Source organism: Zea mays, chromosome 9 (assembly GCF_902167145.1).
Source record: "Zea mays cultivar B73 chromosome 9, Zm-B73-REFERENCE-NAM-5.0, whole genome shotgun sequence".
Taxonomy (NCBI): Eukaryota; Viridiplantae; Streptophyta; class Magnoliopsida; order Poales; family Poaceae; genus Zea; species Zea mays.
In genome coordinates, this window is record NC_050104.1 from 8,819,379 (window position 1) to 8,959,782 (window position 140,404).

The 140,404-nt window shown below is 45.7% G+C and overlaps 12 protein-coding genes and 2 pseudogenes across 23 annotated transcripts in view; 5 read left to right on the top strand and 9 right to left on the bottom strand.

Moving 5' to 3' along the window:
- Positions 1-451: 451 nt before the first annotated feature.
- LOC111590154 (putative leucine-rich repeat-containing protein DDB_G0290503) lies at positions 452-8,415 on the bottom strand. 2 transcript variants are annotated; one of them, XM_035962446.1, is made up of 2 exons: positions 7,864-8,415; positions 452-5,309 (listed from the first exon to the last, which is right to left on the bottom strand). In XM_035962446.1, exon 2 carries the CDS (start codon positions 4,629-4,631, stop codon positions 2,568-2,570), a length of 2,064 nt encoding a protein of 687 aa, XP_035818339.1. In that variant the 5' UTR covers positions 4,632-5,309; positions 7,864-8,415; the 3' UTR covers positions 452-2,567. The 2 variants fall into 2 exon arrangements, 1 of the variants encoding a protein (XP_035818339.1); XR_004852538.1 differs by lacking the exon at positions 452-5,309 and adding an exon at positions 6,394-6,519.
- Positions 8,416-13,680: 5,265 nt separating this feature from the next.
- On the bottom strand, positions 13,681-18,845 carry LOC100272230 (succinate dehydrogenase Fe-S subunit - glucuronosyltransferase pseudogene; annotated as a pseudogene). 2 transcript variants are annotated; one of them, NR_183232.1, is made up of 6 exons: positions 18,256-18,845; positions 17,414-17,496; positions 16,312-16,439; positions 15,779-15,904; positions 14,027-15,012; positions 13,681-13,822 (listed from the first exon to the last, which is right to left on the bottom strand). The product of NR_183232.1 is annotated as a succinate dehydrogenase Fe-S subunit - glucuronosyltransferase pseudogene, transcript variant 2 (transcript). The 2 variants fall into 2 exon arrangements; NR_183231.1 differs by having other exon boundaries at positions 13,782-15,012; positions 15,779-16,111.
- A 453-nt stretch (positions 18,846-19,298) lies between these two features.
- On the top strand, positions 19,299-26,754 carry LOC100286291 (uncharacterized). Of its 3 annotated transcripts, none has more exons than XM_008660524.4 (18): positions 19,299-19,704; positions 20,666-20,835; positions 21,097-21,204; positions 21,280-21,351; positions 21,463-21,610; positions 23,214-23,296; positions 23,957-24,012; positions 24,235-24,362; positions 24,458-24,548; positions 24,641-24,709; positions 24,806-25,028; positions 25,222-25,323; positions 25,423-25,508; positions 25,606-25,728; positions 25,805-25,874; positions 25,970-26,061; positions 26,166-26,270; positions 26,367-26,716. In XM_008660524.4, the coding sequence occupies exons 1-18, from the start codon at positions 19,394-19,396 to the stop codon at positions 26,478-26,480; spliced, it is 2,151 nt and encodes a 716-aa protein (XP_008658746.1). In that variant the 5' UTR covers positions 19,299-19,393; the 3' UTR covers positions 26,481-26,716. The 3 variants fall into 3 exon arrangements, 2 of the variants coding, with proteins under 2 accessions (XP_008658746.1, NP_001152650.2); NR_182260.1 differs by having other exon boundaries at positions 19,317-19,704; positions 21,440-21,610; positions 24,644-24,709; positions 26,367-26,754; NM_001159178.2 differs by having other exon boundaries at positions 19,317-19,704; positions 24,644-24,709; positions 26,367-26,754.
- Positions 26,755-49,837: 23,083 nt separating this feature from the next.
- Positions 49,838-53,164, top strand: LOC100285446 (nucleic acid binding protein). Of its 3 annotated transcripts, none has more exons than XM_008660498.3 (6): positions 49,838-50,090; positions 50,767-50,967; positions 51,206-51,287; positions 52,279-52,374; positions 52,475-52,874; positions 52,946-53,159. In XM_008660498.3, exons 1-5 carry the CDS (start codon positions 50,082-50,084, stop codon positions 52,825-52,827), a joined length of 741 nt encoding a protein of 246 aa, XP_008658720.1. In that variant the 5' UTR covers positions 49,838-50,081; the 3' UTR covers positions 52,828-52,874; positions 52,946-53,159.
- A 10,002-nt stretch (positions 53,165-63,166) lies between these two features.
- On the bottom strand, positions 63,167-64,570 carry LOC103637881 (uncharacterized). Its single transcript, XM_008660901.4, has one exon. The coding sequence runs from the start codon at positions 64,496-64,498 to the stop codon at positions 63,317-63,319; it is 1,182 nt and encodes a 393-aa protein (XP_008659123.1). The 5' UTR covers positions 64,499-64,570; the 3' UTR covers positions 63,167-63,316.
- Positions 64,571-68,430: 3,860 nt separating this feature from the next.
- Positions 68,431-70,802, bottom strand: LOC103639711 (uncharacterized; annotated as a pseudogene).
- A 1,203-nt stretch (positions 70,803-72,005) lies between these two features.
- On the top strand, positions 72,006-72,621 carry LOC118473267 (vicilin-like seed storage protein At2g18540). The gene is made up of 2 exons (XM_035962447.1): positions 72,006-72,155; positions 72,229-72,621. Exons 1-2 carry the CDS (start codon positions 72,027-72,029, stop codon positions 72,523-72,525), a joined length of 426 nt encoding a protein of 141 aa, XP_035818340.1. The 5' UTR covers positions 72,006-72,026; the 3' UTR covers positions 72,526-72,621.
- Positions 72,622-74,044: 1,423 nt separating this feature from the next.
- Positions 74,045-74,795, bottom strand: LOC103639710 (uncharacterized). The gene is made up of 3 exons (XM_020544186.1): positions 74,553-74,795; positions 74,400-74,483; positions 74,045-74,323 (listed from the first exon to the last, which is right to left on the bottom strand). Exons 1-3 carry the CDS (start codon positions 74,793-74,795, stop codon positions 74,045-74,047), a joined length of 606 nt encoding a protein of 201 aa, XP_020399775.1.
- A 378-nt stretch (positions 74,796-75,173) lies between these two features.
- On the bottom strand, positions 75,174-78,231 carry LOC109942294 (protein MAIN-LIKE 1-like). Its single transcript, XM_020544187.3, has 5 exons — positions 76,471-78,231; positions 76,315-76,387; positions 76,072-76,238; positions 75,492-75,998; positions 75,174-75,414 (listed from the first exon to the last, which is right to left on the bottom strand). The coding sequence occupies exons 1-5, from the start codon at positions 76,680-76,682 to the stop codon at positions 75,174-75,176; spliced, it is 1,200 nt and encodes a 399-aa protein (XP_020399776.1). The 5' UTR covers positions 76,683-78,231.
- A 2,952-nt stretch (positions 78,232-81,183) lies between these two features.
- On the top strand, positions 81,184-85,023 carry LOC103637878 (uncharacterized). Its single transcript, XM_020544318.3, has 3 exons — positions 81,184-81,718; positions 83,419-84,139; positions 84,238-85,023. The coding sequence occupies exons 1-3, from the start codon at positions 81,336-81,338 to the stop codon at positions 84,820-84,822; spliced, it is 1,689 nt and encodes a 562-aa protein (XP_020399907.2). The 5' UTR covers positions 81,184-81,335; the 3' UTR covers positions 84,823-85,023.
- Positions 85,024-85,188: 165 nt separating this feature from the next.
- LOC111590128 (uncharacterized) lies at positions 85,189-86,573 on the bottom strand. Its single transcript, XM_023301044.2, has 2 exons — positions 86,332-86,573; positions 85,189-86,254 (listed from the first exon to the last, which is right to left on the bottom strand). The coding sequence occupies exons 1-2, from the start codon at positions 86,571-86,573 to the stop codon at positions 85,189-85,191; spliced, it is 1,308 nt and encodes a 435-aa protein (XP_023156812.1).
- Positions 86,574-88,531: 1,958 nt separating this feature from the next.
- Positions 88,532-97,743, top strand: LOC100282489 (uncharacterized). 4 transcript variants are annotated; one of them, XM_008660381.4, is made up of 12 exons: positions 88,532-88,725; positions 89,269-89,450; positions 89,889-89,984; positions 90,152-90,218; positions 90,310-90,490; positions 90,936-91,029; positions 91,905-92,120; positions 92,528-92,917; positions 93,009-93,085; positions 93,236-93,339; positions 93,413-93,525; positions 96,527-97,686. In XM_008660381.4, the coding sequence occupies exons 1-12, from the start codon at positions 88,638-88,640 to the stop codon at positions 97,547-97,549; spliced, it is 2,631 nt and encodes an 876-aa protein (XP_008658603.1). In that variant the 5' UTR covers positions 88,532-88,637; the 3' UTR covers positions 97,550-97,686. The 4 variants fall into 4 exon arrangements, with proteins under 4 accessions (XP_008658603.1, XP_035818155.1, XP_008658604.1 ...); XM_035962262.1 differs by having other exon boundaries at positions 88,534-88,725; positions 96,448-97,743; XM_008660382.4 differs by having other exon boundaries at positions 88,551-88,725; positions 90,932-91,029.
- Positions 97,744-97,986: 243 nt separating this feature from the next.
- On the bottom strand, positions 97,987-99,177 carry LOC100283424 (uncharacterized). Its single transcript, NM_001156325.2, has one exon. The coding sequence runs from the start codon at positions 99,110-99,112 to the stop codon at positions 98,120-98,122; it is 993 nt and encodes a 330-aa protein (NP_001149797.2). The 5' UTR covers positions 99,113-99,177; the 3' UTR covers positions 97,987-98,119.
- A 40,862-nt stretch (positions 99,178-140,039) lies between these two features.
- Positions 140,040-140,404, bottom strand: part of LOC100217112 (uncharacterized) — a 2,840-nt gene continuing 2,475 nt past the window's right edge. Inside the window, exon 7 of one of the 2 annotated variants that reach the window (XM_035962096.1) lies at positions 140,040-140,404. This exon is cut by the window's right edge and continues 79 nt beyond it. In XM_035962096.1, the coding sequence (XP_035817989.1) occupies positions 140,373-140,404 (32 nt within the window). In that variant the 3' untranslated portion in view covers positions 140,040-140,372. The other variant, NM_001350704.1, reaches the window with a different exon arrangement.

The following is a 140,404-nucleotide window of genomic DNA, read 5'->3' on the forward strand; positions in this document are numbered from 1 at the left end:
TTGGTTTGCACTTCTCCATATTGAATCTTTTCAACAAGTCTTTGGTATACTTCTCTTGTGAGAGGAAGTTTCCATCTTTCATTTGCTTGACTGGAAAGCCGAGGAAGTATGTTAGCTCACCAATCATTGACATCTCGAACTCCTTCGACATCAACTCACCAAATTCCTTGCAATGATAATCATTTGCCGAGCCAAAGATTATATCATCAACATAAACTTGACAAATGAAAATATCACTGTTATGTTTCTTTGTGAATAAAGTTGTGTCGATAGTCCCGATCTTGAAGCCCTTTTCGATGAGGAAGTCGCGAAGACGCTCATACCAAGCCCTTGGAGCCTGCTTTAGCCCATATAGCGCCTTGGACAACCTGTAAGCATGATTAGGATATCTAGGGTCTTCAAACCCGGGTGGTTGCTCAACATATACAAGTTCATTTATGAAGCCATTTACAAATGCACTTTTTACATCCATTTGATAAAGCTTTATGTCATAGCATGATGCATATGCAAGTATGATACGGATGGCTTCGAGTCGAGCAACCTGTGCAAAGGTCTCTCCAAAATCTAAGCCTTCAACTTGAGAGAAGCCCTTTGCAACTAGTCTTGCCTTGTTCTGCACAATCACACCTTGATCATCTTGTTTGTTTCTGAACACCCATTTCGTTCCAATAATCCTTGCATCTTGTGGAGGTTTCTCCAGGGTCCAAACTTGGTTGCGGGTGAAGTTGTTTAATTCTTCATGCATGGCATTCACCCAGTCTGGATCCTGTAGCGCCTCATCTATACATGTAGGCTCAACACAAGAAACAAAAGAGTGATGTTCAATAAATGAGGCATGTTTATGAGAACGAGTGATAACCCCTTGTGAAGGACTACCAATGATTTGATCTTGTGGGTGTGCTTGAAGTAGTGATGAGTTTCTCTTGTCAACCACTTGGGAAGAAGATCTTGGAGCATCAACATCTTCAGCTTGTACCCTTGCTTGTTCATGAGAGACAAATGTATCTTCATTTGCATGCTTCTCATCTTTTTCATCATCATGTGGTACATTGATGAATAAGGTCTGTCAATATTTTGCACCTCTTCTTCATCTTCTTTTGGTTTAATGGCTCCAATTGGCACGTTCTCCATAGCTTCTCTAAGTGGCTCATCACCTACATCATCAAGATTTTCAAGTGCTCCTTGGGAGCCATTAGTCTCATCAAACTCCACATCATATGTTTCTTCAACCACGCTAGTGGCATGATTGAATACTCGATATGCTTTGGATTTTGATGAATAACCAAGTAGGAAACCAATATCACAATGTCTTTGAAACTTCCCTATGTGATGGCGTTTCTTATAGATGTAGCATTTGCATCTAAACACCAGAAAGAAGGAGACATCTGGCTTTTTTCCATTTAGCAGTTCATAGGGAGTCTTCTCAAGTAGCCAGTGAGGAAATAGCCTGTTTGATGCATAGCATGCAGTGTTGACAGCTTCAGCCCAAAACCTCTCCGGTGTGTTATACTCATCAACCATTGTTCTTGCAAGAGTGATCAAAGTCATGTTCTTTCTTTCAACAATTCCATTCTCTTGAGGTGTGTATGTTGCAGAAACTTCATGTTTGATCACAATCTCATCACAATATTCATGTATGTTGGTGTTGTCAAATTCTTTTCCGTTGTCACTTATAATCTTCTTGATTTTGTAATCAAATTCATTTTGAGCCTTCTTGGCAAACTTCTTGAATATAGATGCAACTTCAGACTTATCATGGAGAAAGAACACCCAAGTGTATCTTGAAAAGTCATCAACAATAACCAGACGGTAGAGGTTGCCACCAGCACTAGCATAAGTTGTTGGTCCAAATAGATCCATATGAAGTAGTTCTAGTGGCCTTGATGTTGACATAAAAGCTTTTGTAGGATGTGTGTTAGCAACTTGCTTTCCAGCTTGACATGCACTACAAGGCTTGTCCTTTTCAAATACAACATCCTTTAGTCCTCTAACCATGTCTTTCTTTAGTACTTTCTTGAGTGTGCTCATTCCAACATGTGCAAGCCTTCTATGCCATAGCCATCCAAGTGATGCTTTGGTAAAGAGGCAAGTTCTTAAGTTTGCATCTTCAGAGGTGAAATCCACTAAGTAGAGATTGATGTATCTAAATCCTTTGAACACCATTAACTCATCATCCATTTTTTACACAACAACCTCTGTAGGAGTGAATAAGCATTGAAGGCCAAGATCACAAAGTTGACCCACTGATAATAAGTTGAAGCTTAATGGTGCAACCAAGATAACATTTGATATTGAAAGATCATTTGAGATAGCCACCTTGCCAAGTTCTTGAACTTTTCCCTTCGAATTATCCCCAAAAGTGATTTTGTCTTGTTCATCAACATTTTCATCAAGTGAGGTGAACATCCGTGGGTTGCTAGTCATATGTTGAGTGCATCCACTATCAATAACCCAATGGCTCCCACCGGTCTTGTAGTTCACCTACATGAACAAATAAGTCAAGCTTCAATTTTGAGGGCCCTATTTTGCATAGGACCAGTGAATTTCTCAATCAAAGACTTTGCAACTCAAATTTGTCTAGGTCTACTCTTGCTTGGTGGACCTAGGAATGTAACTTTGACATTTCCATTTGCTACTTTTCTTAGAACATAATGAGCATTGAAAGCAAATGGTCTTGAGTGCTTTGGCAAGGGAGTTGGTGGTTTGGCTTTGTAGTTGTGCGCAAAATGTCCTTCTTTTCCACACTCAAAGCACTTGATAGGCTTAGGAGTCTGTTTTGCCTTGTATTGATTTGTTGCTTTCTTTTGCACAAAAGAATTATATTCAATACCACTCTTGTTGTTTTTCATGACAGTGTTCATGAGCAACTCATTTTGAAGGTATTGGCCTTTGTTGAACTTTTGCACACTTGTGGCAAGATGTTCATTTTCATTCTTAAGTTTCTTGACCTCATTTATAAGCCTTTCATTGTCCACTGCCAACTCATTGTTAATGTCATTGCTCTCTATGGCAACATTTCCTCCAGTGGTTGCATCAGCCAAGTATCTCTTCAATTTCTGGTTGTCTAGTGTCAAAACTTCAACTTTTTCAATCAATTCATCATGAAGACTAGATTGATCATCTTGGCTCAAATCATCACATGAGGTTGCTACATCAATCTTAACAGCAGGGTTAATAGCCTCATGTGTATTGCAAGATAAAAGCTCATTTGCAACAAGAAGATTATCATAGTCAATTTTATTTTTTGTATAATATTCTTTAAATTTTACAAGTCTATCTTTCAACTGCCTATTTGCTTCATTTAATTTGTCATACTTATCCTTAGCATCTTTTAGGGAGGATTTGAGCTCATTTACAGTGGATGATATAGTTTTATTTTCTTTTTTCATTTCATCACTAGCTTTTACAACTATGTCATATTTGGCAGTTAAAAATTCATTTTCATCTTTTAGGGCTAGTTTGGAAACCCTATTTTCCCAAGGGTTTTTCGTTTTCCCAAGGGAAATTAGTTCATTTTCCCTTGGGAAATTGGAAATAACATGGGAAAATAGTGTTGCCAAACTAGCCCTTAAATTATCACATTTAGCCTTTGACTTCCTAATGATTTGAGTGTATTCTTTAAGTAAGTCAGCTAACTCATCATAGGAAGGTGAAGCAAACTCATCATCACTATCACTATCACTATCATCAATAACATCATTCTCAATTTGTACCTTCCGTTCACCTTTAGCCATGAGGCATAGGTGAGAAGTGGATGAGGGTGATGGTCGTGGTGAAGAGAAGTCCCCAGCGATAGCGGCAATTTTTTCATCATTTTCTTCTTCACTTGAAGAAGACCCGCTTGAGGACTCAATGTCAGTGAGCCAGTCACCAATAATGTATGCCTTTCCATTTTTCTTCTTATGGAATCTTTTGTGTTTCCCATCCTTTCTCTTGAAGAACTTCTTTTCATTTTTCTCATCATCACTGTCATTATCTTTCTTGCCCTTGAACTTGTTCTTCTTGGGCTTGTTGCATTGATGAGCAAGATGACCGAGTTCTCCACAATTATAGCAATCCATTTCTGAGATGGGCTTTCTTTTACTGGAGAAGAACTTCTTCTTTCTTGAGTCAAACTTGATGCCTTCTCTATTAAGTTTCTTCAACATTTTGGTGGTCTTTCTCACCATCAAAGCAATGTTAGCATCAAGATCATCATCACTTGAGGATTCCTCCTCAATTTGCACTTTAGCTTTCCCTTTCTTTTCTTGATTGGCCTTAAGAGCCAAGTCTTTTCTTTTGGAAGATGACCCATCCTTGTCATTTATGTGCATGTACATTTCATGAGCATTGATCTTTCCCAATATTTGTGTTGGAGTAGCAACTGAAAGATCCATCTGATGTAGCATGGTGACAATGTGTCCATATCTGTCAATTGGGAGGACACTGAGAATCTTCCTCACAACATCCGGTTGTGAAATCTGGGTGAGCCCCAAGCCATTGACTTCCTCTACAAGAATGTTAAGACGTGAGTGCATATCATTGGCATTTTCATTTGCAAGCATCTCAAAAGAATTTAATTTTTTCATTGTAATGTGATATCTCTCCTCACGCTCACTTTTAGTCCCTTCATGTAGAGCGCAAATATCCATTTACAAATCATGAATATTTCTATGATTTCTTACTCTATTAAAGACATATTTTCAAAGGCCTCTAAATAGAGTGTTTTTGGCCTTAGCATTCCACTTTTCATTATTAAACTCTTCTCCTACAAGATTTGTGGGATCTCTTGGTTCGGGGAACCCTTGAGTGGCGGCTTTGTACACACCAATGTCTATAGCCTCTAAGTAAGCTTCCATATGAATTTTCCAATATGGAAAATCGTCACCATCAAAAATGGGAGGAGGTCCATTATGGCAGCCCTCCCAAGTTATCGGGCCCACATGCACCAATCCTTGCCTCAATGGCCTCAGATCGCTATGCACGTGTACCAGGTAACTTAACAAGGCTATCACGAGTTCAACAACTTGAACTCATCATCCCAAGGATCTCCCACCATACATGCATATTACAGTAATCACATTCGATACACACACTTCGGAGATAAGAGCGGAAGACTTTACAAAATATTCTTTTCATTTCTAAAACTGAAGGTTATTACATAGGAAGAGTTACATTTATTACAAGTCCTGATATACTCAAAGTGCATAACTTATTACATTAGCAGGAAGGTAGGAACCCTCCAAAGCTTATACACAAGACTAACTAATCTTCCTTCAGAACTGGAAACGCCCTCCAACCATAGGAACACCTAGAGTACTCATCATCACCTACAACAACATGGGTTCGAAAACCCTGAGTACGGAGTGTACTTTCGCAAGTCTTACCTGACTAAGGAAAAATGACTCTCAAGTATATGCTGGTTAAATAGGAATCAAGGAAAAGGCTTTAGCAAGAATCAACATAGATACTTTTGCAGAAATAGCTTACTAAAGTGAGTCCTTACTTTCAATATTTTAACGCCAGATTAAATATTAATAGACTCTGGTTGCATCTAGTCTAATTCACCATCTCATCAATACAACATCATTTTTATTCTTAATGTTCACATCCTGACTTAGGTTGCAGGGCAGCGATCAAGTCTCCACTCTCCGGGGATATAATAACGACGATCCGAATCGATTTACTCAGCTGAGGATCTCTAACCACACGACATATGTAGCACTTAACCTTTGCATATGTCAACCGTTCCCACAGATCCTCCACAACATGAACCGGTCCGCGCTACCCGGGAGCACAATACTCCTCCATCCAGCCTCCAGCCAGGAGGGTACACGCTACTCCCACCATCTCCCACGCCCAGTGCGCGGATGTCTTTTTACGTATGGAATAGCCGGGTTCAAGCTTACCCTGTCCCATATCCAGGGCATGTGGCCAGTTAAGATAGTCCTTGATCATACAGGCCTACATACGCATCCAATCCTTAATTAACCTGGGTGGAGCATCACCTGTTCCTAGCCCAAGTCTCAAGTTAAGTACTTCCACCCTTAGGATTGTTTTGTGTTCCTAAGGATGAAAAGAGCGTTATAGGGAACTTTGCAGTAAGATCCCACCATGCTCCCAATGAAAATATTCTTGCAGGTAGAAGTCATCGTTCGTCAGGATAACCCCTGAGCTAGGCAGTATTGCAAAAGACAACCTCTATCCACAAGATCTAAGCAAAGCTAAGCATTTTTGTAAACAATATTTGATACTTCCAAAGAAGTATCTACAACAGGAATGGATATCAAGGTAGTCAATGCATCAAATAGTTTCCAAGCAACTCCTATAAACTTAATGCACATTTCACTAGACTTAAAGTGTATAAAAGTCTTTTAAAAATACAAGGAAAGGGGCAAATGCACCCGGGCTTGCCTTATTGCAGTGAAGAGGTACTCGATCCCTCTATTAAACCCCAATTAGATGGCTCCTCCACTTGATCAGCAGCCACTGGAGTAGATTCCTCTTCAGTCACCACTTCAGCTTGAATCTTCACTCCTTCTGGTAGGAGTTCTATATGAAATTACATGATCATGGATGTTTATGCTTATGCAACTTGAAAAGAAAATACTAAGAAGCATCGCAAGACTTACACCTCTCTAATGGTGCACACAAAAACTAACAAAACCTTAAGAGAGCTAAATACTCTAATATCACAACTCAATCATACTACGGCAGCCAGCAAGGATGAGGTGATATTCTTCGGTTACTCCAATATAGACACTAGTTTACTAAATCATCCACCACAGCTGCACTACACCCACATACACACGCAAAACACAGGGAGAGAGTGATCTTCTTCAGTCAATCAACCAGACACTGTATCCACCTCTAATACCCAATTGTATATGTCCCTGTTCAGCCCCACTTTTTCCTTGTTTCTGCTAGGGACAGACCATACCAAACCTGTCCACTAACTAAAGCTCTTCAAGTTTGTTACAAGAATCTAAGACCCAAACTGCATGTACTACAAGTTAAGGTGTCCAACATTCAGCCACCTTCCACTAAATTTGTTTTCAGTTTTCTGAAACAGACATCTCACACAGACTGACAGAAGAAATTTAGGCACATTTTACTCTAAATTTTATACAGCTCCAAACTTATTTCTCTGTAAGAAACTTGTTCCTTACACATAGGTCTTCCAACACGGTATAACACTTTTAGACTAAAGACCCACAGAGCAAGAGTTACAGCATCCCAAAGTTGAGCAAAACTCACAAAAACTCAGTTTCTGGAATCTGAAACAGCACACCACTAAGCCTGACAGAGGGTTTTGGCACTTACTTTTCTCTAAATTCTCTACAGTAGCAAGCCAACTCTTTTTGCATCAAATCTGTTGTGCATGATATGGTCTCCCATCTTGCTGTGGAATCCCTAACCCAATTCTACTTGGAGTAATTACCACAGAGCTCCAAAAGTGGTTAAAAACTCACTGAACCATAATAACAGTCGACTGAATCAGTCTGCATTCCATATGCCTGGCAGGGGTAATTAGGACACCAATTACTGTCAACCCTGTGTAACACCCAGTCCATTTCTCTTTAGAAAACTTATTCACTTCACTTTGCTCTACACTTTTGCTAAATAATTCTTAGTCCAAAACCACTAAGATGGGTCACAATAGAGCTCTAAACTTGGTACCATTCACTGATGTTCAGATTTCAGCTCTGAATAAACTAAGTCAATAGCAATCCGATAACCCAAACACAGAAATTCAGATGCTGAATTAAACTAAGTCTGAATTCCAAAAACCCTGACAGCTTATCTTTGAGCAAATTTTACACCTAGTTCCCAATAACAGACAGTGGTAGAGTTCAAGCAGTAAATGGTGTGAGCTTCACTGACCTGCGAGGAGTAGGGAACGGGCAACACAAGGCCGAGACAACCTCCGAGGAATCATGGCCATGGTGAGGGTGTGAACTGCTGCTATGGTCGCCACTGGCACTCGATGCACGGAATACAGTATGTTGGGTGGCTGTGGAGTGGGTTAACACCGACTTGAACTCAAGAGTTACGTCCCTCTAGTGATGAACACAGGTTGGACTCAAGGGCAGAGGGGAACTTCATAGACAAAGTCTTTAGGGCAGCTGAACATGTAGGCGAGTATCCCTGAGCTTTGTATAAAATTCTGTGGAGGAAGGGAAAGTCCTAGGGTGCCAGCACCACTACGAGCAGGGACACTAAGCAGCAGTGCATGGACAACACGTAGAAGCTAAACACAAGGATGATGAATCTCAGCCAAGGGTGTGCACAAAAGGACAGGCAGGGGGAAATCACTGAATTTGGCTAACACCAATGCAGAAGAAACCCCAGGGCGCCAACACTGAATGGACCCTCATACGTGGCTCTCAAACTCACACCCCACGCAGGTACCAAGGAACAACACAAAGACATGGAACTTGGTCTACTCCAGCTGCCCAAAATATCACTGGACACAAACCATGTAAATATAAACTGGGAACTCCACCGTGGGCAGGTTCAAGTGAGTCCAAACGTGATATTTTCTGGAGGGGTGAAGCCACAAATATCCCTGTTGTCCAACCTGAAGGCAGTGAATAAAACAATTCATAATCCAGCTGCCCACAGCTCATAACACAGTCCAATTTAGATATTTTAGCATGGAGCAGTCCCAAGATATTTGGTGATGTATCTCACCCTTATCTCCATTCTGTACACACAATGAAACACTGCAGGACATTGAACTTGGTCCAAACTGATAAAAAAAACTTCATCACAATTAGCTTTGAATCCCCTCCCCACTTGGATATTTTCACTAGGTTCCTCTCTGCTAAACAACCCCAAGCTCTTCCCTAATACATTCCTACTAACACTTACCCACGTATCAACTTAAACACACCAGTGGAGTTTAGCAGGAGAGGGAGATTCTTCAGTTTGCTACTTTCAGCACTGGTGCTCCTTTTGCTCTCTTCTCTGTTCAGGCCCCTCTATCTCACAATTCCCCTCAACAATAGACCCAACTCACTTACTCAAAGTTATTGTCTAGACATAGGTCTACCACTTTGGCATAGCATCCCCAGACTGAAACCATACTAATCAAAAGTTATGGTACCCCAAAGTACAACCAAAGTCACTGAAAATTCAGTTTCAGAAATATAAAACAGCACTACACTGAGTCTGACAGAGATAGTTTGGACACAATTTTACTCCTCTTTGTGTGTCGCACCAAGTCCAACCCTCTTAAGGGAATTTGTTCTCCTATATATGTCCTTTCAGTTTGCTAAAGAATTACTAACCCAAATCTCCTTGCACTAATTACCATAGGGCTCCAAATTAGACACCCATGTGCTGAATTTCAGTTCACAGTGGACTGAATACAATTCAGTTTCAGCCACCTGACAGTCCAAATTTGAGCAACTGTTACTCCAATTTTTGTATAGGATCATGTCCATCACCTTTAAAGAAAGTTATTCCACATTATATGGTCTTCACTTATTCTACAAACACCACAGCATAAAACCTTATATAATAGCCACAAATAGGCTTCAAAACTACTATCAAAACACTGAAATTCAGTTTCAATTACTGTTTCCAATCTGAAAATTCAGAAATACAGCACCACTTGGAACCACTCTTTTTCCTGGGTTCCATATGTTTCTAGGGGCAAGTTGCTCAATAAAGTTTATACTCCTATAGTTGCTCTACAAGTTTGATACAATGACCATTAACCAAAACCTCTTGGATTCCAAACTACAATAGCCCAAAGTTTGCTCCAATTGCTGAAATTCAGAATCTGAATTTCACCAAGTCTGAAATCTACAATTTCTGACAGCTTTACTTTGGTCCAGTTTTTCTATAAGTTTCAAACAGTGCTAGGGCTAGTTGACTTAACTAAACTTATACTCCTCATGTGGCCCTATAACTTTGGTATAATGACCATCTTCTAGATGGTTTTAGATCAGAAGTTACAAGGGTTCAAATTTGACTAGTTTATATTATTTTCAGCAATTCCAAAATGAACCCAAAACTGAATTTTTGTACTTAACTCCAAAATCTTCCACACAACTTGGGAATCTCCAAATAAGAAAGTTATTCACTTTTCCAAGCTCTACAACTTTGGTATATGAACTTTTAACCAATCCTTTCTAAATTTTAAATTCCACCTTTGGGCAAGTTTAGGCCTTATAGATACTCAAACACCCTAAGTGCTTCACCACTTCTAATCCACATATCCAAAGCAAACTTCTCCATTCTCCTAAGGAAAAGTTACTCCTTAGTCTCAAATCCAACTTTGGTATATATAACTCAGGTCCAAAGTATCCTTGGTTTAGGATTTGCTTTACTTAACAATCTCTTCCAAGCAAAGCTCAAGTTAAGGTTTGGAGTTATTCCAGCTCCTTAAGTGCTTCTTCCACTTGACCTATCTTTGGAAACAAGGTTGCTATCGACTCTAGCACTTGCCTTTAGCAATCAAGGACTCCAAATCAATATGTTACTTGCTCAAGAGATGACCTACTCCTGTTAAGCTTAGGTCCTTAACTAAGTCCTCTACTCTACACACATTATCACACTTTTGAAAAATTTTGACCTAGTGAATGCATTTTAGGTGTAACAAGCAAGTTAATGCAAATGCAGATGATGACATGCAAAAAATTTAGTTATCATAACACCAGGGGTGTTACATCCATCCCCACCGGACATCGCTACTCTAGCGGTTAAGCTAATCTAAGAGCAACAAGATTCTGATACCAATTGAAAGGATCATGATGCCCAAGAGGGGGCGTGAATTGAGCTTTTCTAAAAAACAACAACAATTAAACCCTAAGCAAGAGCCCAACTTCACCCAACTACTAGCAATAAGAGAATACTACTAGAAAGACAACAATACTAACACATTACTTCAACTACTTGCTAAACAATTAAACAAGGTAAAATGCTTGAATTAAATGCGGAATGTAAAGCAAGGTTTAGAAGACTCCTCCAATTTTTTCTCGAGGTATCGAAGAGTCGGTACTCTTTCCTAGTCCTCGTTGGAGCACCCGCGCAAGGGTATCGCTCCCCCTTGGTCCTCGCAAGAACCAAGTGCTCACTATGCGATGATCCTTTGTCACTCCGGCGCGGTGGATCCCTCATGACCGCTTACAATCTTGAGCCGGGTCACCAACAAATCCTCCAAGGTGATCACCGTGCTCCCAACGCCACCAAGCCGTCTAGGTGATGCCGATCACCAAGAGTAACAAGTCATAGACTTTCACTTGACCAAGAGAAGCCTAATGCATGCGGTGTGTGCTCTAGGTGGCTCTCACTTGCACTAATGAGGTCCTAATGCGGGATTAAGATTTTCTAATCACCTCACTATGCTTTGTGGTGCTTGCAATGCTATAGCAATGTATGATTATCAATGTGGGCAACAAGACATTCAATATGGTGGGTGGAGGGGGTATAAATAGCCCCACCCACCAAACTAGTTGTTACTAGGGTTTCCTGCGCATGGGCGCACCGGACAGTCCGGTGCGCCACCGGTCGATTCCAATGGCTAGTTCTGACAGCTAGCTGTTGGGCTGATGGCACACCGGGCAATGAATAGTTCCTGTCCGGTGCACACCGGACAGTTCGGTGTGACGGCTAAAATTTAATCTTCCAAGTCGATGCTCTCGGGTTTTTATCGGGGGCGAAGCTCTGCCCCCGGGCCTGGCTGGCCCCACTGTCAGGGGCACACCAGACAGTCCGGTGCCCCTTAGACAGAAACCTTAACTTCTTTTCATTCTGATTTTCGAATCCGTTTTCGTTCTAACTCGTGAGTGTGTTATAGAGTGAAACCTAGCACTAGATGTGAGTGTGAATATGCACCAACACTACACTAGAATTCTCTTGGTCAAACTAATCATCCATAACCCCTCTTTATAGTACGGCTAAAAATAAAATAGAAGACCTAACTCTATACCGAGTGTCTGCAACTCCTTTGACACTCGGAATACGAAGACCTTTATCTTTTGATTCGTCGTTTCAGCCGTCGCTTTAAGTTCTCATCTCAGGGATTGTTTTCACCATTGTAGTACAACTTCCTTTAATGCGACCTAACTTACCGTTTGCTCTGCAAAACACACGTTAGTCACAAATAATATTATGTTGTCATTAATCACTAAAACCAACCAGGGGCCTAGATGCTTTCAATCACAATCTCCACCTCTTCTTTTTCATCTTCCATTTCTTGAGCCATCCTAAGAACATTGGATTCTAGATACGGATTCATTGTTGTGGTTATTTGCAAATGGGGTGCGACTGAAGTGGTGAGTAAAGTGGCTTCAGTGTGAAGCCAAAGTGGTGGCATAGAGAAGAAGCCAGGCGTTTGCTTGTCCAAGACGTGTGGCAAGGTGAAAGCTCCTTCATCTAAAAAAGATAATTCCCTAACAGGGCGTTTGGATCCATTCATTTTTATAGAAATTGTAATTCACTTAACGAAGTAATCTATTTAGTTTGGAATTTGATATTTCATCACTTTACAAAGTTCTAATACAAGCTTATCTCAAATTTATAGCGTGGAGGATGAGAAATGATTTTATGTATTACTAAAATTTGTTTCTATTGTGTAACTTATAAGACACTCTTCAACTCACTTCTCTATACTAAAAATGTAGCATATAAATATCTACGATATCTTGATAATAATAATATACTGATATATTTTGCATAAAACCGAATTAGCTCAATTGATATATGCCTAAATTACTATTACGCCCCGTTTAGATCATTAGAATTGAATTCCATTCTAATAATAGTAATTTAGGCACTATATCAATTAAGCTAATTCGATTTTATGCAAAATATATTTATATATTATTATTAGCAAGATGTCGGAGATATTTATGTGCTACATTTTTAATATGAAGGAGTAAGATGAAGAGTGTCATGTAAGTTATAGAGTAGAAATAAATTTTACTAATGCATAAAATTATTTCTCATTCTTCACCCATGAATTTGAGATAGGCTTATATCTTAACTTTGGAAAGTGGTGGAATGCCAAATTCCAAACTAAATAAGTTGTTTTATTGAATGAATTCCAATTCCTCTAGAATGAAGGGATCCAAACGCTTCGTTATTGGAATGGAATTCATTTCCTATGATCTAAACGGACGTAAGCGTAAAGACAATATCTTTTTCCCAATATCATATAGAAATTGGAACGACGTTACAAATAACAAAATCACAACAAGATTTTTTTATGAATTTGAAATTGTAATTACACACGATTGATTTGGAAAAAAGCATATTTATAAAAAGTTACTAGTTAGATGCCCGTGCGTTGCAACGGCATACAAAATATTCGACAAAATATTAGTGCATTTCCTCGACTGAAAAAGCTAAATGACGCTATTTTACCTTTCCTCATAAATAGTGCAATGTACGGGAGGGGAGCGTTTTTACATCTGTAAGGTAACACAAAGTATGAAAACAAAAGCAAGGTAACACAAAGTATAAAAAACAAAAGCGCCTAAAAGAAAGTCTACATGACTATCTAATTGGTGGATATAATGAGAAAAAAAGATGAAGAGCATAAAAGGAATACACAAGACTAAAAAGCGTGGGAAAATCCTATCCTAATTGTCGCTGCAACTTGTTCAGGATGGCATCGCATTACTGAAGACAGATCTCGGCACGCAATATTCATGTAATCTTTGGCGCAACTTGTTCAGGATGGAATCGACCAGCAGCCTATCTGGCACCTGGTAATGACAGGGAGTTGAAATTTAGAACTATCATCAAGCCACTTTAGACGTGCTTCAAGATTCTGCATTGCCGGGAGAAACCACCTCTAGGAACAAGCTTTTTCTATAAGTAGTGACTCCTGGAAAAACACATGTCAGGTCAGACCATCTGTTGGCTTTACACAAACAGAAGTTTGATCACCTATGTGAAAATTTATTGTAACCTTACTATTACAGTTCATATATTAAAACAAAATCATCTACAAACTACCTCTTCCACCTAAGTGGACTGTAACAGATTTTTTGCTGTTTCATAGGACTGTTCGGGCTATTCCACCACTAACCATAGAAGAAGTGCCAATACAGCTTTCAAAACATGGGCTTCAAGTAATATGGCTGTTGTGGCCAAACAAAAGTGATTGTCACGATTATCAGCACCTTCTTCACGGGAATGTCAGATTCTCTAATAGCAAGTGACGATTCAGCAAAATCCACCTCATCATGCAACAATGCACGAACTGGAGGGCTCTCTTGAATCTGAGGCTCGTCGATCAGTTCGAGCTCTTTCTCTACTAAAACTGTCTTCGACTCCTTCACTCTGGTACCCATCGTTTCAGTCTCAATCACACCCTCATGGAACAGAGACATCTTGTTTTTAGATACTATTTTCTTGTAAACATCGACAGAGAATAAATGTATGAACCCAATGAAAATGCCTACTACCATGGAAAAGAACGACAGACTGCAACTCTCCTGTAGCTCAATCCCTTTGATTTTAATCTCTCCTGCAATCAGCTAATCAAAAAATATGATTTGAATAGTTGAATAAAAAATAAGATTTGAATAGTTGAATAAAAAAGCAGAACATATTATTCTGCACTGTATCGTAGCTAATCAAAAAAGAAAAAAGAGTAAAAAAGTTAAGGTTTATAAACATTATGTACTAAACGTCCATAGAAATTGAAACGGATCAGAATAAAATGGTGATAACAGTACATGATATTGAAAGGAACGCTGAAACCAGTAAAGCCATAATTTTCATCCAATCGACTACATTTGAACAGGGTTTTAGATATAAACATGCCAAATGGATCAGTATGAATGTGCAGCTGATGAATAGGATACATGGCATTCAAGCAGACTGGATATTCTAGAAGTTTGCACACACTGCTAGACACCACCACATTCGGTTTTGGTGGGTGCTAAGTATGGTCACCAGGGAGTTCAACAACATACAGCACCTCAGTCTTTAGAGGATCAATAATCTCCGAGTAGGAATCATCAATATAAGCAGTTGTGGCCATCATCAGGGTCTTGGAATTATATGGTCCTGCCATGAAAAAAGGACGAATATTTCCATTTATATTATGTGTGATTTAATAAAGGGTGATGATTCTGACAGGGGAACAAATATGGCAAGCCCATGTAACTGGGAAAGACCGAAGAATGCAGCTAGTGATGCTCTTGACTGGAGACACAGATACAATAACAGCTTTGTGCATACAGTTAAATTAATTCCGCTGACAACTGAAAGAGCAACTTCTTTTGCTCCTTCCTCATAGACTTGCTGTGTAGAGCAACTGGAGACCAAAAAAACTATCTGATGGGTACAAGAAACAAGCGCAAGGTGAGCAAACAACTACCAGTAAAATGGCTAAAAACACCAACTACCATTTCTTCAAAAAAATGAAATACCAATAAAAAAATTTAGCTAACAGCACTGCTGCTGATAAGATCCTGAATTTTGCAACAAACATAGATAACAAAACCGAGCTATGCTGCTGTTCACTTGAACCAACTTGATTCCAGTTAGTCTATGGAACATAAGTCACAGACTCGACGCTACAATTTTGTTCGTGTAGGTAGTTTCTCACGGTGAACAAGTATTCCCCGGTGTGAAAAAAATGTGCATGCAAGAACTGGATCGCAACCGGAGACATAACAGTCGTTGAAGGTCTGATAGGTCACCTCAGAAGGCTCAAAGAAAACCTAGGGTTCATTACAAATAGAGTTACCACACTTCAGGCTAGCCTGGACAGTTGGCAATCAGAGCAGATAAACAAAAATCAGAGCAGATAAACAAGAGCTTGTACTACCTTTCATTTCTCTTCATGATATTCCTTCCTATCTCCATTGTCAATGGAGGTAAGCTCATTGACCTCGGGTGCTTGCTCGTGTACTTTCCTGAATTAATTCCTGTTATTTCCAGGGCTCTCGTTTACCTGATTTATGTTGCAAAAAAATGTCAGTTTTAGGGATGAATGTTGGTGGCGTGCCATGGACAGAGCAAAACAAGAATCCTAGAAACCGGGATGGCTTCATGAATGTCATGCTGATATGTACTGTGATCTTGCTACTTCTATAATGTGCTTCTTGTTTCCTTCGTTATATTCTCATGGGACGACATGGAATCCTAGAAACCGGGATGGCTGCGTAGAATTTTGTGGAGATGCTGATGAGTTCTAATAAGAATTGATGACCAAGTTAGCACTAATGAGCCATGTACTGGCAATGCATAAAATAAATAAATAAATGTGTTGCGTAGGAGAAAGTCAAGAGTCACCAAAAACAACACCAGAACACAATTTTCAGAAGGAACTGCAAGAAAGGAGCTGTAAGGTCAAACTACCTCTTGCATATGGCAAGGCCAAGACCACTACCATTAAACCCTCGGTTTCCTCCACTTTGAGGATGAGCAAACTTTGTGAATACATGATGTAGATCCTGAGGACTAACTCCACAGTCTGTATATTTTACCTGCAAAAGAGTAAGTAACAGAAATGTAAAGCAACACAACAGATAACAATTGCTAGCATATATAAAAGTAAAACCCTGCTTCATGTTTCCATGGTATGTTCATAATCTGAAAAAATAGAACCCTTTTCTAGTTGTAAGCATGAAACCCAGGACCGGTGGTATCAACTAAAATGAAATTTATGTAAGCATATGTGCCTTCTGATATGGTTTGAGTAAATGTTGTGATAACTTAGTTCGGTTGACCTATGATTTTTTTCCAACACATGAAAGCTTTGTGTGTGGCATTATAAAAGACTCTGGGCTATCTGGAGTTCATGGAAGATTTGGTATAACACTTCTAATCCTAGACCATTTTAGCTTTTGCTAATGCGATCTTAGGTCCTATCCTATGTCTGTCCTGAGACTAATTCAATCCAGGCAACTCAAATAAAAAGCAACAAATGACAGTCAACTAATGTCACAATGGTGTAAAGAAGTAATCAGATTCCAAATGTCATCAGGCCCAACCAGCAGAAATTCTACACCATGAGATTATAAGAACAAAGAAAAAGATTCAGACCCCACCCACCCCAAATCATAGTCAGGTACAGCTGGACAGGCCCCACCTGTTTTTGTAAACTTGATAGGAAGAATTGGAAAATTGTACATGGACCTATACAGAGCTGACGCCCACATAGTTTATAGACAAAACAAATGAACTATCAAGCAACACAAGAGTCAAGCCAGGTTTAATGATGCAAATGCAATTAATTACCAAGATACATGATTAAAAGGAATAGGTAACGATTCATACAAGAAAATGCACGTGTTAATTAAGAGGATTTTCAAGAAAAAATATCGTCTTTTGCTACTGAATAAGCATGAAATACTTCATTATGAGGAACATAATGGATGGATCCAAAACCAGAGTGCATGAAAAATTCAGTCACACATAAGGAGATATTTTGTTGTTTGAAGAGTTGGGTGAGATCAACCATTGGATAACTTGATTTTGAAGCAGACAAGGAATGGATCGCCTCCATTGCTAAACCAGCGTCCCTGCTGAAGCCCTGTTCACCTTAAAATTCAAAGGGGCAGGTTGTTATATTAACCAATATAATATCACATTCCAAGATACAAGAAGCAGCTTGACCAATAACTCTAAGAGCAAATTATAAAGCAACAATACAAGATGATTGGGGAAATTTGGGGGCGAATATCCTAATCAACTCTTTAACTTAAACTCAACCTAAACAAAATACCCTCCCGTAGGTCCTCTCATGCCTAGAACTGGGCGCTCAAGAATTAATGGTTTCATTTCCCACGCCAGTACATCACAGAATAAATCATGAGTTGGAGTATAACTGTATGAGATCAGCAGACAGTGCTAGTAGTTCAACACACCACTGCCAAAAAATATCAGAGGAATAGATTCACCAAAACATCCACTATAAATTTAAGACTCTACGTTCCAGTCTGATGTATTTGTTACTCATAAGCTAGATACCAGAAGAACAATCAAAACCATGATGCCTTTAAATATGTCTAAGTAATCTATTCAACACATTTCCTTCATTTGTGATACTAAGATCATGAAATCAGAGTCACAGCAGCCACTCAGTCATGATACCACTTGTCATGAGTGTTACTGCTAGCAAGATATACAACATAGGAACATCACATCTAAGGACCAAACAGTTCATCAAGACATTCAGAGGATGACATGCAATCGATCAATCACACATCATTCAGCACCAACAAACAGATCCAGCATACACCACCTAGCAGTCATCCATCACAGTACAAAGGATGCGATGTGGCGGTGATGGTGGTGTACCTGTTGGCGTGGAACAGCGTGGCTGGGCCGAGGTACTCCTCTGGGTTCCACCAGTAGGACGGGCAGGAGGTGGAGCAGCAGGCGCAGAGGATGCACTTGTACATGCCATCGAGCTTGGCCCGGTCGGCCTTGGTCTGCGGGATCTCCTTGCCCTGCTGCGGGGGCTGATCCTTGCACTTGAGCCATGGCTCGATGCTCCCCACCGTCGGGGCACCATCAGCTCCTACGGACTGCGGCGACGCGGTGGACGTGGATCCGAGGACGCTACGGCAGCGGACTTCATCTTGGCGTGGACCTCGAGGTCGACGTCGATGCAGAAGAGGATGTCCTCTCCGGGGAGGTGGGTCGACGGCAGCGAGTACGCCGAGTAGCGCGGTGCCGACGGCGGTGCGGGGTCCGACACCATCGGGCGGTCATCGGGAGCTCAGCAACGACCATGCTCGCGACACAGCTGCTCCTGATCCGGTGATGGGGTTCCTGGTTCCTGGACGACTCCTTCAACTGGGAATGGGGGCGGCTGGAAGTGAGCGAGGATGGAAGGGGAGCGTGGCATGGGGGCGACGATGGAAGGCAGGGCTGTGACCTTGCATACGACGGAATCAGGGCGCCGAAGCGAGATCTGCGGGCGTGGCTGGCGGGCGGAATCAGACGGGCGCGGCGCCTGGTGTGGGAGAGGGAAATAGGATTTTAGGGGCTGGAAATGCCGGCTGCCGCTGCCGCGCGCGGAGGGGGTGGAGGGCGTTGATGGCGGCTTCGATCACGGCTTCAGGGAGCGGAGCTAAGGGGAGGATGTCGGGGGCAGAACGTCCACCCTGTGCACGCCTACGCTGCATTCTTAAGAGATAGTAGAGATATACTTTATTTTATGCGTTACTTAAATATCTTATAATCGAATTAATAGTAAATCATAAAAAACGAGTATATGATATCTGTTAACACTATAATATATCGAAAAGATATAGAGAACAAAATTTTTAGAGTATATAGTAAAGGATAGAAAATATTTTTTTATTAGATGGAATTTAGAGAGAATTTGCTAGGGACATCAAACAGCTACATGTGAGTTGTGACTGTGAGAAGAGGAACCCCTCCGCCGCCCCCGAAAAAACATATAAAACAGAACCCTCGCATCCTGTAAATGGCGACACGCCTCGCCTCCATCTTCTCTGCCGTGCGCAGCCCCACCTCAGCCCCGCCCCACACTCTCCGCCGCGCTCTCCCAAGCTTCAGCTACCGGCGAGCGCATCCATCTCAGCCCCGCATGTCCTCCTCTTCAGCCGCCTCCTCCGCGCCGCCGGCCGCCGAGAAGCCTACAGTGGCGCCGTTCGGGTCCTGGAGGTCGCCCATCACTGCGGACGTCGTATCTGGCGCGGATAGGCGCCTCGGCGGTATCGCTCTCGCTGGAGATGGACGCCTTCTCTGGATCGAGGGCCGCCCCGAGGAGAAAGGGTAAATGAAATCCGCTCCCGAGGTTTAGTGGCCAAGGCGTTGACATTCGACGCGCTCGCGATAATGTTTCTGAAAGTTTTAGTGTTGCTGCTTGCTAGTTTTTAGTAACATATTTTGATTAAACCCAAGTTGCTTAAGTGGCCTTGCCCAACCTGATTAAGGTCCTGTTTGTTTTGTTTCAAGATTATATAATCCAACTTATGGATTATATAAGCACCTATTGACCTGCTCATGGATTGTCATAATCTAGGTATCATAATCTAGCTTAAATAATCTAGATTATGATACCTAGATTATGATAATCCATAAGCAGGTCATAATCTGGATTATATAATCCTGGAAGTAAACAAACAGGGCCTAAGCCTGGATCCAACGCTACCCATTGATGTGGCATTTGGACCTGAGTACCGACTGGTCGTTCTATTCCCATGCAAGGGTTGGGCCATACTCTTTAAACTTTGACTAGCCATATCTATGAAAGTGTCTAGAAAAAGTTCGATTTACGGAAAAACTAGATGGACTTATATTTTTTATCAGAGTAATTTGAGAATCAGAATTATATTACATTTTGTTTCTGCACTCTGCATGTCTGCACACTTGCATGCTAATTGCTAATCAACATGATGTCACAAGAATGTTGCTGTATAATGAACATATTGTCAGAATGTTAGTATCTGGCAATCATTGAATGTTTGTTGCTTCCATTGGTGCACATATCGATTACATCTGCTTTATAGTGCAATACATTCAACTGTCCCAAAATAGTTGACACTTAATTTATACCTAAATCATAGCTAAAGTGTCAACTATTTTGGGATGGAGGGAGTAGTTCTCAAATTTGTATCCATAGAAGCTTTAAGCTTGGAAATAGGGGCTAGAGGTAGACGATAATGGAACGAGCCCCTCCTAACTTATATTTGTAGATCCACCCCTGATCATATTGAACTAAATCTGTGTTTAGGCGTATGGTTATTGTAAAGGAGGAGGATAATCCTGTGGATGTCATACCTCAGGAATTTGCAGCACGCACACTGGCTCAAGAATATGGAGGTGGTGCATTTGCAGTCGACAAGAGTGTTGTTGTGTTCTCAAATTACAAGGATCAACGTCTATACAAGCAAACAATAGGAAGTAAGTACTAAGTAGGCTGCTATGGTCTTATTGTTGAGACTTGGTTAAAACTAACATTATATAATTGATGTTCATTAAAAACTTAGAAACTGTAAGTATATGGTGTTTACTTTCATTGTTTATTTTAAGTATTGTGGAAAATGTTGCAAACTTATATCCCACCACATAGTAGTCTATCTGTTTTTAGTGCCTGACACCTTTGACCAAATCATGTGCACTATGGTTTTCATGTTCTTTTGGGCAATGTGTATACCTTGTCAGCTGGTGGTCCACCTGTGCCTCTTACACCCGATTATGGTGCGCCAAATGTCAGTTATGCTGATGGTGTATTTGATCCTCACTTCGACCGTTATGTTACTGTGATGGAAGGTACTTGACCTATGATTTGGTTCTAATATATATAGTAACACAACGAACTTCTAACATGCTCATATATTTTAATAGATCGTCGAAAGGATAGCTTGAATCCCACCACAACAATTGCTGCTATAAACTTGAGTGGCAGTGATGTTCATGGTAATATTTTCAGAGAATGTAACCACAGTCACCATATTAGATCTATGCTTTCTTTTGATGTTTATCCATTTTTCTTTCACGACACTAGCTTACATATGCTCTATATTGAAGAACCAAAGGTGCTGATCAGCGGCAACGATTTCTATGCATTTCCTCGCATTGATCAAAATAAAAAGCGGATAGCATGGATTGAATGGAGCCATCCAAACATGCCCTGGGATAAATCAGAACTCTGGGTTGGTTACTTCGCCGAAAGCGGGTAATTGTAATTATCTTGTGAATAACATATTAGAACAGGTTTTTTTCTTGCATTCAGTTTTATTGTGAATAAAAGTACTATCTTGTCTGCATCAAATGAAACTGCACCGTTGATATATGTCAGGATGGTGTTCATGCATATCTACAACACTATCTTGATGAATATGCACAATGATTTAAATAACAGCTTCTAATACCCCTAAAGATCATTTCGTGTATAAAATATCTAAAAGATAATAAATCACATTGTAGTTAATGCAACAGATTTTAAATGTAGTTGTATAAAACCAGGCACTTCCTCTTATTTTCCCTGTCAGATTGACATAGATTTATGATTATTTTATAATCAATTGACAAAGTCGAGACTTGAAGGTTGCATAGGCAAACACTAAATTGCTAGTACCGTAGTGATTAGGCATTTAGGCCTGTTCATGAGTGGGTTTATATGTATTTGGATGAGTTTTGACCCACCCATTTATGGATCAATATAGATGGATTTGATTGGGTGAGTTAGGTGGTTTACTGGATAGTGAAGAGTCTAGGCACCGCTATCGTCTTCCCCAACAAGCGAGAACCGCAAATTAGGATTGATCTGCTTCCTATTTTATCTTCCTCGTTACGTACTGCTATCTCACAGCCCTGCAGTAAGATCATGACATCTGTGCAAGAAGCCATGAAGCTGTCAGCCTCCAGCATGTCGTCGTCGACAAGCATGTGGCGTGAGATCCTGCTCCGGTTGGCGCTGAGTATTCGACATGTACGTGACATTGGGCATCCTAGGACGACAAGGCGTGCGACATGGTGGCCATGGTCCTGTATGTGTCGTAGGTGTTCAGACACGTCAAGATGACCTCAAAGCGTGCCGCTCGGTGCCACCATCCGTCCTCGAAGCTGCCAAGATGGTGGCAAATGTGAGTGACCCGTTGTTTCTCCCCGACCGCCTTGGCCTCTCGGCCAAAGCTGCTCACCAGCGCCGAGGGCATGGCCACGTCACTCTTGGTCCTTGGCCTCTCAATGCGCGCCCCATGGCCTCATGGTGAGCGCCCGTGGTGCCGTTCGTGGCGAGGTTGACAATAGGCTCGAGAAGTTGTGATAGAGTTGTGGTGGTCTTGGCGCATGTATGCGTCATGTCACCATGATAAGAGTTGCCACTTTGCCAGTGTCGATGCATGAGTGTGATGCCGACGTCGATGTGTGTGGTGCATCCCTTGTCGTTTCAGAAGAAGATGACGAGAACAGATGCAATGCATGTGCCCTGTAGCGGTGTTGCTACGGTGCAAGTAGACATGGGGTGCGGCGGCACATTGTCTAAGCTCAGCCTGTCGGGCCTCAATGACGGCAATGACAACCCATGGGTCTAATGGGTATGAAACCATATCCACCTAATCCATATGGTATTCCTTTTCACGGACTGGATTGGGTAATGAGTGAGTGGACTGGGTGGTTTAGAAACCCATGCACAGGCTAGCGATTATGTGCCACTGTTATTTTAAGCTTACATCATGGTACAGTGATACTTTTGTACACCTTTGAACATGTTCATATAGCTGAATTCCCCTTTCCAACTTTTGCTGATTTAGCCCCATGTATTTTTGTGTCTACAGAGACTTGACCAAACGGGTCTGTATTGCCGGTGGCAATCGGCTGCTGATTGAATCTCCTAGTGAACCTAAATGGTCACCGAAAGGTATCCTTCTGCTGTATTTGTATGTAGACTTGATTATTGTAAAAATGCTAAGTATTGATATGGTTCAGTGATAATATCATCAGCTAAGTATATTTTTTACGGGAAAGTACTTCAAAATTTTGTAATCTCAAGCTTTAACATACTCGTACTTTTTGTTGACACTACATATTAAAAATGGGATCTCATTATGTTAGCCTTGCATCATTGGGACATTCAACATTTCCTTGAGCTTCCTTTGTTCCAAATAAATGTATTAATGTGGTCCTTGTCCATGATATAAATGAATACTCCCTCCATCCAAATTATAAGTCCTTCTGTCTTTTCTAGGTACATAGCTTTTACTACGCACCTAGAATCGTAGATATCCATTATGTCTAGATGCATAGTAAACGTTATGTACCTAGAAAAACCAGAGCAACTTAGAATTTAGAATGGAGGGAGTACATAACTAACTTATTCTTATAAGAAATGAAAGGGGCTTTATTATTAACCATTTGGATGATGCATTGCTATTTGAGTGGCCTTTGCTCTTTTGTTATCCGTAATTCACACTGCTTAGTGAATGATCTAATTATATCATATGGAACATTGGTACGTTCTTGTACAGTATTTTGGCTACTAACCTTATACTATAGTTCATCTAAAGCATTCAACTTGCAGGAGAACTGTTTTTTGTTACTGACAGAGGGAGTGGATTTTGGAATATTTATAAATGGGTAAGCAGTTTTCTCTCAACTCTGAGTTTTTCTGACAGTATGTCGTAACTGTATTTTGGACACAAAACTTAACTGCGATCATTGTTATTAGTAATAAATTCAGAATTCATAACCAATGTGGCTTGTGAATGAGCTAAACTTGTTATTATATTCCTTTTCTCTATCAGAATTCATCATCTGGACTATATTTGTCATGTAATTTCAGTATGCTACTGTGTTCAGGTTGAACAAACCAATGAAATTGTTCCAGTGTATTCACTAGATGCTGAATTTACGAGACCATTGTGGGTTTTTGGCATCAGCTCGTATGATTTTCTTGGAAACAGCGACCACATTGTTTTCAGTTATAGGTATCGATAATATTGAAGAAAAAAAATCTATGTTGCTTTTGTTTGTGAGACATCTTCAATTCTTCATGGACCATCATGATAACTATGCCTTGCAGACAGCAAGGAAAGTCACATCTTGGTGTGCTTGATTGTGATTCAGGTTCTATTTCATTGCTTGACATCCCTTTCTCTGATTTATCTGATGTGGTACGTGACAAAATCTTCATTGCCACTTTGAAAACTTGAGGTGTATATGTTTCTTTCGTGACCTATATTGTCTTGTTGCTTGCTTGATCTAGCAGGTTGCTGCAGATGATTACTTCTATATTGAAGGTGCTTCCGCGAGTATTCCACGGTCGATTGCTAAGGTTTATCAGATATTAGATTCACAGTTTTGTTTATATGTTGATGATGTGCAGTTTTGTGTATTGTTTATCAATTGGTGCATTAATTGTTTCATCCAGGTGACATTAAATGAAAGCAAAACCAAAGTAGTCAATTTCTCAATAGCCTGGTCGTCCTCACCAGACCTCGTACAATATAGACCTTTCTTCAGCACACCAGAACTTGTTGAGTTCCCTACATCCAAGTCTGGCCAGAAAGCTTATGCCTATTTCTACCCACCATCAAATCCCAATTTTCAAGGTTTGCCTGATGAAAAGCCTCCTTTGCTTGTCAAAACACATGGTAAGTGAATTATTCAAACCTTATGTTGCTTGAAATAATTATTCGGTTTGATCCCCCTCAAAAGAACTATACATGTATTCAGCTTAAGTGTTCTCTTAGATTTTACAAAAATAAATGATTTTTGCTAAGTAGGTTTGAAATTCTTTCTTTTCAGATGAAAATCACAGAATGCTTTGACACTCTAAATTTTCAGGAGGACCAACTGCTGAAACACGTGCAATTCTGGACCTCAGTGTCCAGTATTGGACAAGTAGAGGGTGGGCATATGTCGATGTCAACTATGGAGGAAGCACTGGTTTGTTCTTAACTTCGATTGTTTAGGCTAAACCCTTTATCTTCAGTGATACTCCAGGGCATTTAATACTGTTGAACTTTGTTGACTGACAAACTGAAGGTTATGGAAGAGAGTATCGGGAGAGACTATTGAACAAATGGGGTATTGTTGATGTTGATGATTGCTGCGGCTGTGCGAGATTCCTGGTACATCATTTGAGCAATGATTCTAATGTAGAGTTGGCATTTTAACTTTGAAGGTGATAAGAAAATCACCTTAATGGTTGATTCTTTTCATATTAAGGTGGAGAGTGGGAAAGTAGATGGGCAGCGCCTTTGTATTACTGGTAGATCAGCAGGTGGATACACTACTTTAGCTTCACTTGCATTCAGAGACACGTTCAAGGCTGGAGCTTCTCTCTATGGTGTAAGTTGCCATAAATATGTGCCGGATATTTGTATTTTTCTATTCTTGCTGAGCAATTTACCATATGTCTCATTAGGTTGGGGACTTGACTCTGTTGAGAGCGGAGACGCACAAATTTGAGTCTCATTATATGGACAATCTTGTAGGTAAGAGACGGTATTATCATTTGTTTTTGAAGATGTTAACCCACTTTCTAGCTCTGATTTACATCTATTTATTCATGACGCACATGTTCCTTTAGGAAATGAAAGAGCTTACTACGAGAGATCACCAATCAACTTTGTCAACCAGTTTACTTGTCCAGTCATTTTGTTTCAAGGGTTGGAGGATAAGGTATTTGCTGACCATGAACTGTAAAGTTTATCATGGCTCCATTACTCAGTGGTATATCGATGTTTTCTATAGCATAATTTGTCACCTGCTTTAACGTTTTCTAGGTTGTGCCACCAGATCAGGCACGCAAAATATACAGTGCCTTGAAAGAGAAAGGTTTGCCTGTTGCTTTGGTTGAATATGAAGGAGAGCAGCATGGGTTCCGTAAGGTTGTTGCCTCACTGTATACCTATGTTTCATATTTTCAGCACCCTCGACACTATCAACCTGCACGGACTTGTGACCTCTTTCTTGATTTTGGACAGGCGGAGAACATCAAGTTCACCTTGGAGCAGCAGATGTTGTTCTTTGCAAGATTAGTTGGGAAGTTTGAGGTGGCAGATGATATAACTCCAATCAAGATTGAGAACTTCGATTGATCTCTTGGAGAGTGGTGTCCGGTTCGAAGTTTTGTTCACGTAACCCGATTATATGTTCAGTACATTAGCCGTTGCAGTACCTTTTAGGAATACGACTTCATCTTATTTTTGAGGGTTGATGGAAATCTCTTTTTTGCGCTGTAACGATGAAGTCACCTTGTTTTCTGTTCGGTTCTAGAATGAAATAGAACGGAATGACACTATCCTTTATTTGGTTGATGAGTGAAAATAGATAATTTCATAACTATAATACATTCATACAACCATATATATATATATAGGTAGGTATAACGGGAGCCCTGGCTTCTAATAGTTTAAGGAAGCTCAGGTCGATCATCCCTGCAACCTGGTTCAACCCAGCGCACCGACTGGACCAGGCTGTCGGTTGCACCACCCGCGCCCACGTCTCTGCGCGCAAAAAAGGAATGCATGCATGAGTCAAACACATCCCTTTGCATGCGTATAAATTTAGGAAAGGTACGTGTGACGATTTCTATTTTTAAATGCTTTATTTCCTCCATAAATTTAGGATCTCTGCAACAGCCATGCAACTAGACTCGTAAGGACCATTTTATGATATGTACTGCTACTAAATATGCTATCCTGTGTATATAATTATGCAATTCAGTATACTACGTAAAAATCTGTTACCAGCTGCATGCACACGAATTTATGATAAAAATAATGTGCAACGAAAGGAAATAAATTGCACGCATAGAAACAAAAAATCGTATTTAATGTTTTATTTCCTTCATAAATATAGGATCCCTCCAACAGCCATGCAGTTAAACACATTAGATCTAGTTTATGATATATATTGATACAAATTATACTACATGGTGTAGCTATTTATGCAATTCGTTACACTGTGTAAAAAATCTGGCATGTTATTCACTGGTGGACGCATCTCCGGTTTGGAGCGTAATAACCTTAAGTTTTGAGCATAAGATCTAAAAATTATAAGCGTAAGTACCGAGCCAATGTGAGAGGTTGATAGCTCTAGTAGGTTGTTATTACGATCCTATTTTTATGGCAGATCCGAAAAACATGGCAGCCGCATGCATGCGGTTATACAGATCCAAAAATTATGGCAAGATGCATGCATGAGTCAAACACGTTCCCTTGCATGCGCGTAAATTTAAGAAAGATATGTGTGACGGTTTCTACTTTAAATGTTTTATTTCCTCCATAAATTTAGGATCGCTCCAACAGCCATGCAGATAGATCGTAATAACCATTTTATGATATATACTCATACTAAATATGCCACACTGTGTAGGTATTTATGCAATTCGTCACACTGCGTAAAAAATCTGGCATGTTGTTCACTGGTGGACGCATCCCCGGATGGAGCGTAAAAACCTTAAGTTTTGAGCATAAAATCACTAAATTATAAGCGTAAATACCGAATCAATGTTCGATGTTGATAGCTCTAGTAGGTTGTTATTACTATCCTATTTTTATGACAGATCCGAAAATATGGCAGCCGCATGCATGCGGTTTCTATTTTTATACAGATCCAAAAATTATGCCAAAAATCGTGGGAGTTTCCATTGCATGCGCGCAAATTACGAACAGCATAAATCAAGGAATTGCCTTTCCAATGTGCATGCAGTAAACTGATATACGAACTCTGTGCTTAAGCATAAAATCGTACAGTTTTTTTGCGTAAATAATACATGTGATAGGCATAAAACACAATAATCGAAAATAAAATTGCGCCGGATCAGAGGATGTCACGCGCGATCATCGCTGCGCGCATCTCGGGCCTTCCGTGACGCCGCTCGCTCGAAGATCGCGCCTCATGCGTCGCCGTCGCTACTCGCACGTCGACGGGTGTCGCTTGCTCGCCGGCCTTGGAAGTGCCGCCTCCTCGGGACCTCGGGGACGCCGCCGCTTGCCCGCACAAGGGCCCCGCTGTCGCTCGCCCTCTGGATCGGGGAGCCGCTGCCACCGACCTGGGAACTGCCGCCACTACTCCGGATCGAGGAACCTCCGCCACCGTGCGTCGAGGTCATGGAGTTGCGGCCACCGGCTGGGGATCCATCGTCGCGCACGCTCTGGGGCAACTGTCGTCGTCGCACGCGGCGTCGCTAATGAATCGGGGTGGAGCGTAAAAAACTGAACTCTAGCACTCCGGTCTTGTTTTATAGACGTCTGGATGTGGTCCGACTCGACCGGATTGCACCGTCCGACCTGGACTTCCTCTAGTTATTGAAAGCCTAGGGCTCCTAATATATAAACTATATATATATATATATATATATATTACTTTTAATATATGACAAGGACGCATGGTGGTGCTGCATGCAGAGAATGATCTACACGAATTAATTTAATTGGCCTCCGAATATATAAGCACGCAAGAGCCTAGGCAACAACGATGGATCATTCGGTGAGCGAGCGCTTGGGTCCGACTGTTTTTAGGAGCCAAGGGATTCAACATATTGAGGGAATATTCTTATATTAGGGTGGCTCTGTTCTACTTTAATTTGAACCAAACAGTCTTAGTATTAGAATGGAGCGGTTCTATTCTACTATACTCTAGAACTAAACACTAGCTTAGTGAACGATTCAGATACCACCTTAGTGACTAAATCAGATAACTGAATCCACTACCCGTCACTCAAAAAATCTCTTAGCATGAAGAAAACAATCCTCAACTATACTCATCAATCAATTATAGGAATTCCTAGTGTGCGTAACAGGGCAAACCACACCAAATGGCCCTCAGAGCATCAAAGGGCAAACCTGATCCGCAGCAACCCTACCCCACACTATGCTATTAAGTATGAAGAAAACGGTCATCATTCATTCATCAATCAAGCAATGTGTCAATCATAGGAATTCCTCGTATGCATCAGAGGGCAAAACCGCACCAAATCGACCGCCGAGCACCACGGGCAAACCTGATCTGAAGCAACCCTAGCTTCCTCCACCCACATGGCACTCTAAGCATAAAGAAAATAACCCTCGGTTATATTCATTAATCGAGCAATGCATTAGCCATAGAAATTATCTGTATGCATCACAAGGCAAATCACATCAAATAAGAGCAAACCGCACCAAATCGACCATTGAGGGCAAACCTCATCCGCAAAAACTCTAGCTTCCCCCACCCACAAGGCTACAAACACAAGCCTTTTGCCACACCGCAAAACAGCTGCATTCTCCATTGCCAATGTGAAGTCAAGCGTGATGGAAGCAGTAGCACTTGACTTACCTTCACCGATGCAGAGACCTTTCTAGTCACGATGGTAGAGGAGGCAACGACACAACCGTCCTCCCAATTGGCATTGGCTGCGACGCGGGCCTTTTCAACGGAGACATCGACGACACGCCATCTCTAGGGTTCTTTAGTCCAACTAGGGATGATAACGATCGGAAATGGTCGGTAAACACTAAAACCATTATCGTTTTCATATTTTTATCGAAAACAAAATCGAAAAAGGAAACGATATCGGTATTTCAGAAACATCGGAAATGAAAGTTTGGTGCGGAAAGTACACCGGTAACGGTCGAAATCTAAAATACGATCGGTAAACATATCAAACTTCACAATACAACAAAGTTGACAAAAGATCACAAAGACCACAAGTTCACAATTCATGATATAACAAGTTCACAAGGATCATAAATTTATAATATAAAAAGTTTACAATATAACAAGTTCATAAATATCACAAGTTCACAGACTCAAAGTTCACAATTCACAATATCCACTCGATCTAGCTGACATGACATGCTTACTTATGAAATATTTTTCCTCACATAAAGAGTTTTTTTACAACCTCACAGGAAAACCCTAAAACCTAGTGTGTGGAAAAGACAGACTCTCGACTCTCTATCATTATATATTACTAATACATAACATGTACATAGTGAAAGTCGTCTAGAGGGGGGTGAATAGGGCGAATCTGAAATTTATAAACTTAAGCACAACTACAAGCCGGGTTAGCGTTAGAAATATAAACGAGTCCGAGAGAGAGAGAGGGAGCAAAACAAATCGTGAGCAAATAAAGAGCGAGACAAGATGATTTGTTTTATCGAGGTTCGGTTCTTGCAAACCTACTCCCCGTTGAGGTGGTCACGAAGACCGGGTCTCTTTCAACCCTTTCCCTCTCTCAAACGGTCACTTAGACCAAGTGAGCTTCTCTTCTCAATCAAACGGAACACAAAGTTCCCGCAAGGACCACCACACAATTGGTGTCTCTTGCCTTGGTTACAATTGAGTTTTGATCACAAGAAAGAATGAGAGAAAGAAGCAATCCAAGCGCAAGAGCTCAAATGAACACAAATATCACTCTCTCACTAGCCATTATTGATTTGAGTTGTCTTTGGACTTGGGAGAGGATTTGATCTCTTTGGAGTGTCTAGAATTGAATGCTATAGCTCTTGTAATGTGTTGAAGGTGGAAAACTTGGATGCCTTTGAATGTGGGGTGGTTGGGGGTATTTATAGCCCCAACCACCAAAAATGGCCGTTGGAAGGCTGCTGTCGCATGGCGCACCGGACAGTCCGGTGCGCCACCGGACACTGTCCGGTGCGCCAGCCACGTCAGCCAGCCGTTGGGGTTCGACCGTTGGAGATCTGACTTGTGGGGCCTCTGGGCTGTCCGGTGGTGTACCGGACATGTCCTGTAGACTGTCCGGTGCGCCAACTGCGCGTGCTCTGTCTTCTGCGCGCGCAGGCGCGCATTAAATGCGTTGCAGTCGACCGTTGCGCGCGAAGTAGCCGTTGCTCCGCTGGCACACCGGACAGTCCGGTGTGACACCGGACACTGTCCGGTGCATCACCGGACAGTCCGGTGAATTATAGCGGAGCACGCCCTCATTTTCCCGAAGGTGGCAAGTTCAGTTTCGAGTTCCCTGGTGCACCGGACACTGTCCGGTGGCACACCGGACAGTCCGGTGCGCCAGACCAGGGTGCCTTTGGGTTGTCTTTTGCTCTCTTTGTTTGAACCCTTTCTTGGTCTTTTATTTGGCTTATTGTGAACCTTTGGCACCTGTAGAACTTATAGACTAGAGCAAACTAGTTAGTCCAATTATTTGTGTTGGGCAATTCAACCACCAAAATCAATTAGGAAAAAGGTGTAAGCCTAATTCCCTTTCAATCTCCCCCTTTTTGTTGATTGATGCCAACACAAACCAAAGCAAGTATAGAAGTGCATAATTGAACTAGTTTGCAAAATGTAAGTGCAAAGGTTACTTAGAATTGAACCAATAAATATTTTCATAAGATATGCATGGATTATTTCTTTATTTTTAACATTTTGGACCACGCTTGCACCACATGTTTTGTTTTTGCAAATTCTTTTGTAAATTCTTTTCAAAGTCCTTTTGCAAATAGTCAAAGGTAAATGAATAAGATTTTGTAAAGCATTTTCAAGATTTGAAATTTTCTCCCCCTGTTTCAAATGTTTTTCCTTTGACTAAACAAAACTCCCCCTCAATAAAATCCTCCTCTTAGTGTTCAAGAGGGTTTTAAGATACCAATTTTGAAAATACTACATTCTCCCCCTTTTGAAAACAATAATATTTCAATTGCAAAATTCATCATTTCAAGACCTTTAAAATTTTGAAAATTAGTGGTGGTGCGGTCCTTTTGCTTTGGGCTAATACTTTCTCCCCCTTTGGCATGAATCGCCAAAAACGGATACTAGAGTGAAATATAAGCCCTTCCAACTAATTTCTCCCCCTTTGGCGAACACAATATGAGTGAAGATTATACCAAAGTTGGAGAGATGCTCGGAGCGACGGCGAAGGATGAGTAATTTGATGGAGTGGAGTGGAAGCCTTTGTCTTCGCCGAAGACTCCAAATCCCTTTCAATCTATGACTTGGTTTGAAATTCACTTGAAAACACATTAGTCATAGCAAATAAAAGAGACATGATCAAAGGTATATTTATGAGCTATGTGTGCAAAACATCAAAAGAAATTCCTAGAATCAAGAATATTTAGCTCATACCTAAGTTTGTTAAAGGTTTGTTCATCTAGTGGCTTGGTAAAGATATCGACTAATTATTCCTTAGTGTTAATATATGCAATCTCGATATCCCCCTTTTGTTGGTGATCCCTTAGAAAATGATATCGAATGGCTATGTGTTTAGTGCGGCTATGTTCAACGGGATTATCCGCCATGCGGATTGCACTCTCATTATCACATAGAAGAGGAACTTTGGTTAATTTGTAACCATAGTCCCTAAGGGTTTGCCTCATCCAAAGTAATTGCGCGCAACAATGGCCTGCAGCAATATACTCGGCTTCGGCAGTAGAAAGGGCTACGGAATTTTGCTTCTTTGAAGCCCACGACACCAGAGACCTTCCCAAGAACTGGCAAGTCCCCGATGTGCTCTTTCTATTAAATTTACACCCCGCCCAATCGGCATCCGAATAACCAATTAAATCAAATGTGGATCCCCGAGGGTACCAAAGCCCAAACTTAGGAGTATAAACTAAATATCTCAAGATTCGTTTTACGACCGTAAGGTGAGCTTCCTTAGGGTCGGCTTGGAATCTTGCACACATGCATACAGAAAGCATTATGTCCGGTCGAGATGCACATAAATAGAGTAAAGAGCCTATCATCGATCGATATACCTTTTGATCGACGGATTTACCTCCCGTGTCGAGGTCGAGATGCCCATTGGTTCCCATGGGTGTCTTGATGGGCTTGGCATCCTTCATCCCAAACTTGTTTAGAATGTCTTGAATGTACTTTGTTTGGCTAATGAAAGTGCCCTCTTGGAGTTGCTTCACTTGAAATCCTAAGAAGTACTTCAACTCCCCCATCATAGACATCTCAAATTTCTATGTCATGATCCTACTAAATTCCTCACATGTAGATTCGTTAGTAGACCCAAATATAATATCATCAACATAAATTTGGCATACAAACAAATCATTGTCAAGAGTTTTAGTAAATAAAGTAGGATCGGCTTTTCCGACTTTGAAGCCATTAGTGATAAGAAAATCTCTTAGGCATTCATACCATGCTCTTGGGGTTTGCTTGAGCCCATAAAGCGCCTTAGAGAGTTTATATACGTGATTAGGATACTCACTAACTTCAAAGCCGGGAGGTTGCTCAACATAAACCTCCTCCTTGATTGGTCCATTTAGGAAGGCACTTTTCACGTCCATTTGATAAAGCTTGAAGCCATGGTAAGTAGCATAGGCAAGTAAAATGCGAATTGATTCTAGCCTAGCTACGGGTGCATAGGTTTCACCGAAATCCAAACCTTCGACTTGTGAATATCCCTTGGCCACAAGTCGGGCTTTGTTCCTTGTCACCACACCATGCTCATCTTGCTTGTTGCGGAAGACCCACTTGGTTCCTACAACATTTTGGTTAGGACGTGGAACCAAATGTCATACCTCATTCCTAGTGAAATTGTTGAGCTCCTCTTGCATTGCCACCACCCAATCCGAAACTTGAAGTGCTTCCTCTACCCTGTGTGGCTCAATAGAGGAAACAAAAGAGTAATGTTCACAAAAATGAGCAACACGAGATCGAGTAGTTACCCCCTTTTGAATATCGCCGAGGATGGTGTTCACAGGGTGATCTCGTTGGATTGCTTGGTGGACTCTTGGGTGTGGCAGCCTTGGAACTTGTTCATCTTCCTCATCTTGATCATGGGCATCTCCCCCTTGATCATTGCTCTCCTCTTGAGGTGGCTGAATTTCTTGATCTTCTCCTTCATCATTTTGAGCCTCATCCTCATTTTGAGTTGGTGGAGATGCTTGCATTGAGGAAGATGGTTGATCTTGTGCATGCGGTGGCTCTTCGGATTCCTTAGGACACACATCCCCAATGGACATGTTCCTTAGCGCGACGCACAGAGCCTCTTCATCACCTATCTCATCAAGATCAACTTGCTCTACTTGAGAGCCGTTAGTCTCATCAAACACAATGTCACAAGAAACTTCAACTAGTCCAGAGGACTTGTTAAAGACTCTATATGCCCTTGTGTTTGAATCATATCCAAGTAAAAAGCCTTCTACAGCCTTAGGAGCAAATTTAGATTTTCTACCTCTTTTAACATGAATAAAACATTTGCTACCAAAGACTCTAAAATATGAAACATTGGGCTTTTTACCGGTTAGGAGTTCATACGATGTCTTCTTGAGGATTCGGTGTAGATATAACCGGTTGATGGCGTAGCAAGCGGTGTTGACCGCCTCGGCCCAAAACCGATCTGAAGTCTTGTACTCATCAAGCATGGTTCTTGCCATGTCCAAAAGAGTTCTATTCTTCCTCTCCACCACACCATTTTGTTGTGGGTGTAGGGAGAAGAGAACTCATGCTTGATGCCCTCCTCCTCAAGGAAGCCTTCGATTTGTGAGTTCTTTAACTCCGTCCCGTTGTCGCTTCTAATCTTTTTGATCCTTAAGCCGAACTCATTTTGAGCCCGTCTCAAGAATCCTTTTAAACTCTCTTGGGTATGAGATTTTTCCTGCAAAAAGAACACCCAAGTGAAGTGAAAGGGAATTAGGCTTACACCTAGTTCCTATATAATTTTGGTGGTTGAATTGCCCAACACAAATCTTTGGACTAACTAGTTTATTCTAGTGTATAAGTTATACAGGTGCAAAAGGTTCACACTTAGCCAATAAAAAGACCAAGTATTGAGTTCAACAAAAGAGCAAAGGAGCAACCGAAGGCTCCTCTGGTTTGGCGCACCGGACTGTCCGGTGTGCCACCGGACAGTGTCCGGTGCACCAGAGGACTCCAACTCCAACGGTCGAACCCAACGGCTTTTGGTGACGTGGCTGTCGCACCGGACATGTCCGGTGTGCACCGGACTGTCCGGTGCGCCATCGAACAGACAGCCTCCACCAACGGTCAAGTTTGGTGGTTGGGGCTATAAATACCCCAACCACCCCTCCATTCATTGCATCCAAGTTTTCCACTTCCCAACTACTTACAAGAGCTCTAGCATTCAATTCTAGACACACCAAAGAGATCAAATCCTCTCCAAATTCCACACAACGCCCTAGTGATTAGAGAGAGTGATTTGCTTGTGTTTATTTCGAGCTCTTGCGCTTGGATTGCTTTCTTCCTTCTTGATTCTTTCATTGCGATCAAACTCACTTGTAATTGAGGCAAGAGACACCAAACTTGTGGTGGTCCTTGTGGGAACTTTGTGTTCCAAGTGATTGAGAAGAGAAAGCTCATTCGGTCCGAGGGACCGTTTGAGAGAGAGAAGGGTTGAAAGAGACCCGGCCTTTGTGGCCTCCTCAACGGGGAGTAGGTTTGAGAGAACCGAACCTCGGTAAAACAAATCCGCGTGTCTCACTTCATTATTCGTTTGCGATTTGTTTTGCACCCTCTCTCGCGGACTCTATTATATTTCTAACGCTAACCCGGCTTATAGTTGTGATTATTCTTGAGAATTTCAGTTTTGCCCTATTCACCCCCCCCCCCTCTAGGCGACTTTCAATTGGTATCAGAGCCCGGTGCTTCATTAGAGCCTAACCACTCGAAGTGATGTCGGGAGATCACACCAAGAGGGAGATGGAGACCGGCGACAAGCCCACTACAAGCCAAGGGAGCACTTCATCGGAAGAATCTTGCACCAAGAGGAAGGAGAAGAAGAAGGACTCCTCCAAACGGAAGGAGAAAAGATCCTCCTCTTCTCACCACAAAGAGAAGAAGGAAAAATCTTCTTCTCACAAGTCGCATCGGAAAGGCGACAAGCACAAGAGGATGAGGAAAGTGGTCTACTACGAGACCGACACTTCATCAACATCGACCTCCGACTCCGATGCACCGTCCGTAACTTCTAAGCGCCAAGAGCGCAAGAAGTTTAGTAAGATCCCCTTACACTATCCTCGTACATCTAGACCTACTCCATTACTTTCCGTTCCATTAGGCAAACCGCCAACCTTTAATGGCGAAGATTATGCTATGTGGAGTGATTTAATGAAATTTCATCTAACCTCACTCCACAAAAGTATATGGAATGTTGTTGAGTTTGGAGCACAGGTACCATCCGTAGGGGATGAGGATTATGATGAGGACGAGGTGGCCCAAATCGAGCACTTCAACTCCCAAGCCACAACCATACTCTTGGCCTCTCTAAATAGAGAGGAATACAACAAGGTGCAAGGATTGAAGAATGCAAAGGAAATTTGGGACCTCCTCAAGACCGCGCACGAGGGTGATGAACTAACAAAGATCACCAAGCGGGAAACGATCGAGGGGGAGCTCGGTCGCTTTCGACTTCGCCAAGGGGAAGAGCCACAAGACATGTACAACCGGCTCAAGACTTTGGTGAACCAAGTGCGCAACCTCGGGAGCAAGAAATGGGATGACCACGAGGTGGTTAAGGTTATTCTTAGATCACTCATTTTCCTTAACCCCACTCAAGTTCAATTAATTCGTGGTAATCCTAGATATACTCAAATGACCCCCGAGGAAGTTATCGGGAATTTTGTGAGCTTTGAATGTATGATCAAGGGCTCCAAGAAGATCAACGAGCTTGATGAACCCTCCACGTCCGAAGCACAACCGGTGGCATTTAAGGCGACGGAGGAGAAGAAGGAGGAGTCTACACCGAGTAGACAACCAATTGACGCCTCCAAGCTCGACAATGAGGAGATGGCTTTAATCATCAAAAGCTTTCGCCAAATCCTCAAGCAACGGAAGGGGAAGGATTACAAATCCCGTTCCAAGAAGGTTTGCTACAAGTGTGGTAAGCCCGGTCACTTTATCGCTAAATGTCCATTATCAAGTGACAGTGACAGGGATAACGACAAGAAGGGAAAGAGGAAAGAAAAGAAGAGGTACCACAAGAAGAGGGGCGGCGATGCCCACGTGTGCCGCGAGTGGGACTCCGACGAGAGCTCCACCGACTCCTCCTCCGACGAGGACGCCGCCAACATCGCCGTCACCAAGGGACTCCTCTTCCCAAACGTCGGCCACAAGTGCCTCATGGCAAAGGACGGCAAAAGGAAGAAGGTAAAATCAAGATCCTCCACTAAATATGAAACCTCTAGTGATCAGGATGATGCTAGCAATGAGGAGGATAACTTGCGCGTTCTTTTTGCCAACCTTAACATGGAACAAAAGGAAAAACTAAATGAGCTAATTAGTGCCATCCATGAAAAGGATGACCTCTTGGACTCCCAAGAGGACTTCCTAATCAAGGAAAATAAAAAGCATGTTAAGGTTAAAAATGCTTATGCTCTAGAGGTAGAAAAATGTGAGAAATTATCTAGTGAGCTAAGTACTTGTCATGATACTATTACCAACCTTAAAAATGAAAATGCTAGTTTAAATGCTAAGGTTGACTCACATGTTTGTAATGTTTCAATTCCCAATCTTAGAAATGATAATGATGATTTGCTTGCTAAGATTGAAGAATTAAGCATTTCTCTTGCTAGCCTTAGGGTAGAAAATGAAAATTTAATTGCTAAGGCTAAAGAACTAGATGTTTGCAATGTTACAATTTCCGATCTTAGAGATAATAATGATATCTTGCGTGCTAAGATCGTTGAACTTAATTCATGCAAACCCTCTACATCTAGTGTTGAGCATGTTTCCATTTGTACTAGATGTAGAGATGTTGATATTAATGCTATTCATGATCACATGACTTTGATTAAACAACAAAATGATCATATAGCAATATTATATGCAAAAATTGCCGAGCATAACTTAGAAAATGAAAAGTTTAAATTTGCTAGAAGTATGCTCTATAATGGGAGACACCCTGGCATTAAGGATGGCATTGGCTACCAAAGGGGAGACAATGTCAAACTTAGTGCCCCTCCTAAAAGATTGTCAAATTTTGTTAAGGGCAAGGCTCCCATGCCTCAGGATAACGAGGGTTACATTTTATACCCTGCCGGTTATCCTGAGAGCAAAATTAGGAAAATTCACTCTAGGAAGTCTCACTCTGGCCCTAACCATGCTTTTATGTATAAGGGTGAGACATCTAGCTCTAGGCAACCAACCCGTGCTAAGTTGCCTAAGAAGAAAACTCCTAGCGCATCAAATGATCATAGTATTTCATTTAAAACTTTTGATGCATCATATGTGCTTACTAACAAATCCGGCAAGATAGTTGCCAAGTTTGTTGGGGGCAAACACAAGGGCTCCAAGACTTGTGTTTGGGTACCCAAAGTTCTTGTTTCTAATGCCAAAGGACCCAAAACCGTTTGGGTACCTAAAGTCAAGAACTAAAATTGATTTGTAGGTTTATGCATCCGGGGGCTCAAGTTGGATACTCGACAGCGGGTGCACAAACCATATGACAGGGGAGAAAAAGATGTTCTCCTCATATGAGAAAAACCAAGATCCCCAACGAGCTATCACATTCGGGGATGGAAATCAAGGTTTGGTCAAAGGTTTGGGTAAAATTGCTATATCACCTGACCATACTATTTCCAATGTTTTTCTTGTAGACTCTTTAGATTACAATTTGCTTTCCGTTTCGCAACTTTGTCAAATGGGCTACAACTGTCTATTTACTGATGTAAGTGTCACTGTCTTTAGAAGAAGTGATGATTCAATAGCATTTAAGGGAGTGTTGGAGGGTCAGCTATACTTGGTAGATTTTGATAGAGCTGAACTCGACACTTGCTTAATTGCTAAGACTAACTTGGGTTGGCTCTGGCACCGCCGACTAGCCCATGTTGGGATGAAGAATCTTCATAAGCTTCTAAAGGGAGAGCACATTTTAGGACTAACAAATGTTCATTTTGAGAAAGACAGGATTTGTAGCGCATGCCAAGCAGGAAAGCAAGTTGGGTCTCATCATCCACACAAGAACATTATGACAAGCGACAGGCCACTGGAGCTCCTACACATGGATTTATTCGGCCCGATCGCTTACATAAGCATCGGCGGGAGTAAGTACTGTCTAGTTATTGTGGATTATTATTCTCGCTTCACTTGGGTGTTCTTTTTGCAGGAAAAATCTCATACCCAAGAGACCTTAAAGGGATTCTTGAGACGGGCTCAAAATGAGTTCGGCTTAAGGATCAAGAAAATTAGAAGCGACAATGGGATGGAGTTCAAGAACTCGCAAATTGAAGGCTTTCTTGAGGAAGAGGGCATCAAGCATGAGTTCTCTTCTCCCTACACCCCACAACAAAATGGTGTAGTGGAGAGGAAGAATCGAACTCTATTGGACATGGCAAGAACCATGCTTGATGAGTACAAGACACCGGATCGGTTTTGGGCCGAGGCGGTCAACACCGCCTGCTACGCCATCAACCGGTTATATTTACACCGAATCCTCAAGAAGACATCCTATGAACTCCTAACCGGTAAAAAGCCCAATATTTCATATTTTAGAGTTTTTGATAGCAAATGCTTTATTCTTGTTAAAAGAGGTAGAAAATCTAAATTTGCTCCTAAAACTGTAGAAGGCTTTTTACTAGGATATGACTCAAACACAAGGGCATACAGAGTCTTTAACAAGTCCTCAGGACTAGTTGAAGTTTCTTGTGACGTTGTGTTTGATGAGACTAACGGCTCTCAAGTAGAGCAAGTTGATCTTGATGAGATAGGTGACGAACAGGCTCCATGCATAGCACTAAGAAACATGTCTATTGGGGATGTGTGTCCTAAGGAATCCAAAGAGCCTCCTCATGCACAAGATCAACCATCCTCTTCCACGCAAGCATCTCCACCGACTCAAAATGAGGTTGAAGCTCAAGTTGATGAAGTAGAAGATCAAGCAAATGAGCCACCTCAAGATGATGGCAATGATCAAGGGGGAGATGCAAATGATCAAGAAAAGGAGGATGAGCAAGAACCAAGGCCGCCACACCCAAGAGTCCACCAAGCAATACAACGAGATCACCCCGTCGACACCATCCTCGGCGACATTCATAAGGGGGTAACTACTAGATCTCGTGTTGCACATTTTTGTGAACATTACTCGTTTGTTTCCTCTATTGAGCCACACAGGGTAGAGGAAGCACTACAAGATTTGGATTGGGTGGTGGCGATGCAAGAGGAGCTCAACAACTTCACTAGAAATGAGGTATGGCATTTAGTTCCACGTCCTAATCAAAATGTTGTAGGAACCAAATGGGTTTTCCGCAACAAGCAAGATGAGCATGGTGTGGTGACAAGGAACAAAGCACGACTTGTGGCCAAGGGATACTCCCAAGTCGAAGGTTTGGATTTCGGTGAAACCTATGCACCCGTAGCTAGGCTTGAGTCAATTCGCATATTATTGGCCTATGCTACTTACCATGGCTTTAAGCTTTATCAAATGGACGTGAAAAGTGCCTTCCTCAATGGACCAATCAAGGAAGAGGTCTATGTTGAGCAACCTCCCGGCTTTGAAGATAGTGAGTACCCTAACCATGTATATAAGCTCTCTAAGGCGCTTTATGGGCTCAAGCAAGCCCCAAGAGCATGGTATGAATGCCTTAGAGATTTCCTTATTGCTAATGGCTTCAAAGTCGGAAAGGCCGATCCTACGCTATTTACCAAAACACTTGAGAATGATTTGTCTGTATGCCAAATTTATGTTGATGATATTATATTTGGGTCTACTAACGAATCTACATGTAAAGAGTTTAGTAGGATCATGACACAAAAGTTCGAGATGTCTATGATGGGGGAGTTGAAGTACTTCTTAGGATTTCAAGTGAAGCAACTCCAAGAGGGCTCCTTCATTAGCCAAACAAAGTATACTCAAGACATTCTAAACAAGTTTGGAATGAAGGATGCCAAGCCCATCAAGACACCCATGGGAACTAATGGGCATCTCGACCTCGACACGGGAGGTAAGTCCGTGGATCAAAAGGTATACCGGTCGATGATAGGTTCTTTACTCTATTTATGTGCATCTCTACCGGATATTATGCTTTCCGTATGCATGTGTGCAAGATTCCAAGCCGACCCTAAGGAATCACACCTTACGGCCGTAAAACGAATCTTGAGATATTTGGCTTATACACCTAAGTTTGGGCTTTGGTACCCTCGGGGATCCACATTTGATTTGATTGGTTATTCGGATGCCGATTGGGCGGGGTGTAAGATTAATAGGAAGAGCCCATCGGGGACTTGCCAGTTCTTGGGAAGATCCTTGGTGTCTTGGGCTTCAAAGAAGCAAAATTCGGTTGCTCTTTCTACCGCCGAAGCCGAGTATATTGCCGCAGGCCATTGTTGCGCGCAATTGCTTTGGATGAGGCAAACCCTGCGGGACTACGGTTACAAACTAACCAAAGTTCCTCTTCTATGTGATAATGAGAGTGCAATCCGCATGGCGGATAATCCCGTTGAGCATAGCCGCACTAAACACATAGCCATTCGGTATCATTTTCTTAGGGATCACCAACAAAAGGGGGATATCGAGATTTCATACATTAACACTAAAGATCAATTAGCCGATATTTTTACCAAGCCACTTGATGAACAATCTTTTACCAGACTTAGGCATGAGCTCAATATTCTTGATTCTAGGAATTTCTTTTGCTAATTTGCACACATAGCACACAAGTATACCTTTGATCATATCTCTTTTATATATGCTATGACTAATGTGTTTTCAAGTGTATTTCAAACCAAGTCATAGGTATATTGAAAGGAAATTGGAGTCTTCGGCGAAGACAAAGGCTTCCACTCCACTCTACTACTCATCCTTCGCCGTCACTCTAAGCATCTCTCCAACTTTGGTATAATCTTCACTCATTTATTTTATGACCAAAGGAGGAGAAAGTACTTCGTTGGGCTCTAATGATTCCGTTTTTGGCGATTCATGCCAAAGGGGGAGAAAATATGAGCCCAAAGCAAAAGGACCGCACCACCACCTAATTTTAAAATTTTTGGAGATTTTCAATTGGTCAATTTCAAATTGGTATCTTATTATGTTCTAAAGGGGGAGAAAGTAGTATTTCAAAAATGATAAATCAAAAACCTCTTGAACACTAAGAGGAGGATCACATTTAGGGGGAGTTTTGTTTAGTCAAAGGAAAAGCATTTGGAACAAGGGGAGAGAATTTCAAATCTTGAAAATGCTTCTCAAAATCTTATTCATTTACCTTTGACTATCTTGCAAAAGGACCTTGAAAAGAATTTACAAAAGAATTTGCAAAAACAAAACTTGTGGTGCAAGCGTGGTCCAAAATGTTAAAAATGAAGAAACAATCTATGCATATCTTGTAAGTATTTATATTGGCTCAATTCCAAGCAACCTTTGCACTTATATTATGCAAACTAGTTCAATTATGCACTTCTATATTTGCTTTGGTTTGTGTTGGCATCAATCACCAAAAAGGGGGAGATTGAAAGGGAATTAGGCTTACACCTAGTTCCTATATAATTTTGGTGGTTGAATTGCCCAACACAAATCTTTGGACTAACTAGTTTATTCTAGTGTATAAGTTATACAGGTGCAAAAGGTTCACACTTAGCCAATAAAAAGACCAAGTATTGAGTTCAACAAAAGAGCAAAGGAGCAACCGAAGGCTCCTCTGGTCTGGCGCACCGGACTGTCCGGTGTGCCACCGGACAGTGTCCGGTGCACCAGAGGACTCCAACTCCAACGGTCGAACCCAACGGCTTTTGGTGACATGGCTGTCGCACCGTACATGTCCGGTGTGCACCGGACTGTCCGGTGCGCCATCGAACAGACAACCTCCACCAACGGTCAAGTTTGGTGGTTGGGGCTATAAATACCCCAACCACCCACCATTCATTGCATCCAAGTTTTCCACTTCCCAACTACTTACAAGAGCTCTAGCATTCAATTCTAGACACACCAAAGAGATCAAATCCTCTCCAAATTCCACACAACGCCCTAGTGATTAGAGAGAGTGATTTGCTTGTGTTTATTTCGAGCTCTTGCGCTTGGATTGCTTTCTTCCTTCTTGATTCTTTCATTGCGATCAAACTCACTTGTAATTGAGGCAAGAGACACCAAACTTGTGGTGGTCCTTGTGGGAACTTTGTGTTCCAAGTGATTGAGAAGAGAAAGCTCATTCGGTCCGAGGGACCGTTTGAGAGAGGGAAGGGTTGAAAGAGACCCGGCCTTTGTGGCCTCCTCAACGGGGAGTAGGTTTGAGAGAACTGAACCTCGGTAAAACAAATCCGCGTGTCTCACTTCATTATTCGTTTGCGATTTGTTTTGCACCCTCTCTCGCGGACTCTATTATATTTCTAACGCTAACCCGGCTTATAGTTGTGATTATTCTTGAGAATTTCAGTTTCGCCCTATTCACCCCCCTCTAGGCGACTTTCATGAAGCGAGAATAATCATCCACAATAACTAGACAGTACTTACTCCCGCCGATGCTTATGTAAGCTATCGGGCCGAATAGGTCCATGTGTAGGAGCTCGAGTGGCCTGTCAGTCGTCATGATGTTCTTGTGTGGATGATGAACACCAACTTGCTTCCCTGCCTGACATGCACTACAAACCCTGTCTTTCTCAAAATGAACATTTGTTAGTCCCAAAATGTGTTCTCCCTTTAGAAGCTTGTGAAGATTCTTCATTCCAACATGTGCTAGTCGACGGTGCCAGAGCCAGCCCATGTTAGTCTTAGCAATTAAGCAAGTGTCGAGTTCAGCTCTATCAAAATCTACTAAGTATAGCTGACCCTCTAACATTCCTTTATGCTATTGAATCATCACTTCTTCTAAAGACAGTAATACCTATATCTGTAAAAAGATAGTTGTAACCCATTTTACATAATTGCGAAACTAAAAGCAAGTTATAATCTAAAGAATCTACAAGAAAAACATTGGAAATGGAGTGGTCAGGAGATATAGCAATTTTACCCAATCCTTTGACCAAACCTTGATTTCCATCCCCGAATGTGATAGCTCGTTGGGGATCTTAGTTTTTCTCATAGGAGGAGAACATTTTCTTCTCCCCTGTCATATGGTTTGTGCACCCGCTATCGATGATCCAACTTGAGCCCCCGAATGCATAAACCTACAAAACAATTTTAGATCTTGATTTTAGGTACCCAAATGGTTTTGGGTCCTTTGACATTAGATACAAGAACTTTGGGTACCCAAACACAAGTCTTTGACCCCTTGTGCTTGCCCCCAACATACTTGGCAACTACCTTGCCGGATTTGTTAGTTAAAACATAAGATGCATCAAAGGTTTTTTAAGAAATTTTAGAATCATTTGATGCAATTGGAGTTTTCTTCTTAGGCAATTTAGCACGGGTTGATTGCCTAGAGCTAGATGTCTCACCCTTATACATAAAAAGCATGATTAGGGCCAGAGTGAGACTTCCTAAAATGAATTCTCCTAATTTTGCTCTCGGGATAACCGGCAGGGTACAATATGTAACCCTCGTTATCCTGAGGCATGGGAGCCTTGCCCTTAACAAAGTTAGACAATCTTTTAGGAGGGGCATTAAGTTTGACATTGTCCCCCTTTTGGAAGCCAATGCCATCCTTGATGCCAGGGCGTCTCCCACTATAGAGTATGCTTCTAGCAAATTTAAATTTTTCATTTTCTAAGTCATGCTCATTAATTTTAGCATTAAGTTGAGCTATGTGATCATTTTGTTTCTTAATTAAGGCTAGGTGATCATGGATAGCATCAAAATTAATGTCTCTACATCTAGTGCAAATGGAAACATGCTCAACGATGGATGTAGAGGGTTTGCAAGATTTTAGTTCAACAATCTTAGCATTTAAAATATCATTTTCACTTCTAAGATTGGAAATGGAAGCATTGCAAACATCTAAATCTTTAGCCTTAGCAATCAAATTTTCATTTTCATTTCTAAGGCTAGCAAGAGAGTCATTCAATTTTTCAATCCTAGCAAGCAAATTAGCATTATCATCTCTAAGATTGGAAATTGAATCATCACAAGCATTTGAATCAACCTTAGCTATTAAACTAGAATTCTCATTTCTAAGGTTGGCAACAATATCATGGCACTTGCTTAGCTCACTAGATAGTTTTTCACATTTTTCTACTTCTAGAGCGTAAGCATTTTTAACCTTAACATGCTTCTTATTTTCCTTAATTAGGAAGTCCTTTTGGGTGTCCAAGAGTTCATCCTTCTCATGAATAGCACTAATTAATTCATTTAATTTTTTCTTTTGTTGCATGTTTAGGTTGGCAAAAAGGGTGCACAAGTTATCCTCCTCATTTTCACTAGAATTATCTTCATCACTAGAGGAAGCATATTTAGTGGAGGATCTTGATTTTACCTTCTTCCTTTTGCCGTCCTTTGCCATGAGGCACTTGTGGCCGATGTTGGGGAAGAGGAGCCCTTTGGTGATGGCGATGTTGGCGGCGTCCTCGTCGTCGGAGGAGTCGGAGGAGCTCTCGTCGGAGTCCCACTCGCGACACACATGGGCATCGCCGCCCTTCTTCTTGTAGTACCTTTTCTTTTCTTTCCTCTTGCCCTTCTTGTCGTCGCCCCTGTCACTATCACTAGATAATGGACATTTAGCAATGAAATGACCGGGCTTACCACACTTGTAGCACACTTTCATGGAGCGGGATTTGTAATCCTTCCCCCTCCTTTGCTTGAGGATTTGGCAGAAACTCTTGATGATGAGCGCCATCTCCTCGTTGTCGAGTTTAGAGGCGTCGATGGGTTGTCTACTTGATGTAGACTCCTCCTTTTTCTCCTCCGTTGCCTTGAATGCAACCGGTTGCGCTTCGGGCGCGGAGGGGCCATCTAGCTCGATGATTTTCTTTGAGCCTTTGATCATCAACTCAAAGCTCACAAAATTTCCTATTACTTCCTCGGGAGACATTAGTGTATATCTAGGATTTCCTCGAATTAATTGAACTTGCGTAGGGTTAAGGAAAACGAGGGATCTTAGAATAACCTTGACCATCTCATGGTCATCCCATTTGGTGCTCCCGAGGTTGCGCACTTGGTTCACTAAGGTCTTCAAGCGGTTGTACATGTCTTGTGGCTCCTCCCCTTGGCGAAGCCGGAAGCGACCGAGCTCCCCCTCGATCGTCTCCCGCTTGGTGATTTTGGTCACTTCATCTCCTTCATGCGCGGTCTTGAGCACGTCTCAAATCTCCTTGGCGCTTTTTAACCCTTGCACCTTGTTATACTCCTCTCGACTTAGAGAGGCGAGGAGTATAGTGGTGGCTTGGGAGTTGAAGTGTCGGATTTGGGCGACCTCGTCCGAATCATAGTCTTCATCCCCCGGTGATGGTACCTGTACTCCAATTTCAACAACATCCCAAATGCTAGTGTGCAGTGAGGTTAGATGATGTCTCATTTTATCACTCCACATATTATAATCTTCACCATCAAACATAGGTGGTTTGCCTAATGAGACAGAAAGTAAAGGAGTACGTTTGGAAATGCGAGGGTAGCGTAGGAGAATCTTACTAAACTTCTTGCGCTCATGGCGCTTAGAAGTTACGGACGGCGTGTCGGAGCCGGAGGTGGATGGCGACAAAGAGTCGGTCTCGTAGTAGACCACCTTCCTCATCTTCTTCTTCTTGTCACCGCTCCGACGCGTCTTGTTGTGTGAAGGGGATCCCTTCACCTTGTTAGCGGACTCCCCGGATGGAGCCTTCCCATGGCTTGTGGCGGGCTTCTCGCCGGTCCCGAACTCCCTCTTAGCGGATGCTCCCGACATCACTTCGAGCGGTTAAGCTCAAATGAAGCACCGGGCTCCGATACCAATTGAAAGTCGCCTAGAGGGGGGTGAATAGGGCGAATCTGAAATTTATAAACTTAAGCACAACTACAAGCCGGGTTAGCGTTAGAAATATAAACGAGTCCGAGAGAGAGAGAGGGCGCAAAACAAATCGTGAGCAAATAAAGAGCGAGACATGATGATTTGTTTTACCGAGGTTCGGTTCTTGCAAACCTACTCCCCGTTGAGGTGGTCACGAAGACCGGGTCTCTTTCAACCCTTTCCCTCTCTCAAACGATCACTTAGACCGAGTGAGCTTCTCTTCTCAATCAAACGGAACACAAAGTTCCCGCAAGGACCATCACACAATTGGTGTCTCTTGCCTTGGTTATAATTGAGTTTTGATCACAAGAAAGAATGAGAGAAAGAAGCAATCCAAGCGCAAGAGCTCAAATGAACACAAATATCACTCTCTCACTAGCCACTATTGATTTGAGTTGTCTTTGGACTTGGGAGATGATTTGATCTCTTTGGAGTGTATAGAATTGAATGCTATAGCTCTTGTAATGTGTTGAAGGTGGAAAACTTGGATGCCTTTGAATGTGGGGTGGTTGGGGTATTTATAGCCCCAACCACCAAAAATGGTCGTTGGAAGGCTGCTGTCGCATGGCGCACCGGACAGTCCGGTGCGCCACCGGACACTGTCCGGTGCGCTAGCCACGTCAGCCAGCCGTTGGGGTTCGACCGTTGGAGCTCTGACTTGTGGGGCCTCTGGGCTATCCGGTGGTGCACCGGACAGGTCCTGTAGACTGTCCGGTGCGCCAACTGCGCGTGCTCTGTCTTCTGCGCGTGCAGGCACGCATTAAATGTGTTGCAGTCGACCGTTGCGCGCGAAGTAGCCGTTGCTCCGCTGGCACACCGGACAGTCTGGTGAATTATAGCGGAGCAGGCCCTCATTTTCCCGAAGGTGGCAAGTTCAGCTTCGAGTTCCCTGGTGCACCGGACAGTCCGGTGCGCCAGACTAGGGTGCCTTTGGGTTGTCTTTTGCTCTCTTTGTTTGAACCCTTTCTTGGTCTTTTATTTGGCTTATTGTGAACCTTTGGTACCTGTAGAACTTATAGACTAGAGCAAACTAGTTAGTCCAATTATTTGTGTTGGGCAATTCAACCACCAAAATCAATTAGGAAAAAGGTGTAAGCCTAATTCCCTTTCACATAGAAAATGGTGGATTCGTTCGAGAGACCAAATCGTTAATCCCAACTGCCTTCCAACACCATCCATCCCAAAAAAATCTTAAGGCATCCAAAAAATACAAAAATAAGTAATCCTTATCTAGAGACGTACAGGCGATGCGAAAAATCACATGCTCGAAAATTCCGAAAAATTCCGAGACACAATTCCGAAAAATTCCGAGACACAGTTCCGGAAAATTCCGAGACACAAATCCGGTAATTTCCGAGAAAAACCGGTAACCGAAGGAAACGGTCGGTAAAACATCACGCCGATTCTGATACCGATTCCGATAGAAAGTTCCGAAAACCGATTCCGTTTTCGAAAAATACCGTTACCAATGAATCCGATCGAAAAATTTCGAAATCGGTTTCTGGAATTCCGAAAAATTCCGAAACCGTTTTCATCCCTAAGTCCAACTATGACGACGAGGAAGAAGTAACAACGACGACAACGAGGAAAAAGTACGGCTACAAGGGCACTTTGTCTATCCACATATTAATATAGTATAGAGGTCTTAAATGTTATATGTTCAAAGCACCAACCGTTATAATGCTATTTGTTCAATTGGTGTATTCGTTAGGGATGGCAGTATCACCCACGGCGCATGGTGCCTAGGGCTTTTCACATCCATTGGGTGTTGGTCTAGGTTTCAAATTCCACCTATGAGTCTACACCGACATGTAAAATAGTAGTTTGGGGTTGGGTGTGACTTTTCATCCACGAGTGTCAAATGGATCCATCCCAATAAAACCCTAGTTCATCTACTCGTCTTTACTTCTTTAAAATATGAATTGATATTGCATTATGTATTATATGCTTCTAAATAATTATGTGGTGTGCTTCTAATAATTATATGTGCTTACTATTTGTGGTGCTTTTTTATTTAACTATTTGCAATTGTCGATCACCTATCGGGTATGGCGTAAAAATCCATCCATTAGACATTTATGGGTGCGAGCGTGGTTTGATGTGCGAGGCGTCAACATAGGTGGGTGTTTGCTCTACCCGCACTATACCCACTCATTGTCATCCTTAGTATTAGTCCTGAGCAAAATAAGCCAAAATTGAAGAACCGAACCAAATTAACTGGAACCAAAATTGAAATCAAATTAACCATTAATAGTTTCGATTCCATGTTTTAGAAAACAGAAATAACCGAGGTAATTTCGATTTTAGACCTCGAAAATCCGAATTAACCGAAAAATCAAAATATAATAGAAGTGCAATAAACCATTAGAATTTTAGGCATAGCTTAATATAGTATTTAAAAATTCTAAGTATACAAGCACGCAACCCCTCCACATTAATCCATCTCTAAGTCTAATCCTCCATCCGATCATCTACGTATTTTTCTAAACTTTAAAATTGTGTGTGTTTTTTCTAAACTTCGATTTATTCGATTGGAACTAAAACTAAACCAAAAGAACATAAACTAAAAAAATAGTTTCGTCTATCCTGAATACATATTGCGGTTCTAGTTTCATGGAAACTAGAAATTTCAAAAAAAAAAACTGAGAAAGCTAACCAAGCCGAATGCCAGGCGGTATTCGACTATTCGCGGTGCCAAAATTTTGAAACCGCTGCCAGTGTCAGTATTTCAAAAATGTCCATCCCGTACGGTCAGCCGACTTGCCCCTTTGGCCTCTGTGTTCGTACTTCGCTCGGCAGAAACCTCTTGCTCCAGGGGGCGAACGCGCCGCCGCCTCCGACAGCCCCCTCCAGCCGCGTCAAATCAGCGCCCTCCTCTGCTGCGCCGGCGGTCTCCCGCCGCAAAGACGAAGCCCCGCACTCCCTTATCGCAGATCCGTGCCCGCCGCCATGACGGAGGTACTCTCCCTTCCCCACTTCCTTGGAAATTTCAGACCGCGGGTCGTGACCTCGATTCGGGCGGAATTGCGATGTTGTTTGGACTCGCTAGCCATCTTATCGCTGCAGGGAACAACGTTTTTGCGGGGCCTGGGTAGTACCCTGTACCTCGCGCGGCCTTGCCTTCTTTCTCGTGGATTAGGGTTAAATAGCTGGGAGTGCTTGTACTTGTACTTGTGGATGCTTGGCACTATCCAGTGTCTGGGTAGAGTACAAGGTGTGGCTTTGCGAGGTAGAAGAGCAGATATTTCGGCCCTCTGACAAGGTTCTGTGGTGGTCAGGCATCTGGGCTCTGGACCTCTGGTGGTTATGGTGGAATTATCGATTAGATTTTAGTTGTTCCCGTGAATGCTGCCTGCTTCAGAATTACTTGTTCAAATTTTTCAGAAAAAGGGAAAAGGAATGTAGATGATAGACGAGGGTGCAAATGTGTTGTGCCCCTGATAAGTAGTCTCGTTCCGAGTAAATGATAATATGCTTATCTCTCGCAAAAGAATAACGGGGTTCTTTTGCCATTCAATATCTTGTTTTCAGTCATCTGTTGGCTCTTATGTTGTTATACTATGTTGTAGGAAACATCCATTTGTGCAAATTCGCTTGGGGAATAATAAGTTCTCTTTTGCCTCCCTTGTTTCAGTATTGGGTGAGCCAAGGAAACAAATGGTGCGACTTCTGTAAGATTTATATAGCAAACAATTCCTTCAGCATCAGGACACATGAACTTGGTAAGCGCCACAAGGACAATGTCACCAAACGACTGTCAACAATGCAAAAAGAGAGTGAGACAAAGGAAAAGGAACAGCAGCAAGCTGCACGAGCCCTACAGCAGATAGAAGCAGTAAGTTCTCAGATTTGTATTTTTCCTATTATTACCATGGTTTTATTCAATATTCATTGGTGGTATGCATGTAGTTGTCTCACATAAACTAGAATGCTTTATATAGAGAAGACACTATTATATTGATGTCTTTTTTGGCTTCATATTGATGCCTTGTGCATGTCTGTTGTGCTTTAGCAATTGGTTAATGAGCTACCAAAGCATGTCTGATTCTTGTTCAACTTGTTTCCTGCTGCAGAAAGCTAAAAAGAGTTATCAAAAAGATTTAGAGAATAACCAGAGGAATGTTGATGGAGACACTTCTGCAGCACCTGGAGATGGTTGTGTATGGCTTTACTAATTTATATATATCAATAATTCAGTACATTCTCTAGTACCCTATTACGATGCATGGTCTGTACATGCTGTGTCTGTGCTCATCTTTGACCTGTAATTCTGTATAGAGTGCACCCACATCGAGGATCACGATCATCTTCTTTTTTTTCTTAACTTGAGTGCTTATTAGCTTGCTATATTACTCTTATGCTTAGTAACCAAGTTTCTAGATCGATTGGATCGAGGAACGGGAACGTGGTATGTGGCTACTAAAGCAAGGTTTTAACACTACGGGAACGAGATTGTTCTCATTTTCCCGGAACGGAACAAACGTTCCTGGAACGAGGAATGTGGCCAAGTTCCACGTTCCTGGTTTCTAAGCTTATATGTTCCAGTTCTTTTCTCCACCACTGTCACTAGCTCCTAACTAATATATTTTCAGGGGTGGAGGAACAGCAGGTGCTCCCCAGGGCCTTATTCAGCTAAAATACATTACCAAGCACCCCACTTCTAGTATTCCTGGCTCCACCCCTGTATATTTTGGACTTCTTCCCATCGAGCTAAAACAGCCAGACTTGCATTGGTGAACCAAAAAATCCTGATAATTAGCTGGACTGTATCAGTTTTTTAAGGCCTGGCTTATTTGATCTACAACTTATGTAACTACATATCAATAATTATGTATCAGTTTTCAAATCCTGACATTACATTCTGCTGGCCTGTAACTACATACTTGCTTTGCTGCTTTCTGTTTTCTTATTCCAAGCTAAATGTTTTGTTTATCAATTGCCAATCTTGATATGTTGGGTAGAAGCTAGATTAGTGGGTATTAATGACTATGTGCAAGTACAAGCAACCCATTTTTGATTATTCTCCTGAGTCCTATGAATTATGAAGCATTATTTGCATAAACTTGATCATATGTTAACTAGAACAAAACATTTTATCTGAATGTTCTCACTTTTGCTGACATATCTCCAAATCTTGTTTCTGCAGGATGGGTGCTTGACTCGGCGTCAGGATATTACCATGACAAATCTACTGGACTTTACTACGATTCAAACTCTGGCTTCTATTATTCTGACAGTTTAGGTAATTTCTTTCTAGTGTTCTGCCGAATCCGGGTAAACCCTGTCGAATCTGGGTTTTCTCTTTTTCATATACATTTATGTTTATGTTTGCAAACGAGCAGGCAAGTGGGTTACCCAAGAAGAGGCGTACAAGTCTGTGCAAGCTTCGAAATCAGACGCTGGCCAATCCTCAGCTTCACAAACAAAAGCTCCTGCTGCCGCAGAAACAGCTGTCCCCGCGATTAAAGGAGGTGCAGCTCCAGGCCGGGTGGTAACGAAACCGTTGAACCCAATGAGACCGATTAAGGGCACTCCTGCTCCGTCTGCTGTTGCTGTTAACAAGAGGAAGAGGGATGACGGCAAGCCCAAGGCGGTCTCCAAGGAGGAGGAAGCGGCCCTCAAAGCGCGGGAAGCAGCAAGGAAGAGAGTGGAGGATAGAGAGAAGCCGCTGATGGGATTATACAAGACGTACTGATATCTTGTCCTTGCCAGACTGCTACTACTCTTCCTCCATGCATACGGGTTTGCCAATTACAGTGTGATGTTGTAAAATAAATTTTTTTAAAAAATCTAACCGAACGCATCATTCGCAGAAGGAATGCCGGTAATGGTGTGGCACTGGATTTCAGAGCTTTTCTGCATCAGCAATGTGTGTCCACACGGTGTAATACCTCATCAGTGGTTCTTGAGTGAATCAAGTTCCAATTTGAATCTTGTACAAGGATATGTTCATTGTTTTTTTTACGCGGATGGAGTGTCGTACTCGTACCATATCATATACTGCGAAATGAGGATGTGGTGACCGTTCTCGAGATGTTCAATAGTGTGTTTCTGTCCTCGACAACGGAGACAGTATTGACCAGTATCTGACTGAACAAAAGCGCTTCCGGAAAATTAATTAAGAAAAGAATAACCGTGTCCGGGCTCCAGCAAGTCGAGTGTTAATTTCCATTCTGGATACGTGAAACTGTTGTAGAAGAATGCGTATTAATCGCTTAGGTCAATTTTCATATGAATTGAGTGAGATTGAATGGATTTAAATATCAAATAAGTCAAACTTCTTAATTTTTTCTAATCTCATCCAATTCATGGGTAACGAGATTAATCGAACAAGGTCTTAGTATACTTATTTCCAGCACCCTGGAAACGGTATCATCCCACACAGAGCAGAGCGCTGATGAGGACGCGGAAAATGAGTCCTGAGAAGAATGTGTATTAATCACCCTGGATGGAAACAGTATTATTCCAACAGAACGGAGCGTGGATGAGGACGGCCTGGACGGGGAAAATGAGTCCTCAGTCTTCCTGTACCCTGAAGACTTGTTTAGAACCTATAGAATTAATAATTGGTTGTTAAAATCAGGTTCCAAACATCCAAGTAATGGTAAGCTAACTTGCACCATATAAATCCGTGCGATGGAGAAACGAACCACCCAAACTCAACGTAAACTATACCGGCTCCTAAAGGTGAAAACTATAGATGGCCATTTGGCACTAACACGATGGGCCAGCCCAGGCACGGCACGAAAAAGCACGGTCCAGGCACGACCCGGTCCGATTAGTATAGTGCCAGTGCCTGGCACGGCACGGCTATAGTGCCGTGCCTGGGCCACTATCTCGACCCGTAGTGCTGGCACGGGCACGACACGGTTACATTTTTTATTTTAAAAATAATAGTTTACATATATTAAGTATAAGAATTCGACATATAACACAATAAAACTGCAGCTGCACTGGTTAGATGGATGTGTTTAAGCCTCTTATGCACTAGGTTGTGGGTTCGAGCTCCCACAACTACATATTTTTTGCCTAACAGGCTCACGGGCCGTGCCTGGGCCGCGGCAGCGGCACGCCGGCCCATCTAGGCACGGCACGATTCGTAGCCGGGCCTGGCGGGCCGTGCCAGCGTCGGGCCGTGCCAGCAACGGGCCGTGCCGGCCCGTTTGGCCATCTATAGTGAAAACGGGCGCATTCGGACGGATAATAGCTCATCCTATATCCTACCTAATGTATTTAAAAGGGATTTAGGATTGGATACAGATAGCTAGAAACGGGACAGATAAAGATACAAGGACCGGATATTTATCCGGTTGGATAAGTGACAGATACGATATTATTTGATCGGATATAAGATACTTGTCGGATAATGCATTAATTGGTTATCATAAAATATTCTTCTTCGACCACGAAATTGCAAGTAAATTATCAAGACTAATAAACATTTTATAAAAAGATAATCTCAAGTTCCCACATAAAAATGCTAAAGTGAAGTATTGATTATGTTGAAACTTGGATACTTAGAGTGATTTCACATGTAATTCATGCAATAAGTGGAAATAAAATAGAAGAGACGTCTACATAAAATCATCAAAATATAATTAAATTCATAAAATACACTAGTTTCAACCCAAAATTGCAAAAAGTTACCAAAACTAATAAACAATCTATTCATAGTAACCTCAAGTCTCCCTATGAAAATGATAAGTGAAGTATTAATTATGTTGAAACTTTGATACATAAAGTGATTTCACGTGTAACTCACGCAATAAGTAGGAGTGAAATGAAAGAAACACTAGCATCTTGTGAATTTTATAGTCCAAATGTTTTTGAAAACTATACGTGGATATATCCGTAGAAATTTATGAATTGTTTGGGCTATTTGTGTATTATTAATATTTTCTATAGAAAATCATCAAAATACACTTAAATTCATAAAATATTCTAGTTTCACTAAAAATGTAAATAACTTAGAAAAACTAATAAACATTCTATACGAAGATAACTCAAGTCCTCACATGAAAATGATAAGGTAAAGTACTGATTATGTTGAAACTTTGGATACTTAGAGTGATTTCACATGTAGCTCATACAAAAAAGTTAAAGTGAAATGGAAGAAACACGTGATTCTTATAGATCTTATGATCCAAACATTTTTATGGTTATATATGAACATATGTTATGCCTTCGTAAAAATTCAAAAAAAATTGAGGCTATTTGGTGTATTATTAATTTCATGTTGTAGGAAATCATCAAAATAAAATAAAATTTTAAAAATATTGTAGCATCGACCGAAAATTGCAAAAAGTTACCAATACTAATAAATAGTCTATAAAAAGATAACCTTAAGTTCCCACATAGAGATAACCTTGAGTCCCCACATGAAAATGATAAAGCCTATTAATTTGATGTAAATTTAGACACTATTTCAATAATTTTGATCTAAAGATGTGTTTAAACAAAAATGTGACGTACTACAAAGTTATAGATCTCTTCGAGCTCTACAATTTTCATATAAACTTTATTTTTCATCCGATTTCATATGTAAAGGTTTTGATTTTATAACTATATTATTGTGCAGAAAAAGAAAAAACGGGCACCCGGATTCCGGGTACCGGTATCCGACCTGAATATCCGGTTATTTATTGGGTAGTCTTGGATCTGTATACGACCCAAAATCCGAAGCTGCACTATCCAAGTATTACTCGTATTCACCCAAATATAAAAATATTCATATCCGTATTCGAAAAAACAATATTTACACTATTCATATCCCGTACCCGACGTCGTTTTCACCCCTAACAGCTCCCACGCAAATCCATCCTGTCTCCCCTCCCCCTTTTTTCCACCGAAAATGAGCACCACGCAGCACGGCTCCCCCGTCCAGTTGTCTGGTCGTGAAGCTAGCTACCCCACCGCGATCAGCCGATCACTATGGTGCCGCTCCAACACGTACGCCCGGTCGGAACCCAGTTGCTCGGGTAGGCGAGCTCGGCGGACGTCACGTGTTGCCTTGCCGAGGACCGCACATCTGCGATGCGAGAAGGCGAAAGGTGCCTAGGCTAGGCGACACTCTTTAGTCTTTACCGGAGGTGCGGCTTTCTTTTTTTTTCCACCAAAAAAATAAATTCTTTCCGGAAGATGCTTGGCACGCTCGGTGACGCGCAGGGGCCGCACGTACGCGGGCGCCTTTATTCTCGAGAGAGGATTTGCGGCTCGGCACGGGCGGAAAAGGAGAAGCTAAAGTATTTCGCGTGTGCCCGCATGGTTCGGCCGGGCCCGGCCGTCGCGTCACGTCACGTCGCGTTTGACCGGCGACTCGATGGCGGAGCGCCGAATGGATCGGACTGGTCCGGTCAAACTAAGCACGCGCGCTATGACCAGTGTCATCTCGCTATTATATAGCCGAGGATCACGCACGGATGTGAAGACTCGAACTATGACCGAGTTTATCGTGATTTGTATATTCTACTTACAATGACGGACACGAATGTCTGATTATTTGTATCCAACGGACTGGCTTAGAACGTACCAATTGTCTTCTTGTGTCGTTATGCCTAATGGGGTGTTTGGTTTGAGAAATGAGCTAGTCCATCATCTTCTCACGCCTCACTTTTTTTGTTTGGTTTGTGAAATGGAATGAGTTGATACATCACCACCTCATTCCTCATAGTTAGTTAGGTAGTACTAATATGAGGAATGTGGTCATCCCACCAAAATTGAGGAATGGATTCATGATGCACCACCTCATTTTGGATGGAGTGATTCCTCGAACCAAACACCACCTAACTACTTACCTATATGTCTTGGCATCGTAGTGAGGAAATGGATTTTTTAGGGGGTGTTTGGTTTAAGGAATCATTACATCCAAATTGAGGTGATGCATCATGGGTTCATTACTCAAATTTGGTGGGATGACCCCATTCCTCATATTAGTACTAACTAACTATGAGGAATGAGGTGGTGATGGATCAACTCATTCCATTCCACAAACCAAACAAAAATAGTGAGGAGTGAGAAGATGATGGACTAGCTCATTGCTCAAACCAAACACCCTATTAGTCTTCTACCAAAAATTCTACCGGCTCACGGTAGGAATTAAGACACCTGTTTTGCCAGCAACCTCAGTATGATTCATGACCAAAACAAGACTACTTTTACTGGGCGTTTGGATCATTTTATTTTAGAGAAAAATTATAATTCACTCAATAAAGTAACTTATTTAGTTTGGAATTTGACATTCCACCACTTTCCAAAGTTAAGATATAAGTCTATCTCAAATTCATGGGATGTAGGACAGAAAATGATTTTATACATTAGTAGAATTTGTTTCTACTCTATAACTTACATGACACTCTTCGTCTCACTCCTCTATAGTAAAAATGTAGCACATAAATATCTCCGACATCTTGATATTAATAGTATACAAATATATTTTGCATAAAACGAATTAGCTTAATTGATATATGCCTAAATTACTATTATTAGAATGGAATTCGATTCCAATAATCCAAACGGGGCGTTAGAAAACTCTTCAGAAGAAAGATGGTTGTCTACGCAGTTATATCAAGAGGTGGACATGACGTGAAAGCTGGTACCTCCAGCATGCCTGATGAAACAACTATTTATGTTTTTCGCAAGGGTCTCAAAGGATCGGGAACTGTCATATCACAGAAGCTCACGCGCAAGGCTCTGACCACTCTTGCCTCTTTGTTTCAAATTGTTGACAAATATGCCATGACAGAGGAAGTCCTTTGGCACATGTCTTGATCCTGAAGAGACAGAGAGAAGAAATAACAGAAAGCCAAGCCTGAGAAAAAATAAAGATAAAAAATCAAAGAGAGATTGTTGATTCACGACACTAGTCGAACAGGGGTGCAATGATGATCATTCACCCAAACAAAAACCGGTTTTAGAAGATTAGGGAAGGGCACTACATTTATCATTTGGAGGACAGCCATAAAACCAAGGATTGTTTCCGTCTTAAGGGATTCACTGAGAAGGTCCTCAAACTTCCTAAGATCGAGCCCTAGAAGCCTGAGTCAAGCAAGAAGAAGACTCGAACAAGGATGATAAGGCCAAGTTTTTAGGGCCATCCCAAGATATAATGTACATCTTTGGAAGACCGATTCCCATGAATCAAAGAGGAAGCATAAGCTTACGGTGAGAGAAGTGTTTGCTGTCGAACTGGCCACTCCTGAGTTTCTATGTTGGTCAGAAGTTCCCATCACATTCGATAGATCTGATCACCTAGACCATGTACCCCACCCAGGGTGCTATCCACTCATCCTAGGACCAATAGTGGGCAATGCAAGGCTACACTGAGTCCTCATTGATGGTAGCAGCAATTTGAACATCATCTTTGCAAAGCCTTTCAAGAAAATGGAACTTTTAGAGACAACATTGAAGCCAAGTCTAGCCCCTTTTATGGAATCATTCTAGGAAGATCAACAACTCCATGAGGACAAATAACCTCGTGCGTCAAAGAGGAGTCAGAGTAGCTCTCGTTCAGAGTCCCCTTCCTTCTCGACGTGCGGCTCGTCGCCCTTCTCCTTGTGGAAGAACCCTCTTTTTCTCCATCTTTTTCTTCACTTCTTGTCGTCGTCCATGTCACTATCACTAGCATATGGATATTTATCAATATAGTGACCGAACTGACCACATCGGTAGCAAACCCCTCTTGGAATGGGGTTTGTAGTCCTTCCCCTTCCTTCGCTTGAGGATTTGTCAGAAGCTCTTGATAATGAGGGTTATCTCCTCGTTGCCAAGCTTGGAGGGGTCTATTGGAAGCCCCTTGCTTGGTACAGTCTCCTCCTTTTTCTTCTGTCACCTTGAATGCGATGAGTTGTGCTTCAGGCGTGAAGGTGATGCCTTGTGCCATATGTTCTCGATGTGCTTGAAGTCTTTGACCATAGGCTCAAAGCTCACAAACTTTCTAAGCACCTACCCAGGAGAATTTCTCCGCTCCTAGGATGGATTTTTATGAATTAATTGAACTTGAGTAGGTCCCGTTGTCGGAGATGATATTTTTTAGATCCTTAAACAAAGTCAAATCATATCAAATACATAATTCAGGGCTCGGGTTTAGGATTTTTTCTTGGAGTTGCTCTTTAGGTAGCAGAGAAGCAAGTAGTCACGTACACTCCTCGTCACTCTTCTTGGCCAAGTGAATACCCGACGCTTTTGCTTGGGGTTACTGTTGGACACCAAAAGTGGCGGACGGTCCGGCTCTAGGGCCCGGACGGTCCGCGCCACCGCGATCAGATTAACTCGGGCGATTCTTCTTATCTCATGCACGGTTATCTATCTAATCACGTGGGGTTTGTTAGCTATTGCCTAGAAACGGGTCCAGACCTCCTCCTATATATAAAGGGGTACGACCGATTGAGAATCCTTGAACACATTCCAATCGAACCGATTACTTTCTTTATCATTACTGCCCTAGGAGTACGTGTAGCATAGTCTAGTTATAGCTTTCCGCATATCCGCCTCCACTCCTATTCGACTCTACGTCATCTAGATCTGTCTTGGGTGGCCTGCCGACTCCAAGACTTTATCCCTCCCGAGGACAAGATCTAGTTGTCCACTCAAGATCTCTTGCTCGAATTGATCTCTTAATTTCTAGGCGACTCTACGTCGTCTGGGGATGCCCCGGGTGACCTATCGACCCGGAGCGCCCTAGTATCTCTCCCTCCGGGTATGAGATCTAGATTCCAACAACGAGGAAGACGACCCTGCGCCATCGTGGACTGTCCGGCCCTGTTCGCGGACCGCCTGGTGCGACGCAGGGAAGACACCGCTCTTGTGTGTTCAGGTTGCAGACAGTCCGGTCCAAAGCTGCGGACCGTCCACACCGTCGCAGAGGGTACCGCCAGTACATCCCTAATGATTGGCGCTGCCAAGATTGGCGCTAACTGTTACTATTGACGTCGATGGCTGCCGGGCATGGTGAAAAATATTGGTCCCGTTCGATTTCGACGCCACTAGCGACGACACGAGTAACACAAAAGCGCCACAATTCAACTGTGTCGTTTAAAAACAACAAAAAGCTGAATATGACATATAGTATAATATGTAGTACACACATAAATATGCTACAAATTCGTAGCAAGCCGCCGAGCAGAAGTCTGTCGTATTTGATGGACGATAGCTAAATGGTTACGCCAATATCGTCCTGCTAGTACTAGCTAGAGTGCTTGGATTGAAGGAAACGTATATGATCGATGTGGAAATGCCAGTATCATATGACTATCAGCCGATCGAGGACGTACGGTCCCAGTTTGTTTCAGTTTGTTTCAGCTTCTAGCCACTAAAAACCGGACTGTCAAACGCTCAACTTTTCAGCGAGCTTCTATACAAATTGATTTGGTAAAAACCATCTAAAATCAACATAAACACATAATCGGTCGGGTCCTTGCAATAGCAGGAATTCATCACTTTCTAAATCCTGAATTCTACGGGCACCTTCATCTTCTTTTGCATGTAATTCTCAGGATACACAGATTCTCTCCACAACCAAATTATTAGAAAAGTTGATCAGAAAAAAGCTGAATCAAACAGACCCGTCTATTTCCCTCGAGAGCAGTGGCGAAACTCCATAAAAATAACGCCTCGGGCCACTCTACAAATATAACGATATACTACTCCCTCATCGTATTAGCTGAAATGTATTTTGGGCTATATTTTTTTTTTTGGTGAATCTTCCCTCATCGTTAGCAAGTTGACGGCTCATACTAGGGCACTAATTTAAAGCATTGGGTTTTTGGTGGCACGCTAATCTTTTGGTGCCGCATTCATATGACTGACGAGACAAAAGCAGAGAGAGAGAGAGAGAGAGAGAGAGAGAGAGAGAGAGAGAGAGAGAGAGAGAGAGAGAGAGAGAGAGAGAGAGAGAGAGAGAGAGAGAGAGAGAGAGAGAGAGAGAGGCCAAATGCTGGCCACAGACTCACTCACGTCCATACGGGGTCGTCGATCACTGAGCTATATATATGCCACTGAGAGCACTAGTAGCTAGCAGGGCGAGGGCGTATCGATCGTGTGTGCTCGTTTCCTTGGGTCAGAGGAAACGAATTTCGGTGGAAGCACCTTTGAAAAGAACGGCAGCGGGGGAGGAGTGCGCGGGATAATTGTACAGCATCCTGCGTCAATGATGAAAGTGACCTGGCCGTACGTGTTCACTAAGCAAAATCATAAATAGTCACTACCCACACTCGCTACTGAAAAAGAACGTTGAAAAAAATATATGCTAAGAATGCATTCGAATTACACTTTAGCTCCTTTATTTTATGATATTACTTTTATCAGTAAAATTTCCAAACCCTATAGAAGCAACGTGGAGCTCCTCGTTCTGGGCTAAGCTACTGAGTACTGATCGGTCGGTCAGGTTGGTATCGACCGTGGTCTGGTCGGTACCGACCAGATGATACCGGACCGGTCTAACAAGCGGTTATTAAATCGGTACCGATCGATGATACTGATCGGTCTATCAGACGATCAGGTTATAAGTGGTGCATTCTAATTTGGCTCGTTCAATTAAAACCGACTCGAACCGACCTGTACCAGCCGGCTGTTGTACATCAGCTAGCCGTTTTGAACCGTTTGAAGTCTAAAATTTCCAGAAACAAAATAAAAATAAATAAATTCTGAAAACCGGCCTATAAATGGAGGAGGATGTTTCGATTTATTCACAATCCTTACTCTCTATTTCAATGGTCTTCCTTCGTATAAATAGAATAGAGGGGGATATTTTGATTTATCCGACCAAACCGACTAACCAATCGGTATCGATTCGACTATCCAACAGACCAATCAATATCATCGTAGATCGGAGCGGACCGGACCACGATTCAACGTGGCTGAAGCTGACCCGATCGACTGGTCAGTAGCCCCACCGACCGAGATCAGTCGAAACGATTACGGTCAACACCAGCACGACTGATATCGACTGCCAGCAGGCAGCAGCAAAAAACTGTCGTTGGATCTGTCTCCAATAGCTCACAGTTATGGATATGCAAATTGAGTAGCAACTGACATTGTGTGTTGCATATTTTTAGTAGCTATTTCCAACAGGTCGCGCATGCAATTGCGCTTTTACACATCGCCCCTGGGACGCACAACTACCGATGCTGAGGTCTGAGAAGAAAAGGTAGTGAACGAATGCTGAACAGTAGGATGTGCAATGGGATGCAACCCGCAGATATGCACGGTGCCGGATCGGACGAAGCCATGTATTTTGCTCGATCGTATGTGCGAGATGAACACGTGGATAATGTGATTTTGAGCTGCCCGGGATTAAACAAAATACTCATGGCTTGTCAGCTCGCTCGACTCGTGGCTAACTCAGCTCGCTTGTTTTAGTTTTGTCACGAACTGAACTAGCATCTTAACTCGGTTGGTTGACGAGCTCGCTCGACTCGTGGCTAACTCAGCTCGCTTGTTTTAGTTTTGTCACAAACTGAACTAGCATCTTAACTCGGTTGGTTGACGAGCCATCTGGAGGTAAGTTCGAGGAGCTAGCATTTGTGAGCAAAACAAAGTCTTCCCTTGTGTTGGATAAACTAATAAATGACGAACTGCGTTAATTATGTGTGAAATTCATGTGGTGTGTGAAATTATTAGTACCATTACTCTTTTGGAGTGTTAAATTGATCTAGAATTAATTAACAATTGATTATATTATTGTGTATATATATACACTTTGTTTTTTTGTCGTAGCTCACAAGCTAAACGCGTCAGTTTAAGCTTGCAAATGAGTCGAGCCAAACTGATTCTTTAGCTCAGTTTTTTAACGGGCCAACCTGAACCACCTCGTTAATTTAACAAGTCAGGTCGAGCTCGACCGAGCTAACTCGATATCCATGACTACACGGTGCTAGAGCAAAGTGGACTGCATCCTCCTAACCATCTTGAACACAATAGCCTCTAGGTCTCTACGGCAAGTTTTGTACCTATTTGAAATAGGAGAGAGGGAGAGATGTTAAGCTGCATTTGGCAGTTGGCACTGCCTACAGGAATGCACGATCATAATAGAGTCAAACTCAGAGTGAGAAACCAATAAGAAGAGCACTATTTGTTGCAAATTGCACTTGGACATGGTTTCACACTATGCAAACGAAGATACGTCTTGTACTCTTGTATGAACAATAACCGGGCAGAGAAACACGGCAAAACAATAACGCTACGATCCTTCACCCTTTGTTTGCCGGCGACGCCATATCGCGGCGGTGGTGCAACGAGTACGCACCGAGCACTTTGGCCAGCCGCTGCAGCGGGCTCAGCCGAGCGCACCCGGCGACGCTCTCCGCCGCCGCGGCCACGTTCCTGTTGCCATGCTGCTTCCAGTCCTTGCCCATGTCGTCGCCTTTCGCGACGGCCTTGACCGTCACCGCCGGCTGCGCCTGCGCGCCCGCCTCCTTGACGGGCCGCACGACGAACCGTTGCACTGGCTTCACGTCGGGGTCCTGGTCGTCGACGCGGCCGCCGTCGGATGAGCTTCGGAACAGGAGGAGGTCGCTGAGGCTGAGCCGCCGCCACCTTCTCCACCCGGCGCTCGCGCTCCTCGGCACGGGACGCGCACGCGTGGCCGGTTTCCTGGGCTCGCCGAGCGGGGACGGCGCTGGCGCCTTGGTTGCCTCCAGCAGCGCGGCGGTGAACGGGTCGAAGTCGACACCGGAGCTCGCTCTGCTCCTCCGCCGCATGCCGCCTCGACCCATAGGCGACGGCGGGACGCTCCCGCCGTCGAGCAGCCCGGGCGGCGGCTTCAGCGGACGGACCTTGGGTTCGTCGGCCGTCTTGGGCGTCGGCTTCGAAGCCCTGATCTTGCCCTTCTCGAAGAGCTCGTCGGCCGTCGTAAGCGTCTCGGCCGGTGCGGCCTTGCCGAACTCGAATTCTGTGGCCCACGCCGCCTCGTCCGCAGCCACGGCCCCGGCCCCGGCCCCGGCCCCGCCAAGTCCCCTCTTCGGCGTCCCAGGCCTTTCCTCCCAGTCGAACGGCACGGACGACCCGCCCGCGGCGTACGTCCGGCGCGGCTGAAACTCCTCGTCGCCGTCGCCGTCGCCGTCGTCGTCACCGCCGCTCTCGTTCCCCTCGGCGAAGCGCGCGTATATGGCCGCGGCGCGGCGGGGGCTGGCGGGCGCGCTGGTGAAGTGCTGGAAGAGATCGAACGGGTTGGCGGCGCCGGTGCCGGTGCCGGTGAGGCGCGGGGTGGCCGGCGGCAGGAGGTCGAGCGGGTTGGGCGACGGCGGCGCCGTCAGGAATAGGCTGCCCGCCGCTCCCTCGGAGGGGACAAGGCGCCGGCCGCGCGGGCTGGACGGCGCCGTGGCGTACGGGCTGGTGGCCGCGCTGTCTAACCGGGAGTTCTTCGGCTCCATTTTGGTTGGCCTTTTTGGACTTGGAGACTGGAGAGTCTGGCGGTGGCTGGCTGCTGCGTGTTTAATAGCTGTGGCCTGTGCGGGGAGGATGGAGATGCAGAGTATAGATGGCCATTTGGCACTAACACGATGGGCCAGCCCAGGCACGACACGAAAAAGCACGGTCCAGGCACGACCCGGTCCGGTTAGTATAGTGCCAGTGCCTGGCACGGCACGGCTATAGTGCCGTGCCTGGGCCACTATCTCGACCCGTAGTGCTGGCACGGGCACGACACGGTTACATTTTTTATTTTAAAAATAATAGTTTACATATATTAACTATAAGAATTCAACATATAATAGAATAAAACTGCAGCTGCACTGGTTAGATGGATGCGTTTAAGCCTCTTATGCACTAGGTTGTGGGTTCGAGCCCCTACAACTACACATTTTTTGCTAAATTCTACAATATACTCAGATGGGCCATAGTGCCACCGGGCCGGCCCGGCACGACTAACAGGCTCGCGGGCCGTGCCTGGGCCGCGGCAGCGGCACGCCGGCCCATCTGGGCACGGCACGCTTCGTAGCCGGGCCTGGCGGGCCGTGCCGATGTCGGGCCGGGCCAGCGACGGGCCGTGCCGGGTCGGGCCGTGCCGGCCCGTTTGGCCATCTATAATGCAGAGAAGAGAAGCCGAGGAAACCGGGAGGAAGCACTAGCAGGGGAGAGTGGGATTGAGAACGACCTGAATGAATGAATATATATTTAATAAGGAGATCAATTCTTACTAGCAAAATGTAACAGTGAAGCACGTTCGGAACAGAGGGATTCGAGATGTTAGGGGTGTTTGGTTTTGGTTTGAAGTATCAACTAGAAAAGGGCAGCGCCCTATCGGGCGCTTTGTCAATAAGATCGTCCGTTCCTAAAACTCAGTTATGTGGTTTTTTCATAGTATGGTAATAAGTTACTCCTGAAAATGTGTTGTTTACTCAAATCAAACATTGAACATGTTTTTTAGCATAAGGTCTCGTTTCAAACCTCTAGAGTTATTGTTGTCTCTTCACCGATGGCAGAGCACTTACCCGTGTCCAAAAAGGCGGAGCAAACAAAGAGAGAAACAGCCAATACGCAAGCCATATTAAGTATCGATTAATGATTATGTGAGATACAATATTATAATAGTACACGCATGGTCCACACCTGCCAATTAACATGGATAAAAAAATAGGTACAAATGTGGACCTATGGAGCTAAGTACAACAGGAATAATAACAGCAAGCTATATTTATCCTTGATCTTTATCTTCTATTCCCCTATCAATGTTTCTGACCCAAGTGTATTTATCTGAGCCTAAAAAGAAAACGGAGGCAAAATATAGATCCCTCTGTTGATCATCCCGTCATTCGTCTAGAAGTGACATGAAGCTTCTCTGACCTCTCTAAAATCTACCAGCATGTTGCAGAGCTCTCGCTGTGCGAGAAGCTCCAAGTCTATCTGACGAAGGACTGCAACCTCAAAGCCTGTAGCAAATAGGAGCTAATGAAAGACAAACACTTCCTTCGATAAGTTGTTTTCGATAAGTTGTTTAAAACCAGTAGTAGTCATGCATATTTGGCCAAAAAGATATAAATCTTTTTTTTGGCTAACTACGGATTAAGTATCAAAAAAGATTTCATATGTAGTGGAACACAAAAATTGGAAACACACGGCATGAGCAGGCCATATATGTCATAGAAATGCAAATAGAACTAAACGTAGTCTTATGCAAATAATACACATACTACTGAGACATCTAAACATACATGCTAAATCAGTTTGCGAAAATAATAACTACAAAGAATCACCTTGAAAAAACCATAGGACATCCTTAGTGATATGCTCTATGTATCCATGTTCCAAGTAATATCCTCCATATCTATTGTCCAGCCTGTAAGGCGGTGAGTAAGCGTATATTTGTAGCTGACTGACTGCAAATTCTAAAGAAAAAAGGATCAACAGAGTGCAGGCAATAAAGCCATATGCTTATTAATTTAGACATGATGTTCATGTTGCACGCTACAAAAACAATAAAATTGTATTGATCATATAAACCTGAAAAGGCAAGCAAAATAATGGTAATGATAATAAGGAAATGAAAGCCCTTGCTAAACTTTGGTGTTGCAGGTATTTGTACGTTCCTACCCTGTCGAGGCTGGCCAGGTAGGTGGTAAGAACATCAAGAACCAACCGTGGCTGCTGATGTTGGGCTGCGCCATGTGATTAACATTCGTATGTGAAAAGCATCCGCAAAGCATGAAATCCGCATAATCAATAACTGTGTGTTCAATACCAAGATGGAGGCAAATATGTAGTACCTAACAATATCACCAACAACCATGCTGACTGAACTGAGGGATCACAAGCAACAATAGGTAAATATGGCATGTTTACACTCTTCAATAGCAAAAAATCAGAAATGTTTGAGGCCCCCTGATGTTGTATGGCACTTGAACGTGGAGATTCGCATCCCATGCAATGGCCACCTTTAGTTAATTTCACCTGCAATGGCCACTGGGTGCCTCCACACAAGTCAGAAAATCACCTCCTTATATCTCATCATCACATATCCCCAGTTTAGGATTTCATGATGCAAGCACATATATTTAGGTGACCATTAAAATAGTAGTAGCATCCAGTAAACCTAAACTGGCTAATTGAGGTGACCAACAACAAGAGAACTGATGCTCTAAAAAGTCAATGGCTACTGCATCACTTGTTAAAATGGAAGCACTCTCAAGACACAAGGAGATACATTGTTTCCCTTTTCAGATGATAGGTTAGGAATCTGAAACCACAAAAAACATGATTTAATGGAGCAACCCATCATTCATGGTTTCAACAAATCAGCACCCTGTGTAGGCAAGCACATATATTTATTCTACTTGTGTGATGTTTCAGCAATCCATACCATTGTACTTTTGTGTAGGCAAGCACAAATATTTATTCTACTTCTGGTACAAGCACACCATTGTATTTTATTGTTTTGCCAAATATTATATTAGGAATAAGAATCAAGAAGAATGTGCCTTGCAACAAGAATGATTGTTACTCACCTTACAAATATGTAGATATTGAAGGTTCTATGGTGTCAAAATCACAACCGTGCTCATACAAAGCTCAAAGAAAACTACCTATAAATAAAAGAGGATACAAAGGAATCAGAGAAATGTATTATACCAAATAATAGAAAAAATCCAAAATAGGCAGCAAACATGCTAAAATCCACCACTCAAAAAATTTATTGATGATGAGTAGATAGGGACAAAGGGAGAACATGAGGTTTCAGGTAGTCGTTCATAACCTTGAACTGATCACATGCTTCCTGCAACAAAATCAAGTGTCCGATATCCAAGCCACGAGCTGTACTAATTATGTCTGTTACATAGGTTCACACTCCAAAGTCTAAATATGCAACAACACATATGGCTTAGTGGTATTCAAAAGAAACATTTTGTTGTCTCTTCCTGAAACTAATCCTTCAACCACTTGATTGGGCATTCCTTTGACCAGTACCTAATCCTTAAGACAATTGTTACACCCTCGAAGAAGAGTAGCACCTCAGTTTCAGAACCTAATCCTACAGCCATGTGATATGATTTATTCTTCTAAAGATTTCTAAAAGTTTAAAGATGAAAGAAAGGGGGTTAGTAAAAGCATCAACCAAAATCGATGAGCATTCAAGTACCCGACAACAATTAGTCAATCAAGAATATGTGGCACTCCCTTCCTCAGCCTAGTGTACGTACAGAGTGACCTAGGAAGGCTATAGATTGGAGCTGGCACCACGACCACCAATCGAATGTAACTACAAATTGTAAAACACGATCACAATTTCAAACTACCGCACACCACTTTTCTTCTTGTTTTCATGCAAAACCTCATCATCAGCACGTATGCACAACCAACCTAACAAAACCTATGCACAAATGTGCTGTCGGGACCCTAACAATAGAGGTGCTATTTCTTTGCCAATCTGGAAACAAATAGATCAGTCTAAAGTCAACAGCTAGATCGCACAGAGGGAGGGAGGAGCTAGGGATCACCCGTCACCAATTGGCCGCACATCCAATTACCTTGTCGGGAGGCAGCCGGAATAGAAGCATGTACTCCTCGCTCCTGCTCGCGAGCAGCGTTTTGCACGACCAAACACTGCACCACATCAAACACGTGCCAGGGCAGAAGAGGAAAAAAAGGAGGCGCGGTGCGATTCTGGTGATTGAATTCTCACGCAAGCGCGATACACGCAAAAATTCTTACAGTGATTCTGGTCCACATCAAACACGTCACCTTGTCTTTATCTGCAGTCTGTTCTGCATATCTACGTATCCTCCCTCCTCACAGAAGGTCAAACTTGCACTCCTCGTAGCCTGTAGAGATGAAACAAGGAATAGTACGGTTATCTCGAGGGGAATGCAGTAGGGTTCGATTTATCACGCAAGTAGCAAGAACACGAAGGCATTTTTAGGGGATAAACAGAAGGTAAGATGCCAGCTTGAGCGAAGTCGTTTAAAGGAAACAACTCGATTCCTTGAAAACCTAGAATATGTGGTTAGGAGTACTAAACAGGAATGAAAAATTCGTGGTACTGTAGGCAAGTATCTAAGTTCAGTTCAGTCAGAGCCTCGAAGCAATGCACCAGTTCAGTCAGAAGCAGAGTAGTCTACAATCTACAACATTGAAAGAATGAAGGTAAAGGAGCTGCTGCTGAATTACTTGGGTCTCTGGTGACGATGGTGGCGGTGCCGCCGAAGTCGCAGGTGCCGCCGGTCGCCTTGGCCTGCTGCCAGTAGCTGTTGAACGCGAAGGAGGCGTGTGCGACTTCACCAATATAAGGAAATCAGTTGTAAACAAGGAGATGAACCTTCATACAGTGTCATAGAGATATCCCAAATTAAGGCAGCATCCGGCATTATATTGCTACCTCTATTTCTATGCCCTGAAGGTTGCGACAGCTCCTTAGCAAGGTAAACATGAACAAAATGGAGTTCATTTCACCGAAGTTCAGACGTAGCTCCAAGTTCTTCAGGTTATAAAAGGTGAATGGAAGTGTGTACGGCATGTTAACATCGACAGCCTGTGACAAAAAGTGGATAAAAGGCATACAAGGTCTAGAAATATGGATGGGATTTCTGCGAAACAAAGGACCACAGGCACATGGAAGTAAAGCAGGAATGAAAGGATTGTTTCTTTTTTTATTATTAATAATTATTGTAGCTTTTCATGCTATTTCACAAGTAAAGGGGAAGACGTTATATTTCTGAACTATGTAATCAGCCTGAGCCAATCGCTAGCGTTTCAGCCTTGATTTATAACAAAGCACATAATAAGGAGAACAAAGCAAAAATAGCGTACTGGACAGAAGATGGTGAGCCTTTGAACGTGAGCAAACCGAGCAAGGAAAAAATCCATAATCATGTTCATGCTGCGGACAGAATAACGCATCAACGTCGGCATACTCGAGACACGACAACTCTCCAAATCGCCATCCATAGTCATACTCTGAAATGAATGCCAGCACACGGAGATTGGGCGCCTCAATCACTGAGTCTGGGTAGCCATCAGGGATGCACACATTACACATAAACAGGGTATGAAGAAAGGGCGACCGACGAATGATAGCCTCCAACTGTTTGTCCTCATTCGATGGGAAGTTAACAAAGGCGAGGTCTAGCTCCTGGAGCGCAGGAAAGCCGGTGAATCCTACAGGGAGGGGTGGGATGTTGCAGCCTACCAGCCGCAGGGACACGAGATCACCTAATGAGAAGATTGAGGAGTGGAGGTTGAAGTAGTCGCATGATCTGAGTCTGTTAGATATGTGGATGGACTCGACGCGGCAACGGGAGAGCGCGACGAGCTAGTCGTCGATGCGGCCGACAGACGCCTCGTTGACGCAGAAGTCGAATAGGGAGACGCGGGGGCCTATGTAGGGGAGGAGGATACTGTCGACGACTGAGGGCTGCGTCTCCTTCCCCGTCGGCACGCATGGTGGGCTGCGTCTCCTTCCCCGTCGGCACGCATGCGTCTCCTTCCCCGTTGACTCTGCCTCCACAGAACCACCTCTCCGAGCGGCGAGAACACCAGATCAGCTAACCTCCCATGGTGAGATGCATGAAGCAGGCCGCCAGTTGACGCCTAAGTCGCCGGCGAGCGCGAGGGGAAGCGGGAGGCGGCGTGGGACAGTGAGTGAGGAGCAGGGGAGAGAGAGGCCGGAGGGAGCGGACCCGAGATAGCTCAACGCGATTTGATAATAAATTCGAGTCCGTCACGTGATATACATGCATACATCATGGTTGCCTTGTCCCTGCCAGGCGTCAGCGCAAGACAGGCGGAACGAGCGCCAAACGCGGAGAGCGCTCCGAAACGCTTCAGGTTTTAAGGAACCTGATTCATTCTATATGATATGGTACATTATAAATATATTTCATAAATTTAGTGTAATGAACTTATTACTTAAATTATTATTAATTATATGAAATGGTGATATCAACTTATTATATTTCATAAACCAAACAAGAAAGTGAGCAGCAAGAATATGATAAACTAGCTTATTACTCAAACCAAACATACTATTATTTTTCTGATACTTTAACGCGTGATCGATTGTCTACATATTTGGCAGAAATATATAAATATATGTTGCTGTTTTCCGAAAATCCTTTACCGTTTAAAGCCGGATTGTGACGGCTGAAGCCGCTTTTTCAATTGACGCCATCTATCGGTTTCGTCTTGGGTGCCTGTGCTTTGCCGACAAATTTCGTTCGATTGGATTGGATAATAAGCTAGGAAACAGGTGGCCATTTCTGATTTCTTCGTCAAATCGAGGTAGCTCGCGCTCCGTACTTGCTTCCTTTCACGGGTAGCTCCTGATTCGGGGGAAGCCCGAAATTCGCACGTAGTACATACATACGTGCACTATCCGTTGAAACGGCAAGCGCAGAAGTCAACTCCGTCAAGGAAAATGGCAAGTACTCTCTTTTTTTTTTTTGAATCAAATGGCGAGTACTCTTTGACGGAACAAAATCGCGGTTTCGTTTGGAACTTGACGAACGTTTCGCGTGCTCAATTCGCTGTCCTCCACGCATCATTTGTTTACTTGAGCGCACAAGGCTTTTTTCCCTGAACAGAAGGCATTTTTGCCAACTCTACCTGCTTTATTTATTTATTTATTTATTTATTTATTTATTTCATTTCATTTCGTGTGACAAGAACTGATTGATTGAGAGCGTTATTGGCCAGTTTACTTCAGACGAAGACGAGCACATGTACAGTCTAGCATGGGAACGTTGACAGGTCAACGTGGCCTTGAATAAACGAGGATCCAAAGATTCCGAAGAAAAGGTGCTGCTGGCGCTGAAGTTCAGGAGTTTCGAAATAGACTATAGGTATTCGACAAAGTAAAATGTTCTTATAGGTCGATAAGTCTGAAGATCATGACACTTATCGACAGAGATATTGGATGTGTGCTAAGTGGTGTTTTTGTGGTGATCCTTGCCAAGTGGTGTTCCAGTGCCTATGTGTTTTTGTGGTGATCCTTGTAAGGTCGATAAGTCTGAAGATCATGACACTTATCGACAGAGATATTGGATGTGTGCTAACTTTGCATTTGAGCCAACTATTGTTCAACGTCGGATGAATTTAATGGTGAGAATAGTCTTGTAATATGTTTACAATTTGTAATTGTTTTTTTGCGTAATAATAATTGCATATTTTGTAGACTCCTCCACCGCTATGTGATTTTGAGCAGTGGATTGACACAGAAATATCAGAGAAAGACAAGAAGTGGTTGGAGAATCTTCAAAAGTGGGATGCAGAGGACAAAGAGAGGATGGAAAAGAGACGAGAGGAGCTTGCTGCCGAGCAACAACGTGAAGACGAAGAGAAAATGAGGCGTGTTGCTGAATGCAGGGAAGATAAGGAGAAGAAGCTTGAGCGTGCACGTCGTGCAAAGGAAGCAATGGAGGAGAACCCTGATGCATTTCGCAAAGGCAAATGGCCCCGTTGTACTCAGTAGTATTGGTGTTTTATTTGAAGTTATGTAATAATGAACTTATTATTCGGTATTATGTATTGTCGAACAATGATATTTCGTAATGAATTACCTTCAAATTGAAGAAAAATTAGATAAATACATAATTGATGAAAACTAGATTTAAAGCAATTCTTGAAGGCGACTTGAAGCAATTGAAATAGATAATGAACACGCTGAAAGCAATTGATACATAAGAGTTTTCTAGTAGTGCTCCCACATTCCAAATTGAGTTGACCCTTCCCCATAGTATCCTCCCATTGTTGGTGTCTGCTGTGGGTGCGGTGGAGACGACGGAGGACCAACATTCTTGTTGTGACAAGGGCAGCAACAATATGGATCTGGGCATACTTGCACCTGTGCAGCACCACCATTGTTTTTGTCTCTTTCTTCCTCATCATTTCTGTCGCTTACTTCTCTCTCTAGATCAAATATCCTATTCTGTAGGTAGGATATGTATTCCGCATGAGGAAAAATCGGACGAGGATCTACCCATCTAGTGAACCCACAATTCTCCTTGACCAATGAATGCTGCATAAATGTTTATAGTTAGTTTCACTGAACAACAAAAGTATTTAGAACAAAGGACTAGAAATTAATTTGTACATATGCATAAGGACATCTGAAGAAACGCCGGCCTCCATCAATTCCACCCTCAACGAACATCTGCACCAAGCAATCCTCGCCATGCATGCACTTCGGCCAATCTTCTCTCCTATTATCGTAGGACCTAAGTCTAACCTCTTTGTTGAAATCTTTTTTACTTTGAACTGGAAAGTTAAAAACCGCCTCTTCAAAAAAATCTGGACCAAGAGGCCCATCAAAACACATTGGAGTTAACTTCCCTCCATCCTTTCGTCTCTCATTTACCGCACCCTTGCCCCTAGAAGACCCTGAAGCCATTGTATTGCACAATGAAGCAAATGTACAAAGGATCGTGTATATATAGGCTAAAGGATAGATAGTGTAATAGATTATAAACATCAGATATGTACAAAAACTCTGAAAAGGCTATGTTCTTGTTCTGAAAAGGCTACATGTCCTACGCTAATGTAGGATATAGTTGATTCTGAAAAGGCTATGTATACAATCCTGAAAAGGCTATTTTTACAGTCTGAAAAGGCTATATAAACACTCCTGAAAAGGCTACGAAATGGATCTGAAAAGTCTAGATGCTAGTCCAAAAATTAATGCTTCTGAAAAGGCTATGTAATAGTTATGTAAAGGCTACATGACATAACCAACAATTTCACAAAATTTCGGCAGAGTTTTCTCTGTTTTTTGTCAATCCAACATATACACATAGATAAGCATAACATACAAGTGCATACAATTGTAAACAATTCCAAGCAAGCTCATAAAAGTCTAAACAAGTGCATTACAAGTCCATAGAGTTCATACAAGTCCATTAAAATGTCATACAAGCCCGTAGAGGCCAAATGAGTCCATTACGAGTCTATATAATTCATACGTTACATAACAAGTCCATAGAGTCCAAACCAATTCAACGTCTCCTAGTCTTACCCTTGCCTAAAGCATCGGTGCCTGGAGTGTAACGTTGTGGAGAGCGGTGTCGCCTACGATCTTGTGGTTGTAATGGCTGTGTCGAAGGAGCCCCCTGAAGCTGTGAAGGTCCTATCTCGTCGTGATCGTAGTCGAAGCCAGCACCAAGACCTGTGGAGGGCGTTGCTGTGTCGGTACACGATGGTACGTGGACGTCATGTGCAACAGTAGTCCTGCAGCCACAGCGAGCAGCAGCTCCACGTAGGCGCCTAGATAAACGCTGCATGCCAAAGACATATTAGTTTACAACATATTCATAACACGCTTAAGGCTATAAACGATGCATGTGGGCTTACCTGCAAGAAGCTGCGCATGCTGCTGTCGCCCACAGTCAAAAGTTGGCGATCAATGTCCTCTACCGACCGTCGCAATGTGTTACCCTGTACAACACAATTTGCATCACACATACAATTTATACATGTCGAGTATTAAAATCGAGTTAAACTTACCACTCGATCTAATATGGGTGCCGCCTCCACTTGGGTTCCCAGTCTAGTGGACAGGTCATACTCCGTTTCTTCATCGTCAGAAGAATCAATGTCGGCGTAGTCTTCCGCTGTCCACTGCTGGCGAAGCTTACAACGAGTCACACCCTGGTACCAAGCTTGGTACCGCCTGTAATCACTGTTGTTGTGCAACTCATCGTTGGAATATACATTCTCAGCACCCGATTCCCAATCATTTATAAACATCAGATGATGTTGACGAAAGTCCGTTATCTTCTTTTGCTTCCGCCGGTCAAATCTACACACAAATCATATCATATAAAGAACACAAAGTTAAGAATGATTGATGTTATAAATTGCAAACTGGATTTATAGATTGCGAACTTACTTGTGTAGCTCCTTTGAAGTAGGAACATCTTCAACCGGCCATAGCTGGTTCCTACCAAACTGTCTTTGAACCCTGTGAGGTAGGTGCCACTCAACACACCAGAAACAGACCAAAGGACATTGCATCATATAGATTTCATCTTCACTGCTGCATACTACACTAAAGATCATCCCAGCATACTCAGGTGCGTTGTATGGCTGCCATGTGACCTGAAACAAAAATGAAGCAATCTATGTTTAGTATAATAAAACAAATTTCATAATGATAAGATATACATGTTGAGTACTTACGCTAGAGGCTGAAAGGGTGTCAAACTCGTTAACATACTCCATGTATGCCCTCTTAGCTCTCGCAAAAGGAGCTGCCACCTGGTCCCAAATATAAGCATACGTCGGTCGAAGACGTGCATTTCCATAAATCATCCATGGCCAGGGTCTAGGCTGGAAAACACGTGGTCGACCAACTGGTATGCGAAACCTGCAAAATGAAATTTATGTTAGTAAGTAATATAGCCTTATTAAATAAAATTTTGAAGACGTCGGTCGAAGACGTACCACATCCATATCTGCAGGAGGTAGACGCAACCGCCTATAGACGAAGAGGAGGACGTACGACGGCAAGCCTCACAAAGCTGCCGGTACAAAAAAGAAAGCACAGCGGAGCCCCAACTGTAGTGTCCAGCTGTATCCCAGTCGGTGAGACACGGGATGTACATCCAGGACGCACAGTCTCCTGTGGCGTCTGGGAAGAGGACACAACCAAACATGTGCAGGATCCAAGCTCGACAATAGAACTGGACTGTAGCCTCATCAGCATCAGCAGGGCACACACCAAAAGACTGACGGAGCCATGTGATGCCTACTCCAGCAGTCCTTTCAACGCCCTCAGCAGGAAGCTCTCTACCAAGGAAGGCCTCAACTCTAGCCCTCCAACCGTCAGGGTCACATTGGCCTGTCACTGCTCTGCCACCAACATCGAGTCCAAGTATCTTCTGTGTATCCTCTAATGTGACTGTCATCTCACCAAAAGGAAGATGAAAACTATGTGTCTCAGGCCGCCACCTACATAATTAAAAAAAATTAGTGTAAACGAGCTCAATGATTAAAGATTATTTTTACAAAATCCTAACAATACCTGTCCACAAGTGCAGTAATGGCCGCCGAATCAATAGTAGGCAACCCGCGTCGTAACTGGTACGATATTACATCTAGACCTGCTCGTCTGAGGTAATTAGTGTACCTGTCGTCGAACACCATGTCTTGGAACCCATTGTGTGTCCTAGAACGAAGCGTTGCTAGGTCCTACACGGAAAAATATTATATAAGCAACACCATTTGTACAACAACAAATCTACAACACATAATTACAATTAAATACCTGGCCTTCCGACAGAAGGCGCCCCCGGTGGCTCTCGTCGTAGAACGGGTCGAGGAGGTGGAACTGTGCCATCCTACAAAATGAAATTAATGGTAGTAAGTAATATAGCCTTATTAAATAAAATTAAGGTAGTATCATTAAACTAAAAATACAAACCTCGCTAATCTGCCAACGACAAGTGCGTGAATTATGACCAAGTCTACCGCACTTGCCACACTCATACTGCTCGGGGTCGGTAAGAAATGGTGTTCTCCTTCCCCTTCTACTCCTACCACCAACCTGATCCATAACCATCTTGTGCCTCGTCCTCTTCCTGGATCCACGCTTGGTCCAACGACTGCTTGGATCAGCGACATACTTTGGGCCATCGTACGGAGGCCACTCACCCGCGTCACGATAAGGAATAAATCTTGGACTCCAAGTCAACACTAGTTTATCAATAGTAAACTCTTGAGGTATCCTCCTCTCTAAGTCAAAGTTACGAGCTCGAGCAGCTGCGATTAGATGAGAACATGGAAAATGGTATTGCCTGGGTGCGCCACAAGTACATGACAAGTCATTAAGGACAACCACATGCTTCCTCGACTCTTGTGACTCGCCGTCGGAAGTAGTACCAGCTTGAAGGAATACCTCATATGTCCCTGACTGTAAGTCAAAACAATCAACAGTGTGTGTGTTTGCCCTTTCCTTTGCCTTCTCTAGAAATGTCTTAGGCTTTGGAGCCCATCTCTCTCCCTCATTCTGCAATCCAACTGCATGGGTGTGTCTATCATTAAACCATGCCACAAGCTTGTAAAAGGTAAATGTCACTATAGCAGTGACCGGCATACCACGTATGCCCAACAATAATTTGTTGAATGACTCGGCCATGTTACTACACTGGAACTCATATCTCCATCCACCTAAGTCGTGAGCTCTCGTCCACTTCTCCAAATCCGGCATCAATCCATTCAACCAATCTCTACCTTCGGCATTTGTTGCGACTTTGAGCTTTTCTAACTTTTCTCTAAAGAACTTGTCTTCCAGCTGTCGACATGTCTCCTGGAAAAGCTCAAAGTTATCCTTGACACCATCCTTACGCAGAAGATTCTCAGCAAGGTGTCGAGTACACCACCTGTGATGCAAAGGAGGGTACCCATCGATCTGCTCACGGACCGCGTTGAGTATTCCCTGGTGCCGATCTGATATTACACCAACTTCCCGTCCTGGGCCAACCACATGTATCCGGACCAGTCGCAGGAACCACCCCCAACTGTCTTTGTTCTCTTTCTCAACCAGAGCAAATGCTAGGGGAACTAGCTTGTTGTTTGCATCAACGGATATGGCAATTAGAAGAGTGCCCTGGTACTTGCCGAGAAGAAACGTGCCGTCAATTGAAAAGACAGGACGGCAGTGCCGGAAGGCATCCACACACTGGGGAAAGCACCAGAAAGCACGGAAGAATATCTGTCTCCCATCAAGCCATGCATTTGGTTTAGGGATGTACTCATAATGCATGCCTGGATTGACCGCCTTCATTGCATTTAAAAGAACAGGTAGCTGCTCGTACCCAGACTCCCAGTCCCCATATATCATCTTCCACGCACACTGCTTAGCCCTCCAAGCTTTACCATATGTTATCTTGTACCCATCAAACACATTCTCCACGATCCTCATGATTGTCCTAACCTTCATATTTGGTTCCGACTGCAGTATTCCCATAAGTCGCTTCCCAATGAGGGTTGATGTCAATTGGCGATGTTTCATCGTTAACTCATGTTCAGCACATGTGTGTGGCCCCACTACTTTTGTTATCTTCCACTTTGCGGTGATCTTTTGTATCCTAGCACAAACCCTCCATGAACAATTATCCTTGTCGCATACAACTGTGTAACGACGTTTCTCGTACGAATGAAGTACTCTATACGGCCTCTTACGTAAGACTGCGTAATGCTGCAACCACCTCTTCAAGGCAGTTAGGTCCTTGAAGACCCTACCCTTTTCAATGATCATGCTAGGACCGGCCTCAGGAGCGTCTAGCAGCTCATCATCCCTTCCTTCTGCATTTGCCTGATGAGAAAGACTAAGATCGCTGAACTCATGCACTCTAGGATCTCGACCGTCTGGAAAAACACGTTGCAACATCTCAATGTCACTCTCTGTGAGTTCACCAACCGGGCGATCATCATCTGAATCGGCAGCCATAGCAAAGGCATATGGCTCCTCTTCATTCCTAAACTCAGGACTGTTGGAGGCAATAAAACCATCACCGAAGCAGCCACGTGCCTCGGTATGAGGATCAACCACAAGAGTAGGAGTCTCTCCTGCAACATGTACAAGATGATCAGTCCCACATCAAATGGAATGAGCAAAGTGCTCATGGTCCAAAATGAAGATGTAATGCCAATAAGACTTACTGCAATTGGTTTGTGCCAAAGGGATACACGCAGCTAAATCTGTCTGCAGACCATCTCCTGGCTGACTTAATGGGATCAAATTAGGGCCAGATTGAGCATCAGGAACAGTTGGCACGTCATCGATAGCCCGATCAAAGTCTTCAGGGGGACGGTCTACGACAACCGGACGCACCACAACCTCCATGAGTTGCAAATGGGTCTTCATAGCCGAATTAACATAATTATCCCAATCCAGTTGACAATCAATTGGGATGACTCGTCTTATGACATTTGGTGGATGACCGATATTAAGCACCCCGTCAACCGCAATGTTATCATCTTCATGGTAACCTAGCTTTTGTTTAGCCTTTGTAAACACATCTCTCAAGGAGGGTCTACCATCGAATAGTACCGGCACGTGTCGCATGTCAATGAACTTGGCATTCCCATACGGATCTTGTTCCACATTGCCTCCATGATACAAGCTCAAAAAATTGTCCATCTATTTCAAACAGCAATTAAACATTCAATATAAAATGTGGATGGTTATTACCTAACCACAAACCACTAATTACTAGCTACATAACTATAAATATAACCACAACCCACTAATATACTAACCACCTTATAAATTACTCCTATATAATAATTGAAAATTTTGACAGCACCTCCCCTACACGGGGAGGATAAAAAACATGCACATTTGACTCACTTTCATAATATTCAATAAAATTAGCATTTATCACAATAACTAACATTCATCACATTCAAAAAAGAACAATTTATAGCAAAACAATCTAACATATTTAACACAAAATGCTTAAACAATAAAAAAATATAGAATTTACCTAGACGGTCGGGGTCGGCGATGGACGACGACGACGCGGGCGAGGAGCGGGGCGGCGTGTCGATGGCCGGTGGCGAGCCGCTGCCGCCGGGAGGGGACGGTGATTGTGAGGACGGCCGGGGCACGGGCTCCGGCGGCTTGGTGTGGGCGGGGCGGGGCTGGCTCCGGCGGCGCGGGCTTGAGGCCGGCCGTGGGCGGGGCGGCGCGGGCTTGAGGCCGGCCGTGGGCGGGGCGGCGCAGCTTGAGGCCGGCCGGGGGCGGGGCGGCGATGCCGGCCGGGGGCGGGGAGGCGAGGCCGGCCGGGCGCGGTGGGATGGGCGGCGAGGCCGGCCGGGCGCGGTGGGAAGGGCGGGGCGGCGAGGCCGTAGAGGGCGGCGCCGGATGGGCGGCGCAGGCACAGGCGGCGGGGCGGAGCGGCCGGGGGCGTCGCGGCCGGCACAGGCGCGGTGGGAAAAGGCGAGAAGACGGCTGGCGGAAAGTAAACTTTTGTTTGAATATACGGGGGTCGGCGCCAAGATCTATGGCGCCGACCCCTGCAACTTTGACTGCCGTGTTGACTGGGGGTCGGCGCCATAGATCTTGGCGCCGACCCCTGCAACTTTGACTGCAGCGTTGACTGGGGGTCGGCGCCATAGATCTTGGCGCCGACCCCCTGACACGTCACGTCCTCGTGGGCATCCCCGTCAGCCAGACAGGCGTCAATATTATTGGCGCCGGCACAGAGAAGCTCGGCGCCAATGATGACGGCGCCGAGCTATGGGTCCATTTTTTGAAATGAAACTGCCAGGGGCATAAATGTGGAAAAAAAACGCGAAAAGGGTCAATTTGCAAAAAAGTTGGTCGCCGTGCGTGTTTAACGAGGGAGGTATCCAGCAAATACAATGGCACGATAAAAACTATTCTTTCTTGACAAGTATATATATATATATATATATATATATATATATATATATATATATATATATATATATATATATATATATATGAAGTTTCTAACTGTAGGAGTGTTTGTTTGGAATTATAATCTATCCAGATTATATGATCCAAACTGCCGATTAGGTAAGATTGGTTTTTACTATATTCGCGTGGCCGTCTTAGACCTTATTGGGTTACAACTGAATTTAAAGGGATTAGACAGGATTAAATCACTTTCGATTGGCTGTGATTGTGGTGTTGCAGCTGCAGCCGCAGCCTAGAATCCCAGCTCACAAGCTTCGGATGGAAGATCTCTGCACGCGCGCGGGTACAAGACGGATAGATCTTCAGAAAAAACCTTGTGTGTCACTCGGGCGTACGTGTCTCTAGCGCTCGGCGTACTTGATCTGGTGTCCGTTTGATAGCCGGCGTCTGATGGTTTATATATGTTTGTTATTTTCGCTGGCACGTGGGTTTTATTTGTCATGGGTTCTTGCTTGGACTTTGGGAATCACGCCCCGTTTGGCTCGTCGGGATGTTTTATCGGCGTATATGGTGTGATAGAAAGTCTGTCCTAAAGTTCGTCTTTTTTTTCCCCTTCAATTTGTCCTTTTGCTCCTCGGACAGGTCAATTTTTTGTCTACATATGCAACTGGACTGTACTATATTCTGTCGTTTCTCTGTGCTTGGGTCGATCGTTTTATTCTCTCTTCCCTTTCGATGTAGAGCTCCGATTTGATACTCTCAGACTGTGTTCAACGGTGTGCCCTTGGCTCCCCCTCCCCTACCACTGTAGCCGATTTAGGGGCTATAGTGCGCCCCTACTCTCTTCACCGCCTTCCTCCTCCTCCTCTCCCCTCCCGATTCCTTCTCTCTCCCGCTAAATGGATGGGCACGCTACGACGCTCGCGTGCCCTCCGGTTGCTTCCTTCCCAGAGAAGCCCGCGCGGGCGGAAAACTCCGAGGAGCGACCACCACGCGACTCCACGGACACCGCACCACCGCCGGAGATTTTTGCCGTCGATCCGCCATCCGCCGCGATTGATTTGGCTTCCTCCGGGCGGCGAGAAGCAGACGCCGTCGTCCACGCGGATCCCCTGGGCAGCTTCGCCGTGCGGCGACCCGGTCGATCCGTGCGAAGACGCCGCCGTCGGTCGTCGTCGCACGCCAGTTCGTCGTCTGCGGGACTCACGTCAAGGCGACATATTCCAATCGGCGACACATCGACGCTCACCAGATCTGCTTCTTTCGAGCTGCGACGTCGAAGGTACGGCCCATTCTCTCCTCCCAGTTTTTCATGTCGGATTCAATCCGTGACCCAAAACCATCTCCGTGTCTTTAAACCGTACCGTTTACATGTACATGTACTTGATTTAGTAGCTGGATTAATTTTTTCATGGCGATTTGGCCAGTTAGGGTTTACTGGTTGTCCCCATCGCCTATTGTTAGGCTTTAACACTGACCTGATCCGTCGTTAACTTGTAGAGCATGTGGAAGCCTAATAGTTTTTCGAGCATACGATACAACACGAAGAGTCCGGTGTGATTTTCATAGTCGTCATCATGGCGTGCTTACTGTTTGTATTACCACCTTAGTCCATCAGCTGAAATAATATGTGCTCATGTCAGTTGTATGTTCATTGCTCAGTCTTGCTGGTACACAAATCATTGTTCATATTGTAATGCCAACAACAAAGCACGAATTACCGTTTATTTGGTCATGACAACCCCTTTGTTTGATGCATATCACTTTTTTTGTATTATGCATAAGTTACTCTGTTTATGAACTCCACTTAGTTAACATAGAACCCCTTTGTTTGATACATCAGTAAACATTGCATGCAACTAACGAACCCTTCACTTATTATGCAGCTTCAAATATTTATTTCATTATTTGACGTCCACTTCAACTAACTGAGGTTCTAAATCCTTTTTCGCTTTAGTTATTTGTTTATAAAGAACTTGTTAAGTGTACTGTCCATTTATGAAGTCTGTGCTGCCATGTTGGTTGTGCATGTTCATTAAAATTAGAAGCCACGAACATGGTCACCCAGGCATGGATAATGTGATCAAATAAGTTACAGGGCATACACATTGCAACCAATAATTGTTGGTAAATTGCAACAATTGTTTATTTGTAACTGTTTCACATTTGTTTATTGCATTGGTACCAACTTTTGTTTCCTAACTCACATTAACACTTGAATGTACCCAAATAGTAACCGAAGTGCCCCTAATTTTGTGATCTATGCACCTTGTCTAGCCAAGGAGGAAGTTCTTGACGATTGAAAACAAGATGAGCAGCCATGATGTCAAACTCGTGCAAAACTTGGTCCTCAATCTTGCTTCCTCAGTGGAAAGTCGTGCAGTCAATATTAGGACCTTTTTAGAAGAGGCTTTCCGTCATTTGGGTGACGAGCATTACCTTCTGAATGCTCTACTTGCTATTCGAAAAGAGGTAGACCTGATGGAACAAGATGCAATTGAGAGCAAAGCAAGGTCTGACCCAGAGAAGGATAGGATGGAGGAAGAAATTACCCTTGCTCAGGATGCCAAGCCCGTGCCTAGACAAATAACTTTCACTCCCCCATCCTCACCAGAATTGTATGAAGCCAGTGACAATGACTCCTACGATTCCGACAGGTCCACTAGGTATAGCATTTGGAACCTGTAATAAGGGTACGTAGATCCTGGTCGTAGTAGTACTAATGCATCCAAATAAAGTAGCAACCACAGTGGTATGTGTTTGATGCTTGCAGTAACCGATGTAAGAACGGTTCCAGCTTATCTTACTTTTGTACGAACCTGTTCTGGGATGCTTTATCCTTTTGTACTGAACTTATTTCCAATGCTTCATCCTGTTGTTTGTAATGTCTGAAGCCGATTTCCAATGCTTTAAAGTCTCACGTTTACAGTTCAAGTTTGTTATGTGTTGTCCAACTTAATGTATTTATGTATTTCATTCCAGAATGGCTGACAACAACTCAAACACTCCTTATCGACCACCTGCTGCCAGCCCCAATACAGGTAACCAAATTTTCCCCCCACCCTTGTGGGATCCTACGATGTGGCAGCCCCAAGGGTTCGACCCAACACAGGCTTCAACATTTACTAATCCTTCAAATTCCCAAATGACAAATCCTACCTGGTCCCAGGGACCTAATGACCCATCTGGATATACATTTCGTACACCATGGAACCCATATTTTGGTATGACAACTCCTGGGGGTCCTCCTACACAACCATGTTTCGGTCCAGCACAATTGTATCCACACAATCCATGTCCACCGGTGCCCACCCATGTTCCCAACCAGACTGACCCTACACCATTTGAATCCGAAGCAGAACACAGCGTCCAGGAAGTTAACAGCCCTAGCAAGCCGTCAGATACACCAGGGACATTTAGGAGGACGAAGGAACAGAACTTCAAACCTGATGAAGACCTGTTGCTTTGCAAAACATGGTTAGAGATTAGTAGTGACCCAGTGATTAGCACAGGGCAGAGGAAGGAGGGTTTGTGGGCTAGAATAGAGAAAAGGTACAACGAACTTAGAGGTGAGTTTCCATTGAGACTTAATAGGGCTCTCAGCAGCAGGTGGGACAAAATAAGAGCTGAAACAGGGAAATTTGCCAGATTCTACGCAAGAGTCCTCAGGGAAAACCAAAGTGGCCTTATAGATAACGACAAGGTAAAGTTATATTCAGTTGTAAAAGTAAATGTATGTTCATGGTAGATGTCAACGTAATGTTATTTGTGCACTGACAACTGGTAATACATCTTGTGTAGACATCGAAAGCTGCAACTTTGTATGCAACATCACAGAAAAAGCCATTCCATTTCATGCACTGCTGGACTCGCCTGAAAAACGAACCCAAATGGGATGCCATGGTTCATGGCAGCCCCTGGAGAGGCAATGCGGGGACTGAGCCAGTACGTAGTATTACACCTACTGGTTCTGTTAATGAAGTACACACTGATGAAGGTGGTTCAAAAGGCAAGAGACCATTAGGACGTGACTCAACGAAAGCATCAAGGAAGAAGTCAATGTCCAGTGCATCCGAATCTACGGACTACCTGTCAAGAATCCATGACATTCAGATAGCACGATTGAAGCAAAGTGAAGAAAAAACAGAGCTGAAACAACAGAACATTGAGTTCATGAAGGAAGTTGAACTGAAGAAGTTGGAGGTTCAGTCCAAGGAAATAGAAGTGCAGCAAAAAAAACTGATGATGGAAGATAGGAAGCAAAAGGCTGAAGAGCTCAACAAACTGTTTGCCATGGATATGGATGCTTTACCAGAAGAGATGAGAGTTGTATACACGGCGATGAAACAAGGTTTAATCGAATATTTCATCAACAATCCTGTGTGACGAGTAATACTGTATTTGATAAGGTGTTTGTCACCTTTGTATCGGCGAACCGTAGTCCTCTGTGTTTGGACATGTCTATTTTAGAGTGGTTGAACAATTCGTTATTTGTTTGAGTTAATCAGCTTGGTTTTCGAACATTGTTTCAGTTGACATTATTGATATTGATAATAAGGATTTTGATACATTACTTGAGGTTACGAAACATATTCAAACTTATTTGTACCACAGCCATTACACTAACAAGGAACATGACTTCTGAACTACGGACATACAAAGCACATACGACTACTAACCCTGGGATACATCATGTAGTTCATAATTAAAAGAAAACAACATTGGTGTAGCACTTAATTCGGAAACAAAGCATCAACCCATGGCGCCTCGACGAGCCCAGAGGTGTTCTATGAGGTTGTGCTGTAAAGACAAGTATGTTGCCTGACAAGTGATGTCCTGGTCCGGATCGTTGGGTAACTCCGAGCGGATATGATTGTTGAGCCACTCGTTGCGGCCCTCACCAGTATCGTTGCACGGTTCAGGCGGCCCTGAAGGCCCAATGAAGTCGACATTAGCTGCACCATCTCCTTCGTCCTCGACAATCATGTTGTGCATAATAATGCAAGTAGTCATCATCTCTGCGAGGTGATTACGATCCCAACCGTAAGCAGGTCCACGTAGAACAGCCCACCTTGCCTGCAAAACTCCAAAAGCTCGCTCAATGTCTTTTCGACAACTCTCTTGCTTGGTTGTAAAGTGAACCTTTTTCTCCTCAAATGCGTGGCAAATAGCTTTTACAAATGTAGGCCAATTTGGATATATGCCATCTGCTAAGTAGTATCCGAAATTGTAAGTAGTACCATTAATAGTGAAGTTCACTGGTGGCATCGTCCCATTACGTAACGGATCAAACACAGGTGACCGATGAAGCACGTTGAGATCATTGTTGGTACCAGGCATTCCAAAGAAGGCATGCCAAATCCACAAATCGTACCCAGCGACTGCCTCTAGTATCATTGTTGGCCTAGAATTGCGCCCACAAAATTGTCCGCGCCATGCAGTAGGACAGTTGCGCCATTCCCAATGCATACAATCGATAGAGCCTAGCATACCAGGAAACCCCCTCTCGGCGTTTACACGTAGTATGCGAGCAATGTCGTCGTGGTTAGGGATACGAAGGTATCGTTGGCTAAACGAAGATATGATTGCGCGACAAAAACGGATAAGGCAGTCCCTAGCCGTAGTTTGTCCAATCTGTATGTACTCATCTACCGCATCGGTGGGTAACCCGTACGCAAGAATACGCAATGCTGCACAAACTTTTTGCAATGGACCAAGCCCTGCTAAACCTGTTGCATCACAACGAATAGTGAAGTATTCGTCTTCTCGCTGAATGGCACGAAGGATACGTAGGAACAAAGGACGATGCATCCGAAACCTATAAACGAAAATAAACCAAAAAATGAACAAAACAAACCTACAAATGAAAGTAAAATCATAACTTAGGAAATGTACCTTCGACGAAAAACATGTGATGGATACACAGGATTAGGTCCGAAGTAGTGATGTTTGATGAGATTTTCTCCAGCAGCGTGGTCCCTATGGATGACTCGACGAGGCAATGAGGAGCGCCTACGGCGCGTGGTCGTGGCTCCTTGTACAAGGTGCTCAACATGTTGGGCAAGCAACAAGGTTTCAATCTCATCGTCGGAATCGTCGGATGACGAGGACAACACAAGGCTTTTCAATGACTCCATGACGACCTAAACTACGAGTGCGTAGTACGGTCTTCTTATGAAATGGCGGATGATATAGAAGAGGTGAGTGTGTAGATGAGTGGAGCAGGTACCCAGGGTACGTTATTTATAGGTGACTTAGGTGTGTGAAGGAAGCCAGACGGTCGTGGCTTCCGGTAGAAGCCAGTCGTGTCGTGCAAGCCACTCGTGTCGTGTACTAGAAGAATAAGAATTTTGTATTTATAAATATACATCAAATTGTACCGTATTTATACTAACGTATTAATTGTAATTATGAAGTTTGCTAATTACATGTGGACCAAAATTCCCCCGTGTACTATGCAAATAATAAATAAAAATAATTTTAATATTTCATGGTAGTTGAGTTAGTTGATGAGGAAAGTATATAATATTGGTGTGGTGGGGTATAGAGGATTGTTATAGGGGGAACCGCTGTAGAGCGTGGAGATATAGGGGGAGAGAGATTGCTGACGTGGCACGTGAGTGGGATATAGGGGGAGAAATTTAGGGGAACCGCTGAAGACAGTCTCAAGTGTTTCTAGCTTCAGAGCTTGCAGGGTCGTCACGGCTAGGATTGTTGATTCTGTTCTTATTCTTTTCCCCCCTACTGGATCTGGTTTACCTCTTTTGACCATATTTATTTGGGGATAAGTGAAATGGATCAATTGAAAACCCATGAACAATCTAGATACTATCTGAGTATTTGGCTGTAGAGAGTATCTGAGTATCATGGAGATTACTTGTGCAGGAAGATAAAAGAGTTTATAAGGTTTCAGATGTACAAACTGACGATTCCTAATATCGTAACGACTCAGCCAATTCTATATTCACGTTGATTTTAGACGGTTTTAACTAAAATCATTTTTATAGAAGCGAATTGAAAAGCTAATCGTTTGAAAGTCTGCAGCAACATCCGGTGGCTAGAAGTTGGAAAAAAAGCTAAAACAAACATGACCTTGGTCTTCCGAAACACCAGAGAAATATTCTACCAGATTGGTGTACATAGCCTTAATGTCCAGGAGAAAATCTAACAGGAGAATGGCAAACTTTGGAAGAACAAAGCTCCTATCAAGTTATGGGTGTTCACATCACCAGGAGAAGGAGACAGTTAAACTGCTCATGTAGCAGAGAGAAAAAAAACTTGAAACAAAAGAACATCTTCATAATTTCCACCAACCAGATGACGGTGTCCAACAATATCACTTCCCAGCTCACGAAAAGCATCAATCAAAGACATCTTAGTCTTCCGCCTCACCGTCATTCTCCTCATTATCTTGATCAGCAACATATGCATCCAGCTTGACGCTCGCCGGTCTGACCAGCAATTTGGCTCCCTCTTGAATTAAATCCTGCAGGTCCTTTTTACTCAACCCTGCGCAAGAGATCATCAGAGCATACGCGTGACAAATTACTTCTTTTGACAAATGATGTGTTACTTGATCCTTGAACTCTCAAAATCATGAAAACAGATACTGAAACTTGGTCGATCCATCTAAATTCAGATTTAAGCATCCAATTCGGTGGTATTGAGATGATCTAAACCCGATTTTGGATGGCCGATCGACTAAATTCTAGTATCCGTTTTCTTGGTTTTAAAAGTTTAGGGCTAGTTTGAGAACTCTAATTTCCTAAAAAATTCCTATTTTTCTAAAGAAAAATGAACTAAAATGTGGTTACCAAACTAGCCCTTAAAGAAGATACTAAGTTCGAGGACAGCACTCTTTCTTTTTCGCTTGCGTTTTAGTGTCCATGATGTTTCTAAACTCGTGTAACACACCTTGTTTCCTATAAAAACAGTTTTTTTCTGTAAAAAATGTTTTTTTAGGAATTTATCGCTGCAGTGTTTTTTTGAGGAACTTCATGGGCCACGCCGACGACTTCGGCTCCTCTCGCTTATGATATTTCAACACATCAAGCCCACGTAAAGCCCTTTTCTCGGCTGTTGCCCCTCCTTGCTCGCTGGCTGTCTTCCCCCTGCTGCGGCTCCTCAGTCCTCTCGCTTCTGTTCCCCTATCGTCGGCCTCCACAAGCGCCACGTCTCGCGCCCTCGTCCGCTCCCCGCCGATGAGCTGCCGCGCGGCGCCGTGGAGTCGCCCGTCGCACATTGCTGGTCCGCGTGTGCCCACCCCGGCGCGGCCGCGCTTCGCACTTGGTGAGGTCCACGAGCTCCCTCTCGCCTCCAGATTTCGTGGTTATCTGACTTAGCTGTTCGCTTACTGCCTACCTTGTGGGTTGTTTCCCCGATGTTGGGCTTGGGCTTTACGTCCGATGGTTAGCATGTGCTGGTCAATGCGCGTACCGGGTCACGATTTAGCTTAGCTAGGACAATAGTTTGAATATTGACTCATGTTTTACTTATCTTGCCAACGATAAATATTTTCGTTTTTTTTTTTTTGCTCTGATGTTATTTCTTGCACTATTTGTTCTGATAGCGTAAGAATGTCTTAAAGTCTGATCTCAAGTAAGATGGAAAAGTTAGGTTGTTGAAGCATTTGAAGTAGATGGGCTCGCTTGATAGTTTTTGGATTCTACTGTTACTCAAACCTATGTGTTTCGCATTCATAGGACAGAGAAGCTCCTGGCACTATTTAATTGCATTTCACAGTACTTTTGTATTCAATTTGACAATTGCTACGAATTCATCTAGGTAAATATTGTTTGGCTCCTTAACCGGTTATGCTTTGGTTCCTGACAGGAAGTAGGAATCTGTGGAAGAACTCATGGACAATTGGTGCTGGTGTTTCAAATATGTTTGCGCTGCCATCAACACTGTTTAGGTGCATGGCTTCAAGTGGCTCTGGTGATGGTGATTTTGCTCGGTCTACATTGACTGACGAAGCAGCACCATTTCCATTATACTCTTGGCCAGATAAGCAGGTCGACTGATTTGGGCTATCAAGTATCAACGACTTAAGATTGCCTGCGGTTCCCTGATATTTTTTTCCACCTATTCACGAGTTGGTTCACCTTAGACTCACCTACTCTAATGACTAGTGGCTAATAAATTAATAATTTGTGGGAAATGTTAACATGTTACAATTGCAAGAGACTAGACTTAGGTATACATCATCCTGACATAAATTTTAGTATAAATGCATTCCAACTCATGAGATACAACTTTTGATAAACGCTACTAATAATACATATTTTGTGTGCTTCTTTACGAACTGGGGAATATTTTTCTCTCATCTATGTGAGCCTTGCTTAGGATAGTTGTTTGTTATGATTAGGTCAGCTGGATTTTTAATGTAGTTATTCTAACTATAAGATTAATAATGCTGTTACTGAATGTGCTTTTTTAATCCTTATTTTCAGAGACCACGAGTGTGCATTTTAGGTGGTGGGTTTGGTGGCCTGTACACCGCTTTAAGACTTGAATCTCTTGTGTGGCCCAATGATAAGAGGCCTCAGGTAAATTGATGATGCTCTTATGCTAGAATGTTCTTCCAAATTCCCTATGTATCCTTTTATCTTGATCTGCAGGAAATTACACTCCTTATAAACCACATAAATTTTCTTCATGGGAATTTATGTGATCATACTGTAATAGTTTACTAATAAAGTAATACAAATTGCAGGTTCTTCTGGTTGATCAATCTGATAAATTTGTATTTAAACCCATGTTGTACGAGCTATTGTCAGGAGGTACTTCTGTTTCAATTGTATAAATGATTTTAATTATTCCTTTTCACATGTTTTCATATTTCAATCTGTTGCTATTTGATCTGGTTGCCAGAAGTGGATATCTGGGAGATAGCTCCATCTTTTACAGAGTTGCTGAAAAACACTAGTGTTCAATTTGTGAGAGACAGTGTAAAGCTTCTGCGCCCTTCTGATCACTTAAGAAGAAAACCTGGAGAACCATGCACTGGTGGAGTTGTTCATCTGGAAAGTGGCACTGTCATTGAATATGATTGGTAAGAATAATCCTACATGATTGCAATGGCTTTCAAGTCCAAGGATTCCAGGAGAAATTCTGAAGTAGTATGCTATAATTCATTTTTTTCATATAAGATATGTTTAAGGATATTTGTTTTTGAAACATAAGAGCAAGTTGTTATTTGCTGCTACAAAGTTTTTAGATTATGTAACATTAAAACTACCAATGTCTGTCTCACTAATTTTTAATGTGAACTTAGGATTGCCTGAACTGTGTCCATTGATTCGGACCACTTCTGAATCATGATATGAATGGATAGTTTTTCATTCAACAAGTAGATTATCAATAATTGATAGCAGGGAATCATAGAACACAATAGTAACATCTATAACTACTTTATTTATGTAGATGGCTAGATTAGTTTTTTTGCTGTCTGTTACAATAAGCTTGTTGTTGACATTTATTTTGGAATGGGCAGCCAGGCTCGTTCTAGCTTTAGGGGCTGAAGCTAAAATTGATGTTGTTCCCGGTTCTGCTGAATATGCGCTTCCTTTCACGACATTAGAGGATGCCTTGGTAAGCACAAACCACCTCATGAAAGTGTATACATACTCAATGGAACTACTAATATTAGCCTGTAAAATATACTATTGCAACAAGTGAATCATAACAAGGGTTGTAAACGAGCAACAGTTGGGCTAGCAAACCGAGCTAGGGGGTCAGGACACAGGTTCATAATGTTCCTTTTGTGTTAGGTTTTGTTTACATGCCACTCCATGCCCAATGAGGTTGACGCTACAAATTTTCAATCAGAGTCTACTACTGTTATATCTGCAATGTGTCTTTTAGTGAAACCAATTATTTTTCAAAAAATATAATCAATATTAACATTGGTGGCCACTATTTGATACTCCCTCTACCCCAAATTAAAATTCGTTTTAGGGATTTAATAAATTCATTCAACACTTGATGTATATGTTTTATATATGTGTCTAGATTCGTCATCATTCGTTTGAATATAAACATAAAAACTAAGAGCTAAAACGAATACTATTTTGGGACAGAGGGAGTATATGTCATGAATTTGTTGACATGACTGAATTATCTGTTTCAGGCCAGGGATTACGGATCCTTTTGTGCAGCATAATTCATTGATAGCTTAATTGGTCAACTGTGGGTCCTTGAGACAACAGTCATCAATATTTTTCCTGATGCATTTGTTTTGACAACCTGTGTAACAAGTGAATCAGATTTTTTTTTTGAAATAACTCAATACCTTTTTAAAAAATAGGATAAATTATTTCTATATATCAAGCATTTGTTATTCTGGCTTCTATTTGCTATTTCTAGTATTATAGATCCCTGTTGTATATAAATAGCTCAAATGCTCATCTATGAGTCCATGACTATTGAATTCTCCTGTCGTTTATTTCTTAACTATTATTTTGCAGAGGGTTGAAAGCAAGTTGAAAATGCTAGAGAGGAAAAGGTTTGGTAAGAGTTCCCCTACTATTGAGGTGGCAATTGTGGGATTGGGCTATTCCGGTGTTGAATTAGCTGCGACTATATCTGAGAGATTAAAAAACACTGGGACTGTAAAGGCAATAAATGTTCAAACAACCGTATGTCCCACTGCTCCACAAGGAAATCGTGACGCTGCTCTGAAGGTAAGAAGCTAAAAGGTTCTATTCATATATAATGAACTATTCTGGTCAGCTTTATATTAAAATTGTAATTGATTGCATATTCCATTTGGATGCTCTGGGGTCATCTCATGTCTGAATTCTGATCCAATTGAAGGGTTGTAGCTTTAGTGCAATGTTGCTATATTTATCATGCAAACCCCTTTACCTTTTGTAACATGTCACCAAACAATTCATTTCCATTGGGTTGTTCAAGGATCATGTATTCCCATGCAATACAACATGGAGAAGTCACGCTATTCCTTTACTATTTTACGTAGCAGTGTTGGCCCACGATTATATTGTTTTAATATCTGTACTTCAGTTGAGGAAATTATATTTTCTGAGCGATCAGGTAATCACTTATTTTGGTTCCACTACTTTCCTATCAGGTTCTTGAGTCTCGGAATATTCAGCTTTTCTTGGGATATTTTGTGAGCTGCATCAAAGAGGCTCCTACATCTGATGAGTCAAGTAGCACAGTTACATACTCTGAAGTTGACGGTGATCATAGGAAACTAATTTTGGACCTTCAACCTGCTGAAAGAGGCCTCAAAGGGCAGACCCTCGATGCCGATTTGGTGCTGTGGACAGTGGGTTCAACATCTCAGATTCCACGGTTACAGCCTCCTGATGCTCCCTATGTTATTCCTCTGAATGGTCGAGGACAGGTGGAGACAGAGGAAACCCTTCAAGTAAAAGGCCATCCCCGGACATTTGCGATTGGCGATTCAGCAGCTCTAAGGGATCCATCAGGCAAACTCCTCCCGGCCACTGCACAGGTAAGAGAGTCGTTGGGTTTTTTTTTCTCTTCAGGCTGATGCCGCAAGCCTGCACTGCTAGTCATGTCACTAAGAAACTCCGATCTCCTAGGTTGCCTTCCAACAAGCAGATTTTGCTGGATGGAATCTCTGGGCGGCAATAAATGACCGGCCTCTCCTGCCGTTCAGGTTCAGATCTGGCTGCACATTTGTCCGTGTTCATTTATCCAAAGCATTGCTAATTCGTTCAGTTTCATGCCAGCAGTAGCTCATATCTTAGCAGGAACTAGGAAGGGCTGAACTCCATAGGAGACCTCAAATATATCGAATGTTTTGCAGGTTCCAGAACCTCGGCGAGATGATGACGCTCGGTAGAAATGATGCCGCGGTAACAGCAAGTTTCATTGAAGGGCTGACCTTGGAAGGACCTCTCGGACATGCCGGTACGAACACTTGGTGCACGCTCCTCGACTTCCGCGCGCGTATTTGTAGCTGAAATTGAACTTGGCTCTGCAGCTCGGAAGCTCGTGTACTGCCTCAGAATGCCCACGGATGAGCACCGGGTGAAGGTTGGGATCAGCTGGTTCACAAAGGCTGCGATCGATTCGCTTGCCTCCGTGCAAAACGCGGTAAGTAACACGCTCACAGGCTCATCATGACTGTACGGGTTCTTAGGTGTATATTGCCTGCCTGAACGGAATGAAATGGAGGACAAATCGATGTCCATCTTATGTACGTAATCGAGGTTCTTCTCGACTAGTGTGTACCATACTTTTTAATCATGCTGCTATGTTCCTACGGTACAAGAGCAGTGATGATTTATGTAAAAACACGTGTGGCTATGCTGATGACTGGCGTGAAGGGCTTCTAGTTGGGTTGGTTACGTGTTTTAAGTCCGGGTTCAGTCCGGGTTCGGCTTTCCGTGGGATCAAATTCTATGTCGTGGTAAAAAAATCTCTCATTTATTCTATGCCAAAGCACAAGTTTAAAGTCCGATCGTGGTCCTGGGTTACGGTGTGCTATGGTGTCGTTGTGTATGAATGAAACAATGATTTAGGGGTTTTCTTGGTTTATGTGAAAAAATCTTCTTAGTTCTCAATACAATGTCTAGGAATTATCTTTCTTTCAGGTCGAGTTTTTTATGCTGATGACTGGGTTGTATTAAGTAGTGTTTGTTTGGAGGGACTAGGAAGGATGGGACAGACCTAGCTCTAGTGGTGATTTGTTCAATTCAAGCCAGAGTCAAGAACGTCCCACTAGAAAATTGGTGGTTCATCCGGTCCAAGAACCAAGGATGGAATGGAACCATCCCACACCGACCTTCAGCGTGTTTGGTTTATGGACTAGAACCAAAGCTAGGTCTGTTCGGCATGGGTCGGCTCTGCGTGCATGTAGAGTCAGGTCGTCCGTCACTTCACCGATTCCTGGGAGTTGACGCATGGCATGGAATGACACCGCAAACAAAACACCATTCTGGCATTCTCAGCCGCGGTCTTTTAGGTTCGGATGGTTCTGGACCTAACGATACGGCAAACCAAGCACGCTGCACGCCACTTCCTAACCAAACACTATATTACAGTTGCAGTTCCAGTACATGCATGTTCGCTTGGCGAGCACAATTAGCGGGCGGCGCTAAGAGGATCTTCAAGAGACTAGCCAAATAACTCGTTAAGCTAAATTTTAGCTATTTAACAGTAAAATATCTCTTCAACAGACTAGTTATCTAACTCGTCAAGTCCTCTAGTCATTCCGACTAGCAAAGCTAACTAGTATATTGAAATAAGATGCTACATATAAATTATAATATCTGTGAAGAGTTAAATAGAGATTTATGAAGAATTAAATAGAGTCAAATAGAAAGTAAAAAATAAGAGTCCCTTGGAGATAGATGCTCTGACAATTTATTTATTTTATCTTCATTTTGTCGAAATTCATGTGGATTTTTTTTGTTTAGCATGAAGCATCGGTGTCGGTAGCATTGTGGAATTTATAGGAAATAAACCATGTTTAGGGTTGGTTTGGGAACTTGGGATTTTTATTTTTCCAAAAAAATAAAATAATTTTCTGTGGGAAAATAAAAATCACTTAGGAAAATAGAGTTTTCAAACTAGCTCTTATCTAATGGAAGAACCACTTTTGGTTGCTATGTACTAATGAAATCTGCGCTAGGTAGAATTTTGTTTGGTTGCCCATATGGAAAAGATTCTGGACCACATGGGACACTATCACTTTTAACAGACAACCAAACATGCACATGGTGCGTCCAAAAAGCTTGGTTAGGTGCTAGGACTATGTCCTACCATATTTTATATATCTCTTTATTACATAATCTTTTATTTTTTTTCTCTTCAACAACATCTTCTATATCCCATCTCTCTATGTTAAATACATATATTAGAATATTAGTGTTTTGCTCTGATTTTTGCGTGTCGATGGAGAAGAGAAAACCTCTCTATATTAAAGAATTATATTAAAAAAATAAAGAAGTGTTCTCTATATTTAATATAGGGTAGGAAACACCGCTGTTGGAGTCTGTCTAAGGCCCTAAGAACTGTTTACTTTGGATTATAATTTGTCAATCTAGCGTAAATAATCTAGCTAGTAAACAAACAACCAGATTATATAACCTATACTTCAGATTATCTCATAATGTCTTCAAGATTATCTTATTTGAGATTATTTTTGACAAAATATCCACTATTCATAATTATGTTAAAATTACACGGGCTACCATTCTTCTTTCCTCCCAAATCACACGTAACAAGGGCATTGTTGCATTTGTGCCTTAGAGATAAGTAATTTGCATTATAATCTAGACAGCCAAACAATTATGTGTAGATTATAATCTCGATAAATTATAATCTAGATTATATAATCTATAAGCTGAAATAAATAGGTTCTAAGGCTGTCTCCAATAAAATTCTTATCTCATTCTCTATTTTATACTTTATTTCAAACTCCAATTTAAAGTGTCATCTATTATATAAATCCTCAATTTACGTATGATTGGGTGCGGACAGTCTAAACCACCCAACGTCCCAACCAACCGGACTTGTAATGTGATATTTTTTAATGGAAAAGATTCTGAACCACATGGGAAGCTATCACTTTTTTTTAATAAAAAAGGTTCTGAACCACCTGGGATTGGGAACGAAAAATCGCATTGAAACTTGAGTGCCGTTTTTTATTGGCTATGTTTGGTTTCTTTAGTCTAGAGACTAAAGTTTAGTTAGATGACTAAAGTTTAGTCCCTAACATGTTTAGTTTTAAGAGCTAAAAATAGTAAAAATATACTAAATGATGACTCATAAGAAGACTAAAATGACCTTTAACATTCTCCTGCTATTAGTACAATTGAACTAAATGAGGGGTAAATGTGGAATTAATATGTTTAGTCCCTTTTAGCACATATGTGAAGGACTAAAGACTAAATCATTTTAGTCCATATTTTGGCGAAAAAAAAACTAAATAAGACTAAAAACTAGAGACTAATTTTTAATCCCTACAACCAAATACCCCCTAAGTCAACTCTCACCAACCCTCACCTGCAGGCTGCAGCAGCGATTTTCATATATCTTCATGAAGCCCCTCCGGCTGAAATTCGATCGCCTCGCTGTGTTGCACTGCTAGGTAGCCAGCTCGTTTCCTCCCCCAACCCAAATGGGCGACTCCACCGCCACCAACCCCTCCTCGCCGACCGCAGCCATGGATCCCGACTCCGAGGTCGTCTTCGACTTCCCGCCCTACCTCTGCCAGTACAAGAGCGGCCGCATCCACCGCCCCGGCGGCGCCCCCACCGTCCCAGCTGGCACGGACCCAGCCACCGGCGTCGTGTCCAAGGACATCCGCGCCGGCCCCGCCTCCGCGCGAGTCTACCTCCCTCCCGGCGCAGCCGGCAAGATCCCGGTGGTCGTCTACTTCCACGGCGGCGGGTTCGTGGTCGGCTCGCCGGCGCGGCCGGGCACGCACAACTACCTCAACGACCTGGTCGCCCGCTCGGGCGCCATCGGCGTGTCCGTCTACTACCGCCTCGCGCCGGAGCACAAGCTGCCCGCGGCGTACGACGACGCGTGGGCGGCGCTACGGTGGGCGGCGACGCTCGGCGGCGGCGAGGACCCGTGGCTGCTGGAGCACGCCGACCTGTCCCGCGTGTTCCTGGCGGGCTGCAGCGCCGGCGCCAACATCGCGCACAACACGGCCGTGCGGGCCTCCGCCGCCGGCGCGCTCCCCGACGGCGTGACCATCCGCGGGCTCGCCGTGGTGCACCCCTACTTCACGGGCAGCGAGGCCGTGGGCGGCGAGATAGCCTTCGGCCCCGAGATCCGGCCGTTCATGGACCGCACCTGGCGGTTCGTGGTCTCCGACACGGTGGGGCTGGACGACCCGCGCGTGAACCCGTTCGTGGACGACGCGGCGCGCAGGGCCTCCGCGGGGATCCCGTGCCAGCGCGTGCTGGTGTGCGTGGCCGAGAACGACTTCCTGCTCAAGGAGCGCGCGCTGTGGTACCACCGGGAGATCAAGGCCAGCGGGTACGCTGGCGAGGTCGAGCTGTTCGAGTCTAAGGGCGTCGGCCACGCGTTCCATTTCGACATGCTGGACTCGGAGCAGGGCGTCCAGCTCCAGGAGCGGATCGTGGCTTTCATCAACAAATGAGCACCACCGAGATGATGAATAAGAGTTTTTTATGCTATTTTAAATATATCATTTGGATACTTCAATTGTAATAGTACACCGAAAGTTGTTCGATTCCCGATCCCGAAATAATATATTCGTTCTGTACTTCTGTCGGATGCTCGAACTGTAAATGTAGGGCGTTTGATTCGGAGCATTCGGTCTTTTGGTTTAAACTTAATCTGGCATCCTACTTTTAGTTTTTGGCTAGTTTTTTGTATTACCTGAACACGTTATTAGTTTATTTTCTCAAAACTAGCCGAACAAATAGCCTGGTTATTTCTGTCGCTGTAAGAAGCTAGCAAAAATCTAAAACAAACAAGTAAAACAGGTTACAAATTTGCAATTCGGGAGACGGTATGGGTTCGTTTTCATTTCTTTTAAATTTAGACACATGACAAGTGCGGTGAGATAGATTTCGAAACTTCAATCAATTGATCTTAAGCAAACAAATAAGACCCTCATGGCCTCATGCTCAAACGCCTCCACATCTGGAAACGGTGAAATTATTCCATCTCAATCGCGTAGCAAGGCGCGCGCTCCGTCGCTCGCTCACTTGCGCAGGAAGCCGAGGACGCGCTCCTCCATCTCCCGCGCCCTGTCGCAGCGCGGGTTCATGCAGTAGAAGACGTGGCCCTCGCCCATGGACTCGAGCAGCTCCACCTCGCCAGGGTAGCCGCTGGCCTTGAGGCTCTCGTAGTACCAGACGCCCCTGTCCCTGAGGTCGTCCTTCTCGGCGACGCAGACGAGCACGCGCTCGGCGGCGACGCGCGCCGCGCTCCCGCCGGCGGCCTCCGAGAACGGGTTGGAGAGAGGGTCGTCGAGCCCGGGGGTGCCAGGGCACAGGAACCGCCAGAACGCGTCGGCCCGCGCCTTGCGCGCCTTCCCCGTCGTCCCCTCGTCGCCGATGTCCGCCGCGCCGCTGAAGTAGGGGTGCACTATCAGCAGCCCCCTGATCCGCATCCCGAGGCCGCCGCTCTTGTGCTGCTCACCGGCACGGACTGCTACGAAGTGAGCGATGGTGGCCCCCGCGCTGGCCCCGGCCAGGAACACGCGGGAGAAGTCGCCGTGCTCGGTTAGCCACGGCTCGGCGGCCGGTCCTCCTCCCGCGGCGGCGGAGGCGGAGGCGTGGGTGGCCACCCACTTGAGTCCCTCCCATGAGTCCTCGTAGGCGGCCGGGAGCGGGTGCTCCGGCGCGAGGCGGTACTCGAGCGCGACCGCGAGGACGCCGGCCTTGGCGACGAGCGCGTTGAGGTAGCCGTGCGTCATCGGGTCGGCCGCCGAGCCGATCACGTAGGCGCCGCCATGGTAGTAGACGACGACGGGGAGCTTCTTCCCGTGGCTGCCGGCGGGGAGGAAGAGGCGCGCCCAGAGGCCGGTGGCCGGGTCGACGACGACGTCCTTGGACACGACGCCCGTGGCCGGGTCGGTGCCGGCCGGGAGCGGGGCCAGGTTGAAGAACCGCTCGACGCGGCCGCTTTTGTACTGGCGGACGAGGGGTGGGAACTCCGCCTGCACTTCGGTGTCCGGGTCCGCCGCCGCCATGCCGTCGTGCCCGTCGACGTTCTTGGCGTTGGGGGCGTGGGTAGCTCGGACACGGCCACACGGGTGCTACTATGTAGTAGTGCGGAAGGAATCCCCGAACGGCGGACCAAACGGTTGGTGTAGTGGCGCACACGCGCAGTGAGCTGTGGGGACGGGCAGGAGCGGCAATGTTCTCGTTCTCGGGTTGGTGTGGAGTAGAGTCCTGCCCTGACGAATGAGTGAATGACAACGATTAGGTGAGTGGTGACCGACCGCTGAGACTCTATCGGACCCATCTGTCAGCGGTCGTGGACAGAAATGTACCATCTCATCGCTTGGTGGGTGGCCGGCCAAGCTTCTAGAAGACGATGAGCAGGTGGAGTCAGTCCAGTGCACCGTGACGCGTGCCTGACGTCGCAGTCGCCATGCGCCCATGCGGCGTGGCTTCAGTGTACGAGCCACTGCGACTTTTGAGCTTCAGTGTACGAGCCCCTGCGACTTTTGAGTACTCCCGTATTCAACTTAATCTATAAATTAGACAAGATTTAATCCTCTTATATTTAAATTTGTATAGAAAAAAATTAATTCACTTCAATCCTCATCAATCCACCTAATTAAATAAAAAAATACAAACATGCAAAAGTGTGGAGAGGATCTGTTGGGGACTTGTTCTCAAATACTATGAATTAAGAACAATGCAACATAGAATGTTAAATGCTAAAGCCCTTCATCCGCTGAAACATTACTTCCCCAAGGATTTAATGAACTTCGGACAAAGGTTATGAAAAATATATCACGAAGGTCACACCTTCGTGATCAAAGGTAAAACAATGCAAAATGAAATATAAAATATAAAATATTATAGAATGTCAAGAATAAAAAACATTATTCACTGATCTTAAATGTTAAAGCATTATATTTGAATGCATTTTATACCTTCGTTTTGGCAGAAAACAATAATTCCAGAGTGATGCGTTAGCAATTACAAGATTGCCCGAACAGTAAAGGAGTACTGTTCATCTATTTATAAGCACATGACGCAGCATGTAAGAAATTACAATCATGCCCCTTACAGAAGATTACAATTATGACTCAGACCCTTATGGACTAAAAAGTCATTCCATCTTTAAGTCGGTTCGATCCTTTGTCTTTGGATACGTTATAGTATCGAAGCTTCATGAACGGTAGCTTCGGTATCACGTATAAACAGATTTGTCGAAGGTGTTTCTTCTTGTAGGACCTTCGGCGACGAAGCATGGTCCCAACAGGATCTAAATTTTTATTTTCTGTATGCTGCCATAGTCCAAAGGTTATAGGATATAGACATATCCTCTCTATTTATAGTTATATGGGCTTTTCTGGACCAAGAAGTTTTTCTCAACATTCTCCCTTGGGCTAATGCCACAAGATGCTTATGTTCCAAAACTACTTAAAAACCGACAGGAAAAATTAAACAAAGATTATATAGTTCACGCTTGCTACATCACACGAATTGTCTCATAAAACTTGAGTAAGAAACTTCCATGAAAACTCACCTTACCACGGATCTCGCCCTCTTCCTTGACTGCACCTCTTCATTAGTGCTAACAGTTTACACCGACGTGAATTGGACGGGTTGTCCAAACACATGTAAGTCCACCTCAAGCAGGACGGGTTGTCCAAACACATGTAAGTCCACCTCAAGCTATGCTGTGTTCCTCAGCGATAATCTGATCTCTTGGTTCAACAAGCGGCAGACAACTCTTTCCCGCTCTAGCACAGAGGTTGAGTACCACGTCGTTGTTAATGGTGTTGCTGAGGCTTCGTGGCTGTGACAAATACTCAGAAAACTCAATCGACCTCTTTAGCGAGCCATCATTGTCTACTGCGATAACGTGAGTACCTCTCAACCAATCCGATGTAGCATCAGTGTACCAAACATGTCGAGATTGACCTCCACTTCGTCTAGGAGTCGTCGTTGGAGCCGTTCGTGTTATTCACGTACCAGTGACTTTGCAGTTCATCGATATCTTCATGAAGGGTCTGTCTTCCACGGTGTTCCTCGAGTTCCGATCCACAGCTTGAACGTCTCCTCCACCGACATTTCTGTTGTGGGGGTGTTAGCAATATGTAGTGCTATATGCAGATAGCTATGGCTCCTGATTTTCCTCCCGTGATTTCTCAATCAATCACCATTGATATCTCAATCAATCTAGGCTGGTGACCGGCGGTATTCTGTTTCCATAAACTGGCCAGCCCAGGCTTATTTGTATGTAATCTCACGCACATTCTTTGTCAAGCAATATACGTGCTCTTTCACTCACGAGTCACGCCGTTGTAATACCCCGGGATCCACAAACACCCTGAGATGCTACTAAACTACACATCTAACATTTATATATAAAATTTCGACAGCATTTCCTTTGAAAATTGCATAAACGAGGAAGCAACAAAGTATAAATAGATATCATAATAATAAAACATACTAGACATTAATAATCTGCTAGCAATGGGAAGATAACCATAACGACATGAACTCAATTAACTAGTGCGCACGACTAGTTAAAAACAAACATCCTTTGACAAGAAGTTTTTAATTAAATCATGGCTGCGCCTGGGCAGCATTATTATGAGAGTGAAAGTGGATGTGCTGCTACTTCCCTCTTTCCCATCATGAATCAAGTACCTGCATTGAGTAATGCAAAAGTGAGATGAAACATCTCAGCAAGCAAATCGTTTTGACGAGATAATTAAACCACAAGATGAAATAATCAACATTTTTCAGGAATCACAATTAAGATCAGAAATACTTGTAGATATAGAACTCAATAGTCCCAATATAACCAATACCATTTCATTTCCTCGAACAACCACAACAGTTTGTATAACACTTCCCTGCGTCAACAATATCTGCAATTATCACTTCAATGAATGCATGTGAATGCAATGCATATGTCCTCTGCCTTCATACCTCTAAGGGTATGAAGACGCATCGTACCCCTTCTCGGGCAATGTACGATGCTAAGTTGTACCGGTACGGTCGGACCATAGGTCACGACAAAACTTCAGATGCAAATGAATCATGAAATGCATATAGCATGCTGCATTTATCAGTATACTTCACTTCCTTCACATACAATACAAACCTCAAATAATATTTCATCTTCCTTCAGATACAATACAAACCTCAAATAATACTTCATCTTCCTTCAGGGGTGTGAATTAATCTCATGGGTCATACTCGAACCATAATCATCATTGTTGGGGCGAAGGCGAAGACGCCACCCTTCGCTCGAGGCCTTCGCTGTACTCGCTGCGCCAACGGTGACAAGACAACGGGCAGACTTACCCTTCGTCTCATACGCCGTCGGACGAAGACCTGTGACGAGGTCGTCTCATCTTGCGACCTCGTCCAGAATGGAGGCCCGCGTACGATCCGGCCCATTGTAACAGGCCCTGCGTGGCCGTTGCGCGTTACGGGCCTAATTTGTAAAGGCCTCCCTGTAACTACGGTCTGTAACCCCGCTTTATGGGAATATTCCGGGGATAACCTAGGTGTCTGAGGGCACATGCGTCCTTAACACGGGACGCTGGGCACTCAGATACCTATAAATACCCCCGCACAGTGCCTGTGAGAGGCTAGGTTAACAGAGCTATTGCCATCTCGTGCGAAAACCCTGTTTACGTTGCTACACACCCCCGTTGGATCACCTTGCACCGGAGAGCAAGTTCCAACATTTGGCGCCCACCGTTCGTGCTACGAAAAAACCACCCGCGATGGCACCCAAGAAAGCTAGCTCGAAGGCTGACGAGGCTGCGAAGGCAACACTGCTGGCCGCAAAAAAGGGCAAGGCCCTCGCCCTCACCCAATCCACCCACCAAGAGGCTACTGAAGACGACGTTCTCCGCACCTGCGAAGACGACGCTCTCTGCACCTGCGGCCCTGAAGGGCAGTCGCAACCTCCCCTAGGCTTCGCTCCACCAGAGGGCACGGACTTCACCGAGGACGGCGAAATCATCGATGTCTCAGCCGAAGAACAGCTACAGCTGCGCGCCCTGCGCATCAAGAACCGCAATCTCCAGAAGCAAAAGGAGATACTTGAGGCCAAGCGCCAATGTGTGTCTGCACAAGCCAAGGTGCGGCAAATGATACGAGACGAAGAGCAGAAGGCCCAGGAGCTCGAGCAAGAGATCACGTTAATGCAGCGGAAGGCCACTTCGGCCTACAACACGGGCCACCCCTGCAACAGCGCGCACAAGTCGAAGACCTGCACTTCCCCCAGCGCGACCACGCCATCCAACACGCCGCGCCATTCCAAGGGGTCAACTACCTCGACGAGCGAAGTCCCCTGGCGCCACACCTGCAAGTGACACCCTGGCCTGCCAACTTCCGGGCAGGGACCTATCCCAAGTACAACAGTAGCACTGACCCAGCACAATACATCATGAGTTATCAGGTCGCCGTTGCATCTTCCGGAGGAGACGACGCCACGATGGCCAAGTCTTTCATCATCGCCCTCGAGGGCCCAGCTCTCACCTGGTTCACCCGGTTGCCCCCGCTGTCCATTGACTCCTGGAGAAGCCTCCGGGACAAATTCCTGCTCAACTTTCAAGGGTACCGCCCGGACACCGACACCTTGGCCGAACTCTCACTCTGCAAGCAGCTGGAAAAAGAGACTCTGCGGGAGTATTACCGCAAGTTTCTGACACTCAAGTCACAGCTGCCCTCGGTCGATGACCAGATCGCCATCCACTATGCCATCAGCGGCCTTCGCGCCGGCGTCCTTTACAGCCACTGCATCAGAGATCCGCCCAAGAACCTCCAGGAATTATATTAGCTATTTGAAAAATACGCCAAATCCGAAGAGCTCCACCAGCGCAAAGTTGAGTCTCAGAGGAAACCCAAAGATGCTCCACAGTCCAGCCGCACGTGGACGAGAACTCCGCAGCCAGACTCCGGTCGAGACAGCCGCAATCAGCAGCAGGTGCACAACATCGCCAACCAGCACCCCGCTGATGACGCCCCTCGCCGCCAGGAATATCCCCCCCAGGGCCGCGGAAATGGAACTCGCGGTAGGGGCCGGGGACGTGCGCAGCCGCCGCGCCGATTCTACTGTCTTTTTCACGGCGAAGACTGCGCCCACCAAACCAAAGACTGCCCAGAGACGAAGGCCACCAGAGACAGGATGGCATGGGCGCAACCAGCCGACAACCCTAGAGTTGTCGCGCACACTTATCAGCAACCCCCTCCACCATACATCCACGCCCCCGCCCCGCATCCACCGCACCACGCATACCAACACCACCAGGAAGTACAAATCGTACCTCCCCCACCCCCACCTCCACACCAGCAACAACAAAACATCCCCCACCCCACGCCCCAAAACAAGAAGACTTCGCCGATCAGCCGTATCGCAGAGTCATTCATATGATCACTGGGGGGTCCAGCGCCGACTTCGACACAAAGCGGCAGAAGCGGCACCACTACCGCAGCATCAACCACGTCGCCATCACTGGTCCAGTCGTGCAGATGAAGTGGTCCCATGTATCGCTAACCTTCGGCGCCCGAGACGTCGACCTGCGCAGCGCCCCCCACATCGACGCCATGGTTATCAACTGCAGCGTGGCAGGCTGGGACCTGCACAAAGTCCTAGTCGACAATGGCAGTCAAGCAGACATCATTTTCCTCCATGCCTTCGACCGCATGGGCATAAGCCACAGCCTGCTCAAGCCTTCGGACAACCCGTTGTATGGCTTCCGCGGCAAGGGCACTTTTCCCGTCGGCAAAATAGAATTGCCTCTCTCCTTCGGTGTAGCACCCAATGCCCGAAGTGAACAAATAACCTTTGATATCGTCGATATGGTGTATCCGTACAACGCCATCATGGGCCAGGGCTCCATCAACAAGTTTGAGACAGCCATTCACGGACTGTACCTGTGCATGAAGATACCAGGTCCGTTAGGCGCCATCACGGTCTACGGCAACCAGCAGACTGCGCACAACATAGAGCGGGACTTCGTCCCCGGGCAAAGAAATGTGCATTGCCTCACGGCCCAGCGTGAGGTCCCTGCGTCCGCCAGCCCAACCGACAAAGAACACGACAAGGCACAACTGCAGAGCAACGACGGGACCAAGACTGTTCCCCTCGACCAGGCCACGCCCAAGCAGACAGTCACCATCAGCGAAGACCTCACTTCGCATGACGAGGAGAAACTCCTCTGCTGTTTGTCCAAGAACAAAGACGTCTTCGCCTGGTCTGCCCTCGACCTGGTCGGAGTCAGCCGATCCATAATTGAGCACAGCCTGGGAATCGACCCTTCGGTGAGACCGAGAAAACAGCGGCTCCGCAAAATGTCCGATGAAAAGACAGAAGTCGCCAAGGCCGAGGTACATCGCCTCCTGGAAGCCAAATTCATCGAGCCAGTGGCTTACCCCACGTGGCTCTCCAACGTTGTGATGGTGCAGAAAAAGAGCGGCAAGTGGCGAATGTGCATCGACTTCACCAGTCTCAACAAGGCTTGCCCAAAGGACAACTTCCCGCTGCCTCGGATCGACAAAATAGTCGATAGCGCGGCCGGGTGTGAAGTCATGTCACTCCTCGACTGCTTCTCCGGTTACCATCAAATATATATGAAGGAGGAAGACAAGGCCAACACCAGCTTCATCACACCCTTCAGCACATATTGCTTCATCAGAATACCGGAGGGACTCAAGAACGCCGGGTCCACCTTCTCCCGGCTTACCAAAACAGTGCTCGAGGGGCAAGTCGGCAGAAATATATTCACATATGTGGACGACATCGTCGTCGCCAGCAGGAGCAAGGAGGACCATCTTACTGACCTCGCCGAGACATTCGCGAACATGCGGGACGCACGACTTCGCCTAAACCCCGAAAAGTGCGTCTTCGGCGTTCGCCAGGGGAAAATATTGGGCTACCTGGTATCACACCGCGGCATCGAGGCCAACCCAACCAAAATTCAGGCCATCATCAACATGACGCCCCCGTAGTCAGCCAGAGACGTCCAGCGCCTGACGGGCAGATTGGCCGCCCTCAACAGATTCATCTCCAAATCTGCTGAGCGAAGTCTCCCCTTCCTCAAAACACTCCACGGTGCAAAAGACTTCGCTTGGGGACCAGAGCAGGCAGCGGCCTTCGCCTCATTGAAACAGTACCTGTTGGAATTGGTGGTGCTTACAAGCCCCGACTCTTCGCTCCCCCTGTTGCTTTACGTTGCGGCCTCGCCGCACGCGGTCAGCGCGACACTGGTTCAAGAGCAGACAGTAGAGGGCGTGATCAGACAGTGCCCAGTCTATTACGTCTCCGAAGTGCTCACACCATCAAAATGTAACACGACGGAACTGGAAAAGATTGCCTATGCAGTTGTTATGTCTTCGCAAATTGCGCCACTACTTTGAAGCATTCAAGGTCCGCGTCACCTCAGATAGGGGACTCGGAGAATTATTCAGAAACCCGGAGGCATCGGTACGGATCGCCAAATGGGCGGCCGAACTCTCCGGCTACCACATCACTTTCGAGCCCAGGACAGCCATCAAGTCACAAGTTCTAGCAGACTTCGTCGTCGACTGGACCGGGCCAATAACACAGTCGGACCCGTCCACAGAGAAGGTTTGGACAATCCACTGCGACAGCGCATGGTGCCATGCGGGGGCAGGCGCTGCCGCAGTCATCACCTCACCCGCCGAGGTCAAGCACAGATACGCGGCACGCTTAAGCTTCGCTCTGGAATCTGACAGATGCACAAACAACATAGCAGAGTACGAAGCTGTCATCCTCGGCCTCCACAAGCTAAGAGCCCTTGGTGTCACCACCTGCATTGTCAGAACATACTCCAAGGTAGTCGCCGACCAAGTCGAGAAAGACTATGCAGCAAAGGACCCCGCACTTATGCAATACCTCGCGGCCATCCGAAGTCTCGAGAGACAATTCAAGGGATTCACCTTGCAGCATGTGGACCGGGCCAAGAATGAAGAAGTCGACGCATTGGCCAAGGCTGCCGCCAGAGGTGAGTCCCTGCCTTTTGACGTGTTCTACCATGTTATCGGCACGCCAGCCGTCCGAAGCCCCGAAGGGCTCCAAATAACCAATGACAGCGAGGGCCACCGCATAGTCAACCTTATTATGACCGAAGACTGGCGGGCACCAATAACCCTGTTCCTACAGGGGTACTACCACCCAACCGACATCAACGAGGCCAAGCGCCTCAAACATCGAAGTCGGGACTTCGCACTGATTGAGGGCCAACTCTACAAGAAGGGGGTCAGTCAGCCAATGCTTAAATGTGTCACCAAGACCGAAGGCGTCCAAATCCTGCGCGAAGTCCACAGTGGTACTTGCGGCTCTCACGCAGGGCCAAGGGCCCTAGCCGCAAAGGTGATCCGCCAAGGTTTCTACTGGCCCGCAATGATCTGCGCCGCAAATCGGGTCACAAGGTCCTGCGAAGCCTGCCAGAAGTTTTCTCCTCATCAGGCAGCCCCTCGCAATTCACAAAACTGATCGCCCACACATGGCCTCTCCAGCGCTGGGGCCTGGACATTGTCGGGCCCCTGCCCACGGCTCAGGGAAACCTCAAGTTCACCTTCGTCGCTGTCGAGTATTTTACCAAATGGATCGAGGCGAGGGTTGTTTCCACAGTAACATCAAAGACTGCACAGAAATTCTTCTGGCAAAACATTGTTTGCCGCTTCGGAGTACCATCCGAACTCACAGTTGATAACGGCAAGCAGTTTGACAGCCAAAACTTCAAGGATTTCTGCTTCTCCATTGGCACCAAGCTTGCCTTCGCCTCAGTATATCACCCGCAGTCCAACAGAGTTGTGGAACGCGCCAATGTAAATTTTTTTACAGCTGTCAAGAAGATGCTCCTCGACGAAAAAAGGCAGGTGGGCCGATTTGTTACCTGAAGCGGTCTGGGCGCTAAACACGACTGAGTGCAGGGCGACTGGGTTCACCCCTTTCCGCCTTCTATATGGATCGGAGGCCATGACCCCACAAGAAATAAAGCATGGGTCCCCGCGAACAGTTTCGTCAGCTGTCCCCGACGTGGACGAACCCACTTCGAAGGATCTTATCGGTGGAGACCGCGTCTTCGCTCTACAAGCTCTAAATAAATACCAAGCCCAGACAAAAGCATGGCGCGACCACGCAGTCATCCCGAGGGAGTTCAGCGAAGGGGACCTCGTACTCGTCCGAACAGCTCGGACAGAGTCTAGGGGCAAGCTGGAGCCCAAGTGGGAGGGCCCTTTCATTGTCAAGACAAAGGCATCCCCCAGCGCATACAGGCTCGCAACGCCAAACGGCGAAGACTTGGAGCATTCCTGGAACATCGATAATCTCCGCAAATTTTTTGTTTGACTCATCAGGGCCAGCTCACCCTTGTAATTCGCAAAAACAATTTTATTCTGGCCCGCACTCTTTTCCTCCCGGGGGGTGAGGTTTTTAACGAGGCGGAGTCATGTAATATACAAGTGAAAAATCCCCCGCAAAAATCTACGTTGAAAAAAGACCGCGCCGACGGTCTTCGACATTCGACCAATACAAAGTCACCGCGAGGCCCAGCGCTAGCTACCCTTGCGTGCGACACTCCGTGCAAAAGTCGCCTAAGGGTGCAGCCGGACTAGCACAACAAGTGCGAAAAATCGAAGTCTTCCGCGAAGACTATCCGTGCAAAAGTCGCCTAAGGGTGCAGCCGGACTAGCACAACAAGTGCGAAAAATCGAAGTCTTCCGCGAAGACTATCCGTGCAAAAGTCGCCTAAGGGTGCAGCCGGACTAGCACAACAAGTGCGAAAAATCGAAGTCTTCCGCGAAGACTATCCGTGCAAAAGTCGCCTAAGGGTGCAGCCGGACTAGCACAACAAGTGCGAAAAATCGAAGTCTTCCGTGAAGACTATTCGTGCAAAAGTCGCCTAAGGGTGCAGCCGGACTAGCACGACAAGTGCGAAAAATCGAAGTCTTCCGCGAAGACTATCCGTGCAAAAGTCGCCTAAGGGTGCAGCCGGACTAGCACAACAAGCGCGAAAAATCGAAGTCTCCCGCGAAGACTATCCGTGCAAAAGTCGCCTAAGGGTGCAGCCGGACTAGCACGACAAGCGCAAAGAATCGAAGTCTTCCGCGAAGAGTATCCGTGCAAAAGTCGCCTAAGGGTGCAGCCGGACCAAGCACAACAAGTGCGGAAAAGACTACACTAAACTGTCCACGCAAAGACCGACTACATGCGCGCCAGACCGACATAACACATACACCAGACCAAGTGCACAATGCCTTCGTGAGCATAGCCGAATGTGCGAAGGCACACAACCTCATCATACAAGCCATTACATATGTACGAGCGAGGGCATCACTCTTTACATCGGCTCAACCTTCGGAATAATTCCCATCTCCCTATAGTTAAATAGCATTATCCTCAGCTCCTCACCTGCAAAAAGACTTCGCAGCTCCCCCTCACCTGCACTTGCAGCGGCCGGCAAGGACAACAGTTCCTGCCTGCCAGCCCTGCCCACACGAAGCCGACCGCCGTCCGCCTCACTCACTCTACGCTTCGCAACCGCCCTTCGCCGCCTGTGCCCAGCACTTGGACCAGGCACAACTTCAGCATCCACAGCACGCGGCGAAGCCTCCGCCGCTGCCACATCCAAGGCCGCAAAGTAATCCAAGTCCTCAACCGACGACTCTTCAGTCCACTCAACCGAACTCCCAGAGTCACCAAAATCAGAAAACTTAGATGAAGATTCATCTGATTCATTCCCATCATCCACGGTCGAAGCCGCCAAAAAATTAGCAGTAGCGGTTGCGTGCGCAGGCCCAAAATCTTGAACCTGCGCAGCAACCAAGGTTCAACAACATATGCAAAATTCCCTAACTACCCACACCCACTAAGCCACCTGCGAATACCCAGCCATCGCGGGATCCTCCGCTGCCGGCTCCGCCGCCATCTTCATAGGATCCTTAGCCCTCGGAGCAGCAGTCGGCGACGGGCCACCGCCGGCCGTAGTGGCTGCGGGGGCATCAGGGGCGCCTTCGACGGTTTCTGGGGGCGGCGCCGGGACGACCTCGGACACAGCCGCCACCGGGTTCGACTCCGAATCAGGCTGCGCGCTGTTCAAAGCCCCGAAGTCCTCCACCTTCTCGTTACGCGCCGCTTGAGACACAGCACACAGATTCAGCAAACCCACATATAACCCACATTCAACAACACTAAACAAAAGTCAAACATTACCTGACCCCTCGCCGTCTCGGACCGCTCCCTGACCACCTTCCGACCGTGGGGGCCCCACATCCGGTCGAAGTGGGCTCCCGCGGATTCCTTCACCACAGGGTCCTCAACCTTGTAAATCTCGCGCTCGAAATCCGCATCAGCTTGGTCGAAGACCTCATAGTGCCGGCACCCTTCGCGGGACAGCGCGTTCAACGCCCCTTCGCAGGTGACCAGGGAGGCATAGGACATAAACCCCTCCACAATGGCGTGGAGCGCCAGCAACTCCTCCTGCAGCCACTCGAGGCAGCGAAGTCCGGGCTCTCGGTCTAGCACTTCGAAGTCAGCGGTCCGCGCGCCCAGCTCGTGGTATGAGTCCATAAGCTGTTTGCACGTCCGCTCAGCCTCCGAGCGCATCGAAGCCTCGGCCCTCTCTACACGGGTCTGCAGAGCGTTGAACCGCTCCTCCAATTCCTCGGCGTGCTGTCTGGCAAGACTACACTCCGCCCGCGCCAAATTGGCCTCCGCCTGCGCAGACTGCGCCTTGGCGAGGGCCTCATTAGCCTCTTTTCTCTCCTCTGCCAGTTGGCGCCGGAGGTCAGTCCTCTCGCCCTCCAGCGCGGCCACCTTATCCGCCAACTTGCGGCACTTGCTGTCGGCGGCCGATTTTTCCCGGACGGCGTCAGCATGTTGCGCCCGAAGTCTCTCAACTTCGGCAGACACAACTGCCGTAAGGGCACCCGACGCCGCGCGGTCTGCGAAGTCAGCCGCCTACAAGACACACATAAGACCACAACCACAACGAAGCTGGTAAAAACCGAAGTCTAGCTCAACTTACCTGACTTAATGCCTCCTTCAGCCGATGGGACACAGCGCCCGCCTCGTCCCTGACGGCAGTGAGTGCCGGAATCTCACCACCGGCACTAAGAGCACTACCCTTCGCCCTAGGCACCACAGCAGCCGCCGCGGTCGCCACGGCAGGCGGAACAACAACAAGTTGCCCTTCGCCCGACCCTGCAACGTATCAACAGATTAAAAAAACTCGAGCTAACGACTTACCGACGAGATAATCGTCCACGCTAATATCGGTGGCGAAGTCGGCAATGCGCTTGCCCGGCGGAGGCAATTCTCGGGCCTTCACAGACTTGGCTCCGCCGTCACCGGCCGCCTTCACGGCCTCCGGCACCCTGCTGGACCCAGGGGCGACCGACTTCACCGCCAGCGTCGGCTGGCCGCCGCCGGGGGCAGCAGCCTTCGCAGCCCCCCGCGACCTCTTCGGCCTAGCCTCAGGCAGCCTGACGACCGCCTGGCGCTTCTGCGCAGCTCCCTGACAATCCTTGTCCATCACTGCCGACACAACAACAGCAATATTCCGTCCATAAGGAAACACTCTCCAGTCACGAACCATGCGAGATGTAAAAAAGTCTTCGCCGGCCACGCGGGGGATAGGAACATTCTTAGGCCACCAACCCCCGGTAACCTTCAGCATCCGCGCCGAAGACTCCCGAAGCTCGGGCGAAGACATCCTTCCCCCGGGGGCCGCGCATGTCCTCATCGATTCCCTAGCAAAACCATCGGAAACCCCCAGTCCTCCCGTAGCAGTACCTAGCTCCCTCTTTTTAGAGGATGGGGCGGCCGCTGGCGCGGGGTCGTCTCCAGTCTCTGCCGCCGGCTTCTTCCCGCGACGATCCACATCGTCTTGCCCGGGATAATCGCCATACGACAGACGGTTCAACTTGAAGACCCTGTTCAAGCGGTCGTTGGACCCGCGTATATCCCAGCTACGCTGGCCCTCCGTCCTCGGCACGTACCGACCAACAATCCACACCGCCCCATCCTCCGCCTCACGCACAAATGCGGCAGGATCGCGGCTATGCAAATCCAGTGCGAAGGCGGGACTTCGCACCAGCATCCCTCCACGGGAAGGCATATGGCGAGGGCATACTTCGCCCAGCGCCCAGCCATGCGCCAAAGGCCACACCCCATACGCCACAAACTCCTCAACCAAATCGCGCCCGCTACTCAGGCCGGCCGCGCACCGCAGGGCCCCTTCGTCCGCATCCTCCTCCGCCACTTCAAACTGCGGGTATGCTGAGTAATAATACGAGCACATCTCAGCCACGGGGAGCCCCGGATGGTCTTCGACTGTACCCTCCGCAACGTAGAACCAAAACTCATACCAATTGCCCCATTTATTGCGGGCGCAAGGAACCAACTCAACGACCTCCATCGAGGTCTTGCCGGGCTTCGGCGTAAATGTACAGGACCCAAACTGAGCAACCTTATTTCCGATCATCCTTTTCTGCCAGTGCAGACAATAGTACTCCGCGAAGACTTCGACCGATGGCTGCCCGCCATACGAAGTCGTCGCCCAGACATATTTCGACAGGGCCACCACGGCATTCGGCGTCAGCTGGTGTATCTGGACGTTGAATCTGCGCAGGACTTCTCCCACGAATCGATGCGCAGGCAGGCGAAGACCAGCGACAAAGAACGCCTCGAAGACAACCAACTCGCCTTCTGGCTCGGGGACCTCCTCCGCCCCCGGGACACGAGCGACTCCGCCGCCAAAGTAACCAAGCTGCTGCATATCTTGCACGCGGACCGAGGACATCCGCGACACACCGAAATCCACCGTGTCGCTGGCGCGCAACTCCTCCGCCGCCACAGTGCTCAGCGTCTCCTCAGACGACGCGTCGGCCGGTGGCGTAGCGGCAGCAGAAGAAGAAGAGGTCGGCATCGCTACGTACCGTCGGCGGCGGCGGGCGGTCTGCTTCACACGGGCCAGATCTCCGGCGAACAAGAGCAAGGAGGGCAGACAAGCAGCGAGAGGATTGAGAAAGCGGTTAGGGTTTTCGCGGGGCGCGGAAAGATAAATTTCAAAACGCGCCGCCCCCTGTCCCCTTTTATACACAGGGCACGACGCTTCGGGAAACCCGCAATCCAACAGTACGGTGTCAATCAACGGTCATGTCAAAAACCCCCGCGGAACCACTTCGAGCGAGGGCAGAGTCTCCGCCATCTAGCGACGTCTTCGGCACCAGATGACTTTGTCGAACTGGTCCCTCAGAGGGCAAATGTTGGGGCGAAGGCGAAGACGCCACCCTTCGCTCGAGGCCTTCGCCGTACTCGCTGCGCCAACGGTGACAAGACAACGGGCAGACTTACCCTTCGTCTCATACACCGTCGGACGAAGACCTGTGACGAGGTCGTCTCATCTTGCGACCTCGTCCAGAATGGAGGCCCGTGTACGATCCGGCCCATTGTAACAGGCCCTGCGTGGCCGTTGCGCGTTACGGGCCTAATTTGTAAAGGCCTCCCTGTAATTACGGTCTGTAACCCCGCTTTATGGGAATATTCCGGGGATAACCTAGGTGTCTGAGGGCACATGCGTCCTTAACATGGGATGTTGGGCACTCAGATACCTATAAATACCCCCGCACAGTGCCCGTGAGAGGCTAGGTTAACAGAGCTATTGCCATCTCGTGCGAAAACCCTGTTTACGTTGCGACACACCCCCGTTGGATCACCTTGCATCGGAGAGCAAGTTCCAACAATCATCAATATATGATTGAGCATCAATATAATACAATCAAGTAAAGCATCATCATAGAGTTCAATTATGAAAGAATTCAATAATTCTGAATATTAGAGTGTAGGCGATAAAAATAACAAGTCAAAACGATAGCAACCACTGCTACATTCACTTGCCTTCATCGAAGAAGAAAAATGTACTAGGCATGATCCGGAGTGTAGCCACCTGCTGCGGGGCATAAAACTTAGTACAAGTATTTCAAAAACATTTACTAACAATCAACAAATCGCTCCTACACTTGAAACCAAGACCCGGTGGAAAGACTCTCACCCTGAACCACATGCCAAACAGCAGCATCGCTGTTTGTTAATTTTGTATCTTTAAAATTATAATAGTGATGATATCAAACAAATACTCTAGAAGTATCTACACAAAATACTCTACAACTTTGGTATTCAATGTATAATTAAATTTTGCCATCTATAAGTTCTAAAACATCTGACTAGATAACTGACTGAATCTGTTTCAGATAGCAGCATAGTTAACTTCAAAATTGGATATCTCCCAAACTACTCAACCAAAAATTATGAAATTCTGCTGGATGTAAGAACTTTTATCTCTCTACAAAAGTCTCCATAGTTGGAAGAGCCAATTCGGCCATTTACTAGATGAAACCCACCAGTGAACAGACCCGCTCATTTTTGCCAGGCAAACAGGAACAGCTACAGTAAAACAAACATAACTGTGTTTCAAAATTCATATGAATACACTATTTATCAATCTGGAAAGCTTATGAAATTATCTACAACTTCTTTTACAAACCCAAAGTTTAATTCTGTTGATAAAATTGCCTATATCTTAAGAGAACAGATTCTGCACAGAATTATGAGACTAAAAAACTGCTATAATCAAACTGCAATAACTCTCTGATCTGATGTACGTTTGAGGTGTTCTTTGCGGCCACAAAAAGATCTACAAATTATCTATGACTCATAGATAGACTTTTCATTTTTTTTGAGGCCACTAAGATCACGGAAAACTGGCATGAACAGAAACTATCGAATCTGCCATTCTGCAGAGGCTAAATTCGAGATAAAAAACTAACCCACATCTAATCCAACCTCTAAACCTTTAATCCCCATGACCCAAAACCTCCAAAAACACTTAATTACAGGGAGGAACATGGATCTCATCCTTACCTAGGGTTTCCCCCAAGAAAATCTGCAAGAAGAGACGAGGATAGAACATCTCCTTGGTCCTCTCTTCCTCTTCAATCCATCTTGCTCCTTCCCTTCTCGATCCTTGTTGCGTGGAGGAGATCTAGAGGGAAGAGGAAGCAGTGGAGAGGGTAGAGGGAAGCTCCAGGGAGGGGAGGGAAGGGGTGGTCAGGAAGGGGAAAAGGAAAGGGGGCGGCCACCTAGGGTTTTGTGGGAGAAAAGAAACGATGACTCAGATGACTTCTGACTTAGCATCCAACGGCCCACAACCCTTTTCCCACATTCACGCACCTAAGATCAACTTTTGGCAACATTTTTTGGGATATTACAGCCGTCCTCTGTCCCGTCTACTGAGACACACATCACCGGCTCCCGCCATCTTCGCGTTATGCAATCCAGAGGGCATAGTGTAACACCCTGAATTTTGGGGTATAAATTTTCGTCTCCAATTCTCACCAAATTCAGGCGTTACTCTCTTTTGTCTTCCGGTTTTGCTCCTTTTCCCAATTTCAAAGCAGTATAGGGACCGATGTCTGTATCGCGTGTAAACAAAAACTTAAGTTGACATGGGTGTTGCATCATGCCGAAGCATATTTCTTTTGTCTGATGTTGTGTCTAATCGCGTGTTCGTATCGTTTCGGTTTTCGTTTCATGATTTAGATTCGATTAGAAGTAAGCGGGTGTGTGGAGTGGGTTTTTGGCCCAGCCCACGGTCCGGCCCTGCCCCTGGCGCCCCCCTAGCGCCCTCCCCCCTCATGCACGGTGTCCCCACTCCCTCCCTCTCTCATTTTCTTTTCCCGCGCAGCAACTTCCATCTCCCTCTCTTCCATCTCCCTTGCCCTAGGTGGGATTCCGGTGAGCGGTTGCCGTCGATCATCGAGCCCCGAGGTGAGCTCCCCCTCTATTCCCCTCTCCTCTCCTCTCCTCTCCCTTCTTCCTCCCTCCCCCATGTGGCCCCTGGCCGGTTCTTCCCCGGCGCGCACGACCCCTGGCCGGCCGCCGCCCCCCGCGTGGCCCCTGTCCGCCGCCCCCGGCTAGCCCCTTCCCGCAGGCGCGCGGCCCCCTGCCCGCCCCTGCCTGGCTCCCTCGCGCGCGCCCCTACCTGCTCCCCTCACGCCTCGCCCCACCCCTGTCCCGGCGCGGCCCCCGGTGTGGCCCCCGACACGGTTTGCCTGGCGTGGCCCTCGTCACGCGCAACACGTCCCCGTGCGCACAGGCCCATTCCTGCGCGTGCAGCCCTAGCACGCGTAGCGTTTAAATTCAGCTTGAATTCAGTTTTAAATTTAGTTTAATTCATTGCGGCGTGCGCTTCATCGCGTGACGATCCATTTTAAATTCAGATTTATTAGTGTGTTGCGACGATTCATTTTAATTTCAGATTATTCAATATGTTGCATCGTATGTTTCGTCGCACGATGTTTTGTTTTAAATTCAGTTTAAGTAGCGTATGTCGTCGTGCGCTTCGTCGCGCAACGCTTCATGTTATTTTCAGATTTAATTCAAGTGTTTCGTTGCGCGCTTCGTCGTGCGACGATTCATTTTAATTTCAGCTTAATTCGTGTGAGCTGTCGCGCGCCTCGTCGCTCGACAACTTATCCCAATTTTCAGTTTAGTTCGTGTGTGCCGTCGTGCGCTTCGCCGCACGACAATCCTTTTAAATTTATCTTGAGTTGTTTATAATAATTAAGTGGCCGTTCTAAGGATTATAGACCCCTATTCTCACCTTGACCTTGGTGTCACTTCAAAAGTTGGTCATCTCGACCAATTCTATGTTCTATTATATATATTATACCTTGCTGAAAATTTTGTTTTATTTTATTTCCTAATTTTTTATGGTCTACTTCTTGGTCACACTAGTTCTGTTCTTACTCTTCTGCTTACGGTGTCTTTTGTAGATAGCTCGTCTTAGACACACGATACGGAAGTCAGTCATTCCTTTCTTGCCCTCTCGTCTCGTGGAGCGTCCGCTTCATCGCCTGGCGCCTGGTCAGTCCAGCCATTTGGAGAGGTTGCACCACCGCCACGAGGAGCAAGAGCGTCGGTGACATGAGTTGGAGCAGCATGGCTCTTCTTCCTCACCTCAGTAGGAGGTAGAGTCTGTGAGGCGCTGCTCTCCTGTGCCCTCGCTGGAGGTGCCCCCTGCACCATCACTGGGCGTTCCAGCCGATAGAGTAGTTGTTGGAGGAGACCCCGACGACGGAGGCGGCGACGACAGTAGCTCGAACCACAACACCGACCTCTCAGAGGAGCAGGAGCCGAAGGGATGGGTTGCTCGACCCATCACTCGTGACACCGCTCGCGGGTGTCACTTCCACGATGCGCTCGACACCTTGCTGCGCCAGGCACTCGACTGGCGCACTTGGTCCATCGAGTATCGCTGTGTTGTCTTCCAGCACAGTCGCGGGGCCTACCCGCACCGCTGGGAGGCGACTTGTTTGGTGCACCGTCCGGAGGATAGTCTCTAGGGTGCAGAGGTCTGCTCGGAGCATTATTCTTTCTCTGAGCGGGACTCAGCTGAGGCGCCATGCAAGATGCCGCACGGCGTGCGCTTTCGCACTACTGCTTAGTGCTCGGTGAGGTGGTCGATGGTCTTGACCTGAGGTATTACCCCCGCTGTCCATCTGGCAAGACAGGAGGCGTGGTTGTCTCACCTGTTGGTGAGGACAATCCTAGATTGAGCAGCACAGTCAACCTAGTCGTCGTGCTAAATGTGGAGCTGGACCATGCTTTAGACAAGCTGTGTAGGGCTCATGCTGAGATCGCCCAGTTGTGGGCGGAGCGCGCGGAGCGCGCGGAGCGCCGTCACCTAGCGGATGGCTCTCCTGCCCCTGTCAGGACTCAGCACCCTTACCGCTTGCCTCGGCATGGGCGCTATGTCTATGGCAACTCCAACTGCAGGACCAGGATAAATTTAGGACCATAGATCGTCAGTGTTGGATCTTGTAATTAATGTTAAAATAGAAGTTTTAGTCTTAGTCTTGGTCAATCTTAGTTAGTCAGGGTAGTTCGCTTATCCTGTGTTTTTATGATTGTCATGATGAACTATGATGGATTTGAATCTTTGTAATGACTGTCGCCAGACTATGGGTACCCCCTGCATTTTGGTTTACTTGTTAATGTTAATAAAATTAGTTATCTAGTTGGGAACCCTTTTTATCTCTACTTTCCTCTTTATCCGAGGAGTTGTGTTTGCCTGTGTTGGAAGTCAATGAAGATGTTTATCTGTTTAGTGTTGTGGAGGAATTATATACTCTTTTCTTATGCTGCAAGATTTGTGAGATCAGTTCTGATGTGTGATTGCATTCCATAGATGTCAAACAACAAGCGTAGAGGAGGGAGGTGTGCTCAGCAGGAGCAGCAGACACCGCAAGATGAGGCGCCTCAACAACAGTTGCCACCACCGCCCCCAATGACAATAGAGCTGATGTTTCTGATGCAGACTCAGGTAGTCCAAGTGATTGGTCAGACTCTGGCCGCCATGCAGCAGCAACACCCCCACCCCAACCTCAGATGCAAGTTTAGATCCCTCAGATGCCCAGAGATAAGCATGCTGAATTCATGAGAGGTCATCCCCCAGTGTTCGCTCACTCTGCTGACCCCATGGGTGCTGAAGATTGGCTGTGTACCGTGGAGCGGGAGTTGCACACCGCTCAGTGTGATGAAAGAGAGAAGGTTCTGTATGGTCCCCGTATGTTGAGGGGAGCAGCTCAGTCTTGGTGGGAGTCCTACCTCGCCACCTATGCCGACCTCGACGCCATCACTTGGGAAGAATTCAGAGACAATTTCCGCCGGTATCATGTTTCAGCAGGCCTGATGACAGTGAAGAAAGAAGAAATTCTGGTGCTAAAGCAAGGACCCATATCAGTCAGTGAGTACAGAAGCATGTTTCTATAGCTGTCCCACTATGCTCCTGAAGATGTCGACATAGATGCCAAGAGGTAGTATTGTTTCTTGAGAGGCTTAGTCGATCACCTGCACTATCAGCTCATGAACTATATTGTCGGAGAGGAGATCTCCGGCCGGGTGGCGGAGTGCACCCGCCCTAAATCCTAAGATGAGGAGGGGCCTAAGCATTTTGCTTGTTAGTTGGAAAATGGGAAGAAACACAAGAACACACAAGGATTTAGAGTGGTTCGGGCCGCCGGAGCTTAACACCCTACTCCACTATGTGATGTATTGCTTGAGAGCTTGTATGAACTTGTGAGCGTCTGAGTGAGCCTAAGATTGGATCTGTCTTGTAACGCCGCATGCCTCCTCTTTTATAGCTGAAGGGGGTCATGCACAAAGGTACTGAGCCCCAACATGTGGGCCCAGGGACATAATGAATATAGCACTTGGAGCTACAAATGTTCGCTGCTAGGGCAATCTTCTTGTGCCCTGACATCCGAGATCTGCATAACCTCGGCGTGCAGGGGAAGCTTCATGTAGAAGGGATGACGAGCACAGTGCGCCACACGGCACGGGCGCACTGTTTGACAACAGACTGGACAGGCGCGCCGTCTGCTGGATGACCCTGACGCCGTCTGCCAGCGGAGTGGACAGGACGCATTAAATGCTGAGAGGGCACGTCGCCCGTCAGCGTGGTGGCAGGCGGCACGTCCTCTCCGCAATAAATGCATAGGTTGTGCGGTTTTAGGGGCCTTACGTTAGGCTCAGCCCGTTGGCTTATGTCACGGGCCACAAGCCACGCGGCAGCAGCGGGTCTTCGCGTGAGTGGGGAGCGTAGGGCAAGGCTTGGACACGTGTCAGCACCGGACCCTTACTCATGTCGGGGTCCTCCCCGTCTCGAGACCTTGCTAAGGCCCGGACCTTACTCGGAGAGACCTGGCGCCCGCCCGAGGGACCAGGCATGCCTTCTTGGGAGCTCTAGACTTGTACGTACAGGGGTCCAGTGTCCCTCTATGGAGGTCCGGACCACATCCTGGGATGTATTATCTTTCCTTGCCACGCGGTGCCCTTAGACCTACCCATGTGGTGGGGTCGTGTGGCGTTCTCCATGTGGCCTAGAGGCGTCGTACGTGTACAACGTCTTCATACTGTAGAAGAGGGTACCCCTGATTCAGGGTACCGACAGTGGCCCCTGGGCCCGCCTCAGGGGAGGATGCGAGCCTGCAGGTGGGGCCAGAGTCTGATTAGCGGTTGGCCTGCTGCTCCTGCGCTCCTGTTGACGCAATTACTGCCGGCCCGCCTATGGTCATGCCGACTGCTACGCCTATTCCCACGGTTGACTGGCCCGTGACCTTCGTACTTAATGTCACTGTTGGGCCATGCGCGGGATGCCTCGAGTCGCTGCACTGGTTCTGAAAACTTTATCTTTTCAGTCTTCCACGACAGCCCCGAGTAGACGTGGCATTGGCGTGAGTGGCGGTGCGATTTTTCCGCACCCGGTAATCGGCGCGCCGGTTGCATGATATGTGGGCCTGGGCCCCCATGTCGGACCGCCGGTTGCAGCAAAGCTGAGGGGGCGCACAACCGCGGGGCGGTTGTACGCTTCCTGCGTGGCAGTTCGCCTTTTTGACCGCTGGTTGCCCGAAAATGAAGGGGCGCATAACCGCGGGGCAGTTGCACGCTCCTTGTGCGGTGGTTCGCCTTCTTTGGGTCAGTCTATATGACATGTGGGGCCTGGCCCCCGTGTCATAGGGTGGAAACCCTAGTGCACATCGGGGGAGACTTTGCGCGTGACGCTTCGGGGCGCGAGTGGGGAGATCTTCCTTTAAAAAGGGATCGATCTCCCGGGCGGTAGCCATCCCTCGCTCCTCTTGCATTCATCGCACCCTTCCGCCTTCCGGGCCTCCAGATGGGGTGCGTCGGTGTTCTTTGGAGGGATCCGCGTCAGGGTCGCCCCCTCCGGCGATCTCACCGTCGGAGAGCTCGTGCTCATGGTGGTGCTGCCGATCTTGTCTTCTTCTTGCTGCTGTTAGAGGAGCGCAACCCCGTGGGGGTTGGCGCTCTTCCGCCATCGCTCGGCTTCAAGGATTTTCATCATGCAGCCCGGCTACAATCTCCCGCCAGTGGTCATCTAGAGGGATGACCACCAGCCTTGTGGTGGAGAGAAGCGAGCCGGGCTGCGGCCTCCCCCTGCCCTCGACTTCAAGGATGTTCATCATCCACGCTGGGGAGGAGGGCGAGCCGAGTTGGGGTCCCGCCTTCTGCATGGGCTAGCGGGCCGCTTCTTCCTCCAGCATTCGGGGGAGAAGGGCGTTCACTAGCCTTGCGGAGGAGGCAAACTTCGGGTACGCGGAACCGGCCGACTGCAGGTGCTGCCGGCCGCCGCGTGCCTGGTTCCCCGGCTTGGATGGCCTCGGCGCTGCCTCCTGCCGTTTGGTTGGGGCGTGGCTGTCGGTCCACCGCACGGGCGACGGTCGCGCCGTGCGCAGGTTCGCCGCATCCACGGCTTCTCCTGCGCCGCCGGCCGCATCGAGGGGTCGTACAAGACGTCGTGCGCCGTGGGGGCGGCGACCGCGTTCTTGGATGGTCTTGTCCTCACTCCCTCAGTGAGGACGGGAGCGAGGACCTCTTCGCGCGTGCTGAGGCAGCCGCCGCCCACCGGTGCAGAGGTGGCCGCTGTCGTCGGTGCTGAGGTGGTCGCCGCCGCTGGTGAGGCTGCCCGTTGCAGAGGTGGTTGCCTCCGCTGGCGAGACCATCAGCGCCACCTGCCACCGAGCCTCCAACTCTTTGGCTTTAATGGCCTCGTTGTCGCCCCCTGTAGGAAGACGAGGGCGAGGACCTTTTCGCAATGGCGCAAGTGATGAGGTGATCGCCACTGCTGGCGAGTCGTCAGTGCAGAGGTGGCCGCCGCCGTCGGTGCTGAGGTGGTCGCCTCTGCTGGTGAGCCGCTCGGAGCTAGCTATCCCATGGCCCTACTGGTGTGGAGGTAGTTCATACCTGCAGAGTGGAGATGGAACTAAGGCTCCACTTGAAAACAGATGTAATACTTTTGCTTTTTGTAAGGTACTCAAGAGTACTATTTATTAAGCAGTATTAGCACTTATCTATTTTCAACTTGTTTCTGTTGTGTGCGATATTGTTGACTCCTCCCTGGTACCTGGCCCCCCCGCCTGGGATGTAGGCTTGACGTGTTGAGGTTGGATACCAGCGTATCTGAAAAGATTGTCAACAACTCTCGGGAGGCAACCTCGCCGGGATCTGGATATGTACATAGCTTCAGCTAAGGAGCGTTAGTAGTACACCCATAGGGTTCCCTGTCTGATATTAGCCACCCTTTGATACATGCTCGGGACTCGTAGGTTTCGGTCCGGGTGGCCAAGTTGCGTGTCCGTACCCCCTTGGGTCGCGGTTCTTGATACTAGGACACTTGTCGCAGGGTGGTGGAGCGTGCAGGCCCACGGTACGGGACCAGGCTGAGCGGCTACACGGGCTCCGGACCACCCCAAGAGACTAATGTCCATTCTCTAGTTCCGGTCCCGAGGTTGTCGGACCCACAAGACTTATAGCCCCAAATACTAGGTACCCGTCACAGAGTGGTGGAGTGTGCAGGCGTTCGGGTACGGAACCAGGCTAAGAGGACACGTATGCGCTACCTAGTTATAAAAGGGAAACTAAATCGACCCCTCAGACTTGCTCTATGGATAGAACTTACAGAGATGTTCCGACATCGGGGTGAGGCACTCCTTCAGTCGTAGCTAGACAGTCACCCTCGGGTCGGCGTATTCCCGTTACCTTGAATGGTCCCTCCTAGCTGGGGGAGAGTTGTGGAGCCCTTCTTGGTTTGGTACTTGCCGTAGGGCTAGGTCCCGACCTTGGGTTCCCATCTACATTTGACGAGGGAGCCCTCACCTTCGGCTGTCGCCATTCCTGCATGATCCTGTCGGAAGTCTGGGTCCGTGGGGAGTCCAGAAGGGTTTCCGGGGGAAGGCAGGCTTCAGCCCCGTAGACCGGGGAGCACGGGGTCCCTCCGAGGTCCGTCTAGTTGTCTCCATAGGAGTAGGAGCCTCCAGTGAAGACATCCTTCAGGTCCCCATCGGGTGACTGATACCCGAGGTCTCATTCAGCCACGGCCACCTCGCCGTCGTCCACCTTTTCTTTGCCAGGTCGGCGACGAGGTGGGGAGCCGTCTTTAGAAGACTGCTCGCGCCGCTCACTGACGCGTTTCGCGAAGTCAATGATCTCGCGACACTCCACGGCGCTGTGGCGACCGTTGGGGTGCACAGGGCATGAGCCGCTGTTACCCCTCTGCGGCCGTGGACATTTGTTGCGGTCGCCCTGGCCTCCGGTCGTGGCTGCGACAACCAGAGCGGTGGACTGCGGCTTCTGGTATTCGCGGTCCTTCTTCTTTTTCTTCTTTCCATCCCGGGGGACGGCACCCGAGCCACCCGCCTGGGCAGCTCCGGTTTGTGGGGCTGAGTGCCATGCACGGCCCTCGGTGGCTCTGGCGCAATTATCGGCCAGAGCGAAGAGTGTGGGGACAGTTTCCACGTCATGTGTGGCCAACTTCTCCAGCATTTTCTCATCACGCACTCCCTGTCGGAAGGCCGTGATGATGGAAGCATCAGAAATTCGTGGTATGGTACCTTGCACCTTGGTGAAGCGGGAGATGAACTTCCAGAGAGTCTCCCCGGGCTCCTACCTCACCGCATGGAGGTGAGCCTCCACACCGTGCTGATGGTAAGCACTGGCGAAGTTCGCAACGAACCACGTGCAGAGCTCTTCCCAGGAGTAGACTAACCCTTTGGTGAGGTTCATGAGCCAGGTCCGGGCAGGTCCAGACAAGGCAACATGAAAATATGTCGCCATCACTGCGGTGTTTCCACCTGCTATTGTGATGGCGGTGACGTACACCTGCAGCAACTCCGACGGGTTCGACGTTCCATCGTACTTTTCTGGCAGGTGCGGCCGGAACTTAGGTGGCCATGACGCCGCGTGAAGATGATCCGCGAGAGCGGCGCAGCCCACGCCGGCCAAGGGGACACCCGTTTGAGACCGGGTACCCATTGGTGTCTGCGGTGCAACCGCAACAATGTCTTGATCGAGGTTGCGACCACCGATGTTTTTGTGGCGCTCACGTGCCCTTTCCAAGGAGACCCGGGCATCCTCTCCCGCATGCCTGCGGTCGAGTTCTGTCTGGAGGTCGTTGGTCTGAGCGCCCCTTACTGAGGGCGAGCGCACAGACGCCGATGCCTCGTATTGGCGCCGGGATGACCGTGTCCTTGACCTAGTCGAGGTAGAATGCGCCATACCGAGTAGTCGGACGATGTCGTCCTGCCATTGCTTCATGGCCCCTGGTGAGGTCGTGGAGCTTGGAGGGTGTCGCAACAACTCCCTGGCTGCTGACAATGCTCCTGAGGTCACCCTCATTGGAGTTCAGGACGTATGTGCAGCCGTGTGCTGCCGTGCGCCGTGCACAGCAGCAGTGCCTGGCACAGGACGGTTGGGAACCTGTGGGGTGGAGGAAGCAGCCTCTCCCTCCACCATGAAATCTACCGAAGTCTCGGCAGGGTGCTCTATGATTTGCAGCATCATGCTTGAGCAAGGGAACAAGCAAAAACCTAATGCCTAGCCCCCTACCTGGCACGCCAAATGTCGGAGAGGAAATCTTCGGCCGGGTGGCAGAGTGCACCCGCCCTAAATCCTAAGATGAGGAGGGGCCTAAGTGTTTTGCTTGTTAGTTGGAAAATGGGAAGAAACATAAGAACACACAAGGATTTAGAGTGGTTCGGGCCGCCGGAGCGTAACACCCTACTCCACTATGTGATGTATTGCTTGAGAGCTTGTATGAACTTGTGAGCGTCTGAGTGAGCCTAAGATTGGATCTGTCTTGTAACGCCGCATGCCTCCCCTTTTATAGCTGAAGGGGGGCATGCACTAAGGTATTGAGCCCCGACATGTGGGCCCAGGGACATAATGAATATAGCACTTGGAGCTACAAATGTTCGCTGCTGGGGCAATCTTCTTGTGCCCTGACATCCGAGATCTACATATCCTCAGCGTGTTGGGGAAGCTTCTTGTAGAAGGGATGACGAGCACAGTGCGCCACACGGCACAGGCGCACTATTTGACAACAAACTGGACAGGCGCATCGTCTGCTGGATGACCCTGACGCCGTCTGCCAGCGGAGTGGACAGGACGCATTAAATGCTGAGAGGGCATGTCGCCCCTCAGCGTGGTGGCAGGCGGCGCGTCCTCTCTGCAATAAATGCAGAGGCTGCACGGTTTTAGGGGCCTTACATCAGGCTCGGCCCGTTGGCTTATGTCACGGGCCACAAGCCACGCAGCAACAGCTGGTTTTCGCGTGAGTGGGGAGCGTAGGGCAAGGCCTGGACACGTGTCAAAACCGGACCCTTACTCATGCCAGGGTCCTCCCCGTCCCAGGACCTTGGTAAGGCCCGGACCTTACTCGGAGGGACCTGGGGCCCACCCGTGGGATCCGGCATGCCTTCTTGGGAGCTCCAGACTTGTACGTACAGGGGTCTGATGTCCCTCTGTGGAGGTCCGAACCCAATGATGCATCCTGGGATGTATTATCTTTCCTTCCCACGCGGTGCCCTTAGACCTGCCCATGCGGTGTGGTCGGGTGCCGTTCTCCGTGTGGCCTGGAGGCGTCGTACGTGTACAGCGTCTTCATACTATAGAAGAGGGTACCCCTGATTCAGGGTACCGACACATATCTTCCCCACATTTCAGCACCGGATTGATAGAGCAATCATGACAGAGAAGAAGCGCAAGAAGATGGAGGTTCGCAAGCGCATGATTGGTGGACCCCATCCTGGAAGCAACAATCGCCCCGTTTCTCAGGCAACCCACCTCAGCAGTTCAAGCAGAATCAGCATCCGCCTCAGCAGTAGGTTCAGAGGCAGTACCATCAGCATTAGCAGCAGTATCGCCAGAACAGCCAACGAGGAGGAAGTCAGTTCCAAAGGCAGAATCAGTAGGCACCTCGTCTTCCTGCCCTAGCAACCAACCAGAGCAGTCAAGCAGCCCCAGTGTAAGGAGGAGGCAGAGCATACTTCCATTGTGGAGAGCAAGTCCATTGGGCGATGCACTGTCCAAAGAAGGTAGTTCAGCAGCAACCAGGCCCTAGTGCCCCAGCAAAGCAGAATGTGTCTCAGTTAGGAGCAGGGAGTCGCGTCCAGACACGTTACAACCATGAAAGACTGAACCATTTGGAGGCTGAAGCAATCCAGGAAACGCTAGGCATGATAGTAGGTATGTTTCCAGTCGAATCTCATCTTGCAGAAGTGTTATTTGATACTGGAGCAACGCATCCATTTATTACTGCATCATGGGTAGAAGCACATAATCTTCCAATAACCACCATGTCAACACCAACCCAAATTGACTCAACAGGTGCAAAAGTCCGAGCCGATAGTGTATGCTTGAATGTACGTGTGGAAATAGGGGGATAGAGTTTTCCGCTAACCTCATAGTGATGGGTACTTAGGGAATAGATGTTATCCTAGGGATAAATTGGCTAGATAGGTACCAGACAGTTATCAGCTGTGATAAGAGGATAGTGAAATTGGTGTCCCCACTAGGAGAAGAAGTGGTGACTGAGCTAGTCTCACCCGAGCCAAGGAAAGGAAGTTATCACCAGATGGCTATTGATAGCAAAGAGGCCGATCCACTCGATACTATCAAGGTTGTGTCAGAGTTTCCGGATGTGTTCTCTAAAGATTTACCAGGTATGCCACCTGAGAGGAAAGTTAAGTTTGCCATAGAGCTTATTCCCGACACCGCCCCCATTTCTAAAAGAACCTATAAGGTATCTAGACCAGAGTTGGTTGAGATCAAGAAGCGAATAGATGAGCTGTCAGAGAAAGGTTACATCGGACCGAGTACCTCTCCTTGGGTCGCCCCTATCCTGTTCGTGGAGAGGAAAGATGGCACTAGGAGGATGTGCATTGATTATCGAGCTCTGAATGAAGTCACAATCAAGAACAAGTACCCCTTGTCTAGAATAGAAGACTTGTTCGACCAGCTGAGAGGATCCAACGTGTTTTCAAAGATAGATCTAAGGTCAGGTTACCATCAGCTCAGGATCTGACCTTGGGACATCCCGAAGACAACATTTATTACCAAGTATGGGCTGTATGAGTACACTGTTATGTCTTTTGGCCTGACGAATGTGCCAGCCTTCTTCATGAATCTGATGAACAGTGTGTTCATGGATTATCTTGACAAGTTTGTGGTGGTATTCATCGATGACATTCTCATATATTTTCAAAGTGAGGAGGAGCATGTGGATCATCTAAAGGTGGTATTGCAGAGATTGCAAGAGCACCAGCTATATGCCAAGTTGAGCAAGTGCGAGTTCTGAATTGATGAAGTCCTGTTCTTGGGTCACATTATAAACAAAGATGGACTAGCCGTGGATTCGAAGAAAGCGGTAGACATTCTGAACTGGAAGGCGCCAACAAATGCTCGAGAAATCAAGAGCTTCATTGGAATGGTCGGATATTATCGGTGATTCATTGAAGGATTTTCGAAGATTGCGAGACCGATGATAGCTTTGCTAGCAAACAAAGTTGAGTTCAAGTGGACCCAGAAGTGCCAAGAGGCCTTTGAAGCGCTGAAAGAGAAGTTGACTACAGCGCCTATCTTAGTCTTGCCTGATGTGCACAAGCCCTTCTCGGTGTATTGCGACGCTTGCTACACTGGCTTGGGATGTGTATTGATGCAAGAGGGAAGAGTGGTGGCTTACTTGTCCCGATAGATGAAGGTTCATGAGAAGAATTTTCCAATCCCTGACCTAGAGTTAGCAGTAGTGGTTCATGCACTGAAGACATGGAGGCATTATCTATACGGGCAGAAGTGTGATGTTTATACAGTCTAAAGTACATATTCACCCAGTCGGAGCTGAATATGAGGCAGCGAAGATGGTTAGAGCTGATCAAAGATTATGAATTGGAAATTCACTACCATCCAGGCAAAGCGAACGTGGTAGCAGATGCTTTAAGCAGGAAAAGTCAAGTCAATATGATGGCCGCTCACCCGATGCCTCATGAGTTGGACAAAGAATTTGACAGGTTGAGTCTCGGATTTTTGAACAACACGCGAGGAGTAATAGTTGAGTTAGAACCCACCTTAGAGCGGGAAATCAAATAAGCGCAGAAGAATGATGAGAAGATCAATGAAATCCGACAGCTGATTCTAGAAGTAAGAGGCAAAGATTTTCGGGAGGATGCAGAAGGTGTGGTATGGTTCAAGGACCGCTTGTGTGTTCCCAATGTTCAATCCATTCAGGAGTTGATCCTCAAGGAAGCTCATGAGACAGCTTATTCCATACATCCTGAAAGCGAGAAGATGTATCGGGATCTGAAAAAGAAATTCTGGTGGTACGGAATGAGAAGGGAGATCGCAGAGCATGTGGCTATATGCGACAGTTGTCAGAGAATCAAAGCAGAGCATCAGAGGCCCACAAGTTTGTTGCAGCCGCTGCAGATTCCTCAATGGGAATGGGATGAAATCGAGATGGACTTCATAGTCGGATTGCCCCGCACTCGAGGCGGTTACGATTCCATTTGGGTAGTGGTGGACCACTTGACCAACTTAGCCCACTTCATACCTGTCAAGACTAGCTACAACAGTGCAGTGTTGGCAGAGCTGTACATGTCTCGGGTCATTTGTCTTCATGGTGTGCCAAAGAAGATAGTGTTAGACAGAGGAACATATGTAGCATCCCAAAAATTCAAATCCTGAAATTTTCTCAAACTCGCTCTAAATTCAAAATGAATTTCAAATTTTGTTTCAAAATGTTTGTTTGCGAGTTGATATCAACAAATAAAATATAGTGGTCTATATTCTCTCCAAAATCCTCCTCAAAATATCCTACAACTGTTTCTCCAGTGATCCCCTTCAAATTCTTTCCAGAAATGCTGCCCGGATATTTCCCCAGTGATCCCCTCTGATTCTTTCTAGAAATACTGCCCAAATATTCCACCGATAATTCTCCAAGTATTTTTCTTTCTAAGAAATACCTTCAGAATCATTTTTCAAGTCCCTACAAATATTTTCTTCATAACTTTCTTCATGCTCATACGTATGTGTATGCCTCCGGTGTCATACGTTGAGCTCTACAAGCTAACTACACTCATATAAGACAAATTCATGCTAATCTCCCACTAATCCTCTCATCCTCCTACTAATCCTCTCATCCCTCCCCCTAATCCCCCCACCATGGCTATAAATAGAGGGGCAAGGGCCTCCTCTCATCCCACCCCAAGCCATTTCATGGCAACTCTCTCCCCCCCACACACGCCCACTCCACTTCCCACACAAGCACACACTAGCACAAGGATCGTTCGGTCGTTCTTCGATCGTTCGTCCACCTGTTCTTAGTTTGTTCGTTTGTTCATCCGATCGTTCATACGTTCGTCCGATCGTTCGATCGTTCGTCCAAATAATCTTTGTTCAGTCGTTATGCTGCCGAAATTCTGATCGTTCATTCGTTCGATCATTCGATCGTTCATCGTTCGTTCATAGTTCCTATTCATCGTTCATTCATAGTCCCTATTCATCATTCGTCCAGATAATCTTTGTCCTACCGTTATGTTGCCGAAATTCCGATTGTTCGTTCGTCCGATTATTCGATCGTTCGTTCGTTCGTCGGATCATTCGATCGTTCGTTCATTCGTTCGTCCGATCATTCGATCGTTCGTCCGTTCGTTCATAGTTCCTATTCATCGTTCATCGTTCGTTCATATGAACTATTCACATCACTATTTACCATTACTATCCACCATTACTATTCACCATCACTATTCATCGTTACTATTCATCATTATTACTATTCATTGTTACTATTCATCGATCATCCGATCACCTTAAATTTCGACTACTGAAGCATCCCGATCCTTTGGGACTCAAATGTGATACAATTACTAGTCCCAGGAGGCTAGTAACCACATTCATTACTTCAAATAGTTACAGAGTCTGAGTAAGGTTATTACAATACCGGGGAATACAAGCTCGAGAGTGAGCCGAAATTCATAAAGCACAGTGGAAAATAAATTAGCCCAGGCCACAGGCATAACTGGGTGAAGACACAGCCCCCTTCAATCAAGCATAGCAGAAAAGAAGTCTTCAGCTGCTAAAAAACATAAATAAATCTAGGTGAATACACTAGGTATTCCGCAAGCCCACCCGGCTCCCGTAAAGAGAAAGTGACCTATATTGTACATGCTTCATATGGTGGAGTTGAAGTCACTCATACTTTTTCAGAGAAAGGCAGTATTCGTTGTTTATGGTTTTCCCAAGACAATAGAAATGACACTTGCTTGACCACCACTGAGCTTCCCGCTCCCGTGGCACTACTTTCTTTCAGAAACACACACACATTTCCCTGTTCCCGGTTGTAGTAGAAACACTAATTGTCATACCATACCAGACTCGTCCATACCAGTGGACACGGACTATTCGAATAGGTTTAGACTCTGAGCAGAGGGGTACACTTTACCCACTAGTCCGGCTCTGCGATCTCATGGCCAATGAGATCCGAACCCGAAACTCTTTCCTTCCTTGCACGTCCTAACCTTAACGGTTATACCGGAAGGAGTCAGGCCACCGCCATGTCCAAACTGGACAAATCATTCCCCCTCCTTATCCTCCCGGTGCTCCCCAGCCTTCATAACCCTGGGGTTGGATCGTACGAGTTCAGATCGAGTGGCTGCCCACACAGCCTCGAGTGGTTGTACTTTTTATGAGTACAGGTAATGAAAGATGACAAACCGGTCCTTATACGAGAGGACAATCCTTCTGCTCACGCCTAAACCAGCTGAGCCATCGCCTTAGGCCCTCCCCTAAACCAGGGAGTCCCTGATCATCCTACTCACCAGGTGATGAGGGTGAATACCCTTCATCGCACACTTTTTGGAAAAACATATTACTTGCACCCTTTTACTTATCCCATATCTTGTAATCAAAGGTGATTGTTAATGCAGGCTCTCTCATGCTCACCATGCAATTCGATTCCCATCCCATATTCTAGGCTTAGGCAGTGGTAGAGAGAAATAGGTAAATAATGCATCAAGGGAAGGATGGACTTGCCTTCGTCGAAGCTTTCCTGGCACAAGAGGTTTATCTCGGAGGGGTCGGGTTCTTGCCCTTCTTCCGGAGCTATAAATTCCGGAGGATCGGGTCCCTCTTCCGCTAATCAAACACAGATAATAACAATACATCAATCATGGTGACTTTAGTGGGGTGTGCCAATTCTTATACCTTATTATTTTTGTGCCCTATAATTTATTTAGACTATTTTTGGTGCATAAAATATCAGCATATAAGTATATATATGAAAATGGGAAAAAGAAATGGGAAAAGAAAAAGGAGAAAGGATTTCTAGTTAGCTGGGCCGGGGGGGATTTTGGCCCAGCCGGGCGCGAGCGCGCGCGCAGCCGCGCGGGCAGGCGGCCCACTCGGCCCACCAGCGGGGGAGACGGCGGGGAACGGCGCTGTGGCGCGGGCCCACATGCCAGGGAGAGGGAAGGGGGCTGACGGCGTTTGAACGACGACGGGGAGGGGGAAGTCGACCGGAGTTCGGCCGGCGGTGGAATCCGCGGCGGTTCTCCGCCATGGTTCCGGTTCTGCGGCGGGGAGGCGGTGGCGAGGCACGGGCGGGGTCTGGTGTTCACAGGGGTGGGGCCAATTTGACCTGCGGGGGCCTATGGCGGCCGGTCCGCGGCGTGGTGGCGGACGTCCGCGGCGGTGATGCCGCCAGTGCGGTTGCCAGGCACAATAGGAGGGGAAAAGTGGTGCCTTGTGACCGTGAGAGTGTGGCGGAGCTTCGAGCACGGTTTAATTGGACCGAGGATCACTAGAAAGGGGGAAAGGAGCTCACCGGAGCGACGGGGGAAGCACGGCGGCACTAGCTCGATTGGCTCGGGGGAAGGCGAAGGAGATGGCCGAAGCTGGTGTGGTGAAGACGGGGCTCGGGCGGGTCCTTTTATAGGCGCCCGGGGGAGGGAGAGGGATGGAGGGGACGGCGAGCACCGACGAGCTCGCCATGATGGCAGGAATGGCGCTAACGTCGATGGAGACGGCTCGGGTACAGTGGCGGGGTGGTCGCTGAGGTTGGGCGAGCCTTAATGGCGAGGCGACGGGGCGAGAGGGGCTCGGCGGCGGACGCGCCGGTGAGGCATGGGCGAGAACGACGAAGCTGACAGGTGGGCCCGAGCTGCCAGGGAGAGGGAGCGGCACGAGAGGGAGGGAGGCGAGTCGCTGACGGCGGGGCCAGGCTATCAGCGAGGCGCGCGGCGCGCGGAGCTGGGCCTCCTGGGCCGAGGAGAGGGGGAGGAAAGCGCGGGCGTGCGGAGCTGGTTGGGCCGGATTCGGCCCAGCCGAGGGGGGGTTTCTCCTTTTCTTTTCTTTTTCTGATTTCTAATTCCTTTCTTTTCTTTTTTCTATTTTTGTTTCTTCTTGTTTCTTTTTTCCTTTGAATCAAAAATTCTCTAAATGATCTTGAGTGATAAATATAGTCTATGTGAGGTGCTCTAATTATTTCAAGTGTATGCACATGATGAGGTGTTCTAAGGGTAGAGTTAAGGGAGAAAATAAAATAAGGGGGGGTTAGGAGGTTAGGGTTTCAAACCTTGGTTGAGATTTTTGGGATGTTACAACTACTCATCGATCATGTTGTCCAGTCCACCTAAGACCAGCCAGACCCAGATTCCAGTCATATGAACTCCGGTGGCTGTGATTTTCCTTCCAGTAGGGAACTTCCCATCTGGTCACCCATCCCAGGTTTCTCTAAGTTGAGCACGCTTAACTTTGAGATTCCTTCGAACCAGGCTTCCAAACTCCGATTCCAATAATTCTTGTTTCTAAATTCTTATCAAACTATTCCCTATCCAACCATGTCATCCCTTAAGCATGGTTCATATTCCAGAAAACTCCCAAAATACACTTGTCCCATATTCTGCCTATAACTCTCTTGTTCATACCAAGTCAGACGATTCATTCGTCACTATTCTCACCAACAGTGAACTTCACTGTGCTACAACACATACACCCAGCTATAAATACACCTAGCTACCATGTCCCTCTCCACACACACTCAACACCTTCGGCCAAGGCAAACACCCCACCCACTCAGTTACTCCGCTCTGCCGGCTACACGCATAGTGTCGCTTCGCCTCCAGTCCACCCTCCTGGTAAGCACCTCCGCTCCACCACCAGTAGTATCTCAACACCACATAACACAGATTCTGCTCAAGACTCTACCCATCCATATATCACCATTCTGACCACTATACTAAATATTTGTTGGTATACTTGATTGTTTGTATGTTTGCTTGTTCATATTGCATAGTTATCGGAGCGTTCGTGCCGTCTCGTGGAGGCCAGATCTGCAAGTCTATGCCAGGAAGTGGAGCTAGAAGCCAGTTCCGCGAGCTCCCCTTCCTCCTTCGCCGGATAAGCACGGCAAGCTCACTGGATCCCTTTGATGCATAAATTACATATGATTTTTCAACCACAACCCTCAGCCTGTTATTTTATGCATGATATGATTTTGAGACAAGTTATTATGGCCACACAGCCGCTTGCCGCAATCAATCCTTGATATATTTGTTACAAATGATTTGAGAAAAGGTGTGAGTTTTCAAAAGAAAATGTTTTTCAAAATGTGTATGATGAAGGGTTTTCACCCTTATCACCTTTGAGTAGGGATGATCAGGGACTCCCTGGTTTAGGGGAGGGCCTAAGGTGATGGCTCAGCTGGTTTAGGCGTGAGCAGAAGGATTGTCCCCTCATATAAGGACCGGTTTGTCATCCTTCACTACCAGTACTCATGACAAGTACAACCACTCGAGACTGTATGGGCAGTCACTCAATCTGAACTCGTACGGTTCAAACCTAGGGTTATGAAGGCTGGGGAGCACCGGGAGGATAAGGAGGGGGAATATTTTGTCCGGTTTGGGCATGGCGGTGGCCTGACTCCTTCTGGTATAACCGTTAAGGTAGGGACGTGCGAGGAAAGAAAGAGATTCGGATTCGGGTCTCACTAGCTATGAGATCGCAGAGCCGGACTAGTGGGTAAAGTGTACACCTCTGCGCAGAGTTCAAACCTATTCGAATAGTCCGTGTCCACTGGTATGGACGAGTCTGGTGTGGTATGACAATTAGTGTTTTGTTTTTTTAAAAAAGGGTGTTTTTGAGAAAAGTGATTTTTAAAAGGTCCGACGGTTGAGCCGTGAGCTATGGTGGACGGGAAGTCCAGTGGCTGTTGTTGAAAATGAAAACCAGTGGGAAGCTGCTGAGATACCTGGATGGTTTAGTCCAGGGGATTTTGTTCTATATTGAAAAACTTCCTGCTCCTTTGGGAGAGGATGCGCTTTGAAAAATACAAAATGTTTACAAAACAACCCTGCATAAAATATTGCTGTTTCTGCAAAATATCCTGAGCTCCACATATTCCATGCATTATATCTGATTTCCCCATTCCGCGGGTGAAGGTGGGCTGCTGAGTACGTTTGTACTCACCCTTGCTTATTTGTTGTTTTTCAAAAAAAGGAGATCGGGTAAGAGTTACGACTGTTCCCAACCTTGTCTGTGGCTGTCGGACCGCTGATTTGCTTCGCTGCGTATATCAGGCTGCTTCAGCCCCACTCTGATGATATGTCCTAAGTCGTGGACCAACTCTTAAAGTTGTTCACCACCTTTATAGGTTTGTCTCGTTTAAGCAGATCTGTAATCATCTGATGTATAAATGTGTTTACTAGCCTCCTGGGACTAGTAATTGTATCACATTTGAGTCCCAGAGGATCTGGGGTGCTTTAGTTCACCTCTCATTTCTGGCAGCAGTTGCATGAAACTCTGGGCACACATTTGAATTTTAGTTCAGCTTATCACTCGCAGACAGATGATCATACTGAATTAACTAAACAAATCCTAGAAGATATGTTGAAAGCCTGAACGTTGCAAGATCAGTTCGAATGAGACAAGAGATCACCTTATGCAGAATTCTCCTATAACAACAGTTATCAGGCTAGTTTGAAGATGTCACCGTTTCAGGCGCTTTATGGGAGGAGTTGCAGAACTCTGTTGCATTGGGAACAGCCTGGAGAAAAGCAAGTGTTTGGGAGAATCTGAAGCCGAAGAGAACATCAAGATGGTTCGGGAGAATCTGAAGATAGTGCAATCAAGGCAACGAAGTTATGCAGACACAAGAAGGAGAGAGCTGAGTTTGAAATGGGAGATTTTGTCTTCCTGAAGGTATCGCCTATCAGAGGAGTCAGAAGGTTCGGAGTCAAGGGCAAGCTAGCACCCCGATATGTTGGTCCGTATCAGATTCTCGTGAAGCGTGGAGAAGTGGCCTATCAGCTCAGTTTGCCAGAAGGTTTGTCAGTAGTGCAAGATGTCTTTTATGTGTCTCATTTTAAGAAGTGTCTGTGTGTGCTAGAGGAGCAGTTGCCAGTGGAAGGTCTGGAAGTCCAAGAAGACTTGACCTACATAGAGAAACCAACACAGATTCTGGAGACTGCAGACAGGGTCACCCGGAGGACCACTATCAGAATGTGCAAAGTTAGGTGGGGTCAATACTCTGAGGAAGGAGCAACTTGGGAGCGCGAAGATGATCTGATGGCCAAATATCACGAACTCTTTGCTGGCCAACTTTGAATCTCGAGGGCGAGATTCTTTTAAGGGGGATAGGTTTGTAACACCCTGAATTTGAGGGTATAAATTTTCGTCTCCTATACTCACCAAATTCAGGTGTTACTCTCTTTTCTCTTCATGTTTCGCTCTTTTTCCCAATTTCAAAGCAGTATAGAGACCGGTGTTCGTATCGCGTGTAAACAAAAACCTAACTTGACATGGGTGTTGCATCATGCCGAAGTATATTTCTTTTGTCTGATGTTGTGTCTAATCGCGCGTTCGTATCGTTTTGCTTTTCGGTTCGCGATTTAGATTCGATTAGAAGTAAGCGGGTGCGTGTAGTGGGTTTCTGGCCCGGCCCCTGGCGGGGCCCCTGGCGCCCTCCCCCCCTGCGCGGTGCCCCCAACCCCTCCCTCTCTCATTTTCTTTTCCCACGCAACAACTTCCCTCTCCCTCTCTTCCACCTCACTTTAATCTCCCTTGCCCTAGGTGGGATTCCAGTGAGTGGTTGTCGCCGATCGTCGAGCCCCGAGGTGAGCCCCCCACTTCCCCTCTCCTCTCCCTCCTTCCTCCCTCCCCTGCGCGCCCCCTGGTCGGTTCTTCCTCGGCACGCGCGTGGCACTTGGTCGCCCACCGCACCCCGCGCGACCCCTGCCCACTGCCCTCGGCCGGCCCCTCCCCGCCGACACGCTACCCCCTACCCGCCTCTGCCCGACTCCCTCGCGCGCGCCCCCACGTGGCTTCTCTCGCACCGCGCCCCCATCCCTGCCCCGGCGCGGCTCGCCTGGCACGGCCCTAGGCGCGCGCAGCGCATCCCCGTGCGCGCAGTCCCATTCCCGTGCGCGCAGCCCTAGCATGCGTAGCGTTTAAATTCAGCTTAAATTTAGTTTAATTCATGTGTTGTGTCGCGCGCTTTATCGCGCAACAATCCATTTTAAATTCAGATTTATTAGTGTGTTGTGTCGCGCACTTCGTCGCACGATGATTCATTTTAATTTCAGATTATTCAATGTGTTGCGTCACACGACGTTTTGTTTTAAATTCAGTTTAAATAGCGTATGTCGTCGTGCGCTTCGTCGCACGACGCTTCACGTAATTTTCAGATTTAATTCAAGTGTTTCGTTGCGCACTTCGTCGCCGACGATTCATTTTAATTTCAGCTTAATTCGTGCGAGTTGTCGCGCGTCTCGTTGCTCAACAACCTGTCCCAATTTTCAGTTTAGTCCGTGTGTGCCTTCCTGCGCTTTGCCGCGTGACAATCCTTTTAAATTTATATTGAGTTGTTTATAATAATTAAGCGCGTAGCATAACTTTATTTCTTGCATAGCGCGATTGTTAAATTAATATGGTTACGTTTGGATAAGCATTTTAATCCATAGCTGCTTAACGAAATCGCCTTTCGACCGTAGCCTCGACCGTTATTTTTCTCTTTCTCGCTATCTCGCATAGTCGTAGATACGAGCCCTGCGCCAAGCGTCTGCTTATTTGTTGCATTCTACCGTGTGGTGTATTGTTTCTTTTTATATTAAGTTTGTGGAATGTATGTTTGAACTCGTATATATAACAGTCCGTTGGTAGAGTCCGAATGAGTTGCAGGTGAAGGCCCTGAGCAGCAGCTGGTTGGTGAAGACAAGTGTCCTTTGACCCATCTATTTCTTATTCATTTCATAATTCACTCCCCGCATTTACACAATTTATACCTAAGGATTGACTAGCTTTGTTTATCATGTCCTTGTTTACCTAGGTGCGTTGGATCATTTTGGTTTAGCTCTATGTTAGCGCTTCACCCTAATCAATGAACACGATGAGATTATTTATGATACGTTGTTTTCCCCTTTTGATTATGATGATGGCTTTGTGACATTTAAGGGGACTCGAGAGGTTTCTCGAGTGCCTCTTCGTAAGGACTAGTTCATTGGATGACCAACCGGGAAAACAATACAACCATGAGGGTGGTATGGGACGCCCTTAGCTGAATAATTTGAGGAACTGATGTGTAGTTCGCTTTGCCCCTTGGGAGGGGTGCGGTACATTTAGGAAACCTAACGGGTGGCTACAGCCTAGGGAATCTTTGTAAAGGCTACATAGTGAAATCTCGCCTATTTACCTTGGTAGTGTTTAAGAGTTTGATCGCCCCAAGGCAAAAGGGAATCATGGCTCGTGGGTAAAGTGTGCAACCTCTGCAGAGTGTTATGAACCTGATATATCAGTCGTGCTCGCGGTTATGAGTGGCCTTGGGAGCTCCATTGATTAGAGACACATTGATCAGAGATATTTTGTTTACAGGTGATGATGAGTATAATGATGGTTTTAATTATGATTATGATTTCTGGTATTCTTTCCGTTTGGAAAGAGTACTTTTGGGTTAACAACTTGGGTTAATGCTAAAATCTGGCTCTCTACTAGTAATAATTACCTGACCAACTAAAAGCAACTGCCTGATCTTAACCCCACATAAAGCTAGTCCACTACGGCCATACGGGACAATTGCTGAGTATGTTGATGTGTACTCACCCTTGCTTTACACACCAAACCCCCCAGGTTGTCCACATTGCAATCACTTCTCAGGAGAAGATGAAGTCGTGGTGGAGGATTTGCAGGAGTTCCAAGAGTGCGATGAGTTCTAGGCGTGGGTTAGCGGCAAACCCCCAGTCGGCTGCCTGTGAAGGCCGTGTTTAGGTACGTTTCATTTTTGCACTTTGATATATGTTAATGACTATGTGGATGTTTCAGACATCATGATGTAATCGACTATTACCCTCTTTTATGTTATTATTTGAGCACATCGTGTGATGATGTCCGGTTATGTACCTGTTGTGCACGTGAATTGCTGATCCTGGCACATACATGGTTCGCATTCGGTTTATCTTCTAAAACCGGGTGTGACACGCAGGTGACAGCAACCGCCGGCGAGAAGATGCCTGCCTATCGCGGAGCCGTGGCGCGCGACGAACTCCGCTCGAAGACGATGGGCTTGGCTCCGGCCGAGATCTCCGCCCCTGATCCGCGCCAGGTGGTGAGGAAGAGGCTCTGCGAGGAGATGGAGGCGATCCACGGCGTCCTCAGGAAGGCCGAGCTCGCGGTAAGCAAGAATGTCGACAAGGGCCACGCGGCACCCGGCCCGGTGTGGCAAGGACGACTGTTTTCGATCAGAAGCCATGGAGATGGAGACCGACCATACTCCATGCGGCAAGAGAAGGAAGGTGATGCCACCTGCGGACATCATCGAGCCCTTAACTCGGATATCGAGGGCCCATCGGATTCCATGTAGGGATGGATTCAAATGTCTGGAGGTCTGAATTATTCGTATTCGTATTCAGATAAAGTGATAATATGGATATCTATATTCGTATTCAATTTTAATATGGATGTTAAATAGACATATCCGAATTCGTTTTTTCTCTATCCGGTTTAAGGTTCGTATTCGACAACATTCGACAAAACCGTGAAATATCCGATACTATTCGTTACCGAAAGGAAAAGGTATTCAATAAAATCAATTTAAACTTACTTTTATTACTAATTAATAATTACAAGTGATTTTAAACTTTAAATAATGTACTAAATACTGAAGTACACCATTTAAAATGTTAAAAATATTTATATCATAAATAAATGATTGTGTTAATCTTACATTACTAGTGATATACAATGATAAATTTTAATTAATATTAAAAATTCTAATTTTGAATACATTAGATTATTGGAGTTTTTAGAGTCCAATCTACAAATATACTTAATATACAAAACTATTATATTTAGAGTCCAAAATATAAATATACGAGGTATAAATAATTTATTTAAAAATATGATATTCAACTAAGTTTAAACTAAACAATGTATATTTGTAATATGATTTTTATGAACTATAAATTCATCGATAAAACAAATTAATACTTGTTATGATGCTATGTTCCAAATCAAGCGAGTATCCGAATGTAAATCTGAATTCAAACTATCCGTTTTGTATTCGTATCCGATAGTATTCACATTCGTATTTATATTCGAATTAAAATATGGTAAATAGTAACATTCGGATTCGTTTCCATGCGTATCCGATCCAAATCCATCGCTAATTCCACGTGCCAACGAAAGAACGACGACGCCACCGCCACTGATGTCAGAGGAGATGCTGGTCGAGATCTACAAGTTGATGGACGAGGTTGCTGAAGAAGAGAAGCGTCGGCAGCAGAAAAACGAGTCGACGAACGCTTGCAAATCCACTGCTAGTCACTCATCGCCCCGTGAACTAGAGGATGGTGAGTTCATCGAGGAGGATTGTGGTGGCACCCCCGCAAATACATGCGGCGGCGATGGTTCTGATTCTGTTGTGGTACGTAAGGGTCTTGGTTCACCGCCACTAACAATGTAAGATGGGAAGACTCTTCCCATGACCGATGCATCTCCGATGACAATGCCACAAAACAAAAGGTTCTATGTATGTGTATCTCTCGAGCTTGAGGTAGAATATAGCCATGGGCATGATTGCTTCTGTGTTAGTTAGTTTTCAGTTTGAAGTACAATATATAGCTGCGAGCATGATTGGTTGATGTACATACATTACAGCACATCTCTGCCAAAACATGCCCTATCAGTTTGTTTGCCACGCCCTAGGGCACAGTTTGACAAAGGCCCCAGCGCAGCCTAAACTTCAGCTACCAAGTAGACTAACCTAAAGCCTAAGTACTAAAGAATGAAAATGAAAAATGGTTTTCTGAGTTTGCAAAACAAAAATGTAGAGTTCAGTCTGGAAGCTGCACATTGGCATTGCGCTCCTGTGGGCAAGCAGCTCATGCAGTAATGACACCCGACATCCATGGCA

What these genes read in the sequence shown, in the direction of transcription:
- LOC111590154 (XM_035962446.1), bottom strand. Translation starts at nt 4,631, where the DNA reads ATGGATATTTGCGCTCTACATGAAGGGACTAAAAGTGAGCGTGAGGAG.
- LOC100286291 (XM_008660524.4), top strand. Translation starts at nt 19,394, where the DNA reads ATGGCGACACGCCTCGCCTCCATCTTCTCTGCCGTGCGCAGCCCCACC. An exon ending in TTCCACGGTCGATTGCTAAG is followed by an intron (nt 24,710 to 24,805) that starts GTTTATCAGATA and finishes TGTTTCATCCAG; the next exon opens with GTGACATTAAATGAAAGCAA. An exon ending in AGCAGCATGGGTTCCGTAAG is followed by an intron (nt 26,271 to 26,366) that starts GTTGTTGCCTCA and finishes GATTTTGGACAG; the next exon opens with GCGGAGAACATCAAGTTCAC.
- LOC100285446 (XM_008660497.2), top strand. An exon ending in TTCTGCAGCACCTGGAGATG is followed by an intron (nt 51,288 to 52,278) that starts GTTGTGTATGGC and finishes TTGTTTCTGCAG; the next exon opens with GATGGGTGCTTGACTCGGCG. An exon ending in CTGATGGGATTATACAAGAC is followed by an intron (nt 52,821 to 52,945) that starts GTACTGATATCT and finishes CATCATTCGCAG; the next exon opens with AAGGAATGCCGGTAATGGTG.
- LOC103637881 (XM_008660901.4), bottom strand. Translation starts at nt 64,498, where the DNA reads ATGGAGCCGAAGAACTCCCGGTTAGACAGCGCGGCCACCAGCCCGTAC.
- LOC118473267 (XM_035962447.1), top strand. Translation starts at nt 72,027, where the DNA reads ATGTGTTTTTGTGGTGATCCTTGTAAGGTCGATAAGTCTGAAGATCAT. An exon ending in AACGTCGGATGAATTTAATG is followed by an intron (nt 72,156 to 72,228) that starts GTGAGAATAGTC and finishes CATATTTTGTAG; the next exon opens with ACTCCTCCACCGCTATGTGA.
- LOC103639710 (XM_020544186.1), bottom strand. Translation starts at nt 74,795, where the DNA reads ATGTTTATAAATGATTGGGAATCGGGTGCTGAGAATGTATATTCCAAC. An exon ending in CACCCATATTAGATCGAGTG is followed by an intron (nt 74,484 to 74,552) that starts GTAAGTTTAACT and finishes TGTGTTGTACAG; the next exon opens with GGTAACACATTGCGACGGTC. An exon ending in GCATGCGCAGCTTCTTGCAG is followed by an intron (nt 74,324 to 74,399) that starts GTAAGCCCACAT and finishes TTTGGCATGCAG; the next exon opens with CGTTTATCTAGGCGCCTACG.
- LOC109942294 (XM_020544187.3), bottom strand. Translation starts at nt 76,682, where the DNA reads ATGGCCCAAAGTATGTCGCTGATCCAAGCAGTCGTTGGACCAAGCGTG. An exon ending in GCCTTCTGTCGGAAGGCCAG is followed by an intron (nt 76,239 to 76,314) that starts GTATTTAATTGT and finishes TTTTCCGTGTAG; the next exon opens with GACCTAGCAACGCTTCGTTC. An exon ending in CTCCTGCAGATATGGATGTG is followed by an intron (nt 75,415 to 75,491) that starts GTACGTCTTCGA and finishes TTCATTTTGCAG; the next exon opens with GTTTCGCATACCAGTTGGTC.
- LOC103637878 (XM_020544318.3), top strand. Translation starts at nt 81,336, where the DNA reads ATGGATGGGCACGCTACGACGCTCGCGTGCCCTCCGGTTGCTTCCTTC. An exon ending in TTCGAGCTGCGACGTCGAAG is followed by an intron (nt 81,719 to 83,418) that starts GTACGGCCCATT and finishes ATTTCATTCCAG; the next exon opens with AATGGCTGACAACAACTCAA. An exon ending in GCCTTATAGATAACGACAAG is followed by an intron (nt 84,140 to 84,237) that starts GTAAAGTTATAT and finishes CATCTTGTGTAG; the next exon opens with ACATCGAAAGCTGCAACTTT.
- LOC111590128 (XM_023301044.2), bottom strand. Translation starts at nt 86,573, where the DNA reads ATGGAGTCATTGAAAAGCCTTGTGTTGTCCTCGTCATCCGACGATTCC. An exon ending in TCACATGTTTTTCGTCGAAG is followed by an intron (nt 86,255 to 86,331) that starts GTACATTTCCTA and finishes TTTCGTTTATAG; the next exon opens with GTTTCGGATGCATCGTCCTT.
- LOC100282489 (XM_008660381.4), top strand. Translation starts at nt 88,638, where the DNA reads ATGAGCTGCCGCGCGGCGCCGTGGAGTCGCCCGTCGCACATTGCTGGT. An exon ending in ACTGTCATTGAATATGATTG is followed by an intron (nt 90,491 to 90,935) that starts GTAAGAATAATC and finishes ATGGGCAGCCAG; the next exon opens with GCTCGTTCTAGCTTTAGGGG. An exon ending in AGGACCTCTCGGACATGCCG is followed by an intron (nt 93,340 to 93,412) that starts GTACGAACACTT and finishes TTGGCTCTGCAG; the next exon opens with CTCGGAAGCTCGTGTACTGC.
- LOC100283424 (NM_001156325.2), bottom strand. Translation starts at nt 99,112, where the DNA reads ATGGCGGCGGCGGACCCGGACACCGAAGTGCAGGCGGAGTTCCCACCC.